This window comes from Hyperolius riggenbachi, chromosome 4 (assembly GCF_040937935.1).
Source record: "Hyperolius riggenbachi isolate aHypRig1 chromosome 4, aHypRig1.pri, whole genome shotgun sequence".
Classification (NCBI taxonomy): Eukaryota; Metazoa; Chordata; class Amphibia; order Anura; family Hyperoliidae; genus Hyperolius; species Hyperolius riggenbachi.
Window position 1 is genome coordinate 203769853 of NC_090649.1, and position 131157 is coordinate 203901009.

At 42.8% G+C, this 131157-nt stretch overlaps 3 protein-coding genes across 5 annotated transcripts; 1 reads left to right on the forward strand and 2 right to left on the reverse strand.

Moving 5' to 3' along the window:
• Nucleotides 1–668: 668 nt before the first annotated feature.
• On the reverse strand, nt 669–69809 carry RUBCN (rubicon autophagy regulator). Of its 3 annotated transcripts, none has more exons than XM_068281264.1 (21): nt 69455–69809; nt 47847–48000; nt 44748–44831; nt 42715–42871; nt 38624–38730; nt 36145–36298; nt 35395–35847; nt 32564–32608; nt 29495–29569; nt 27784–27899; nt 27091–27286; nt 25102–25203; nt 20758–20812; nt 20298–20430; nt 16699–16844; nt 16551–16615; nt 15307–15545; nt 15136–15197; nt 14896–15049; nt 13871–13961; nt 669–8060 (listed from the first exon to the last, which is right to left on the reverse strand). In XM_068281264.1, exons 1-21 carry the CDS (start codon nt 69490–69492, stop codon nt 7897–7899), a joined length of 2790 nt encoding a protein of 929 aa, XP_068137365.1. In that variant the 5' UTR covers nt 69493–69809; the 3' UTR covers nt 669–7896. The 3 variants fall into 3 exon arrangements, with proteins under 3 accessions (XP_068137365.1, XP_068137364.1, XP_068137366.1); XM_068281263.1 differs by having other exon boundaries at nt 47847–48003; XM_068281265.1 differs by lacking the exon at nt 32564–32608 and having other exon boundaries at nt 47847–48003; nt 69455–69808.
• EIF4E2 (eukaryotic translation initiation factor 4E family member 2) lies at nt 69662–102239 on the forward strand. Its single transcript, XM_068281266.1, has 7 exons — nt 69662–69977; nt 71367–71481; nt 76216–76350; nt 78363–78467; nt 83480–83632; nt 97695–97831; nt 101553–102239. The coding sequence occupies exons 1-7, from the start codon at nt 69811–69813 to the stop codon at nt 101590–101592; spliced, it is 852 nt and encodes a 283-aa protein (XP_068137367.1). The 5' UTR covers nt 69662–69810; the 3' UTR covers nt 101593–102239.
• Nucleotides 102240–110654: 8415 nt separating this feature from the next.
• LOC137570629 (phospholipid scramblase family member 5-like) lies at nt 110655–123901 on the reverse strand. Its single transcript, XM_068279328.1, has 5 exons — nt 123825–123901; nt 119080–119191; nt 114192–114291; nt 110822–110880; nt 110655–110732 (listed from the first exon to the last, which is right to left on the reverse strand). The coding sequence occupies exons 1-5, from the start codon at nt 123878–123880 to the stop codon at nt 110706–110708; spliced, it is 354 nt and encodes a 117-aa protein (XP_068135429.1). The 5' UTR covers nt 123881–123901; the 3' UTR covers nt 110655–110705.
• Nucleotides 123902–131157: the final 7256 nt, after the last annotated feature.

The following is a 131157-nucleotide window of genomic DNA, read 5'->3' on the forward strand; positions in this document are numbered from 1 at the left end:
GCCATTTCTAGGACAAATCCTGATATAGTAAACTTCTGATATCGTAAACCACTTTTCCTGGTACCAGTTTACTATCACAAGATTATACAGTACATGATTTATCACTTGTTTCTCTCTTGCTCCATATTCTCCATCATTAGAGTAGCTATTAAAGTAAAACTTTGTAAGATATACACACTTGCAGAGTCTCCCACGTGGTGATAATTCGCTTTATTTACTAGTAACAGTTGAAACCTCTCGTATAAAGGATAAATCAAAACATAAGTGAAGCAGAAGCTAAGAATTGTAAGCTTTGTATTGCTATATATTCACATTTGGAACTTTGCATTCACTTTTGGTTTTAATGTGAGGATTTCCAATAATATGACCATTCTTCCCAGTGGAAACAAAAGCCAGTCAGATGTGCTAACTTATCCTCCTTTTATCAAAGGGAATAAAGTTTTGGCTTGAGTTCCACTTTAACAGGAAGTCTCCTGCCTCATTGTACTATAGCAGCTGTCCTTCCAAACCATCAGGTTAGAATTACAGTTCATTTAATCTGCATTTTTAACCTATTCTATCAAAAGTTTAGTGGAAACTTGTCTGTAATCAGTTTCTCCTCTACCTTGCCTGTCTACTCCCATCATATCCACCAATTCAGATTTACACATCACAATGAAACGCAAAACTTCCTTAGAGAGTTATAAGTTTATTTTGGACGGCTTTACAGTTGCAGTAGACTGTGCAACACACATAAAAAGCTTCATTATACAATAGTAACAATTAGTATTTACAGCATTACCGGCACAGATTTACAATGCAATTTGGTCACCACAACTGAGTGACATGTTGATTTATTTAGCTGGAGCTGGAAGCAGTATTGTATAGAATATGGAGTGTGTGCAGTAATGAAAATCATTCTAAAATGTTACATTTAATCTCCACGATTCATCCAGAGATGAGCCATGAGATGACAATTTTTAGACTGTGATGAAGTTGCAAGCAGAGCCAGATCATCCACACGGCAACTTAAGCAGGTGCCCAGAGCAAGTCTAGGGGCCTCAATTACGCTAGTGTCCAACAAAGCTTACCAAGAAAAAGCTGGGTGGACCCAAATACTTGAAAGGGCCCAATTTCACCTTAATCTGTCTCAGCTAGGTAATGAGATCAATATTGATTTTGCTTGGCATATTTCCAAGCATCATACAATTTTCAATTAAAGTGTACTAGAGCCTATAAATACTTACCTTTTTATACATAGCTGGGGCTTCCTCCAGCCCCATGGGCACGAATCGTTCCCACGTATGCATCCTCCTCCGCCACCTGCAGCTCCGGTACCGAGTCATCGTCTCTAGTTTCCTTTAAGTAATAAAATTAGCATCTCATTGACCATCTCTTATTTTTAAGTATACAACTGCATATTTAAAAAAAATAAATGTGAAATTTTTTATTACATGCCCATGGTTTATTTTTTTAGCCACCTTTGGGATTCATACAGGTTGGTAATATGGGCAAATCCGGTAACCAGGCCTCTAGACTTGCGTTTGCTTTGGACAGAGATTTTTTTAATCAGCACTGTTCACATACAAATTACCAAAACTACATCAATGGTTTATACAGAGCCGAGCCTGGCCTGCCCCAATACCAGAGTGACACACTGCCCTGCACAAATAGAGTAGCTTGTAAAGTTTTCATCAACAGACGTACACAGAATGTTGTCTGAAGTATGGAATGACCATTTCTTATGCCTAGTACACACCATACAATTTTCTGTTACATTTTCTGTAATTAGATTATTTGCTGTAAAGTACTGGTAAGGTCCGTACACGCGCACTACCGCCGCCAACGACTGGTCCGCTGGACCCTCCCGCTGGGCGGACGTTCAGCCGACAGTAGCACATGTGTATGCGCTGAAAGTCCACCCGGCGGGAGGGTCTGACAGACCCGTCGTTGGCGGCCATAGTGTGTGTGTGTACGCTTCTGTAGAGACTGGTCATTATCTCTGGTGCATGGTCTTCTGGTTATCTCCTGCTGAGCAGAACGCTTAATTGCTAGGCAGATAGATGGTTAGATAGAGAATTTCCAACATGTTGGAAATTATCTTGCAGGTAAATCTAACAGAAAATTGTATGGTTTGTACTAAGCATTACTTTGTTTTGGGAAGGCTTCTTTCCTGGCTGATATGTTAATCATTTAAAGAGACACTGAAGAGAAAAAAAAATTGATGATATGATTTGTATGTGTAGCACAGCTAAGAAATAAAACATTAAGATCAGATACATCAGTGTAATTGTTTCCAGTACAGGAAGAGTTGAGAAACTCCAGTTGTTATCTCTATGCAAACAAGCCATTAAGCTCTCCGACTAAGTTAGTCGTGGAGAGGGCTGTTATCTGACTTTTATTATCTTAACTGTTCCTGGACTATTTACTTTTCCTCTGCTAGAGGAGAGGTCATTACTTCACAGACTGCTCTGAAAGACTCATTTTGAATGCTGAGTGTTGTGTAATCTGCACATATTATAGAATGATGCAATGTTAGAAAAAACACTATAAATAAAAGTATGAGAATATTTTCTTTGCTGCTAATCTTCTAGTAATTATTCATAGTACACAACCAATTCACTATATCATATTTTTTTCGCTTCAGTGTCTCTTTAAGCTTGATTCAGATGTGAGACTCAGAAAACAATGCCAAAATATTAAAGACCATGTGCATATGTTAAAATACCGCTTAGTAATCAGCATTCTCAAATGTTTTCTTACCAGTGTGAAATAACACTGCTGCAGTTTAAATTCTAAAAGGCCACTTTTCAAAAAAGCTTTTCTGTGAATTCATGTTTTACCTAAGTAGACCCACTCTATTCGACTAAGTTCTGCGATTTGAATATGGAAGACTCTGCTAGTGCTAGACTAGAGCATTAAGGTGCAAGCAATAGCGATAACTGTAAGGGCCCATTTCCACTAGAGCGAATCTGCATGCGTTTCCTGCATGCAGATTCGCATAGAGAATACAAGTGGATGGGACTGTTTCCACTTGTCAGGAATTCAGAGCGGTTTTCTGTGCAAAAAAATTTGCACGGCAGAGCCATCAGAATTTGCATACCACTATGCAATTCACATACAATGTATTTAATAGGAAATGTGCATGCGGTTTTAGTATGCGTATTTTCATACGATTTCGCATAGAAACAATGGAAAAGCACACAGGCACTGCCATGGTTAAATTTGCATGGGCAGCACGGTGGCGTAGTGGTTAGGTCTTTCCCCTTGCAGCGCTGGGTCCCTGGTTCAAATCCCAGCCAGGGCACTATCTGCAAAGAGTGTGTGTATGTTCTCTCCGTGTCTGCGTGTGTTTCCTCCGGGAACTCCAGTTTCCTCCCACATTCCAGAAACATATGGATAAGTTAATTGGCTCCCCCTTAAATTGGCCTTAGACTACAGTACTTACACTACATAATATAGATATATGGCAATGGTAGGGATTAGATTGTGAGCTCCTTTGAGGGACAGTTAGTGACAAGATATATATACACTGTACAGCGCTGCGTAATATGTTGGCGCTATATAAATACTAAATAATAATAGTCATCCATGCGACTTCGCATGAAAATTCACATACAACCCCATGCAAAAAAAATTCTGCGGCGATTAACACCGCACAAGTGGAAACGGGCCCTTATACTTGGTGTTCAGCAGTGTACGCAGAGGACCCCTTAAACCGGTAACTTAGCACATGTCATATGCATGGGGAACTGTAAAATCACACTAGGAATTGGCCCAAGAGATTTTCCAATGAGCCCTGACAATGCTTTTCAGATATACAGCAGTAAAGTGGCTTCAATAATCCTAACCTCATCCTAAAAACAGAAAAAGAAACTGGTCCCAGAAACAAACTTGTGCACTTAAACTTGGATCAGTGGCCCCACTAATTACAGATCAGAGAAATATTAAGCTTTAATGTAATGGATAAGGATAACAGCTTGAGGTCAAAGATTTCAAAGCTCTATCTACTGTATTACATATCAGCAACAAACTTTCCACCTATCAAGCCCATCTACACTTACTCTCAGACTATCTAACCCAGGGGTGCCCACACTTTTTCGGCTCGCGAGCTACTTTAAAATTCGCCGAGGCCAGGAGATCTACCGACGTTTTAAATGCACCAACCCTCCCCCCCCCCCCGAAACGTAGCTAGGTACAGGTCCCCTCAGTACAGGTTAGCTAGGTATAGGTCCCCCTCAGTACAGGTTAGCTAGGTATAGGGCGGGCACATGTAATCACTTACCTCCCTTCAACTGTGGAGGCTTCCCCGTACAGGCCATGTGCAGCAGCGATGCGGGCAGCCATAATACCTCGTGCGTGCAGCCTTCATCACACAGGCTGCTGAGGGAGCGCTCCAGCGGCCAGCGTGAGAGGAGGCGGAAGTGTTGCCTCCAGCGCCGCCCCCAGCCATGACACTGCCGCCCTGGCCTCTCAGCCGCGCCTCTCTTCTCTCCTGAACAAATCAGCGGCCAGCAGCAGAATCTGATAGGACGCGGCCAAGCGGCCACGTTCTACAGCTGCTGGCCACAAAATTCAATGGGATGCGGCCAGGAGGCCACACTCTACCAATCAGGCGGTCGCGATCTACCGGTAGATTGCGATCGACCTATTGGGCAGCCCTGATCTAACCCATATACATTCACTCTCTGGCCTATCTAGCCCATCTACACTCTGTGCCATGGTCTCAAGTAAACTGGCATCCGGTGGCTGATTTAGCAAATTGTGGCAAGAAATTAGAGTGGCTGAGCAGATGGTCTGAGCATCCAATCATGTTTCATCTTATAAATTAAACCTGAACCAAGACACTTATGAGATCATTGTATGTGTAATAATAATGGTAAATAGAAAATTAGCAACAGAGAACAGTCTCTTATTTTTATTTACAGTTTAAGATCTGAATTTTTAAGATTAAATTGGAAACAGCTGCTATGACATGTCATTCAGTACAAAACAGATGGCCCTGTGAACTTTTCAGCACTCAAGCCTTATCAGAATTGTTTCTATTTACTTTTAAGGACATCCGGCTAAATTTGACTGTTCAACTGCCTCATTTGCACAGATTTTACAACTAGGTTTTTAACAGTAGCTGTAGATGGGAACATAAGGCAAAAAATTTTTTTAGTAGTACTATATGTATGTGCCTATGGTTAATCTCATGTCCATTCAGGTATCCTTTAATTAAAACAAGCAATTTGATTGATTGCCTTCTGCAACTGCTCCACTTGTGCTCTGGAAGTCTTTATGCTGACCTTGATAAAATCAGCCACCCTTTGATTTAAGGAATGTTATCAAAATATGAATGCAGAAGGCCGGTGTTGCATAAAGTACCTGGTCAGACAGCTGCAGAATTCGCAGGTGGTTGGATATGCAGACAAACTGACTAGCCCTCAGGCAACTCACATTTACCACTATCAGCACCACAGAGGCAGGCAGTGCAGGCAATACTTACTGGGAGGAGCCAAACTGTACACATTCAGTGGTACTGCAAGGAAACTTACGGACAAAATCTGCTTCCCATTTCACCTGAAAACAGTTTACAAATATCTGTAGGTACCTAACCTACTGTATTGCTAAATCGGAAAGATTATATTTATAAAATAGTAGAAAGCAAAAATTAGAACAGACATTAGAAATGATCAATGACTAGCAAGTTTTGTTTTTTTTTTTCTTTAAGCTAAACATGGATTAACCAAATGCAGTTGCAGCCGATTCTGGATTGGTCCAGATACCATTTGCATACAAATTGCAGCTACATTTGTACAACTGGCACAAATTTAGTGGAATCGTGAAATTTGAGCACTGGGGAGCCACAGAATTTGGGCACAGACATAGGCACCCATACAAATATTAGTGAAATAAAGAAACTGACGGTGCTTGTGGCAAGGGGGTAAGGTAACAAGGTTCTGTGAGAATAGGGTTAGGTTTAGCTGTTGTAAAATATTGGCAACATTTGTGCTGAAGCCATAGCTGACTGCTTGCTGGCCTGCCTGGGCTTCATACCAAATTGGAGGGGGCAGCTGGAAATAGCTGAGGGACAAATTAGGTGCTATAAATTGATGCAGCAAGCATATTCCTTTTCCACTTATTCTTGATTTAGCAAAAATGTTCTCTGTTTTTATTAAACTTGTCAGTGCTCATTAAAGTACAGTCAGGTTATGAACAGATTTAGTTTTCAAAGTGAGATTGTTAAGGCCTCTTTTCCACGAATTGTTGATAGGCAGTGAAATGCCTCTCAAACTCTCACAACTACTCACTGCTGCCTAGTAACTGCTCACCGTTGCCTGGTAGCTGCTTGCCGAACACACAGCTCAACAGTTCGTGGAAAAGAGGCCTAAAGCTGGTGAATGCTCCACGTCTTCTCCTTCATGATGAAGTATATGAGAGCTGGAATGGGACATGGAGGTTTGCGCACAGAGGCGGCGACAAGGGTGCATTAACACCCCTGCCACAGTGCACATGCGCATAATTCAGGTTCTGTTCGGCAGAAATCGAGACAATGCCGAATGCACTAACACTAGTAAGAACCAGTGCTTATTTTCTTAACAAATGTAGTATTCCTGTACAAGAAATCCTCACAGAGCATTTCACTTTCACGCCAAGAAGAGAGTGTAGTGCAAGTGCAAAGTCAAGCTTCACACTTAATTACAAAGGACAGTGTCCAAGAGCTGCCAAATATAGAACATGGAAGACACCTCACCTGTGTCATTACATTTCAATAGCAAGTCATTTACTCTACATATTGTCTATTTTTTTAAAACAGCTCCAGCTAAATAAACCACAAACTATTATTTAGAAAATGCAAATATTTAAATAAGAGTATATAACAGTGTTCTTCACTTTGGATTGGACAGATCAATACTGTAGTCAAATATACAATCAGTTAGTACATTAGTGCAAAAACAAAAGTGGAGACTCAGCTGCCTCAAAGGCCTTTTTAGTCTGTCAGTATACTTGTGTTAGCGTTCATCTCCACAAAGCCTTATTTTAGAAATCCTACCCCAATCACCGATTTACTGTAGCAGTAGAGTTTATACGATGTATGCGACCAGGGGCTACAATAGTGAATACAGGTTCCAGAATGAATCGACGGAAAGGCAACCAAGTTAAACGCTATTGTCCAACAATCTGAAGCAACATTTTTTTTTGCAGCCACACAGGTGTGGTTTATAAACACTGTTTCACTGTCCAGGATATGGTAAGGAGATCAATACCTAACTTTGCACTTCTTGTCTGGTAAACGTGTTCGCCGCATATGGCAATTTAAGAAAAAAAAAATACAGGCCAACGAAATCATGTTTTTATGGTAAGGGCCAAATGCCATATAGTAGCAAAAGGATGCATTATGGATGTTAGACTTCAAGGGCTGTTGCCTTTTGTAGGACAAAGGAGGATTTTCATTAGTGCTTGCTCACAGGCTATAATTCACTGCCCCACTAGTTCTTCATTGGATGACTCCAAAAGCTGTTTAAATCAAGTGCAATATGGAGATCTATCAGTTCTGATGGAGGAGAGTAGATACCTGTTCTGGAAAAACCAATGTATAAGCCAGTCATGTCTGTGGCTAAAATAATCAGCCCGATAACATTAAGCTCTACCCTAGTTTTTGTTAATAAAATGTCACATACCGTTAGCATTTGCTCCCTTTCTGCTTACAGTAAAACAAAAGCATGGTTGGGAAAATGGCCAAAATTTTGCACGCACTGTAAAAATGGAGCTGTAACTTGTACACAAATTTTGACTGGAGTGACTAAGTTCTTTAAAAGAGCTCTCATGGAGCTAAGATTGATGTGGAATGTGATCAATGATCGTTCCAAAATGGCCCAGGAAAGTTAAGGTGCATTTGGTGTTCTACCCAATTCCGTCTCCGTACTGTAATCAGCAATCAGCTTTCCTATTCGGTACGACCTCCTCCATTTCCTCTTCTGAATTGTAGGACTCCAGGCTTTGCCTGGCCATCTGGTCCCTCCTCGCTCGTAAACGTTCACATTTGGGACAGTGATCACAACGGAAGCAGCCTTTGTGATAACAAGCTTTACATTCTGTTGGAGTTAAGAGAAAAAGAATTTGTTAGATACATTCATCAATGCATTACAAGCTACACGAGATCTGAAAGCACCAGTAGGGCCCTCTACATGTGGCTTTCCTGCACTCCTGCTGTGCATTGTAGTCTCACCCAAACAAAGAGGCTGTTCTTTCCCTTAAAGGAGAACTGTAGTGAGAGTTATATGGAGGCTGCCATATTTATTTCCTTTTAAGCAATACCAGTTGCCTGGCTAACCTGCAGATCCTCTGCCTCTAATACTTTTAGCCATATACCCTGAACAAGCATGCAGCAAATCAGGTGTTTCTGACTTTTTTTGTCAAATCTGACATGGTTAGCTGCATGCTTGTTTTTGGTGTGATTTACACTACTGCAGGCAAATAGCTCAGCAGGGCTGCCAGGCAACTGGTATTGCTTAAATGGAAATCAATATGGCAGCCTCCATATACCTCTCACTACAGTTCTCCTTTAAAAATGTACAGGGCTGATCTAAATGGGGGTGAGCAGGAGACATTGGCAGCGCTTCCAAACAGAGGCTGCATCAATTTGCATTCAAATTATAGATTAGGACTAGTACATGATTTGCATCTGATTTGCATTCAAGGCATGTATTTAGCCCTGTGGGGCTCTGCATGCCTTTGTTGGTCTACAATTCTGTTGCAGCCTATGAGTGCTGTCATTTGTTTGATGTCTGTTTGAGAGAAATGTGTGTACCATTTTATGACTAGCAACATAGGAAAAAAATCGTGTTTTTATCGTTAGACTAGCGGTAGGTCTTCCCCAAGAGGACCCGTCACCGCCGTGGGGAAATCTAGTAGGGAATAATTTGTGCACATATTATTTATACTGAAGCTAACGTCCTCCTTTGCTGTACCTGTTTTGAATGCATGTTGTGTATTTTAGTCCACAATTGTGGAGCTCTGCACATCTATTGCAGGTAGTCAATTCGGGTGCAGCCTCTGTTTGGAAGCGCTGCCAATGTCTCCTGCTGTAGAAGATTAGCTGCATGCTTATTTCTGGTGTGATTCAGACATACTGCAGCCAAATAGACCAGCAGGGCTGCCAGGTAACTGGTGTTTAAAAGAAAATAAATATGGCCACCTCCATATCCTTCTTGTTACAGTTGTCCTTTAAAGTGTTCCCAGGCGAATGCTATTCTACACATGGACACAGAGGCATGTTCCATGCTCAGTGTCATGCCTCTGTGCCCCTCAAATTGCCGACAAGCAGCTTGTTGGCATCCTAATAGGGGAATTGGCATGCAATGCAGGAAAGGCACTTTTGCAGAACGCCCCTTTCTGCTCTTCAGCGAGCCCCGCCTCTCACCACTCCTTCCCTACCCCTCAGTGTCGCAGCACAGCATCTCTGCTGACTCAGAGCTGAGATCCTGCATCACTGCGACCTCTGTGGTCGCTGGCAAAAAAAAAAAAAAAAACAACAACTTTGCAGTGGACGAACAGAGCAACGTAGGAAAGCTAGGAGCGGATCGTTGGACTCGGTTCAAGTAGTATGTTTATTTTCTTTCCGCCTCTCGGTTTTCTTTAATGGTAAATTCCACTGTTACTTAAAAATACTGTCTTTCCCCGAAAATAAGACACTTACGTCTTATATTCTTTTTTTCCTTCAAAATTTGCCCTAGGTCTTATTTTCGGGGAGGTCTTAAATATATTTCCCTCTTGTGCTTCCTGATTCCCCCACCTCCACTTTACCTTCTGCCGACCCCCTCCTCCACAAAGTCGTATTGCCCACCGACATACCTCTACTGCAGATCAGCGTAGGTTAACGGCTGATTCCCGCACTGCCGCTCGTGGCCCCGTTCTGCCGACATAACTTTCAAACCGCAGATCAGCGGTAAAGTGTGGTGACGAAAGCTAGTCACACTGTAACAGGCACTTCCGTGTACAGGAAGTAAACAGAGATGTCACTTCCTGTACACGGAAGCGCTGGTACAGTGTAACTAGCTTTCGTCACCACACTTTACCGCTGATCTGCGGCTTGAAAGTTATGCCAGCAGAAAGGGCAGAACGGGGCCACAAGTGGCAGTGCGGGAATCAGCCGTTTACCCACGCTGATCTGCAGTAGAGATAGCGGTATGTCGGCGTGCAGTGTGACTTTCTGGAGGAGCAGGGAGGGGTCGGCAGGAGGTACAGCAGGAGCGGGGTAAGGGGGGGGGGGGGGGTGGCTGCAGACGGATGGGACGTCCTCAGCCACTAGGGCTTACTTTAAGGGTAGGCCTTATATTTCGAGCAAGCTCAAAATATTTACTAGGTCTTACTTTAGGAGGATGTCCTACTTTCGGGGAAACACGGTAATAGTAATGCTGCACAAGTATTTTTTTTTTTTTTTTTAAATTAAATGATGTTTCAATTTTCAACTATAAAATGCCATCCACACACCCAGCTCGATCACGCATGCATCACCATAAGCCTCCTGTGCATGTGCAGTGCAGTTCAGTGTTTCGCGAACCGTGCATTTGCAGTAGATAACATCGAAGCACGCATGATCAAGCCAAGTGCGCCAGCCTGTCCTCAGTTGTGCAGGACTTTGTCTGAAGTCGCTGGGCTAACGGGGTTGCCAGCGGGACCACGGAGGGGATGCTATGGGGCTACGGTGGGCTGCAGGAAGCCCCAGGTAAGTGCATATTTTCATTTTACTAGTCTCTCCAGGGTTTAAAGGACTCCTGAAGTGAGAGCAACATGGAGGCTGCCATATTTATATTCTGTTAAACAATTCACATTGCCTGGCTGTTCTGCTGATCCTCTACCTCTAATACTTTTAGTCACAGACCCTGAACAAGCACGCGCATCAGATGTTTGAATGGATTGGCCGGATGCTTGTTTCCGGTGTGTGATTCAGACACTACAGCAGCCAAAGATATCGGCAGGATTACCAGGCAACTGGTATTGTTTATAGGATATAAATATGGTAGCCAACATATCTCTCTCATTCCAGGTATCTTTTGTGGTTCCATTCACACTGCATTCATTGTGTTTCTTTGCAACGGACAATATGATCGCATTGCAACACAATGTACTTATATTTCTATGGTACATTTACATCAGTGTATGGTGGGTTTTGTTGGGATAACGCAAGGCATGCTGTCCATTTACTTAACAACTAGCATGTTTACGGTGGCAGCATGCTACTATGCTACTCTGATAAGGTGTGTAAGCTTTGATAAGGCATGCTAGTTGTCTTAGTGAATCAAGCCCATAATGTGAAAGTAGCCTAAATTACCCTTCTTGACAACCATAGCAGTGGTATACTGCCCAGTAGGGATGATCAATGAGATGCAAATATTTCCAAGTTCATGTAGGATTAGATACATTTTGAATGCAAATGTATGCAGCTTGAAATTGGACTAATCAAGTCCCGCCAAGGTTTAGGCTTCTTGCACACTGCATGCGATTTTTAATTGGTACTGCATGCAGTGTTTTTTTTCTGCATTTTTGTTTTAATAGCATCCAGGGAAAATCTGAATCGCAAATCGGATTTGCAGTGTGCAGGGGGCCTTAAATCGATCGTCCATTTTCAAGCTGCATATATTTGCATACAAAGTTTACATAATCCTGCATGATCTGGGAAATATTTGCATCTTATTAATCATCCCTACTACCCAGAAATCCCACCTTCCTGCACGATTAATTTGCTACACAGAGCAAGAATTTGTAATACTTTATTTGTACTCTAATTGAGAGATTGGCAGCAGGCTGTAAATAAGACATCTGCAAGTTGTCTTCTAGGAATAAACTGGTATGGCTGCATTTATATGCACATAAAAGCTAAGGAAACAATGATTGTCATTAATTCTGCTGATGTTTAGAAGTAATCCTTAGGCTGGTTTCACAGTGGGACGTTAAAGTCCCACGTTACAGCAGCAAGTAACGCAGCATAACTCACAGCACTGTAAAAGCAATGTGCTGTTCACAGTGCCCACGTTGCGTTACATAGTAACTGCTTGCTGTACGTCATACTCTGCTAAGCCACGTTAGACTGTTTGCACATGCTCAGTAATGTTGGAGGAGGAGGTCTCCCCTCCTCCTCTGCGCCAGCCACATGGCTAATTAATATTCACTGCACTGCAGAGACTTGTGGTAGGACTGTAGTGTTGTCCGGATCATGAACGAATCTTTCATTTGATCCGGATCTTTTTTGTGACTCGAATCATCCGGATCATCACAATGAAAGATTCGGTTCACAGTGGATGTCTGTCTGGAAGAAACAAGAACATACAGAATGTACAGTGCAGGGAAAGTTCTGTCCTGCTAACCATTTCACCCCCAGTCTGCTTCCCTAGTAAAATTATTCAAATGATTCGGTTCAAAGATCCGGATCTTTTCAATGATTCGATTCGAATGATCTGAATCCTTAAAAAGATCCTGACTTCCCATCACTATCCTGGAGGGGCTGCTTTGAGAGCTACATAACGCAGCTCAATCTGACGTCCAACTTCAACACCACCATACGTTACGTTAGGGGCACGTTATGCGACCTTAACGTCCCCTAAAACGCAACCTCTTGGTGGGAAAGAGGCCTAAAAGAATGCATTTTTCACAGCAAAACTCAATTTCCCTTCAAGGACCTGATGTACCAAGATACAATACATCACATACTAATAAACTACAATTATTAGTTGCGATAATTAAAACAAGGACTTGATTCAAGTTTTATTTTCATCTGACTTTTTTTTATTTCATTCTTGGTCTTGACAACTAATGTATTAAGCGTTTCTTCCTAGTGTTCGATTGAACTACAGTATGTACGATCCATCTGGGTTGACTGAGGGCTAGGAGCACACTAGGCAGTGCAGAAAACCATGTGTTAACTGCGTTGTGAGGTTTTCAAATTTCTCAGGTTTTTTTTGTTTTTGTCTTTAACGCCTTTGCGTTTCACATTTGCAATTTTCTGGCTTTTTCTAATATATTTCCCTTATCAATGGAGTGACATACAGTATCACTTTAAATACATGAAAAAAATGCAGTACTCTGCGTCTCCATTGAGATACATCATGTGCAGTTTACATGCATTCTTGGAAAATTATGTAGCAAGTTGTGTTTTTGAATACGCACACATATGTATTTTTTACATGCCCCCCCCCCCCCCATACACATTCATTATCGGTGAAAAAAAAACGACAGTGTTTTCCGCATAGCTAGCAATTCTGCCTAGTGTGCCACTAGCCTGATATTTCATGTTATCTTTATATACATGACTTTTTCTGCCAGTAATATTTTGAAAAATATTGAAACAAAACAATATTGAAACAGAAAAATTCTTAGGCCTCGTTCACATCTAGCCAATGCAGATGGCTGTGCGATCGGAACGCAGCGCATCTGATCGCACGTTATCTGCGCCGCTGCCCGCTGCTGATCCCATCCATTGACAGTGATGGGATCAGCTCTGCGGTGCGTGCAAAATGCATGCAGCAGTACGCAAGCGCTTCCCAGCGCATCGTACTGCTGCGCAGCGCAGTAGATGTGAACGGTAGAAGGGCAGTCTATGCCCTTCTGCCGTTCCTGCATTTCAGCACATCATACGCGCTTCCATATCCGCACGGAAGCACTATGATGTGAACGAGGCCTTACTCAGTTGAAATACTTGCTATTGATTTTATGAGAAGCAAATACGCTGCAATGACCACTCACAGAACTGGTATAGTCTTATCCCATTGTTTACAAGGCAAATATCTTTAACAAAATTTAGTCCAGCACTAATTTTTTTAATATGAAATAACAATGATATCGTAGACAAAAATAGAATTTCACGCTTTTATTTCATTTAGTTCCACTACCACCTAATAGCACATACCTTCACATCTCCGGCATTTAGACAACTCAAAGGGGAAGATGACATCATCACTTTGACAAAATTCACATATAAAGCCCTTGGCTTGGCACAACTGCAGAGTAAGAGCACAAACAGGCAGGGAGTTAAAGATTCAGCACTAAATTGTGACCCTCACGAGGGACAGCTAGTATTGGAAATTGTTCTAAGTACTATATAAAGGACTGCAGAATGTCAGTGATGTGTGAATGCATAATAACACAAAGTTGTTGACATCCAAACAACAGTGGATTTCAATAACTGCATAAGACAGACAGAATATCATTCAAATGTAAATTCACCATGTTCTATAGGAAAAAGAGAGGAGTATACAAAAAAAATTACTACTACTATATCATTTCTCCTCTAATACCGTAGATTAGCCTCACTACTACAAGTTTTAAAAACAAACTTCTTTGGGGGTAAAAAAAAAAATAGTGAAAGGATTTAATGGGTTTACTTTAAAGGATACCTTAGCTTTTAATTAATTCTGTAATTGAATTGTAATTGTATGTGTGCGGGGAGGTGCACATAGGCTTAAAGCACCTCCCGTGGCCGATGTCTACCTCCATTCATCTAAAGAAGGTGGTTGTCGCAGCCACAGTATGCCCATGGAAGTAAGAGCACACTCTCTCAGGAAGGACATAACCAGCGTGCGTGCCCTCTGACATACTGAACACACATGCGCAGTATGTCTGCTTGGCCACCTGTGACTGCTCGCGCCAGTGTACTTCCATGGACATACTGCAGCTGCGCAGACCTTTTTAGATGAACTGAGGCAGACACCAGACCAAGGTAGGTGCGATAAGCCTATGCGCACCTCCCCACACACACAGTGTCAATTACACAATTAATCAAGGGCTAAGGTATCCTTTTAATTGTGTCCTGCGAACCTTATCAGATCACAAAATGCAGAAACGGATGAAAAACATGGAAAGCCGCATGTGGAATTTCACAGGGATAAGTGTGAACACTGCCTCTAGAAACTTTCTTTTATTGCAATGTCTCACCATGCATTTATCCACATGTGATATTCCCAACCTCGCCAAGTCTCTCAAACGTGGTACCAATTCACCCTTCTTGATTCCAGTAAGATCATTCAAGGAGAAGAGATGGAGGTCCTCAGTCAGGTGTCCAGGCACACTGTCATATATTTCAAGTAATCTGTGAAAACAGGTACAACAGGAAGTCAGCAGAGTCTTAAGGTTTACATTTTAACTCAGCTAGAGTTCTGAAAAAGTAATGCTCACTCTTTGGCCAATCTGCAAGTTCTGAACATGTTCTTCAGGTGCACAAGCTGTATCCTTAATAGCTGTAGAGGAATAGGAAACACTTGTTAACATCTTATGTAAAAATGAAAGTTCCTTATCCACTTGTATTGTATGTGCAGCTGCCTGCACCATAATGTACAGGACATTTACCCGGACTTGCTCCAGGGCCTTCACTTTACGGTACATGGCACTGTTGATATCATGGAGGTTGAATAGAGGATCACTCCAGATCTTGGTGAGAAGGTCTTTAGAGAAGTTGCTGACATAGTATTTGCTGAAGTCCCATTTCCTTAGAATACGTCCTGGTATGACAGACTGAGCATTCTCATGACAGCACTGGCAAAAGTATTTACCCAAGTACTCGCAGTACCGAAGTCTTTTTATGTAATCTACAGAATAAAAAACACACATGAATAAAAATGTGAGACAAGTAATACAAAATAATGTTGTGCTGAAACTTTATTTACAAGACTTTTCACATTTAAGGTTACTAAAATTAGTTTTCCATTTACGGTAAATTTGCAGCAAGCTATAAATGTTGAAACCATCAATTTGGGCACCGGCAATGCTTTCTTAAAATGGGCACTGCATAGACTGCAACGTTAATTGCGTCTGCCGCGGCACCCAGGGGGTAATTTGGGCACCACTCAGGCCCGATAAATATTGGGACTAGGCTGCCAGTGCCTGATAATCAACGTAAAGGGTGGCAGCTATATCGTCGCATAGTTACATAACTATGTAAGTCTGCAGTAATATAACTGCCACCTTCGCTGAATACTCCCACCCTTTACGTTAATTATCAGGAGCTGGCAGGCTAGTCTCGATATTTGCCCCAATTACCCCCTGGGTGCCGCTGTAGCTGCAGTTAACATTACATTCTAAGCCGCAGACTGTGGCAGGGGTTATTATATTAGGGTTGGGCATCAGCAGATATTGGGTGGGGGGGTGGGGTGTGCTCGTTTAGGGTTAGGCATGGGCATTGAGAGAAAGAGCGCATATGAGAGTAGGGCTAGGTCATAGTAAATTATCGGTAAAGATTAACGATATTCTATATGGGAATTACCTAGTGATTCATAGTACAATACTGGTAATTTGCTGATATCCTACTTGCGCCTATCTCCAGCACCCAAATTCTCCAGTAGCCCATTCTAAATGTACAGAGAAATTTCCAATTTCAACACTTGCACTAACTGAGTTAAAAAAAAAAGAAAGGGCTTTTCTTCCAGTGTAATGTGTGCATCAAACAAAAATCTAAGCAAACTGATATAATGGTTGAACATGAACTGTATTGAGGGAGCACACCACTAGACATGATGCTCTAGCCCTTCAAGAACCTATGCAGGACAAAAGAAAAAACTTTAGGTTTTAGTTCTTTTAAATACAAATCAACTTACCAGGCTCAATGCGGATACCACATCCAGCACATCTGTAATTCTGCTTTGTGACCGCTACCTTCTTCCTGTAAAAAATTAGAAGCATGTGATCAGTATAAGAAATAAAGCCCAGCCAATCCCAATACAGATCTGCACAATTGTAGCATACGTGGGAGCGGTGTGTATATTAAAGATTATCTGCGGTCTTGGTGGAGCCCACTCCAAGTTGCCTCGAACTCTAATGCGCAGCTTGTATATGTCGGCGTGTTCCCCATCATCCGGAGAGATTGGCGTAGAATCTGGGATTGGCAGGAGCTGGAACGACAGTGAAAATTCATACTGAGCAACACATTACTAAACCGAATGCAGCAGTGTGCAAGCAGCATATTACACAGTGGCTGAAGTTGGGCTCTCTTCCACGTTAGCAAATAGTGAAATAGCTAATGGTTATGTTTGCAAAATTCTTAAAAGATCAACATTGTGAAAAATTGTAAAATTTAAAATGCGTACATAGAGGATGTAAATCGGTCCCACAGTAAAATGCAGTATAAAATACTTTTTTTAACCTATGTTGCAGTCACTTACAGTAGTTAGTTAAAATCTGACAAGCTTTGAACTAGTCCATCTCCTTATCGGCGATTCTCAGTATTTGCTTTATTCTTTACAAAAGAACTTGCTGGAAAGGATCTATAAAAAGATGCTGTCTGAAGTCCATACTTGCTTGCACACCATCTTGGCAGCTAGACTAAGCATTGGCCAATCAGTAGGCACTTGTAAAAATAAAGAAACCCCTAACTAGTGCTCTTCACAGAGGAGACCATGTTCATCATGAGGACGTGACAAAAGTGAAAGGGTTTGGAGAAGCCAAAGAGAATGTTATGCTGGTGGGTCAGTGATAGTCTGGGGAGGAATATTCATGAATATTCCTCCCCAGAATATTCATGGAGAAACACATACCTCTACAAGCTAGACAAACTAGTAGGGCTGGTGAGGACATGGAGGTTGGACTACTGGAGTGGGGCAGACTCTTTGGCAAGGTTTGGACATCAGCAACATGACTGAAACCGGTCCACAAACAGGGGAGAGCCTGAAAAAACTCTGAGATTTTAAAGATATTTTATGTGAGCATTCTTGTTATTATTAATACATTTTATATACATATTTACGCTATGGTGGGTGTGAATTTGTCTATTTGAGGTGTATTGCCCAACGACAGTACGTCACAAGAGTGAAAACAGACAAAGAGGACCGGTGTTTGGTAGGGGGCACCGTGATGACACCAGATGAATTGCTGACCCATCTAATGGAGGGTCAATAAAAAGGATGAGTGCCCATTTCGTAGGGTGAGGTGGGGGTTTGTCTCACTGTAGTGGAGTGTCACATAGGCTGCAACAGCCTGGAGGTCTGGTCTGCTGGAGAATATTTGTGCAAATTTTTAGGACATCTCATGTGTGCTTTTTAAATACAGTATTTGTATTGCCACTAGTTATTGTTAGGATGAAATCCTTGGACCCATTGTCAGACCCTATTGCTTCTGTAGTGGTTCCTTTTGGTGTTCAAATTCGGCATAATGAAATCAAACACCCGAATACTCCCGACTGCTGTTGTTCAGCACCCGAACGAGTGGACGGGGTTAGGAGTTCACTGCCTTGCATGTCACGTTGTTGTGTGTTCCTTCTGATGCACAACACTGTCTGGCCTCAAGTATGCAGGCAGTTTCTCGAGGATGGAATAGAAACCACTGACTGGGCCCTGTGCTTACCTGACCAAAATCCAACAGAACTTCTCGGGGATCTTATGTCTCTATCTGATGCCACCAGGTTGGACCTCAGACTGTCCAGGAGCTCAGTGATGCCCTGGTACAGATCTGGGAGGAGATCCCCCGAGAACACCATCTATCATCTCATTAGAAGCATGCCTCAATATTGTCAGGCATGCGTACAATCACTTGGGGGCCATAGAAACTAGTATGAGTTTAATTTGCTGGAATGAAATTTCGGCAAAATGACCTTGCTTGCCACATACATCAATTAACACTTTTTGGGGGTGTTTGAATTCAGCCTTCTGTAAGTTGATAATTTTAATTTCCATCTAACAATGGGGCAACCTTTTGTTCCTCACATTACCTGGTCCATATCAGTATAAATCTCCAGCATGATTTTTATCACCTTGAAATCTGATGTTTTTTCAAAGAGTTAATTTAATTTTTTCTAAGTGGTACAATTTAACTCTTACAATTTTCACGACTGTTGTCTTTTAAGTAAAATGTAAACACATTTGTGCTAAGTTAAGTTTTCCCTCAAGTGTTAAACTCAAATAATATGAAAAAAACTGCTAGTTACATGGCCCTGTGGCCTGCTAGTGGTATGCCATGCATCTCCTGAACACTCACACACTTTCACATACCAGCCTGAGTTTTCTAGCAAGCTGCTTTCTCTTAAACTTTCTAAATGGTTGGCGGAATGTCCGGAAACCAATAGGTGAATACTGGAATAAGAGTATGGGATATTTAACAAGTTGATGTGCCTCCATCAGAATCATTAGGCAATTATAGGTTAAAGGATCCCTAACCTGAGGCAAAGCTCAGAGGTAGGTTTATACTGGATCCACATATTCCTGTGCAATGTCCATTCCTCACCTTATTCCCCTGGTCTTCGTAATCACTCCTTTAAAAATAAAATTTGACTTTTGGCAAAAGTCAAATTTTCAGACGGAGCCGCAGGCTTGTGGCGATGTTCTTTCCTATCAATCTCCCATTTTCTCCTGCATCTTCCTGTCTGAAAATGTGACTTTTGCCAAAAGTTTAATTTTTCATGGAGTGATTACGAAGACCGGGAGAATAAGGAGAGCAATGGACAATGCACAGAGATATGTGGATCCAGCATGAACATACCACTGTGCTTACCTTCAATAGCTTTGCCTCAGGTCAGGTTTCCTTTAGCACTGGAAGCACATTAAAAGTCACATGGCTCAGTGTTTTAAGTATCTTGCTGTACTTATGACAATGTAGTAATAATCATCCCTATGGGAGCATGAATAAGAGAGTGACGAGTGTAAACAGGGCTGGGGAGTCAGTGCAAAAATCGTCCGACTCCTCAGTATGTGAAACCTCCGACTCCAGGTACCCAAAAATTGCCCAGATTCCTCAACTCTGACTGTTCTGATTGTAAGTGCATGGTAAGAAAGGTAAAGGGACTTTATGAAAGTAAAACAATAACATTGTTCCATCATAAAATATCAAACTCTCATATACTTGTTTATTCCTCCATTTCACATGCATTCATACTATTATACCGTATTTATAAACTGCTGCCATCTTCTTCAGCACTTTACAGAGTACCCGCAAGTATGGTTATGTCCTTCAGAGGAGTTCAAATTCCAGTCCCTACTATACTAATAGTCTAATGATCTTATCATAGTCTAATGCCAATTTGGAGGGGACCAATTAATTTAGCAGTATGGTTTTGAGATGTACTCAATGAGAACAATTTAGAAAGGACACAAATGTAGTTTGGAAGCAGCCTGGTTTACACTTACGCTGTGTGACAAGCAATATTCTATACCTTGCTCAGATGACACAAGAGCGTAATGTGTGTGGAGGAAGAGGCCATTACCAAGTCTTATACATATAATAAACCCTACACTAAATGAAGAGCTTTAATGCCGCCACCCTAATTTATATTGGGATGAAGTGTTGGCCTGTCTAATCTTCTATAAAGCTGCAGTTAACCATTTCAAGTTTGCAATGCGTTTCTATATGATACATGCCTTCTGTGGAGCATCTTGTTCTGGAACTAGCCAGTCCAGCTCAGAAGCAGCCGGCAGCTGCATCCCCTCAAACTGCTTCAGCAATCCCATGGCAACAGCTTCCGCAGAGTTGGAGTGAAAAAAGGAGTAAGACCTGTAAGGACATACACAATGTACAGTAATCCACAATACACAAGCACTTGGCATTTCTTGCGTTAGGAAATGGGTTGGTAGGGAGCACTGTCTGAATTTGTCTTTACTAGATCCAGGATGAACTGTCTGCAATCAAACAGCTGCTAATATACTAACCTTTTCACAAGCCCCATTGTATTCTGTTATGACCCAGAAAAGGATTTATATTTTTTGCCTTTTAACTGTTAGATCACTAGTGTTCTCCAACCTTAGTATATCAATCCAAAACTATAGCCAAAAATCCAGCATGAAAAAGCTGACACCTCTTGCATGAATGAATGAAACTTACGTGGATTCAGAACTCTGCACAAGCTGACAACTCGTGACCTTTTTAACATCAGTATCTACAATAAATGCAAAGATAAAAACAGTTCAAACCTTTATGAGTGAAAATTACATATTAACCCTTTCCAATTTTGTTTCCTGATCACCCACAGAATGTGTGGTGTCAGGGATCCAGAGAGTCTGTACCTCTTCACACTAGAGCGAGCAGGTGATCAGCCATCCCTAGTGGGAAATATACCGTATTTTTCGGACTATAAGTCGCACTTTTTCTCCCCCAAAAGTGGGGGGAAAAAGTTACTGCGTCTTATAGTCCGAATGTAACCCACCTAGGTGCCTTTTTCCTAGTGGGTGGCATGGCAGCAGTAGCAGTGGTAGTCCGCAAGCGGGTGGCAGCTGCAGCAGAGTGATCCACAATGTCTAAGCGGCATATGAGAAGCCGCTGTTATAATTCACTTGTCCTTTGATCTCCCCAGGGTGCCCCCGCAGCGCGATCCACAATGACAAGTGGCATAGGGAAAGCCGCTGTAATCATCCGCATGTAATCCACTGTAATCATTCTTTTTAAGCCAGCCCAGCGTCAGCCCAGTCTTCATTAGCAATGCTTTGTTCTTTAATCTTCTGATCCAGTCCAGCGTCAGCCGATTAAGTCCGCAGCAGCGCGATCCCAGCTAACAAAGTATCGGAACATCTTCAGCCGCTATAGCGGCAATCCTCGGGGGCTTCCGTAATTGAATTGTTTAGTTGCGTCATCAGAAGACCCCGGGGCACGTGCGCCGGGGTCATGAGAGCGGAAGTAAACAATTCAAGTACGGAAACCCCCGAGGATTGCCGCTATAGCGGCTGAAGATGTTCCGATACTTTGTTAGCTGGGATCGCGCTGCTGCGGGGCTTAATCGGCTGACGCTGGACTAGATCAGAAGATTAAAGAACAAAGCATTGCTGATGAAGACTGGGCTGACGCTGGGCTGGCTTAAAAAGAATGATTACAGTGGATTACATGCGGAAGATTACAGCGGCTTTCCCTATGCCACTTGTCATTGTGGATCGCGCTGCGGGGGCACCCTGAGGAGATCAAAGGACAAGTGGATTATAACAGCGGCTTCTCATATGCCGCTTAAATACATTGTGGATCGCACTGCTGGGCCTGCTGGGGACTCGGGAGATTAAAGTTACATTGGGACAGCATTGTGGATGATAAAAACAGCTGTTCCTATGCTGCTTTGGAACACCGCGGATCACGTTTGTGCTGCTGATGGACCACATGGACACCCAGAGCGGACCCAGCTGCCACCCAGGCTGGTGAGATCTCCTGTAATTGAATGGGTTAGTTAGTGTAGATGGGGAAGGGAGGGGGGAGTTGTGTAGTGCAGTGTAGCTGGGGGGAGGAGACAGCAGGGGTTAGTGAAATGTAGTTTAGTATAATTTGTGATGGCAGCAGGGGTTAATGTAGCTTGGCAGTGGGACAGAGACATCTTGGGGGAAGGAAAAGTCTATAACACACTCCTGGACCATGGATGCACCCAGGTTTAGTATATTTTTTCCCCCTACTTTTTGCCCTTTAAACCTAGGTGCGTCTTATAGTCCGGAGCGTCTTATAGTCCGAAAAATACGGTACTTTTAATACCATTCATTACAAATTATTATTACTATTCTATTTGAGAAAAGAGCTATATATTTTCATTCATTCTCCACTTTTTCTATACCATTTTGGACTTAACTCCTTAAAGTGGATCCGAGATAAACTTTTACTCATTGCATAGTTGTATTTCTTTCATATAGTTTATAGGGCATTCCCCAAGCCAAATACTTTTTTTGTTTCAGTTTTTATACTACAGGTAGTCCCCGAATTACGAATGCCCGACTTACAAACAACCCGCCGATACGAATGGCCGTCGATCCCTGTCGCTCTCCCGTGATGACGTCATCTTTGGGTGCCATCACCTCCTCTAGCAAGTCGGGGACTCCCTGCAACAACTAGAAACCTAAGAAAAAAGTGTGTGGACACTGCAGAGAGGAGGAGGAGGTCCCGAGGGATGTGACGCAAGTCTTCCTGCAGGCTGGCTGTGCTATGTTTACAATTCACGCTTCCTTGTTGAGAAGCTGCTGCCGCTGCTAGGTGTCTGTGTGCAGATATTAGATGTTGTAAATTCCTATCCCCGCAAATTGACAGGCTGAACTTTGCTATGTTAGTGCAGTTTCACATGCCCGCAGCCCCCCTTCCCCTCAGTCTGCAGAATGAATAGCTTTTCAGAGAAACGCTGGGACACTGGAGGCTTGGAGTGATTGTCTAGTGCAGGGCAAACCGGCTGACCGTTCAGACAAGCAGCCAGGTTGGACCAGGAGCAGAGGAAAGCTGGTATTATTATTATTGTTGTAGAAAAAGAAATCCTTTGATCAAGCTGTGCACTGTTTGCAGATCTTTGCATTCAATTATATCTTGTCAATAGCAGTCTGCTCACTGGTATTGAACTTTGTTGTGCTACTTTCACTGCCACTACAGAGGGACAACATGTCCCAGCTTTTTCTGGCCTAATATTTAATAGAAAAGTATGTACGTTCTGACTTAAGAACGGATTCAGGTTAAGAACGAACCTTCAGTCCCTATCTCGTTTGTTAACCAGGGACTACCTGTATTCCCTATAAACTAATCAAGCCTCGCCCACTGCTTTTCAGAGTGCCTTGGCATTTTCAGACAGTAGCAAGGGCTTATGGGATCTCAGTCTGGGCAGGAGGAGGGGGAGGCGTTACTAGCCAGAGATTTCAGAGGCAGAGGGGAGGAGGGAGAATTAGGTTTTCACAGGCTGAGGGCTGGAGATGCAGATCAGCTTGCCTGTGTGTAATGTTTACAAACAGAACATGGCCGCTGTCATTGTATCACAGGAAGTAATAATCATATTCTGTTTAAGCTGTTTGCAGCTAGATTTGCTGTGTAAACTATCTAAACTGTAGATAAGATATATATATATATATATATATATATATATAGTGTAACAGTTAGTTTTTCATCTCGGATACGCTTTAAGGGCCACTTCTATCAACGAAGCAAATAAGACGGAGTCAAAAATGTAAAAGCAGCTAAAAACCTTAAACTGCACTTAGCGTTATTGCATTCGAGGGCCAGGGCTCAACAGCAAAGCAGCCCCAGTCTCAACCAACACCGCTAAGGATAGGGAGCTCATACCTGAACAACTCAGACTGTGTGCACAGCCTGGGAGTACTGATTGATGGGAAATTAAGCTTCAGGAATCAAATCTCAGCTGTTGTGAAACATTCCTTCTTTCATCGAAGGAATATTGCAAGGATTAAACACCTAATTCCTTCAGAGGATCTTCCAACGCTAGTTCATGCCTTCGTCACATCAAGGTTAGACTACTGCAACGTCCTCTACACATGCCTGCATAAGAAAGACTTACGCCGCCTGCAAGTAGTACAGAATGCCGCCGCAAGGCTGTAACAAGCCAACCCCGCCATAGCTACATAACACCAACCCTGTGCTCACTCCACTGGCTACAGATAAAATGGAGAATTCTGTTTAAGATTGGCTTACTGACAGTTGGCTGATGGTGTAATGGTTAAGGGCTCTGCCTCTGACACAGGAGACCAGGGTTCGAATCTCGGCTCTGCCTGTTCAGTAAGCCAGCACTAATTCAGTAGGAGACCTTTGGCAAGTCTCCCTTACACTGCTACTGCCAATAGAGCGCGCCCTAGTGGCTGCTGCTCTGCTCTGGCGCTTTGAGTCCGCAAGGAGAAAAGCGCAATATAAATGTTATTTGTCTTGTCTTGTCAATCCTTGCACAATCTGGGTCCTGGATACCTGAAGGACTTGTTGCAACTGCATCACACCCCCCACAGTCTTAGATCAAAAGGACGTAACACCTTGGTCACCCCCAGAGTCCACCTCAAAACCTTTGGAAACAGAGCCTTTTGTCATGCTGCCCCTACACTTTGGAACTCCCTGCCACACCCAATCAGGACAGCTCCATCCTTGGAAGCATTTAAGTCTAAACTGAAAACCTACCTCTTCAGTCTGGCATTCATGAACATCTCCTCTGTAACACAACCCAGCCTGCAACCCTGTATTAATCTGAGACACAACTATGCGCTTTGAGTCCTATGGGAGAAAAGTGCTTTACAAATGTTATTGCATTGTATTGTATTGTATTCCCTGCCTGTGTTGTGGCAGCTCTGCTGTACTGACAGCACAGCCTTATGGGAAATAGAATGTGGTCTCTATTGATATTAGTGGGCCTGACCTGGGAAAAGATACTGGTGATGAAAATGAACAGTGATATCCTTTCAGTGAATACTCTGGTATCACACAATAAACATCTATATGACAATAATGCACCTTTAATCTCTAACTGATCTCCTTCAGCTCCAGAACCAGAATCAGACAGCCGAGCTGAGTCACGTGAGCTTATTTGTGAACTGCTATCCGTCACACAGACACCTGTAAAACAAAGGAGAAAGTTCCATGCAAAATAATGAAAAGTTGAAGCATATGAAAAGTAATTCATCATAGATGTTTGGATCGGCTTCCTCCAGGTACTCCTCTATTCTCTTTAGATGAGAAACACAAAGGCAGGTTAACTGTCTTCTCAAAATAAGCTCCAAAACTGGGACAGAGACATTAGATTATTTGCCCCTTTAATGGCAAGTTAATGACTTCAAGTCATGTTTTTTGTAAAGCACTGCAAAAATGAATCACTAGGTGCATTATGTGTAACACGCTGGTCTGTCTTACCGACAATAGAGCCATCTAGTGGTCTTTTTCAATATTGCATTTTAAACTGTTGATTATTCTCTACAATATTGCTACACTGTAAAACAAACTGGCTAAAGGATGTTTTAAAATAAGGAGGATGCCATTTTGCTGCCTTTAACAAATGAATAAATACTGTAGTTGCCTGACTAACGCTGATCATTTGGCTGCTGTTGTGGTTTCCTACACCTGAAACATACAGCCACGGAAGTCAGAATACAGCTCTGCATATTTACTTTCGGTCAGTGATAGGGATATTCATTGTAATGTAAATAAGTCTAAGGAAAAAATGTTTCATAAGTTTGCCACATAATGCAGAACAGCTCAATTTAAAAACAGCCACATTACCTGAAGAAGGTAGTCAGATTTAAAGCTGACCTGAACTTCCTCTCTGCTCTAAAAGATACGCAACAGCATAATACCCTTTAAAGAAAAACATTTCTTTGTTACAGCTGATACAAATCCTGCAATAAATCTGCAGCGTGTCCACTTCCTGCTTTCATTGAAGCAGCCTTTTGTTAACATACTAGGTGTACAAATTAGCTGCTCTGCCATGGCAGAGGAGATTCCTGAGCTGACACAGCTGAGAGATCAAATTACATTGGTGATTAATCACAGATAAGGGGGAAATGGGCTAAACTCTCTAAATACATACAGGGTGCATTTCTCTAGGTTTTCCTTCTGTCCTGTGCAAGAGTTCAGGTCTACTTTAAGCATATTCTACAATGTTACATAAAGTAAAGGTGGCCACTAATTATACAATTTACTGATCAATCGATTACAAACGATTCTTCGTATGAACGATTGCAAATGATTGATGGGGGCCACTAATGGACAAAAATGTCCTAACCAATCAGATTAATCAAATCGAATTTCAGTTCAATCCCATCAATCTGATTGGATTGGTTAGGATATTTTTGTCCATTAGTGGTGCCAGAGAATCATTTACGATTGTTCATACGAAGAATTGTTCGTAATCGATCATTCAGTATCATTAGTAACCACCTTAAGTTGTGACTATAGGCTGTAACTGCTTACTGTACACTGGTATAAAAATCCACATGGCCTTGCAGAAGTCACAAGTTCAGTGTAAAAACAGAGATTCTGGCTGAAGAGCATTAACTTGTGTCTTCTTCCTTTTGACAACCCAAACATAGCAAGGAATAGAATATCATTGATTGACAGATTGAGGACATGTGACAAACATACTGACTGCCATAGATAATCAGAAACCAGTTACGTCACCAGGAAAAAATGGTGGCTCTGACTTGGCAGTTAGATACGTCCATTCACCTGTAATACAAAGTACCGGTACTTCTGCAGGATACAACAGGTTCTGTGGACTCCTGTGCTGGCACAAAGTAAAATGTAGCTTTTAAAAGTTTAAGAAGCATATGAAAAAAAAATGTGCATGATGCTTCCACAGTCTGTTTCAATCACGCAGTATTTCACTGCATGCAAATACATTCCATACACAGCAATGACTCCATGTTGAAGTAGCAAATGATGGATTGACATTTTTTTTTCTATTTTCCCTTTCTGGTTCAGTACGAATACAATTCCTCTGAAACTCACTGCTGGATTGTTCATCATTGCTTGCTGCTTTCTGGGTTCGGATTTGTAGTCGCCTCAGGTGAATTTTCTGTTTCAGCTCCCGTATCTCGCGATCACTGTCCTCTTCCTCTTCCTGAAGCTGGCGGCTCATCATATTACACTTCATGAGCTCAATTGCTGCGATAAGGGACTCAGAAATGCTGAAGTGGGCATTTTCCTATGCATAGAAAATAATAAGACTTATGTCCCACCCGTATGTTTTTTATGACATTTTAAATTAAAGCGAATCTAAATCTAAACTGGAAATTAAACTTATAGGATAAACAATTGTTTCAACAGAACTAACAATGATAAATAAATCTGGGTTTAAAGATTGAACTGTCTTCACTGGCATGAGCACAGGCTCTGGTCTCTGATATTCTTTTTACACTTCCTGATCACGGTGATTGGTTCACAGTGATCAGGAATTCAGGAGCCAATGAAAACTGTTCCTGACCGAATTCCAGAGCGCAGTTGTCTTTAGACAGCTGAGCTCTGTGCCGGCAGAGACGCGCTATTGGGTTCCGTGCTCGGGGGGGGGGGGGGGGGGGGGGGGTGTTAAAATAAGCCACATCAGGCTTAGGCGGCCACGAATGTGATGTAGTTTTAACTACATGTGGTCTGGAGCGGTTGAGAATTCACACCTGAATTTAAAAACTCCAAGCTTTGCAATACCTTCTCCAAATCAGCACAGCTGCCAAAATCCTGCTCGGAGAGATAACTGATTAATGACTGTCCCTCTGATGGTCTTCGAAATATTCCTTCTGCTGAGCTCAAATACTGTGCGCTATCTACAAACAAAAGCAGGAATAACCAGGTATTATCATTCACGATTATGATTGGTTAAAATTTCACAGCAATGTTTTTAACGTTAATTGGAAAAGGAAGACAGCAAGCTGCAAAAAAAAATTGCAGAAATATAGCACAGGAGGTCAACAGACAGCAAGGGCTATCATAAATGGGATAAACAAAAAATACCATATCCAACTGTTCCGTCTCCCTTTCACCAACAACATTGTTTTCATGAAGAGCTACATGACACTAAGTTTCAGCAGTAGGTAAATCTTTAGGCAAAGTTTACCCGCAATACTGTTTCTCAATAGGCTCTCAAATCTCAAAAGATATTACACATGTGAATGCTGTTGTACAAGCTTGTGCATAGAGGTCATCTAGACAGGAATGGTTTATTCTAGAGACTGTGCGTGTCCAACATGCAGTGTACACATGGAAGATGATCGAATGTACATTGCCGTGGCCAATGTCTGGACAAATAGGTTTCCTGCTCTCAATATGCACACAAAGAAGCTTGACAGTTGTGTACCGAACACTAGTCTGTGGAGGACTCCAATAAGGTATATTTGCATGACCAGAGAGATGTAAGGCACAAAAATAGTTTAAGAAATGTAGGAAAGGAGCACACCACATGACATGAGCAGGGACACAAAGCAATGTGACTGAACCAGAGTGCTGTGAAATAGCACACTGTAGATCAGTATATAGAGGCAAGCTTACTTTACAACCTATATGTTTCGCCAACATCATCACGGCCACATGGTTGAAATTAGGGCACCAAAAGTCAAATTGCTGTGACCGTGCAGGATGCACTGAAGACATGTACGAGTAGCACGTCTTTCGTGGTCACAGTAATATGACTTAAGACTTCCTACTACACCCACATGGACTTGAGGATACTGGTAGGGTCTGGTGAAACATGTAAGCTGTATTGTGGGTATTGCAACATGTGAAGTATCTTTGGAGCCCATCGACAAACAAATTCTGGTGTTTGGATCAATCCTTCCTCATACCAGAGCAGTCTATATAAATAGAAAACCCAGAATGAGTATACAGTGCAGTTTGGATTAACACCACTATCCTAAACTACATCTACATGCAAGGATACCTCAGTTATGTAGACTATAACCTGTGTCGGAACTTGTCAATTCTGTTTGCGTGTGCGTTTACTAGGAGCTTCTGCATTTTCTTTCCACACATCTCAACTGAGGCAAAAGTTTTTAAGATGGGGCATACAGTATGTTTTATATTCCTTACCTTTTTAAGTATTGTTACTAATAAGTGAAAGATTGTATTCAATATCAGTGACTTGTGCAGAGTGATTTTTTTTTTTTAGAAAGGTCTATACATATTACCAGTTGCTCAAGCCCACTCACAATTTATTTACAAGTATAGCAGCTGTACTTGTTATCTATCTGGGTTTGTGTCCACCATCTTTGGAGCAGATCGGAGATCCCTAATAGAGGGTGGGTAGTAGTGATATTAGAATCTACCTTGATTTGGATTTTTGGAATAAGACTTGATTTAGAAGACTGGCTTTAAAGGATTTATCAAGGTCTATATTTTATCTATAAAAACCCTGTCCACCACGTACCATATTCCGAGCCATCACCATTTGCTTTTGCATGAAACGATGGACTGCCTCTTCTAAACAGATCAGCATGAGACTCTAGTTACAGGGAAAGAGAAAGGAGAAGTATAAAAAGCACCATTACAACACTTCTTACATCATAAATACACAGTGCATGCAAATGAAAGTAATCTGCCAACATAAACCTATAAATACACCAAATATATTTTTTTTCACAAGATTTGTAAAGATGACACATTAGGCGATTTACCAATAGAGATGCTGGGTGAAGAAAAGTGCAGTGAAGCTCTGCTTATTTTAGAGAGCCAAACGTTAGAGGAGCCTTTCTCAACCTATTTTTCCGGGAGGAACACTACAAATGCGTTTTGGATCTCAAGGAACCCCTGCAAGTAATTTTTGGGTCTCAAGGAACCGCTGAATTTTTTTGCAGGTGGCTGTTTATGTCACTACCCCCGATTACAGTGCCCTTCATTATAATGTCTCCTTATTTTAGTGCTTTTTAATAATGTGCTCATTATTCTTCTGAATTTAATGCTTTTTACAGAAACCCCTATTATAGTGTGCTCCCTATCACACACCAAACCCCCACGATGGGGGAAAATGCCAAGGAACCCCTACAGAGTACTCAAGGAACCCTGGTTGAGAAAGCCCGCTTTAGAGCGTCCCAAAAGTTCCCTTTCTTTAATATCCATCAGATCAGAATCAATATGGCTTCACTTCACAGATTTTAACCACGCATCTTTAAACTTGATAGCTTACAACATGTAAAGGTATAGCACTTCTATACGGTCACAAAACAGACAACACATTACACAGTTACAATTAAATGTCTATAGCAGGACATGGACTGAAATAATAAATACAATGGCAATTGCCACAACAGAAAAGAAAAATGAATGAAATGACTATACATGCAAGGTGCAAAGACAGGTCACCTAGCTAGCAGAAGCACTGGAGCTTGCATAACTACTGAGCAAATAGTGTGATATCGCTCACATTACCAGTATAAACCTAACTGATGTCTTGCCAAACAAGTCAGTTTAAGGTGGCAACATTTTTCATGATGTTCAAATGAAGAAAGTGGGGTATAGGCCACTTCCCTACCAGCAAACAAAATGGGAGGAAGGTATGCATTTATAAAAGATGATTTAACAGCGGATAAAATACTCCCCTCTCGCACATTTATGTAGTAGGACTGGTGGAAATACCTCCATGCCCAGACATAGATCAAAAGCACAAAAGCAAGAGGATTCTGCAGCAAGCAATGTCTGACTGTCTTTCGGATTTGCTGATGATGCATAATATAATAGTGCTTGAAAATTTGTGAAACCTTTTGTATCGGTAATTTTGCTACATAAACGTAATCTGTTTTTTCATGGTAGTCCTAAATCTAGATATTGACAATGATTATATTTGGTAATTTATTGAGGAACCTGATCCACATAAGCCATGCAGTGAAGCAGCTATACTCTACACAGTTTCTGTTGAACTGCATGATGTAGGATGATGTAAGGCTTTTTCTAAGTGAGTTTTTAGCAGGTTGCACATCATGCTGTGACTGCATGATGTAGGCTTTTTTTCTGTGGCAGGTTATAACAGATGATTGTCACACTGACAACTGTTTTGGGGCAACAGAGGGGTCCCTTTTGTCAAGGCAGGATATCAGCCAGTGATATTATGATGTTATATGACAAAAGGGGACCCCCCCCCCCCCCCTGTGGCCCCCAAACGATCGCCAGTGTGACAGTCATAGAACTGATTTTTTCCATGGAACAATAAATCGTCGGTTCCTTTAACCTGTCAGTGTGCAGACCCTACTTTGGATTACTGGACTTTATGTGATTGAAGGTCCAGCACCAGCAGGTACCTTGTACAAGATGTGAGGTCTTTGGGAACCAGGCTATAGCTAAAGGCATACCATGCTGTGATGCTGTTAACCAAACATTTAAAGGGGAACTGAAGAGGTATACGGAGGCTGCCATATTTATTTCCTTTTAATCAATACCAGTTGCCTGGCAGCCCTGCTGATCCTCTGCCTCTAATACTATTAGCCATTGCCCTTGAACAAGCATGCAGCAGATCAGGCATTTCAGACTTTAAAGTCAGATCTGACGAGACTAGCTGCATGCTTCTTTCTGGTGTTATTCAGATACTACTGCAGAGAAATAGACCAGCAGGGCTGCCAGGCAACTGGTATGGATTAAAAGGAAATAAATATGGCAGCCTCCATACACCTCTTACTTCAGTTCCCCTTTAAGTCCCGTTTCCACTTGTGCCAGAGTCTATCTCGCAGTCAGCACTTGTGCAGATGCGAACATGCATCAGAATCCCTCCAGCCGTGCCATGCACAGCAATAGGTATTTGGATTCGGTGTGTAAAGTAAATGCACTTGTCTCTACTTTATTTCCCTGTGCATGCAAAATTTGGACGCAGCCTATTGATTTCTATAGGCTGCAATTCCACATCATAATTTGCATGCAAGGAAGCTCTGATTCACTGCTAGTGGAAACTAGCCAAAAAAGCTACACTCCCTTGCAGACAGCTATAAGGAACTGCAACATTTTGCACACATCTCTAGACTTTCATTAGACAAGTCAGTGGAGATTACTTTATTCCATTGAAGCAAAGAGATTCAGGGCCATCTTCACTGAAAATCGCAATTGTGAGTGCAATCTTTTCACATTTTACCATGTGTTTTTTCCATGACGTTTCAAGTGATTTTTCATTTTCATGATGCAATTGCTTTTGTCATTCAACAAGTAAAGGCGTTTTTGCAGAGACTGTGCACACATGGATGGTCAGCTCATACGAAAGGTGACGTCCAGCAGCTAATGTCCAGACAATATTGCCTCCTATACCCCACTGCCTTGTCAGTTTCCGTGGGCTGATACAATAAAACACAATTTACCATACTCTGAATAGGAAATATAAATCCTCAGCAAAAGGATGCTACCAAATTCAGAATGGCCATTAGGAATGGTTAGTATGGAAATCTGGTACTATGTCTCTTGGGTCAGTGTTATGCCAATATCACCAGTGCTTCTGTCATTCATATGGTAACAGATGCTGGACCTGCCACAGGATCCTCCAATATAATAGTGATATTCCGGTCACTTCCTAATGCCAGCAGGAAAAGCATTAAAGCAAGAAAACAGATTATAGCAATACTATACATATACCAGTATTTACAAATAAAATGAGGTCACTCTAAAATCATAATTCGGGTATAGAAAACAGCGCGACAGCAGTCACAATAGTAAATGTTTAAAGCTGGTGACATGGCCTTTAAAATAATGTCTACAGAAGTGTCTGAAAGCTTGACTATTAGTTATTCTGCACCTCTTAGGGCCCTTCTCCACTTACAGCGGGTGTGAGGCTGAATCGCAACTTGCTAGTGATTTTTGAATTGCTAGGGTTGCCACTTTAACATAGGAATCGCGGTATGTATTTTCCACTACCACAATTCGATTTTTTACAAAAGCGCAATCGCGCCTCGGAGCAATTTTTACCACGATTTTGCAATGCAAGTGCATTGCATATGCAAAATTGCGATCACGTTAAAAAATAGTGACAAGGCACAATTGCTAGCGTTTAGAAATTGTGATTGCTAGTGGCCAAGGGCCCTTAATGAGCTCTACCTGAAGTCTTAATTTGTTAAAGAGAACCCGAGGTAGGGTTCTAAGAATGATATCTGCATATAGAGGCTGGGTCTGCCTATACTGCCCAGCCTCTGTTGCCATCTCAATCCCCCCTAAGTTCCCCTGTGTTCTGCTGTCCCCCATAAATCACAGTCGCGCTGTCGACACGCAGCGTGTCGCAGCGGGCTGTGTTTACCTAGGTAGTGTCACTCTCGCCGCTCCCCCCGCCTTCTGCATAGCTCCCGTCCCCACCAGCGTCCCTTCCCTCCACAGTGACTGGAGGGGAGGGACGCGGGTGGGGACCGGAGCTATGCAGGAGGAGCGGCGAGTGACACTAGATAGGTAAACACAGCACGCTGCGTGTCGACAGCACGGCTGTGATTTATGGGTGACAGCAGAGCGCAGGGGGAACTTAGGGGGGATTGAGATAGCAAAAGAGGCTGGGCAGTATAGGCAAACACAGTCTCTGTGTGCAGATATTCTTAGAACCCCACCTCGGGTTCTCTTTAAGGTCACTGATGTACCACCCCTTGGGGTATATTCAGTAAATCTTGGTAATTTTAACGTGTCCGGGCAGCACACATTGAGTTTACTGGGCTTTATGCAAATTACCCAACACATTGTGTAATTTGCCTTATTTACTTAAACATAAAAAAAAGCTAATAATAGCAAAATTCAAATACCAAAATGAACTGCAAGACAAGCATCTAACCAGAAGCCACTATTCACTATTCATTGATTTTACCCTGTACGTCAGATGTTAGCCTAGTGTGATGATTTTATGTACAGGTAAGATCTGACCCTGTTTAATTTGGCGATTTGTCAGGTTAATAGGTAAATGCATAGTATTGGCCTGGTACAGCATTGGACATACAGTATTTCACCAATGTGATTAAAAGCATATAATATAGCAGTGCTTACAACAAGTCTGATCAAACGCCATCAGTTTACTTTTCAGAGTGGTGAAACTGAGGGTTGTGTCACGCTACAATGTGTGTATGTGTTAACATATGCGTTTTTCTTCATGTGTCACTGAGCATTTGCATTTTTACCAACTATCATTTACGCATCATACTGAATGTTTAAAAATGCAATGCAGAGCAAAAAAAATGCAAATAGGCAAGTCTTTAAAACCGAGCATAGTGTTCTTTTGGAAAGTAGTATGCAATGGAGTTTTAAAATAGATTGTATGCAGAAAAATGCTCACAAAGCGTGATAGAGCCCTTAAGCAAGGTCAAAATTTGTCAGGTAACCGATGCTGCTAGAACTGCAGGGATGTGAGCATGTGTGCACTTCTACAGCATAACGCTATGAAAGCACGCACACACTTCCCACTGTATCTGAAGTGGGCAAGACCTCTCAAAAGTCTTCTATTTGAAGCTTCAATAATTCTCAAGTTTACCCATAACTATAGCATCCTGAAATTAGAGGTACGTGGTTACTCCTTAGACTACCATTTCATCACTTGAGTACCTGCTACTCTCCTACCCTACTAAAACATATATTACTATGCACCCACTGGGAAGATTTTGTCACTTCCTCTCTTCAGTAACTAAGACAGGAAATGCATTACTTTCTGTTCTCAGAGGCTGTGAATGGGAGTGAGAGAACATTTCTGTAACTGTAACTCCAACAATAAAAATTTGACTGAGGTTCTAATCTTTCCCCATTCCATGAAAACTAAAGAAATCATTTTAACTGGACCTCCACATTAAAGGACTTCCGAGGCCAAAATTAAGAAAATCACACTGTACCTTTTTATTAGCAGAATCCACGGAGGACGTCCTGCCCGTCCTCCACTCCGTTCCGCCATCAATGCAGGTCTTTCCGTTCCCCTATGGCTTGGCCCGACCCCACCAAACGGGTCGCATCGATTCCACCTCTAAGATGGCCGCCGCCATGCTCCGCGGCTGCGCAGTATGCTTTGCACTTGGGGAGCACGCATGGGACCTAATACGTGGCGGGCAATAGGCTGCGCAGTCGCGCTAGCGGCAAAGCGTACTGCGCAGCCGTGGAGCATGGCGGCGCCATCTTAGAGGTGGAATCGATGCGACCCGTTTGGTGGGGTCGGGCCAAGCCATAGGGGAACGGAAAGACCTGCATTGATGGCAGAACGGAGCGGAGGACGGGCAGGACGTCCTCCGTGGATTCTGCTAATAAAAAGATACTGTGTGATTTTCTTAATTTTGGCCTCAGAAGTCCTTTAAGTGCAAACAAGAAACACTTAAATTATATACCCAAGGCATCTATAAAAGAAGGTCTTACCTTGGTGTTTCCCAATGGCTACATGAGTGTCAGAGTGTGAACGTATGTGGCTCTTCTTGATATGAGTCACTATATTGCTCCTCTGTCCCTCTGAAAAGCTAGAGCGGCGTGGGACAGAGAGCAGAGACATGCTGGGGTTTTGCCCTGTCGTCTGAGCAGATGTGTCTGGTTGCTGAGAAGCACTGAAGAGATTTGAGCTGTTACTGCTCTGGGTAGACGCTCTGCGGCTCATGTTTCCAATAGCCAGGTATTCTGGGCCATCATCTGCTTCACTTGTTGGGTCCTCAGGGCTTCCAGACTCCTCACTGTGGCTGGTCAAAGTGCTGATACTCATTTCGCTAACAGGAGAAAACGGTTCCTGAATTGACACATCAGGAATGGTTAGATTTGTAGGCAACGATACACCCACTTTATAAACATTATTTTGCTGATCAACCAAAGTGGAGCTCAAACCTAAAGAAAAGTGAAAAATATGAAAAACTATAAGAATTGAGAAATATATGACCCTTTATAGTCCCTGTAAAGTAATAGTTGGTTACTCATCTCGGTACACGTATTCTTACATGTACAGAAAAACAAGGTAAACGATATTGGGGCTTTGTACAGTGTTGGAATGTCTCAGCTTCCAACAAAGCTGTTCTGGGTCATCTCCAGGTCTATTAAACACTATCAGTTTGCTGACACATTCCTCATCACAGAGGCATTTCAGTCTAATGACAGCAGTAAAAGACCCACCCTGGAAATTCATACCATTGCTTGGAAGAGTGGCTGGAATCTGTAGGCTACTGTAAGAGCTGTACATGGACTGATCTGCAATCCCCGTGTATGGCATGAAGGGGGTACCGGGGAGAGCGCTGAGGCTTAAACTCTTTCTGGAAATGGTGCAGTCTCTCTTGCCAGTGAGCTGGAAAACAGACAAGGAAAAAGGCTAATTGGTGATTTTCATAAATAAAAAGCACGCTATTTAAGTATGGCAGGAATGAGGCGCGCGCGCGCACATACACACACACACACACACACACACACACACACTTTTCCACGGATGAATCTGCAGTGTTGGCCGTCAACTAGCTGAGAGAAGCTGTCAGCAATAGGAATCACAACACTGCCAGACTGAAATTCTTAAAAAAAAGTCCAACATATTTATAACTAAAAAGTGGTTGCATATGCTTCACAAGGAACTGTAAAGGAAGGCTTGCTGCATGGCAATGCACCACCTATGCGTTTTTCACAGTACAGTAGGTGCATGCACGCAAAACAAGCACATTAACAGTAAGAGTGAAGCATTCTTTTAATTGACTGTAGGCTTCACTGAATCCACTGCAGCAGCACTGTGAACCTAGCCTTACACTAACAATGATGTAGAAACAAATGCGGTAACCTCAGAGAAAATGTAGTAAGCCGCTCTCCAGAGAACACTTCAAAGGCTGTTATATATTCTCAGGGAAAACAGACATTAGCCAAGCAATTACATAAATGAAATGTGTGAAGGCCTCTCCCACCAGGTTCATCTCACAGGTCTTTCTTACATAACAGAAAAAAATAATTGTTTAAGATGGTGGGGTAGCTATACAGCGCAAGTTCCTTTGTTAAGAGCCCATTTTGGCCATTATCCCACATGTAAAGAAAAAGTGCCTACATGTCCGGATTCTAAATGCAGCAATGTGGCATTGTGGTTAGCATTCTCACCTAGCACACTGGGTTCATAGTTCAAATGCTACCCAGGGCACTATATGCATGGAGTTTTCTCCCACATCCCAAAAACATAAGTAATTTGGCTTCACCCTAAATTGGCCCTAGACTTGGATACATACACTACACGATACATGCATAGACATATGACTAGTATAGGAATTAGATTATGAGCCCCTCTGAGGGACATTTAGTGACAAGACAATATACTCTGTACAGCGCTCAGGAAGAGGTCGGCGCTATATAAATAATAATAATAATAATAATAATTCGGAACTAAGTTTGTTGCTTTAAAGTGTATTCTAGTGTTGGTTTCATGTATAGCTGTGTTTATGATACGCCTTTCCAGATTTTTGCAGATCCTTGATGCTACTTGGTTATTTCTAGTCAATAAAACTTCATGTAGCTTTTAATTTAATTTCCCTTATTGATCTTTTGCTGAAGAGCCAGCTTTAGGGCTGATTCACACTACAAACGTTTTTTAAGCGCCAGAGATTTAAAATCTCTTGTTAATGCAATGCTACGGGGGATTTTTACAAAATCACATTGCTCCAGTGTGTACACACATATAGGATAACATTAGAAAGAGCTTTTAAAATCACAAAGCTCTTAGAAAAGCTCTTGTAGTGTGAACAAGCCCTTAGAGTGAAAAGCCATCACATTTTTCTGCATGTACCAGACAAAGTAAAAATTTAGTACTCCGCTATAACACTCATGGGTAAAAAAGCCCACCCATTACAAAAATGGGCGCTAAGCTGCAGGCGCTCCCCCCATCATAACAACCCCCCGAGAAACGCGAGCACAGATGCATCCCGCTTGCCGTCCTCCACCGCTGTCTGCAGTATATGCACAGAGGGAGATAATGCTTGGTTGGCAGTTGGAAAAAGCGGTTATTTCCCACAATGTAATGAGGTTCACAGACAGCAAACTGTCAAGTCTGGAAGCAGAGACATAGGCCTCGATTCATAAAAGTGCTGTCGAGCGGGGAAAGTCGAGCGGTGAAACACCGCTGTCGGTATTTCCGCCTTCAGGGTGGTAATTCATAAAAATGTAGCTAGATGTGACAGGCGTGCAGAGATATTCCGCTGTAGGCAGGCGTTAGGCTGTCCTACGCATGCGGAAACAGGAGAAGCAGGCGGAGTCCCTCCGTGCGGTGTTCTCTCTGCAGCTGCTTGGGAGGTCTGTCCCATTCACTGCACTGTATTCCGCACGCTTCTCGCCACACCAGAGGTAGCGGTAATACCCGTCCGCATACCGCTACCTCTAATCTTTATGAATTGACTACTACTTGTTACTTTTGCTATGATAATCACCGCGCAAGGCGGCGATTTATCACTCTGCTCACGAATGTCGGCTTTTCATGCGGAAAAAGCCTTTATGAATACAGATGCTGTGTGGTCGGTAAAGTGAGCCGTTTTCAGCATTTCCGAATGCGGGAATGCTTTATGAATCGAGGCCATAGACACACACACAGACACACACAAAGACACACACCTTTTATTATATAGGATAGGTAAATGACAAGAACATGGCTCACCACAGACATGTCTATCTGGGCCAGTAACCTGGGGTTATTCTGCTCTACAGCCTCCAGACACTGAAACATGGCAGTTACATACTGGTCACTCAGCAAAAAGGCAGTTTCTACAAAATAAAGAAGTCAAAGGTTTAGCAAACAACTGTACAGTGCATGAGTTGCAGGTAATCAACAATCTTGTTATTAAAGGGGTTCTTTCGCGAAAAAAGTAGGCAGTTAAAAAATGTGACAGATGACAGATTTTGGGCCAGTCCATCTTTTTAAGGGGGATTCCCAGGGCTTTCTTTGTTTTCAACAGCATTTCCTGAACAACAGTTGCATACTTAATAGTGTGCAAGTGATTAGTGAGGCCGGCTGGTATCTTGCTATTTTGGCAGTTAACCACTCTGGCGTTCTATTGAGATCGCCAGGGCGGCTGCGGGAGGGTTTTTTTTAATTAAAAAAAAACTATTACATGCAGCCAACTGAAAGTTGGCTGCATGAAAGCCCACTAGAGGGCGCTCCGGATGCGTCCTTCTGATCGCAACAAGGAAGGCCGCAATGAGCAGCCTTCCTTGTTTCGCTTACCTCGTCGCCGTGGCGACGAGCGGAGTGACGTCATGGACGTCAGCTGCCTCCGATCCAGCCCTTAGCGCTGGCCGGAACTGTTTGTTCCGGCTACGCTGGGCTCGGGCGGCTGGGGGGACCCTCTTTCGCGCTGCGCTGCGGCGGCGATCAGGTAGCACACGCGGCTGGCAAAGTGCCGGCTGCGTGTGCTGCTTTTTATTTGACCAAAATCGTCCCAGCAGGGCCTGAGCGGCAGCCTCCGGCGGTAATGGACGAGCTGAGCTCGTCCATACCGCCCAGCTGGTTAAACTGCTGTTCAGGAAATGCTGTTGAAAACAAAGAAAGCCCTGAGAATCCCCCTTAAAAAGATGGACTGGCTCAAAACCTGTCATCTGTCACATTTTTTAACTGCCTACTTTTTTTCGCAAAAGAACCCCTTTAAAATGTACTAAAACCCAAAAATGGCTTTGCTTATGCCCCAATTATGATATACATTCAAAATACATACAAACAAGGCTTGATATCACTGAACATAGAACATTTAAAATATGTAGTCGATATTTAAAGACCTGAGCACACTATGGTAGTTCTGTTCACTTTTGCAACAAACCAGTGTTACAGATTAAGACAAGCATATACAAGCGAGTTTGTGTACTCAGGCACTTAGTGGAAAATATTACTTTAGCAACAGGCCAGTTCTTCCTTTGTTCCATTTTCTAGAACACACTCACTAACTAATTCTAGTGAATACAAACACACACACACACACACACCATACACACACACACACACAAGTTTTCCAGCGAGAACTATCAGGAACTGGCTGTTTTGGCTGAGGAAAATCTAAAGTGTGTGGAGGTGTCCCGGATGTCTGGATGGATTGCTCTCACTTCCACTGCTGCTATTTTTTACCTGCGGGAATGTCAAAAGGCAGCAAGGTACTGCTTGCATATTCTTAAAGAGAACCTGAACTGAAAATTAAAAGTCAAAATAATCATACACACGTCATTTTTGCCTCCCAGGTAGTCTACTCATCAATCTCTTTCTCCTCTCCTGCATCCTGTTTGTCCACTATGATCAATAAAATTCTCTGTCCTTCATTTTGAAAATGGCCATTACCCCATAACCGCTTCCTGGTCAGCACACTGTTAAACTGTAATATCGCCTACTTGAGCCATAGGGAAACATGAACATTACCTTGCACATTCAGTTGTGACTGACAGCAACTGCTAGAATCAGAATCACCCAGAATCACTTTATTTTCGCCAAGTACAGCAAGAGCTGTAATCGGAATTACTTGTGGTACACATGGCAAAGGCATAATTGGTATAGTACAAGACAGGCACACAACACATGGCAGAGGCATACATGGTATAATACAAGACAGACACACAACACGTACACTTGAAATGCAGTCAATCCGTAACGGCCATATTTACACTGCTGTGCAAGCACAGGCAAATAATACTAATGATAATAATAAGGAAGTAGGCCTCGAGACCAATTTGATGAGCCCAGGCCGGCAGCGGCGGGGGCCGGCTGGCAACCAGCTAGAGTATGCTGGTATGTGGGCCAGGTAGGGGGAGGTTGGAGTTCAGAAACCGAACAGCTTGGGGGAAGAAGGTGTTCATCCGCCTGGTGGTTTTGGATGGTATAGCCCTATAGCGACGGCCCAACGGGAGGAGCTTGAAGTAGTGGCTGCCTGGGTGAGCGGGGTCCCGGGAGATCATGGTGGCCCTCTTCCTCATCCTGGCGGAGTGGAGGAGATCGAGAGGTGGAAGAGGAGATCCGATGATCTTCTCCGCGTCCGTTATGACTCGCTGCAGTTTGTGTTTGTCGCTGGCCGTTGCACCAGCATACCAGACAATGACCGAAGAGCAGAGGATGGATTCTATGGTGGAAGTATAGAAACTGGTCAGCAGCTCCCTGGGCATGCCAAATCTCTTCAGTTGGCGCAGGAAGAACAGCCTCTGCTGAGATTTCTTCTGGATTTTGGTGGTGTTCTGCTCCCACTTCAGATTGTTTGTTAGAGTTGTGCCGAGGAACCGCACCGATGTCACCCTAGAAACTTCGGATCCCTCAATGAGGACAGGTGGGAGGGGGGGAGGGTTTCTCCTGAAATCAGTGACTAGCTCGACAGTCTTTGCTGCGTTTAGGACTAGGTTGTTGTCCTTGCACCAGTTACATATTCTCTCTACTTCGCTGCGGTACTTCGACTCCCCGTTCCTACCGATAAGGCCAATGATAGTGGTGTCGTCTGCAAATTTGATGACTTTCACAGAGTCAGCGGATAAGATTCAGTTATTGGTATAGAGGGAGAACAGTAGAGGTGACAGAACACAGCCTTGTGGAGCCCCTGTATTGGTGGTTTGAACGCTGGAGAGGTGGTTACCGAGCTTCACCTGCTGCGTTCTGTTTGTCAGGAAGTCTTTGATCCATGCCCAAAGAGTAGGGTCAACTCCGAGCTGCGTCAGATTGGTGTTCAGGATGTCTGGGCAGATCGTGTTGAACGCTGAGCTAAAATCAAGGAACAGGATCCTAGCATAGGAGGCAGGGCTGTCTAGATGATCGGTGATGTATGCCATGCTGGCATTGATGGCGTCCTCCACGGATCTGTTTGCCCTGTATGCAAATTGCAGCGGGTCTAGGAGGGCGTCCGTGGACTTCTTCAGGTGGGCCAGGACTAACCGCTCGAGGAGCTTCATGATGTTAGAGGTTAGGGCCACTGGACGGAGGTTATTGTGCTCAGTACTGCCTGTTTTTTTTTGGGACTGGTATAATTTTAGATCTCTTAAAGCAGGAGGGGACTGTGCCATCCGATAAGGACTGCTTAAATAAGGTGGTGAGCACAGGGGCTAGCTGGTCGGCTATATGACGCTATGATGCTATATTTCAGTTCTGACAAAATATTGTCAGAACTGGAAGGGATCACTGTAAGAAGAAAATGGTGAGCTTCTGAGAGGAATTGACGGTGAGGTAAGTATGTAATATTCATTTGCAGGTACAGCATGGGTTTATTTTAAATAACTTTAGTCAGTTCAGGTTCCCTTTAAGCTTGGTACCTACTACTAGATTTAATTGGTCAATCACAGACCAATTTTACCACCTCCATGTAGCCGCTGTCAATCAAGCCCACATTGTACGCGGCTTACTGCGCAGTCGTAGTAGTTCTGCACCAACGCAGGCTCCATTGACAGCGGCGGTTCCCGCAGGTGCCGCAAGGACGACTTCGTGGTCGGCCTCTGCACCGTGCATGGTGAACGGGACAGTGGCGGAAGGCGGAGCGGTCGGCGTGAGACAGTCGGCTGCAAGGGGCTGGAGAAAACCCCAGGTGAGTAAAGATTTTTTTTTTTTTTTTTTTTTGCCTGATTCCTTTATTAGGGCTTTCACTCTTTGGTGGGAGCCAAAACCTGGAAATTCAAGAGCTAACTTTAGTTTCAGATCCGTTTCAAAGTAGATTCAGATTTTCTGCATCCACCATTTGTGATTGGTTCTTTATCGGCCATTAGCAAAACATCCACTGATTAGTCAGAAAAGGACAGTACCTGAGTAGAATTTCTTGGTGTACTGCCTATTGCTGAGTAAAGGCTTCAGCTGAGCAGATAGGCAGTGAAACTGTAAGCTGTGCTCCAACCACAATCTTCCATGGTCCCCACTAATGTCATTACCATTCCTCTGGGTGTTCTCATAGAATCGCAGATCCTGGATACAGCAAAATAGATCAAAGATAAATAATGGAGGTAAAAACACACAAACATATTTAAGTTACATCTATGCAAATCTACTATCATTTACTTAGATACTAACGGTAGAATGACAAGCAAAACAGGTTTGCCATGTCTCATGACATATGGAGAGAGATAGCAAGTGGAGGAGACTTGCCATCTCACACAAAAAAACATAACAGCATGTACACAGGCAGTATATGGCTCAAATCATACTTCAGGAGAGAGAAATGGAATATGTTAAACAATCATTTGTGATCGTTTCAGGTGATATTTCAGAACATAGGTCTGCAATAGGTCAATCATGTCCCCTGACATCCTAACACTTGATCCAATCTCTACCCTCTGAAGTCCTGCTATACCAACCAGTCCCAACTGAGTATCTGACCTACTTGCGGCTCCCTTCAAGATGACACATGACCTTACCCAGAGGAACCGTCTCCATAGGTCTGAATGTGTTGCTATGCAAAAAGCCCAGCAACGCCTCTGGGTTCTGACTGTAGGGAAAGTGTCCCCCACATTCGACTTGTAAGTAACTTTTGAACTCAGAATTTACAATCCCTCTGTGCCAGCCTGAGTCTCAGTTACATGAGGCCTGAGTAAACAAAGGGTCTTTTCTATTTGTCCTCAATTAGCTAGCATTCTTTCAAGACCCCCTTCGAATGTTCTGTTGTAATTAAGGCATCTTTATGACATTTATTTATATTTGCAAAACAATTTATGTATCTCCTTCTGATGTTCAATGTGAATGTGTATAAGCAGTTTGTTCTAACTTCTTGTCAGCATACAGGAATTGACTCTGTAGAAGGACTATTAGCCGAAAGCTTACTCTTTTTCTTTTAAGTTAGCCAATAAATGGTATCGCCCCGATTCAAAACATATTGCCTCTGTCCCCCAAAGTGATCAAAACAGTAACATTATAGCTATTATTTTTTTTCTCTATGTAGCCAATCGCTCATTCCCTGCTAATCTCGTGAGGACTGCCATGACACCAATCAGCGTTAGGTGGTCCTGGAGGAGCCACTCTGCGGCCAGCCATCAGTGTTAGGTGGTTGCAGAGCAGTTAAAGCCACTTGTGTCCATTACCAGATGCATGCACATGGACTGGAGTAAGAGAACAGTTTTATAATGAAAAACTTAAAATCCAGGTTCTAAAGCAAAGCAATAGGTTCGTTTTCTATGCACAACAATTCTGTTTTAAAATAGCTTTTTTAAGCTTCTTGTAAGTTAACACCAGCTTGCAATTAAGTTACTTGAAAAAGGAAAAGTTTCATGGTTGTTATCCATGAAGCAAGCAGAAGCTGTCACTAAGTATGAGTCAACTCCTGCGGCAGAGCAAAGCAATGACGTGGAAGATTGTGAAACACAATGACTCAATTTATTAAGCATAGACTAGAGAAACTACTTTGTAGCAGTCTGTTTAGGTGTGGCTTGCAGATCTGCGGCCAACATCTACATAAAAACTCCACTGCATCTATCAAATAAACTGAGGGCTTCCAGGATAAGCTCAGACGCAACATATGTAGTGTAAACAACGCATAAAACAAACAGTCACCCACTAAATGGCAAAGGCTCTTATATCATTCACTTTGTCTCCTACATTTACTCCTAGGAGATACAGTACATTCTTGTCTCCTGTTTAAAATAACTGTTTAGCACTCTGCAATTAATAAAGTACCAAAAAATAGGTGAAAAAGTTCTATGAAAACTATTCTGAGTATTTTCCTGCTTGCTGGTGGCTGAAAAGGAATCAATGATAAGGTGTGAAATTATCACCTAAGAGAAAGGTGAATTAAATGAGAGCCAATGCCTGTTTTATTAGTATATATATCTTACAAATTAGTGGAGGTTACCTGTTCCACCTGAGGAGATGATCCAGGATACAGTCGCTGACTGCTTTTCACAAAGTTCCAGTAGTCCTGCTTCTTGCTATAGACCTGCTCATGACAAAAAGATCGAAAATCCTCTGAAAATAACCAAAACATCTTTACAAGGTAGTAATAAATGTCAAAATGATTCATGCGCCAAAACATTGTGATACATTCTATGACAAGTAAGCCTTACATGGAACAGAGCCATCGGGAAAAAAAATGACCATATTCTCCTTAAGCCCCATCTACACAATACGATTCTTTGTGCAATTCGATTACGATTCTATTTACGATCCGATTAAATCCGACACGTCTGATCGGGATTCGATTCGATTTGCCATTGTTTTGCTATCTTGAATCTTATCGTGTAGATGGGGCTTAAGGTTGTCTACCAAGGTGAATCAATGCCTATAAGTTCCAAAGAGTAATAGCACTAGACCAATCGATAAAAGACCCAATCCGGACTCAACCAATCTTCACATGTGGATTATTCAAGAATTCATATTTATTTGCAGCGGTTATACAGCATAAAAATACAGCACAATGTTTCGGGCGTGAGGCCCTTTCTCAAGTGCTTAATCAACTGGTTCACATCTCTCCAATATATAACCTGCTGTGACATAGACACACCCTTCTGACACATCAGTGGGCGGGCACATACTTCTATACACAGATTAACCCTAGCCGTAGAGAGCAGCTACAAAACATAATCATAAGAAACATTTCAGACTAAAGTTTTCGTTCAGGCCATGAGGAAGTTGCGTACCCAATCGGTCCATCCACCATGCCTCCCTTCTCAATGATAAAGTTCTAAAATCTCTTCCCTGAGGCCCGCAGGTTACATGATGTGCTGTAATAGCACTAGACAACAACTCATGAAAGCCTTGTATAAACACACCTGTACCATTGCTATCACTGGACACAAAAGGCCCCACCAACAGGTGGGGCCTTTCTTCTAATCGCCTGTCATCTATAGATGCACACTTGAATGATCCAGCTTCAAGAATTTCTGGAGCAATTTACTTTAAAAAGGACCATCACAAAACAATCCTAAAATTTATAATGCAGACAGATAAGGTTTGTCACCCAGACTTAGCAAACATCTGTTTAGATGTAAAACTATAGTGCCAGGTCTGCTTTATGGAAGTGGGCATTGTCAGTGTAAGGGGGCAGCTCCCAGACACCAGACTAGGAATAGTGTGCAAAGGCCAGCTCTTGGTGTTATAGAGCTGGTGGCCCCAAACTTGAGGACCCTGTAGGCGATTATGAGGTAGGATTTGGAAGTTACAATCACACCATGCTGTTAATGATGTTAAAGCAATACAATTTCCAGATACTTTATAATCTGAGATTATACTTTTTACATATACGGTCTTTCCACTGACCAAAACTGGCATTTAATCATATGTCATATGATTTGAACACACCATTATCACTACCATCATTGAGATAACATACCCACCATAAAGGATAAGAAAACATATCTTTTTTTTTTACCAGCCTGCAAAAAAAAAAAAAATACATATTTGCCATATTTAACTGCATGATCTAGCACAGATCATGTCTCTGGTCAGACCCCATTATTGGTACCTTCTTTTCTGTAGTGAGATAAAGTCTAACTTTTGCCCACTATAGTGCACAGTTTGTATAGAAATATTTTTCATTACGCTGAAGCGAGTGAAAGAAAATAGCTGCCTACAAAAAAATCTTGCACTCTTTGCCCTATGACGGCTAAAAGATTTAGCTAGTACTGAGTGATGACTTTAGGTGCGTACACAGCTGTAGTATATGTCCCCCGTTAGGGATCAGATTCCCTGGGGCCACTAGGCGGGTCAATATAGATGTATGTCAGCTGTGTAACCGAAATGCATTTGCGGCTATGCAGGGGGCAAAGGGACAACAGAGCGAGGGGAGCAGCATCTTCAAAGAAGTGGTCCACCTGCCGGGCGAGTTGATGGCTTGGGAGCCAGACGTGGCTCTTTTGATGGCTACATCTGGCTTACAGTTAGAGGTTGATTTACTAAGCTACACTGCTCAAGCAGCGCAGCTTAGTGTGACAGAAGTAAGTAACATTTCCAAAGTAGGCACGCTACTGCTGTGGCATGCACTACTAACTTACTCGTGCTCCCCCCAAAACTACCGGCCACTCCAATTGTCCCACCCTGGACCCAGTCAGGTCCAGTGACTTTGTAGGATGAGATCCCCGAACTTTGATTGGCCCAATAGGCTGTCTGTCACTTGACAGGCAGCCTATTGGGCCAAAGTGCGGGGATCTCGTCCTACAAAGTGAATCAACCTCCAAGTAAGTTAGCTAATTGTACAGGCTGTTAGTTGGTATTTCTCCTGTCTGGCTCTCGGGGAAATAGCTGATGTAGCTGAAACCCAAGAGAAGCTGAAGGCGTGTATGACACTTCCACTGCCCGAAGGGTCAATTGTGTACACATCACCATAGCAACAGTGACGTGAGCCCTCTGCTGCGCATGCGCACTGTCCCAGTTTGAAACATTGTATGGCTCTCATGGAATTACATTTTAAAATCTGTGGCGTTTATGGCTCTCTCAGTCAAAAAGGTTCCTGACCCCTGGGTTACTTGATGATCTATGAAGGCATCAGCTGATTCATTACCATAGCTACTGGCTTATTTATCACCACTGACTTTGACGTTACATTAATTCCGCTTTCTGAATATACTGAAATTTCCATATTAGACAAATCCTCCACTCCACCTTAACATCAGGCAGGCCTAACCAAGGAAATCCCTGCAATTCTGTTTTAGGCATACCAAAAGTTGGAGGAAGGCAAATAAAGAGGAGTGTACAAGTCAACAAACACAAGCAAAGTTTTTTACTCTTAAAAAAAAACAAAAAAAAAAAAAAAAAACCTTAATACTTATTTAATATCAAAATCTAACAATATTTAAAATGTCACTGTGAAATTGGAGTGATCAACTCCAGTGTCCAGACAGCTTTCATATCACACTTTTTTAGGCCAACAAGACTAAGTGTACATCTGTTTATAATGAAAAATACATGTTGCTCAGCAGTGCAGAAATAGGCACATCTGCCAAGTGTAAAGCATTACCTGGTCATATAGGAGTCCATGCTGGAGAATACTGCTCATATCTCGACAAAGTCTCTGCAAGCCCCCGTACTTGGACCACACATTGCGGCTGTTACCGGACACCAGCCCTTCCACCGTTGTTTTCAAATTGTCCAGAAGCCTCCAATGTTCATCTCTGCTGAACGTAGCATAAAGGGATAGTTTTTTTTTTAATGATAGAGGAAATGAACTTAAACAGGAAACAGCAGAAGAGGTCAGTATTGCTGACAAATGCTCTCATTCTTCTGAATGGCCAGCACAATTCTCTGAGCCACAAGTCCTGTTTTCACACCACAACCTATAAACATATAAATCATGCAACTGAGATGTTCTGCCAATTTAAAACAACCAAAAAACAAACAAGCAGAGAACTCATGACAGTCATCCTGCTGCAAAGTAAAGAACACAACTCAGGTGTATATGGATATCATTTAACCAATTAAAATGTAAAGGGAGAGGGATATGGAGACTGACATTTATTTCCTTTTAAGCAATGCAGATTACCTGACTGCCCTGTTGATCCTGCCTCCAATACTTATGGCCATAGATTATGAATAGGCATGCACATCGGATGTTTCTGACTGACTGAATTAGCCACCTGCTTGTTTCAGGTGTGTGATTCAGACACTGTTGCAGGGAACATCAGGACAGCCAGGCAACTGATAACGTTTAAAAGGAAATAAATATGGCAGCCACCATACCCCTCTTACTTCATGTGTACTATAAAGTACACAGCGACACCCATGCTAAACTTCTTGAAAAGATCCCAATACATATAGTAACCAGTAGCTTTCCCCTTATTTCAGGATAATAGGAAGCAGAAATCTGACCATGAGCAAAACCTTAATTTTTTCCCCCATCACATTTACCAGTAGGTACGGTACTTTTCGCAGAGTGGAATAAACCCAAAATTTAAGAGGTTATATTCTGAAAACACATGGTTTACTGTTATTTACAAGTATAATTTAGAAATCTGTGTAAGGCTTCCTGCACACTGCATGCGATTCCGATTCTGATTCTGCTTTTTAAATCGGTTTATACATCGGATTCTGATTCTTTACTGCATGCTGTATTTTTTGATCCGTTTTTCTGTTGAAAGTATTCAGGGAAAATCGGAATTGAAAATCGGAAACGCAAAACAGATTTGCAGTGTGCTGGGAGCCTTACGCTTAGTTCACACTAGAGGCACACAAAAAATAAAAAAATAAACAGGCAGTGGCTTCAATTCACTATGAACTGTTCGGTAAGAATATCATTTTTAGAGGTTTACTGTATTTTTTGGACTATATGACGTACCCAGGTTTAGAGGGCAAAAATCAAGGGAAAAAAAAGAAAAGCGCTTGTGTAATGCGGCTCCTGCACCAAACGTGGCTCTTGCACCATCTTCAGAGTGTTTGCAATTCAACAGAAAGAATAGAGAAATCGCTAAGTGCTTTAAAAAGCGATTTCCCAAGCGCTTTCGATTAATGAATACATTGTATTTATTTATTCATTTCCAGGGCAAACAGTTCACTTCCTGACTGAAGTGGAAAAAAAACCGCTACGCAAAAGAACTTAGAAAAGCGCTTTTCTAAGTGAAAATAGCTCTGAATACGCTTTCAAAATCGCTCAATAAAGTGCTCAGCGCTTGCAGTTTATAATATAAACAAGGACTAAATCGGGGGGGGGGGGGGGGGGTAGGGGATTGGGGGGTGGACATGACCATAAGATGCCCCTGCACCAAAACTGTCCCTATCCTAGCTACACTGCCAGCTACGCTGACTACACTCAACTACTTTGCATGCTTTTACCTATCCAGCGACACGCTCAGAGTCCTCCATCCATCTCGACTGCTGTTTACAGAAGATGCTGCCGCTGTACACAATTGTCCTCCATCCTGCCAGGCTCAATGGTACGCTCACTGGTACGGATTTGTCGGCGCAAGTGTGCTGTGCGCAGCTAGATGGCACCAGTGAACCCAGAATGATGGGGGGGGGGGGGGGGGGGGGGAGGACGAGAAGGCGGACTGAGGAGACAGAACTCATTACCAGATTGGTAAGAGCTTGTGGGGGAACACCACACCTTGTGGAGGAACACCACACCTTTGCATTAAACTTTCTTATTTTCCTGAATAGTTATTAGTAGGATCGGTTCACGTCAGTTTACCATGGATCCATTTGACCTGCATACATTTCTGCATAAGCGGATGAGTTTCGCAGAGATGTCTATGGTGGAAACACATCAACCTCTGGACTCAATATGGACTGGATACTGTACTGTCCTCTCCAGCTGGACATTTGAGATTAAGTTTGGAACTGAGAATTCTAGCTGTATTGAGACACATTCCAGACTTCACCTTTTGTCCACCCCCCCCCCCCCCCCCCCCCTTACTGTCTATAAAGTGGGGTCCAGAATCATGCTTCCTGAGAGCTACCAGCCTGCCTCTGGATGTATAGTAGGCTCTGCCAGCATAATGATCTACACAAAGTCCTGCGCATCTCTGAAAAATGAATATGGAGGAGGTAGACAGCAAGCAGGGCAGGTAAACAACAAAATGTGCAGTACTGAAGATGTACGACGTAAGTGCTTATATGCACTGCATGGAAATTTCCATCATTCCGTATTGATCATCCCTCTTTTCCATCTCTAACGCTGGATACACACCATGAGTTTCCGCGTCGCACGCGGCCGTCGATACGCGTCAATTCGATTATTTCCGAACATTTCCGAACGAATTTCGATGATTTTTAGGTCGAATGCCATGTAAAGTATGGCAAATCGACCTAACGATCCATCGAAGCTTGAATCGGACATGTCGGAAATAATCGAATCGACGCGTATCGACGGCCGCATCGAACGCGGAAACGCATGGTGTGTATCCAGCATAATGCAGGTACCTGCATTCTGGGACAGCACAATTACCAGAAAAAAAGCACATTGTTTAGCTGACTTCTCCAGCAAGATGCAGCAACATATAACAGGCAGAGAACACAGGATATGTGCATGTAATATTTCTATGCTCCACCACCCATCACTGCCTCAGTTACCGCCCTGCTCTGACATAACCTTTCTACTATAGTGCTGGGAAATGCATTTAGGTTTCTACTGTTCTACATACTTTGGGTGCTACATGGCCACTCCAGACTGACACAACTACCAGATGACTCCAAACAAGGCTGAAAACTGCTCTATCCTTCCATAGTGACTGTCAGCTATTGCCAAGGCTGTCAGTCTGTAGAGAGGTGTGGCTTCAGTGGAGAAAGCAGTCATATCCCACTTATCACTACATGGACCACATGGCTGCTGTGGTTATGTGACTGCAGGACATATGAGCTCTGAATAACAGGAAGGCAGGAGGGACCTGGATGTCAGTGTAAGCGGAGACAAACACCAACACACCTCTGAATCACATATAGGGCATTTTTACTGCAAGAACATAAAAAAAAATATAATTGCATTAAAACAATAATAATAAACACATTTCAAAAGGACCCTGAGTTGGAAACACCGAATAGTAGGCAGAAAATGAGATCATTATTGGATCCTACATTCTGACATCCAACTGTTGTAGCCATCCACATTTGATTGCACTGCCTGTACAAGTATATTCTTATGGAGGTGGTGGGGAAGAGAGCATTAGGAACCATTGCAGGGCAACACAACCCTGGATAGCTGAAGAAAATACAAAGCAGCCACTAGTCACCTAAACAAGCACTAGATAATACCTCTGCAGGCATACATCACTCCTTGAGCTGACCATGAATAGATGGTACATCTCTACAAGTTAAAATAATTAACGCAAAAATAAATGATAAAATGGTCATACACTGATAAGCTTTATCTAGGGATTTACATTAGACTAACTAAACATTGAGACAAAAGGAAACGTACACACTGTTTGACAATGTCACTGTTTGTGCATAAAACACAAGACTTCACAGACATCACACAAATCTGATGGGGAAAAAAAGGCTTGCCTACCAAAATGAAAAAAATGCAGAAGATATCTGTACACTGCCTACTCAAGACCTACAATAAGAAGTTGGGAGGTATTGGGAGGGGTGGGGGGGTTAAGTGTTATTTGCAGATATCTTTGTAAGCCTATTTACTAAAGAAAGACTCTCTCCTTTGAGGCCACATTCACATTGGCCTTTGCGTTCCCTGTGACAGCAGGACATAGGGACAGTGGAGTGGCATCCTGGGCTGTGGTGTCGGTACAAAAATCATCCGACTCCTCAGTTTATGAAACCACCTACTCCGACTCCAGATACCCAAAATCGTTCCGACTCCAACTGCTCAGTGTAATTTTTTACAAAGGCTATGGATTTGGTTCAAAAATTATCCGACTGTTTATGAAACCTCCAACTCCAGGTACCCAAATTTGCTCCAACTCCACAGCCCTGGTGGCACATTATCCTCAGGTTGCATCAGGTACAGTGAAGCATACAGTCAATTAAACGCATGCTTTACCCCTTACTGTTAAAGTGGATCCGGGATGAACTTTTATTCATTGCATAATTGTGTTCTTTACATATACAGTGGAGGAAATAATTATTTGACCCCTCACTGATTTTGTAAGTTTGTCCAATGACAAAGAAATGAAAAGTCTCAGAACAGTATCATTTCAATGGTAGGTTTATTTTAACAGTGGCAGATAGCACATCAAAAGGAAAATCGAAAAAATAACCTTAAATAAAAGATAGCAACTGATTTGCATTTCATTGAGTGAAATAAGTTTTTGAACCCTCTAACAATAAAAGACTTAATACTTAGTGGAAAAACCCTTGTTTGCAAGCACAGAGGTCAAACGTTTCTTGTAATTGATGACCAAGTTTGCACACATTTTAGGAGGAATGTTGGTCCACTCCTCTTTGCAGATCATCTCTAAATTCCTAAGGTTTCGAGGCTGTCTCTGTGCAACTCTGAGCTTGAGCTCCCTCTATAGGTTTTCTATTGGATTAAGGTCCGGAGACTGACTAGGCCACTCCATGACCTTAATGTGCTTCTTCTTGAGCCACTCCTTTGTTGCCTTTGCTGTATCTTTTGGGTCATTGTCGTGCTGGAACACCCATCCACGACCCATTTTCAGTTTCCTGGCAGAGGGAAGGAGGTTGTCGTTCAGGATTTCACGATACATGGCTCTGTCCATTTTCCCGTTAATGCGATTAAGTTGTCCTGTGCCCTTAGCAGAAAAACACCCCCAAAGCAAAATGTTTCCACCCCCATGCTTGACGGTGGGGACGGTGTTTTGGGGGTCATAGGCAGCATTTTTCTTCCTCCAAACACAGCGAGTTGAGTTAATGCCAAAGAGCTCTATTTTGATCTCATCAGACCACAGCACCTTCTCCCAGTCACTCACAGAATCATTCAGGTGTTCATTGGCAAACTTCAGACGGGCCTGCACATGTGCCTTCTTGAGCAGGGGGACCTTGCAAGCCCTGCAGGATTTTAATCCATTGCGGTGTAATGTGTTTCCAATGGTTTTCTTGGTGACTGTGGTCCCTGCTAATTTGAGGTCATTCACTAACTCCTCCCGTGTAGTTCTAGGATGCTTTTTCACCTTTCTCAGAACCATTGACACCCCACGAGGTGAGATCTTGCGTGGAGCGCCAGAGTGAGGTCGATTGATGGTCATTTTGTGCTCCTTCCATTTTCGAACAATCGCACCAACAGTTGTCACCTTCTCTCCCAGCTTCTTGCTAATGGTTTTGTAGCCCATTCCAGCCTTGTGCAGGTCTACAATTTTGTCTCTGACATCCTTGGACAGCTCTTTGGTCTTTCCCATGTTTGAGAGTTTGGAGTCTGCTTGATTGATTGATTCTGTGGACAGGTGTCTTTTATACGGGTGACTAGTTAAGACAGGTGTCCTTAAAGAGGAGCTGTTAGGTATAAGGTCTCAGAGAAAATAAACACATATATCAGTAGCTAAAGATTGGCTGTACTTACATTACATATGCATTTCACTGTCCACGTTTGGATTTCACAGAATTTGTATATAGTATATGCAGAGATAGATGCTCCTGACAGCTCATGGCAGGCTCCATGTTTTTCTGTCAAATGTGTCGTCATGTCCTGCCTGCTTCCTGATCACAGATAAGCTTGTACTTGAACAACACAGTGTGCAGTGAATATTAATGAGCCATGTGGCTAGGAACAATAGCTGACTCCTGCAGTGTACTCTGCCCGGAGATTTATCAGTGCTACGAGCTGGACTGATTACAAGCTGCTGTAACGTCTCATTAGCAGCCGAGGGGAGAGCCCCAGAATGCTTTGCAGTATGGTATGCGGCTTGCGTCTTCTTAAGAATAACAGCCTTGCTGATAAGCACACATCAAAGGTAACTGAGATTTTTATCGTCACTAATGGCTTTTGGACTTCCTTCTAAACTGTTTAACACAGGAGAATAGAGGTTTAAATTAGCTTCTGCAGCCTGACAGTTACTCTTTAATGAGGGTGACTAATTGAGTAGAAGTGTCTAACCACTCTGTGGGAGCCAGAACTCTTAAAGGGACACTTAAGTCAAACAAAAAAAAAATGAGTTTTACTCACCTGGGGCTTCCAATAGCCGGCTGCAGCTGTCTGGTGCCCTCGCCATCTCCCTCCGATCCTCCTGGCCCCGCCGGCAGCCACTTCCTGTTTCGGTGACAGGAGCTGACATGCTGGGGACGCGAGTGATTCTTCATGTTCCTGGCCACAATAGTGCCATCTATGCTGCTATAGCATATATCATATACCATATAGCAGCATAGAGGGTGCTAACGTGTCTGGGAACGCGAAGAATCACTCGCGTCCCCAGCCTGTCAGCTCCTGTCACCGAAACAGGAAGTGGCTGCTGGCGGGGCCAGGAGGATCGGAGGGAGACGGCGAGGGCACCGGACAGCTGCAGGGGGCTATTGGAAGCCCTAGGTGAGTAAAATTCATTTTTTTTGTTTGACTTAAGTGTCCCTTTAATGGTTGGTAGGGGTTCAAAAACTTATTTCACTCAATGAAATGCAAATCAGTTGCTATCTTTTATTTAAGGTTATTTTTTCGATTTTCCTTTTGATGTGCTATCTGCCACTGTTAAAATAAACCTACCATTGAAATGATACTGTTCTGAGACTTTTCATTTCTTTGTCATTGGACAAACTTACAAAATCAGTGAGGGGTCAAATAATTATTTCCTCCACTGTAGTTTATAGGGCATTCCTCAAGCCAAATACTTTGTTTTATTTTAATACTCTAGTTCCCTATAAACTAAACAAGCCTCGCCCACAGCTTCTCCAAAACGCCAAGGCACTCAGACCCATGTAGCAAGGGCTTATGGGAGCTCAGTCTGGGCAGGAGGAGGTTACTAACCAAATATTTCAGAAGCAGAGGGGAGGGGGGAGTGAATTTTTCACAGGCTGAGGGGTGGAGATGCAGTTGCAGATTACCTGTGTAATGATGACAAACAGAACATGGCCGCAATTGTATCACAGAAATAAATCATCACAATCTCTTGAAGCTGTATGCAGCCAGATTTGCTGTGTAAACTATCTAAACGTTAGATAAGATATATAGACAAATTACTTGTTATAGTTATTTTTTCATCTCGGATCTGCTTTAACATGAATTTTTTTTTTTTATAATACACGTTTATTTAATGTGCGCGTTTAGCAATAATGCACTGCATGCAGTGCACTACAATGCCACAACCCATTATACCACAACACTCCCATTGCACTATGAAGGTTGCATAGGTTGTGCATTGCAGTGTGGAAAGCCACTTTACAAAGCAGCTGTTATACTGCACCGTACCACTGTGAACTTGGTCTGAATGTTTTAGTGCCTGTTTATACAAGGTCTGCTGACAGAACACTTCTGAGAGGGGATGCCAGAAGGCCAATGGACATGCAGAATGGACCCATCCATTCCTCCAACTCAAAAACATATCTTGCACCCAGCCTTTTCTCACTCAGGACACTTCCAAAATCTTAAGCCTCATCTACATGCGTAGATGAGGCTCCGATGTTCCTTATCAATCAAGCCGCTGGTGCGGCTCGATTGATAAGATCCGACAGGATGGATCTCCCCACCGCCAATTCCCTGCTCGTTCCCCGCGAGGGGACAATGGCAGGGAATCGAGCGGAAGATAAGCGGTGCCGGCGGGGACGAGTGGGGAATCGTATCCGACGCACGCGCGGGCAGGCAGGTACGCGCGGGGATGCGGAAGAGGCGATCCGGCGGCTAATCGAGCCGCTGGATCGGAGCCTCATCTACGTGTGTAGATGAGGCTTTAGTTCATGCGCTTATAATATCTTATCTGGACTATTGAAATATACTGCTTTGTGGATAACAGGCTGGAACCGCTCCAATCTGTACTGAACGTGGCTACTCATCTCACTCATCCTTCTTCTCACTCTTCCTCTGCTGCTCCTGTATGCCAAGTTCTCCATTGGCTGCAAATTAGCAAGAGGATCCATGTTAAACGCTTATGCTGGGAATACACGGCTCGATTCTGAGGCATTTAGATGGCTCGATAAATAATTTCCCACATGTCCAATCCCCCGCCCGATCGTTTCCACGCTCGATTCCGCATTGAGGACAATGGAAAAAGATAAGAAAAACGAGCAGAAGAGAATCGCCTGTGGAATTGAGCGGGAAATCAATCGGCCGGGAGAATCGAGCGGCAAAAATCGAGCCTTGTATGCCCAGCATTACCCCTATGCTAGGTACAAAGGATGCAATTTTCTGACAGATTTACTGTCAGATTGATTATTTCCAATATGTCCAATCTGATTTCTGAGAAATCGATCGGATATGTTGGAAATAATCGATCTGACAGTAAATCTGTCAAAAAAAATTGCATTGTGTGTACCTAGCATAACCTACAAAGCTCCACAATCTCTCTCACCTATTTATTTCCTCACTTGTTTCTAGATACCAACCCAACTGCATCTGCACATGACCTTCCTTTGTCCTCCTCTGCAATCACCTTCACGCATTCACATATACAATACTTCTCATGCAGTGTCAGACTGGGAGGTGGGGAAGCTGAGGAAATCCACCTGCTGGCAAAGCAGCAGAAACTCTGTTATCACTCCCAATAGAAACCTAAAGCAAGTCTTCACTGTGAGCAGCAACACATGATTACTGCTGCATGGCCAGCAAGTGGATTTCCTAAGCTTTACCACCTCCCAGTCCGGCACTGTTCTCACATGCTTCACCTCTCCTCTGGAATGCTCTTCCACAACATATCCATCACTCTTCAATCTGTTAAATCTTTAAACACTACTTCAAAACTAATTTTTCCAACATATACTAACTTAAGGTGCCCATACACTTACACGATTTCCCACCGATATACAGCAGATTTGATCACTGTGATCGAATCTGCTGTGAAATCGTTGCGCAAACGCTGCTCGAAATCGATCGTTCCCGTCAATCTGTCCGCACGGAAGATTTTGCTCGATCACCGGCGGGTCAGGAGTGCGTCGATAGCGTTGTTCGAATGTCCGACGACTGATGCTAGCGGCAATACATTACCTGGCGCGTGTCCCCGCTGTCCCTTCTCCGCGCTGGGCTCCGGCTGGCTTCACTTACTTCCTGTTCCGACAGGAAGTTTAAACAGTAAAGCGGCCTCTACTGTTTAAACTTCCCCGGACAGGAAGTAAAGTGAAGCTGGAGCCCTGGAGCACAGAGTGCAGAAGAGACAGCGGAGACAGGGGGACTCACACCGGCCGGATCAGGTAATGTATGCAGGGGGGCAGCTCCACAGATTGTGAATCGGTTTCATAGTGAAATCGATTCAAAATCTGTTTGCAGTGTAGGCAGCCAATAGATCCCTTTTTGATCAGATTCGATCACAGAGGGATCTATCCCCCCCCCCCCCCCCCAAGCTCTGCCCAAGTCGTACACCTTAGGCCCCGTCCACATTACCAAAGGGAGACGGCTGTGAGAACGGAACGCAACGCATACCATCTGCATTTGCATGCGTTGCTTGGCTGATTCCATTCACTGTAGTGAATTGGACAGCCATGCGTTTGGGCAAGAAATGCATGCAGCATGCGTTTGTGCACCGCACTGGTCCGGAACGCATGCAGTGTGAACATCAGACAGTGCAGTCTATGCACTTCTGATGTTGTGCGTGTCGGCCTCCTGAACGCATTGCCGAGATCCAGATGGTAACGCGTGTAATGTGAACAAGGCCTAACTAGATACCCTAAAAACACACTCCCTTTATGAATACTGCAAAAATTGCCACTTTTGCAATTTTTCAACAAATCACAATTGTGGCTCTCCGGTGTGCCAGGGCCCTGATCCAGATATGACTGCCACCGTTGAGATCAGCCTCCATATCCCTCTCAGTTCAGGTGTACTTTAAAAAGACAACTGCAGTGAGAAAAATATGGAGGCTGCCATATTTATTTCATTTTAAGCAATACTAGTTGCCTGGCCAACCTGCTCATCCTCTGCCTCTGATACTTTTAGCAATATACCCTCAAACATGCAGCAGATCAGGAGTTTCTGACATTATCGACAGATCTGACAAGATTAGCTGCATGCTTGTTTCTGGTGTTATTCAGACACTACTGCAGCTAAATAGATCAGCAGGAATGCCAGGAAACTGGTATTGTTCAACAGGAACAGTTGCCTTTCAGTTGCAGTTTAAACAATACCAGTTGCCTGGCAGCCCTGCTGATGTATTTGGCTGCAGTATTGTCTGAATAACACCAGAAACAAGCATGCAGCTTAAAGAGAACCAGAGATAAAGAATTAAAAGTTAGTTATACATACCTGGGGCTTCCCGCAGGTCCAGAAACCCTGATCGCTCTCACGCCGCGGTCCTCAGCCTTCCCAGTTTGCCGCACCGGCTGCTGTGACTTCAGCCAACTGGCCAGTCAAGGCGTAGATGAAGTGCGCTCCTTGCATACCTCTCCAGCGGCTGCTGGAGAGATACGCAAGGAGCGCACTTCACTTGCGTAGGCTGGCCACGCCCCCTGGAAGTCCGTGAGCCAGTGTGGCGAACGGGGAAGGCTGAGGACCTCGGCGTGGGAGCGATCAGGGTTTCTGGGCCTGCGGGAAGCCCCAGGTATGTATAACTAACTCTTAATTCTTTATCTCTGGTTTCCTTTAACTTTTGGATCGGACAATAATGTCAGAAATACGGTACCTGAGTCTATGGTTAAAAGAATTAGAAGCAGAGGATCAGCAGGATAGCCAGACAATTGGTATTGCTTAAAAGGAAATAAATATGGCAGCCCCCATATCCCTCTTGCTTTAGTTGTCCTTTAATTAAAAGCCTTTGGCTATTAGGAGAGTTTGCAGCTCTCACATATCTCATAGCAGATCTCTGCAAAGTGCACTGAAACAAAGAAGTTGTTTGAATGAGCTTTATCTTAAAATAGTTTTGCAGGCCAGTTTTGCAGTGTCACTTATGATCTTCAGTGATGTCAGGCCTAAAAAGGCTACATGAATACAAATAGAGAAGAATGTCAAGCACTTCATGCAACACAATAACTATGTAAAAGAAACACTGTGGGCAGATTGCAGTGATCATCTCAATGCAGGAAAAATGTAGACTAGCAAGTATTTCCCCCCACCACAACATACTGTAGTCTTTGCTCCTGATATTAAACTATGTAGATCAGATTTCAGGTGTGTGTAGTCAGTGTCTCTCTCTCGTGAAAAAAAAAAATCTGACACTTACCTAAGGAGGCAGGGCTCTGAAACCTTCCCTGACACCTTATTCCAGCGCTGTTTCAAAGTATTCGACCAACTGGTCAAACACCTTCAGGGACCCTAAGAAGGCTTCGGAAGCACTCCAGTGTTCTCCCCAGGCTCTTTTAGCTGGGTGCTCCACCCGGCTAGTTTTGGTGAGCACCCGGCTGTCATTGGCTCACTTCCTCCTCTGCTGTAATCAGAGTTGTGCAGAAAAGCGCCAGACCTGTATTGTCTGATCTTGCCCCACCCGGCTACTTTTTCATGCCACCCGGATGGGAAAAATTTCTGGGGAGAACACTGCACTCACGTCCCTGAGTTCTCCTAAAAATAAGCGGCTCTGTACAGCGCATGTGCAGCCATATTTTTTCCTTTTAAACAATGCACATTGCTGGGTTTTCCCGCTGATCCTCTGCATTTAATACTTTTAGCCATAGACCCTGAACAAGCATTCAGATCAGATATTACAGACTGAAGTCTGATTTGATTAGCTGCATGCTTGTTTTAGATGTGTGATCCAGATACTAATGCAGCCAAAGAAATCAGCAGGGAGCCAGGCAACTGATATCGCTTAAAAGGAAATAAATATGGCAGCCTCCATATCCCTCTAAAAGGTATCCATACATCTAGCAAGTATGAGTGATCTGTCTTATTTCTATGTCACCCCTCCTATACAGGCATCTCTAACTACATGCCACGTTCACAGTGGGATGTTGCGTTGTGTTCCCTGTATAACAGAAACGCAATGCAGAGGAATGAAAAAGTCGTACCGCATACAGTGAAGCATACAGTTAATGAAAAGTATGCTTCATTGTTCCATGTTACCGTGCATGTTTAGTGGTAACACACCATAAAGCTTCCACTGCACAGGTGATGCACTGCAGTGCGATAAGCCGCATTACAAAGCAGCCGCTACACTGCACTTCACCACTATGTACAAGGCCTCGGTGAAAACACTGATTGATTTGGAAAAATTCTCACTTAAAAAATGACAGTAGTAGCAATAGGGTATTGTACCTTGTTAGCCATCAGTAAAAGCAAGAAGTTTTGAATCAGGATGATAACATTTATTGGCTAAATTAAAAGAATAAGAGTAAGCGAGCTTTCGGCTGCATAGCCTTTGTTGGGCTTCAATCCTGTTTGCTTACAAACTGATGGAACAGACAGCTATATACCGTACATGCAACATCAAAAGGTGATACATACAGTGGTGTGAAAAACTATTTGCCCCCTTCCTGATTTCTTATTCTTTTGCATGTTTGTCACACTTAAATGTTTCTGCTCATCAAAAACCGTTAACTACGGTATAAGTCAAAGATAACATAATTGAACACAAAATGCAGTTTTAAATGATGGTTTTTATTATTTAGTGAGAAAAAAAAAAAAAAACTCCAAATCTACATGGCCCTGTGTGAAAAAGTGATTGCCCCCCTTGTTAAAAAAAATAACTTAACTGTGGTTTATCACACCTGAGTTCAATTCTGTAGTCACCCCCAGGCCTGATTACTGCCACACCTGTTTCAATCAAGAAATCACTTAAATAGGATCTATCTGATACAGAGAAGTAGACCAAAAGCACCTCAAAAGCTAGACATCATGCCAAGATCCAAAGAAATTCAGGAACAAATGAGAACTATGTACTGTAATTGAAATCTATCAGTCTGGTAAAGGTTATAAAGCCATTTCTAAAGCTTTGGGACTCCAGCGAACCACAGTGAGAGCCATTATCCACACATGGCAAAAACATGGAACAGTGATGAACCTTCCCAGGAGTGGCTGGCCGACCAAAATTACCCCAAGAGCGCAGAGAAAACTCATCCGAGAGGCCACAAAAGACCCCAGGACAACATCTAGAGAACTGCAGGCCTCACTTGCCTCAATTAAGGTCAGTGTTCATGACTCCACCATAAGAAAGAGACTTGGCAAAAACGGTCTGCATGGCAGATATCCAAGGCGCAAACCACTTTTAAGCAAAAAGAACATTAAGGCTCGTCTCAATTTTGCTAAAAAAAACATCTCAATGATTGGCAAGACTTTTGGGAAAATACCTTGTGGACCGACGAGACAAAAGTTGAACTTTTTAGAAGGTGCGTGTCCCGTTACATCTGGCGTAGAAGTAACACAGCATTTCAGCAAAAGAACATCATACCAACAGTAAAATATGGTGGTGGTAGTGTGATGGTCTGGGGTTGTTTTGCTGCTTCAGGACCTGGAAGGCTTGCTGTGATAGATGGAACCATGAATTCTACTGTCTACCAAAAAATCCTGAAGGAGAATGTCCGGCCATCTGTTCGTCAACTCAAGCTGAAGCGATCTTGGGTGCTGTAGCAGGACATTGACCCAAAACACACCAGCAAATCCACCTCTGAATGGCTGAAGAAAAACAAAATGAAGACTTTGGAGTGGCCTAGTCAAAGTCCTGACCTGAATCCTATTGAGATGTTGTGGCATGACCTTAAAAAGGCGGTTCATGCTAGAAAACCCTCAACTAAAGCTGAATTACAACAATTCTGCAAAGATGAGTGGGCCAAAATTCCTCCAGAGCGCTGTAAAAGACTCGTTGCAAGTTATCGCAAACGCTTGATTGCAGTTATTGCTGTTAAGGGTGGCCCAACCGGAAGCAGGAGATTTGGGCGCATGAGACAAGTGGACAAAAAGGGCGCCCTATTCACTCCCATTATAAATATCTTTTAATAGGCGCCGAACAGGGAAAAAAAGGCGCCGGAGATTATTAACGTTTTAACAAACGGCGCCCAGAGATTTTTAAGGATTTATGACTATGTTTGTGATGATTTAACTTTACAAAATGAGCCCGTGACGAATAACGTTTATAAAGATACTAAATCACTATTTCTAAAACATTATTATCCACCCAAAAAAATTAATTACATTTTTTTATTTACATTTTTTTATTTATTAATGTCTGTAAAACATTATTATCCATAGGGGGGTTTAGGCACCAACAGGGGGGTCTTAGGTTTAGGCACCAACAGGGGGGGTCTTAGGTTTAGGCACCAACAGGGGGGGTCTTAGGTTTAGGCACCAACAGGGGGGGTCTTAGGTTTAGGCATCAACAGGGGGGGTCTTAGGTTTAGGCACCAACTGGGGGGGTCTTAGGTTTCGGCACCAACTGGGGGGGTCTTAGGTTTAGGCACCAACTGGGGGGGTCTTAGGTTTCGGCACCAACTGGGGGGGTCTTAGGTTTAGGCACCAACAGGGGGGGGTCTTAGGTTTAGGCACCAACAGGGGGGGGTCTTAGGTTTAGGCACCAACAGGGGGGGTCTTAGGTTTAGGCACCAACAGGGGGGGTCTTAGGTTTAGGCACCAACAGGGGGGGTCTTAGATTTAGGCACCAACAGGGGGGTCTTAGGTTTAGGCACCAACAGGGGGGTCTTAGGTTTAGGCACCAACAGGGGGGTCTTAGGTTTAGGCACCAACTGGGGGGTCTTAGGTTTAGGCACCAACTGGGGGGTCTTAGGTTTAGGCACCAACTGGGGGGTCTTAGGTTTAGGCACCAACTGGGGGGTCTTAGGTTTAGGCACCAACTGGGGGGTCTTAGGTTTAGGCACCAACAGCGGGGTCTTAGGTTTAGGCACCAACAGCGGGGTCTTAGGTTTAGGCACCAACAGCGGGGTCTTAGGTTTAGGCACCAACAGCGGGGTCTTAGGTTTAGGCACCAACAGCGGGGTCTTAGGTTTAGGCACCAACAGCGGGGTCTTAGGTTTAGGCACCAACAGCGGGGTCTAGGGGTTAGGGATAGGTACAGAGAGGGTTTTTAACAAACGTAAATATAAGTTTCAGTTTACAAATAGGGAAGATTAACGTTTTAAGAATTGCCGATCTCATACACATTATTTAGTGATTTATAAATTCTTAAAACACTATTTGTAAACGAAATTCTAAAAAATATTTCAATAAACGATAATACTGTTTATCGTTTACACCACGCGCCCTTTTTTCCCCGACGCCCTTTTTTGATGTACGCGGCCCAACCAGTTATTAGGTTCAGGGGGAAATTTCTTTTTCACACAGGGCCATGTAGGTTTTGAGTTATTTTTCTCACTAAATAATAAAAACCATCATTTAAAACTGCATTTTATGTTCAATTATGTTATCTTTGACTAAAAGTTAATGGTTTTTGATGAGCAGAAACATTTAAGTGTGACAAACATGCAAAAGAATAAGAAATCAGGAAGGGGGCAAATAGTTTTTCACACCACTGTACATTTTTTTTCCAAGCATAAATGCAAAGGCCTCATTTCACTAAGATCATGCTGGAGATAATAAGGCAAGAGATAACTTGCCACCACACAGTGAGAGAGTTATCTCTTTATTCCTTAAGGCTGCTTTCACAGTAAGACTTTACAGGCGCACGTGCAGCCTGTAACGCAGCCCCACCGCACAGTAATGAAAAATCAATCAGCCCATTCACAGTGCCCACGTTGCATTACATTGTAACGCAGCACATCCGTTGAGAGTGCTGCATGCTGTGCATTATGCGTGGCTAAGCCGCGTTAGACTGTGCGCACATGCTCAGTAGTGTTGGGGAGGAGTGGGGAGCGGCCAGGCACATGGCTAATTAATATTCACTGCACGGTGTGACGTGCAGTGTTTACTTCCTGGAGCGGCCGCTCTGTGCGGCGATTGGCTGGGCAGGACCACATGATGCCGCATGCGTCCAAGAGTACACATCACGGCATCACGGACGCCAGAGTGAGCTGCACAACGCGGCTCACTCTGACGTCCACATCAGAGAGCACCGGGCCTTTCGTTAGGGGCACGTTATGTGCCCTATAAAGTCCCCTAAACGCAACGTCCTGGTGTGTAAGTAGCCTAAAAGGATACATCCAAGCTAATAAAAAAAATAAAAAAAAAAAGATCCACTTATCTGGGGCTTCCTCCAGCCCGTGGCAGCCGTCCTGTGCCCTCGCCGCAGCTCCAGTGGCTCCTGGTCTTCTCTGCTGGAGCAGCCAACCTTGCCAGGTTGGGTTTCGGGTCGGCTTCTTCTGCGCACCATCGCGCGGGTCATGTGGTCCCCCCGACATCATCAGGACGGTACTGCGCAGTACCGTTCTGATGACGTTGGCGAGACCAAGTGACCCGCGCGGTGGAGCGCAGAAGAAGCCGACCCGGAACCCGACCTTGGGAGATCGACTGCGCCAGCAGAGAAGACTGGGAGCCACGGCGAGGGCACAGGACAGCTGCCACGGGCTGGAAGAAGCCCCAGGTAAGTGGATTTTTTTTTTTTTTTTTTTTTTTTAATAGCTTGGATCACTCCTTTAAGTTACCTCCTCTGTGCTTATTTTCACATGCAGTTAATTAACAGCCTGTCTTTAACTTTAGAATTCTGGAGTTATTTTAAGGATTGAAGAGTTAACTTTAGGGATTTCCCCTTAAAGGAATACTATCAATACCCAAGTGTTCTAAAATGACAATGTACAAATAATGTCTAAGTAGCTGTGTAAACATTTTCCTACTTTTCATGTTAAAGGGGAACTGAAGAGAGAGGTATATGGAGGCTGTCATGTTTTTTTTCCTTTTAGACAATACCAGTTGCCTGGCAGCCCTGCTGATCCTCTGCCTCTAATACTATTAGCCATAGCCCCTGAACAAGCATGCAGCAGATCAGGTGTTTCAGTGGTTCAGACTTATAAGTCTGTTCTGACAAGACTAGCTGCATCCTTTTTTCTGGTTTTAATCAGATAATACTGCAGAGAAATAGACCAGCAGGGCTGCCAGGCAACTGGTATTAATTAAAAGGAAATAAACATGACAGCCTCCATATACCTCTCTCTTCAGTTCCCCTTTAAATATCGGAGGCAAAAGCTGTAATTTATTGAGGGTAGGATTTAGCTATATTGGGACAAATCACTTGCAGAAGGGGTGTCTGCTTCAATGCACAGCCAGAGTTGCATATCAGACTACAGAAAGCAAATATCAAACATCAAACTCTGAAAGCAAAAACAGTATGAAAAGCTGTGACAATTAGTTACATTTCCTCTGCTCTCTTCAGACACGTCAGTCAGAAACACAAGACACAAAAGCTGCAGCTCTTAGGAGCTTTCTCTCTGTCACACACAGAGTTACACATAGAGTTAACTGATCAAGTGTGAGGGGAATTTCCCCTCTCCTCATGGCTCAGTCAGCCGTCAGTTTTGGCGTCAGTAAAGTTTGAAAGTATTTTGCTAACAGTAAACAAAGAAGTTGCTACTAAAATGTATACACCAGTACTTAGCAGCAAAAACTCGGTATACAGAGGCGCCAGAGTAGAGTAAAACGTTTTAAAACCCACTTAAAAGGAGAGGGGGATGTTAAGGTGGACTCACCTCCCTCTTACAAAAAAAGAAAACTCACTTGAGTCTCAATAAAATAGAATTGTCAAGAAATTTATTCAACTCCACAAATGCAACGCGTTTCGCGGGCGTGACCCCGCTTCCTCAGGCAAAAATGGGAGCACAACTCAGTGGGTCAAGCAATAAGTTTGAGGCAATAATGTATGAGAAGTGTTCATTGTTTACCGCTGTCAATCAATATGATGTCTTCTGTGAGGTCACTTGTGTGGGGTGGGGTATTAAGGGTTTTTTTTTTTATATAAAAAGCAAATGATGTAAAAATGCCTTGTAACCACATGCCTTGATAAAGGGGGACCCCGCGTGGCCCCGAAACAATTGTTGGACTACCTTGTGGAGACTGGCACAATAAAGTATGTGCTATTGAGAACGGTGTGCTGACAATCCTTTTGAACATGGAACTGTGAAATCGTCGCACAAACACTGACCGAACGATCGATTTCTGTCGGAAATCAATCATTCCCGACAATTCCCGTCGTTCTGTCCATGTGGAAGATTTCCCTCGATCGCCGGCGGGTCAGAAGTGCGTCGATAGCGGAGTTCGAATGCCCAACGACCGACGCTAGCGGCAATATATTACCTGCTCCGGCCGGCGAGAGTCCCCGCTGCTTCTTCTCCGCTAGGTTCCGGCTGGCTACTTCCTGTCCCGGCAGGAAGTTTAAACAGTAGAGCACCCTCTGTTTAAACTTCCCCGGACAGGAACTACAGTGAAGCTGGAGCCGAGCGCGGAGAAGAGACAGCAGAGACCGGGGGACTTGCGCCGGCCGGATCAGGTGTATATGGGGGGGGGGGGGGGGGGGTTGGTGTTGGCAGCTCCACAGATGGTGAATTAATTTCATGCTTAAAATCGATTCACAATCTGTTTGCAGTAAAGGCAGCCATACGATCCCTCTCTGATCAGATCCGATCAGAGAGGGATCCATCTGTTGGTCGAATCTGATGGCAAATCGACCAGTGTATGGCCACCTTTACTCTTATTCATTTAAGTTAGCCAATAAATGGTATCATCCGTAATCAAAACTTTTTGCTTTTAAAAAAAATGACATCAGGTTTCTATGTAACAGCTAAGCATAGTAATATACTCACACATAGTGTGACCATGTGTCATATTTCAAAATCATTCTTTAGAATGACTGTATAGTAGTGGATCTTATATCTACAGTATAAGCACTTTACATCCAGATTATATGATATGAGCAAATAACCAGATGTACTGAGCATACAAAGGTTGTTTCAGGTCAGCCTGCCTCCTAAACTTCATTCCCCCTGGCAGTTTCACAGAGAGGTCAGGCAGGTCACTGCAAGAAGTTAATAGAATAGGAACAGCATATTTTAGCACATTTTACTAGAGGAAGGGGATGTTGGGGGTGACATTTACTCATTCTTGTGTGACAGAGCATAAAGGTTTTGTTTTATGTGATAGTGTGTTCTTCAATGTTATAAAATATTATATCCATTTACCCAGGGCTGTGGAGTCAGTAAAAAATCATCCGACTGAAACCACAAAATTGCTCCGACTCCTCGACTCCACAGCCCTGCATTTACCACTTCTATAATCCAGCACTTTCTTCTGTTTCTAGAAACCATTCTTTGCTCATTTACAATGTATTTGAATTTCTTAATAACAATGCTATAGAGAAAGGAGCACCCTCCTGACTGTCCTAACACTTTATCCAGGCCAGTCCTGCATCAATTCATATTTCAATGAATCAGGCTCTGCCACATTAGTAGATTTTCATCCGATTTGCCTACTGAATTCTCACTGAGTGAGCTGGTTTATACTTTTGGAGGTGGATCGCCACCAGCCACCCCCTCAACAGATATTAGTGTGGATCACATTGCTCATCAAGATGCTGCCAATGTGGGTGGATATGTGCCAATGCATATTTGGCATAGTCAACAATAGTAAGGAATATGTATTTAACAAGGAAAAAAGATGACACTTCAAAGTCCACAAAACAAAACAGAGATTAGCTCAGCTGAATATTTGCACAGGGCAAGAAAAAGATTCAGAAAGCTAATGATTAATTATCTGCCAAGGTGATTAATTGAGCTAGTCTACTTGAGGTGACCCTGCGGGAAATCTTCAAGGGAAATTCTACTAATATGATTGGTTGATGTTTAAACAGTTCTCCAAGGACAGTGCCCTCTACAGCTTCTGGGTTTCCGATAGCTTGCAATAATCACTACACCCACACCATTCAGCCAATTACAACGCTTCAAGTTGTTGATGGTGCTGTTAGGCCAGAAACCCACTGGGAGCGCTTTGTAAGAGTGAGTGATTTGAAAAAGCTCTTGCTAATGCAATGCTATGGGGGATTTTTATAAAATCACATCACTCAAGTGGGATCACACCCATAGCATTACATTAGCAAGAGCTTTTCAAATCACAAAGCGCTCAGAAAAGCTCTCCTAGTGGGTTTCTAGCCTTACTGGAGAACTGCTGACTATGAGGTTTCCCACTAGGCTAGCTCAAGTAGGTATGATCAATGAGATGCTAATAATTCCAAGTGTATGTAGGATTATGTACATTTTGTATGCACCTTTCATATGCAAATCTATGCAGCTTGAAAATGGGCCAATCAAGTCCCACCAAGGTTTCAAATAGATTGGTCAATTTTAAAGCCACATACATTTTCATCTAGAATTTACATAATACTGCATGAACTGGAAATCATATGCAAAATGCATCTCATTGATCACCCCTAACCTCAAGCAGGCTAGTGCTGATTAATCGACTACATTTTATATTAAACCACTAATGTTAAAGTAATTAGAAATGATCAGGTCAATATAGCTGTACTCTTTTTTTTCCCCCAATCTTTTTTACATTCAAAAATAACAACTCATAGGGATCAGTTCTCCAATCACAGCACCCTCTACAGCATGAAGCGTTGTGATTCGCCAAATAGTGTAGGCGTAGTTTACTACAACCTATCTGAAAGCTAGCAGTCTGAGAGGGAGCAGTCCACCCAATCACATTAGCGGAATTTCCCTATGCGGTTTCCTGCTGGGTCCCCTAAAGTAGCACCATATTCTCCATAGTAGAACTATTTACATGCCTTTTCCTGCCTGTAGACTGTCTATAAATTGAAAGGCTGAAATAGAAATAGCTGAGGAATGGCATTAAATAATGTCAAAGTAAAGGTATGCAGGCAGATAATCATTCTTCAGACGAAAAGCTACAAATGCCTTAAAAGCTGTTCAACTCAACTCTTAGCAGATGATGCGAATAGGCACACAGTACTGCTCACTGCTTGATGTTAAAAGCCCCAAGTGTCACTGTCAGCAGATTGTGCTGGGGACCCTGAAGGGCACATATGAGGCCAGACGCCCTCTCCTACCCTCCAGCACCCCAAGCCTCAGCCTCCTCCTCTCCTCAGCCTATAATGGGGCCCATGAATCTGCCCTGCACATCTGGCCAGTCCATGATTCTCAGGCAACCCCCTGCTCCAGCAGTGTCTGGGATCATGTCCCCGGCCGGTGTACCGGGTGTGCTCCACACATTTACCCCCCACAGGTAAACAGCAGGTGCGCCCAGTGGTGTCCCAGCACACAAGCACTGCAAGACGGCCTCACCTCTCGGGCTGCTCCCAGGGAAGGCCTCTAATCTCCATGTCAGCTCCCAGTCCCGACACTTTCCATCTCACGTCAAAACATAGAGCAAATGCGGCTCAACACCGCCCACAACATTACACGCAGCTCCTTCCGCACAAGCGCTATAGCAGCGGCCAAGAGCCAAGTCCCTCCAGTGCCAGCAGGGGCGCTATGTCTGGGGAAATGTGTCCAGGCTGAGGAACCCTGCGCTTCCCCACTCTCCAAGAGCTGCACGGGATGTACAATGTACAGCACAGGTTCCATAAAACACGCTGGCAAAGCGATTTCTTCCAATATAATTATTTGTAGTCAGTGTTGGGAGTTTGCCCACACTCAAAATGGAGGTGGAAAGTAGCGCGGCTGCAGCTGTGAGTCCGTGTGGGAACAGTAGCAGGTCGGAGGAGTTCCGCAGCGATGCAGGAAGCGGGGGTGCAGAGGAATGTGGGACTGGAAGCGGAAGAGGCCAGGAGAAGAGCACTGAGACGATGAACAACAAATTTGATGCGTGAGTTCAGGACAACTGATGAATGATTATCGCTGGTCTCACACATTCCTGCTAGTAGTAACCTCACACGCTACACCTGCACCATGGAGGAGGTGCTGCCAGAGGCATAGGCCGCATTTGGGCTAACTATGATTAGGTGGTTCTTGTGTGTACAAAATAGAAGCCACTACCTCAACCTGTCTAGCGTCTAATGGGCGCAGCCTTCAGGAGACAGCTACTCCCTGCATTCTGGGGGACTAGGCTAGGGGGAAAGTTTAACAGACAAGTGCAAAGAAAACTGGCCAGACTAATCAGGCTTCAGATGTTAATAGAAAGATTTTGCAACCCATTATATTTTGCAGCTTGCCATAGAGGACAGTGTATAACTGCGTAGGCGTGGCTACACGCCTGTAATTTTTTGCAACCATGGATCCCATTGAGCTAGAAGGGGGGGGGGGGGGGTTGTTCCCTCCAGGGGGGTTATTAGTTGAGCTAGAAGCAGGGGCGTAGCAATAGGTGTTGCAGAGGTTGCGACCGCATCGGGGCCCTTGGGCCAGAGGGGCCCCGAAGGGCCCACCCTCAGCTACAGTATTAGCTCTCTATTGGTCCTGTGCTCATAATAATCACTTCTATAGATACTTTGAATGGTAATAATCATTAACAAACTTCTCCCCAGTCCCTTCTTGCACCTCTGCCATTGGCAGGTTTTGGTGCGCCGTATCAATTGTTATGTATTGAGTGCTTGGGGGGGCTCCATTATAAAACTTGCATCGGGGCCCACAGCTCCTTAGCTACGCCACTGGCTAGAAGGGGGGATTGTTCCCTCCAGGGGGGGGGGGGGGGGGGGTTATTAGTTGAGCAAGAGGGGGGATTGTTCCCTCCAGGGGGGAGTATTAGTTGAGCAAGAGGGGGGATTGTTCACTCCAGGGGGGGTTATTAGTTGAGCAAGATGGGATGGTTCTGTGTGAGAATAGGGTTTGGTTGGGTTACATTTTCTGATGCAGATAGGTTGAAGTCAATGGTTAGGTTGCACTTTCTGATAGCTATACCTATATATAAGTGCAAACGGTTGTAAAATCTGATAAGGTTGCAAAAAATGTCACTACAGCGGCAAGAACCACTCACTGGCTTCTCAAGAATACTATTCCATTTTTATTTCAGCCTCAATTATTTGTTCATCTTGCAAATTAAAAAGGAACTTAAGCTCTTTGACCATTACCTGTTCACATACTATATGTAATCAAAAAGGTGAATAAAATGCTGGAATAAAAGAGCTATATTTACTACTTGGTGGTGCCGACCCATTTATACTTTTCACGTACTATATGTGTCTGTTTTGTATTTTTATGTGTGGGTAGAGCTTCCTTTAATTAAATGTGTCTAAGTTGTAACTTTGCTGTTGTGTTGCAGTCTGAAAGATGATGACAGTGGGGACCATGATCAGAATGAGGAGAACGGCACACAGAAAGACAGTGAGAAGGAAAAGAATGACAAGGACAAGAACCATAGCTCATCCAGAAAAAAGGTAGTCAGAGCAAGGAACCAATATTGACTGAGCATCATAGCTGAACATTAGTTTTCAGTTTCCTGGGTCGGAAAAAACAAAACAAAAAAACTGGCAATTAAGTATAATCAAAGATCATGTGAACTGCTGTTGCTGACCTTAGTCTAAAAATGGCCTGGTTGTCATGGTGATTTTCTGCTTACAGTAAGTCTTTGACCTAAAATAAAGATGCAGATCATGTGTTCAGGATACACCCTGCCTCAACTGGCTTCATGCTTCTAGCAGGTTTTTTGACTTAAAGGCCTAGTGCACACCGAGCGGTTTTTGGAGCGATCCGCCGGCCGCATCCACCTGTAAAAACGTTTGGCTAATGTATTGCAATGGGATGGTGCACACTGGCGGTTTGAGGTTTTTGACAAGCCGCAAACGCGCCTCCTGCTGCACATTTGCGGTTTTCGGAAGCATTTCGTCCTCAATGTAAAGTATAGGAAAAACACAAACCGCTCTGAAAAACGCTACTTCAGAGCGGTTTGCCAGGCGTTTTTGTTACAGGAGGAGTTCAGTAACAGCTTTTACTGTAACAATATGTGTAATCTGCTACACAAAAACGCACCAAAAACCGCTAGGTATGTTTAGAAAACATCTCTAAACATGCCTAGAATCGCTCTGAAATCGGCTCCCAAAACCGCTAGCATATTGCGGATCTGCTAGCGGTTTTGGTGTGCACTGGGTCAAACTTCCAAAGCCAAAACATCAGCATGATGACCTGCAAACAGGCTTCTTTATAAAGAGATCAGCTTTACTGTTTATTTTCATAAAGCTTATTATTTACGGTTACCCTGAGCAATATAAACTATATGTTGATAAAATATGTCATCCAGAAAGTGTTAGCCATTTGCTTCTGCCACACAAGGTATTCTTTCAGTGTAATTTAACTTGCATTTGTTAGGGTAACTTTTTCTCTCTCTGCTTGTTTACACGACTGCAGAACACCAGTATTTTTTTTCAGCAGCATTAACATGAAGCCCCATAAACTATCTTCCATTCCATAGGTGAGAAGTATGATGCTACTTCAATGAAGGCACTGAAAACCTTGTAAAAATATTTGATAAATGCTAAAAGTAAAGCAAACCTGAAGTGAGAAATTCACTTCAGGTTTCCTATATACCTATGTAGAGGAAAAGCTCCGTCCCATCATTCCTGCACCATCCACCGTTGAAATGACTCCTTTTCCTAGGTCTTTGGTACTCATTGGGCAGCCTTAAAGAGGAACTGTCGCGAAAATCTTAAAATTTAAAACACATACAAATAAGAAGTACGTTTCTTCCAGAGTCAAATGAGACATAAATTACTTCTCCTATATTTCTGGCATTTACAGTAAGTAGTAGAAATCTGACATTGCCGATAGGTTTTGGGCTGGTCCATCTCTTCATACAGGATTCTCAGCGTGGGCTTTATTCTTTATAAGTACCATTCCTGAAAAAGATTTATACAAAGATGCTAACCAGCCTCCCTGCTCACCGTACACTTTTTTTGGCAGTTGGATGGAGCAACTGCCATTCACTAAGTGCATTTTGAAAATAAAGAAATCCCTATAAACCCCCCATGAGGAGATGGGCTAGTCCAAACCCTGTCTGTTCTGTCAGATTTCTACTACCTACTGTAAGTGACAGCAACATAGGAGAAAAGTAACTTATGGCTCATTTTACTCTGAAAGAAATGTACTTCTTAATTGTATATGTACAGAGTAAGATGTTGCTTCCTAATGGCCTACTCTGTTTAAAGCTCTTTCATATGTGTTTCCACAACCTGACATTAATATTATTTTTCCTGTATGCTGTAGTACCCGGGTTCTCAACGCGTGGTATGCGTACCCCAGGGGGTACGTATAATGGTTCCAGGGTGTACTCGGGCTAAGAATAACAAATTTAGAGTTTTAGAAAACTATAAATCTTATTTAAACAGCACCAAACTTGTATTTTAGCTACCGGTAATTAAAAGCAATAGTAAATGCTTGGAAATTGTTTAGAACCAATTATCATGTACTACGATTAAATATCTATATATCTGTCAAGGGGTACTTGTGATAATGTGTACTATGGTACTTCGTGAGTACAGGGTTTTGAAAGGGGTACATACCAATAAAATGTTGAGAAACACTGCTTTAGTAGATTGTAAAAAGATTTCTCCTGTGTCCATCCAAAGACCCACATTCTTAATGCTTGTAAAAACAGCCCTGTACCTGGCAGAAATACAGAAATTACTTCTGGATTGTATTCTTAGCATATTGCTATTATGCTTTCTCTCTGACAAACTATCCTGTCACTGCTGAGAGAGTGGCTGACGTGGAATAAACATGGTGGTTTAAATGTCTGGCTTCATGAGTTACAGCCTGCCTAGTTGTCCAGGGCCACTGATACACTAGATATCAAAGCCAGTTAAAGGACAACTGAGGCGACATGTGACATGATGAGATAGACATGTGTATGTATAGTGCCAAACACACGAATAACTAGGTTGTGTTCCTTTTTTTCTTTCTCTGCCTGAAAGAGTTAAACATCAGGTATGCAAGTGACAGTTTCTGTCCAGGTCGGACCATAGCATAGCCCTCACTGATAAGTAGTTACAGCCATACAATACTTTCCTGTCAGTAAATGGCTTCTGAGAGCAGGAAAGAGATAAAGAGTCAATAATTCATAGATTTGATCTCTAGCATACTTCCAAGGTGTCATTGAGCAGGGACAATGAAATGGTCAAAACTTAAAAACTAAGTAAAATAAAACTAGGGAATATCTAAATAAGTCATTATTAGGAGAAGGGGGATGGATACAATTGTTTTTCTCATCAATGTATTTTGGCCTTGCATGTCCTTAAGAATCATCAGATAGCAGCTATTGCATTCAGTTCCTGCGTGCTACTGTATTTGCATGTAAAGCTAAAATATTTGCATTTCTTTGTTCATCTCTAAGGCAGCAAGGAACACTAGCAATATAATCTGTGAACAATGCCAGCGCCTATCCTGTATCATATCTACAGTTTAAATACATTTTCTGGTGTAGTCTTTATTTTCATTGCAAGGGGTAGCTTGTATTCACAAACGTTTGTAAAAGATGTTGTTTGAAAGAGTGGTGCACATCACCACATCATCAATGAACTCTTCTCCACCAATGCAGGGATGCCCATTATGTAGATCGCAATCTACCAGTGGATTGCAAAGGGCTTCTAGGCAGATGGTGCATGCACTGCATACTGTCTCTAAAGCCCCATCTACACGATACGATTCTTTATACGATTCGATTACGATTCTATTTACGATCTGATTAAATTCAACATGTCCGATCGATTCGATTCAATCCGATTTGCCATTGTTTTGCACTGGCAAATCAAATCGAATACCGATCGGACATGTTGGATTTAATCGTATCGTAAATCGTATCGTAATCGAATCGTATCGTAAATCGTATCGTAATCGAATCGTATCGTGTAGATGGGGCTTAACGTCCACAAGTTTAGTGTGGCATGCTGTCCTGAACTTTTGCACAGTACTGTAGAGGATTCTGGTGTAGTACGGTGGTGAGCAGTACATTTTAAAAGCATTATGTGCTACTGTTGATTACAATTTAGCAATCTTTGCAAAATAGTCAGCACCACCAATTTAGGTATAAAAGCTCTTTTATTGCCATAGCATAGAGTGACAGTCAGTTTTACAGCTTCAAAGAAGGACTGTTGTCTGAAACAGTGGATTGTCAGGTGGTTAATGACTGCCTGTCACTCTATGCTATTGCAATAAAAGAGCTTTTATACCAATTTGGTGGTGCCGACTACTTTACAAAGATTGCCTAGACCCTTCTCAAGGTGCAGAGGACATTGTTGTTGCACACCTTGCCTCCAGATAGTGGGTGCTGTTACAACCACAGTTTGCTTAATTACAATTCTGCTACATGAGGACTATGATAGGCATCTAATTGATTGACAGCTTATGGTAATCAACAGACCACTATCACGAAAACGTGTAAAATACATACATATAAATGTACTATACATTTCCCCCATAGTAAAATGCACTAAAAATTAATTTTCTTCTATGTTGCTGTCAAAGTAGGTGGTAAAATTCTGATTGATCTGATTTTGGACTAGTCCATCACCTCATACGTGATTCTCAAAATGTATCTTTATTCTTTACAAAAGCACTCCCTGTAAAGGATCTATACATCAATGTCAACCAGCTTCCCTACTGTTTGCACACTATATTTGCAGTTGGACTGAGCAACTACAATTCTATAATCGCTTTTATAAATTAAAAAAAAACTTAGAATCCCTCATTAGGAGATGGACTAATCCATAACCTGACAGATCTGTCAGATTTTCGCTGCCTACTGTAAATGACAACTACGTAGGGGGGAAAAAGGTAATTTATAGTGCATTTTACTTTGTAAGAACTGTACATTTTATATGTGTGAATTTATTTAAAATGTTAAAACATTTTTGCAATATTTGTCCTTTAATCGACTGCTAATGTGCTTTAAACACGGCTTGCAGCTCCTATATAGAATCTGTCTGCTAGATCATTTTGACTTGGTGCTCTACGAAGGAGCTGTAATAGTTTGACAACCCCTGTACCAATGTAAGCAGATATAACTTCATGTCACTAATTGTATATTTAATAGCAAATTGTTTGCTTCATCAATGGGTTATGTGTTGGTAATATAAAGTACATGCAAAGGACTAGTATATATGTTTTTCTCTGTTTTCCAGACTGTTGTGCCAGGTCCAGCAGAACACCCTTTACAATATAACTACACATTCTGGTACTCTCGCAGAACACCTGGTAGACCGACCAGCTCCCAGAGCTATGAACAGAACATCAAGCAGATTGGTACCTTCGCCTCTGTGAGTACTTGGTAGTCATGGTTGTTTAGAACTATTTTATAGCTTTTAACCACTTAAGTACAAGCAGTCTCTGCCCCCTTAAGGACCAGAGACCGCTGTTACCAGAAACGTCGGACAAATCTCCGCACAAACCCGCCGCAATCGCCGTCACCGCCACACGTCGTGAACCTGGACCACCCACTCTGCCGTCTCTATAATGGCAGAGTTCCTGTGAGCCGGTCAGGAGCCGCTTTCATTGGCTCCTGACCCTGCCTATCAATGTAAGCCAATGGGAGCTGCTTACGTTGATAGACAGGGCCAGGAGCCAATGAAATCTGTTCCTGACCTGCTCACAGAGCTCTGCCGTTATAGAGACCGCAGAGAGAATGAGCTGCGGCGGGGAGAACGCGTGGCGACGGTGGATTGAAATCTACGCCCGAGCAGCCAGGTGTAGATTTCAATCACTAAGGTCCTTTATGTAGTTAAACCTTGTACAAACATATTTGTGTGATTGCTTTAGGTGTTTCAACAAATGATCTCTCATTTTCTGCAGTTGACTGCACTGGCCTTTATTGGCTAATTTCTACAGAAGGCGTCCTGTGCTTTCTCTCCTCTCTCCATAGTACAGTATGTGTTGTTTAACAGAGCAGACATTCTCACCCAAAATGATGTATCCAACGCTACCATGACTGTAAATGTTTGTTCAGTCACCTAGATCAACTGCAAGTCCATACATGGGATGCAAACACTTTTCACAGGGGCTCACTTGATAAAGCCATAATCCAGGAAAACTACTATTTAGTTTTAGAATGTGTGCAGAGAAGTTAGAAAGCTATGACTGGGATTTATTGTTTTCTGAGTCTCCATTAATGGGATGTTCCCTCACCTTTTGTTTCTGGTCAACCCATGGCTCTTTGTAACTTACATATGACACATGGTAGTCCGGGGGATGGAAATGGAGTGACTGCAATAACTACCTGGGGGGAGGGGGGGGCAATTCTAATACCTGGATAGTTTAAAAGAAATATCATTTTTTTCTGGAAGTGGGATTATCCAATGCTGCTTACTTTTCTGAATCAAAGTCTGTTTTATGCAGATCAGATGTTTTGACTACCTTCTCCACTGGCTGCATGCAAATACAACTAAGGCCAAATGTTTAGCATGAGTGCCAAACTACTGGCATTGTTTATAAGGGAATGAAATGGGCAGGCTCCATGTTCCTCTCACTTTTGGTTCTTTTTCAGGTTTACAAATCTAGCTTTGAAGATTAAACTGTAACATTGGCCTCCACTCCTGTTCTTAATGTTTATTCAGCTCCCATGCGGAGTAACATTGACATATTAATCTCCTCGTTCCTGCTGTTATGTGTGTGAGTCACATGTCACTTGTAATCGAAGAAAGAAGAGGAAACACTGAGAGCCAAATATAGTGTAATATGTACTGGATTATGTGGAAACTGACAAGGTAAGTATATAAGGTTATACTCACCAACAAGGATTACCCCTGAAGTAACCACTGTAAATGAAGGTGGGTAGATTAGACCTGTCCCCACTCAGGATTAAGAATTTGCTCTCTGTAGACAGGAAAATAGGATGAAACGCCCCTCCACCATGGGGTGGACTTTTGTATAACGTAGAAGAGGAACAGAGACGTTAATAGAGTAATAATGGATAAAACTTTTAAAACCGAGATTACAGGAGGCAGTGGTGGACTTGCCTCCTCCTGATAGACACAGACAAAGGTTGAAGTTGTATCAACGTCAACCTTTGCCTGGCTAAGCTTAGACATACTTTGCTGTATACTCCCCTTTATTGCCTGATGAAGCAGGGTCATACCTGCGAAACGCATTGCTTTGATACACTCTTTGAGTGTATAAATTAATTTTTGTGTTGATACTTCAACCTTTGTTTTTACTTTTTGGTGCCTCTGTTCCTCTTCTATGTTACATGTCACTTGTAGCTACCTTTATGAGAAGAAATTTCTTTCCAGGCAACCCAGTTAGATGACATTCTTTCTTACTGTACTTGTTACAGGTGGAGCAATTCTGGAGGTTTTACAGTCACATGGTGCGTCCTGGGGAACTGACGGGACACAGTGACTTCCACCTTTTTAAAGAAGGGATCAAGCCAATGTGGGAGGTGAGGCACAATAAAATTGGATACAAATTATGTTTACAATCTATTATTAAAGCATAATTATTTTAAAACCTTTCTTGCTTAATGTAAACAATGCGTAATTAGAGAGTATTTGCTCTGGGTGATATCTGCCTTATATTTTAGAAAGAAGTTGCTTGCACTCCCAGGTAGTCAAACAAGCTATTGATGAGGTTGCTGTGTTCCACAAGTATAAACTGCTATAACCACATAATAAAATCTATAGAATGTTGTATTACATAGGTTCATAATTACAGTTTTAGTAAAAAGATCTGTTTCACCTGTAGTCATATCAGCTAATGTTATAAATATACCAATACAGAATACAATGGTTAAGCTTCTTGCTAGTAGTGCCTTGATGTTATTTGCCTTGGCACAAGATGTTTTGCTGAAAGCGGGATTGTCATCATCAAAATCAAATTTCAACCGCAACTGGTCTGAGTGTTTTAAGTGATAAATATGCTAGTCCTGCATTCAAAACTTTCAAAACTCTTTCTGCTGTTATGGTTTGGACTTATCACATACCTTTAGAAGCACCGGCCCATTAATAGCCATTGCCATTCAATTGTATGCTGGGGGTTCTTTTTATCTATAATGTATTCCTCCTCTTCCCTTTATTTCCGTGCCTAGCTGAAACATGATCCTCTGCTCACTTGTGTTTACAAGCAAGGCTGAGGTGACTCAGCGATTGGAGGAGAAAAGAAAAAAAGTTAAGGGAAGAAATGACATCAGTATTTAGCCTCAAACTGTGGGCAACATACATGGTTCCCAACAGGAACAGAATTCTCTTAATTTACTATATAAAATTCACTGAAATCAAAATGTGGACAGTACAATACATGTGTTCTGTAAGTAGATCAAGTACTTATCTACTTTTATATATGTGTTTTTTTCCCCCTGGCATAGTATGTCTAATCCTCCTGCTTGAAAGTGCAGCATTTGCAGCTGCACAGCAGTTGTCTGTCCTTTTAGTGGGCCTGAAGTGTAGTAACCGTAGTCTCACCAAATGGAAAGGGCAACATGCATTGTAGAATAGCTTCATTTGAAAAGCTAAGAAAAAAAACCGTATGTGTTGTAGAAGGCCATATATGTTTTCTACTGTAGTTGCCATCCTCGGCTTATGTTTAGTCATATATAAAGGACAATATGGCAGCACCGCTCAACCCCTGGCCTATAAACTGTGGACAGAGCTGGACCCATTCACGTGACCAGAAAAGAAAAAATAGTTCCATTCTTCTCTTAAATGGCTCATAATTTATTGTAGGATGTGTCACAAAAGGCAGTGGTAACGCCTACAAATAGCTAACGTGTTTTGGACCTACTGGGTCCTTATTCAGAGCTACAATGGAAGGAGTGTATGTAGCGGTACTGTCTGGTGAGCTGAGTGCCACATGACTCCAATAGTGAAAATATTGGTAACTTGTTCTTACCAATATTTGACTATTTATTCCGGCACTCATTCTTACACTAACCCTCCCTCCTAATGCCTACTAACCTCTTAGTGCTTAAAGGAGTCATCAGGCCAAATCATACAAAACGAGTGCTACTTACCGGGGGCTTTCTCCAGCTCCATGCTCCCAGGACCTCCCTCGCTGCAGCTCTGCAGCCAGCCGTTCGCCGGAGCTCCGACCCGGTCCCCGGCGATGACGCCTGCGCAGTCCGCTCCGGCCCACATGGCGGTGATTGACAGCGCCGCAGGCGCAGTATAGATCGACCCCGAGGTCGCTCTGACGTCATCCCCGGAGACCTGGTCGGAGCTCCGGCGAACGGCTGGCTGCAGCGAGGGACGTCCTGGGAGCTTGGAGCTGGAGAAAGCCCCCGGTAAGTAGCACTCGTTTTGTATGATTTGGCCTGATGACTCCTTTAAAGAGAACCTGAACTGAAAATAAAAAGTCAAAATAACCATACACGTCATACTTAACTTCTGTGTAGTCTATTACTCAATTTCTTTCTCCTCTCCTGCGTCCCATTTGTCCACTGTGGTCAATGGAATGCTCCGTCCTCTATTTTAAAAATGGCCATTACCCCATAACAGCTTCCTGGTCAGCACACTGTTAAAGTGGATCCGAGACAAACTTTTGCCTTCATCACTTCTGAGCCCTTAGCATACTGTTAATTGTGTGCTCTACCTTCTGAATTTTTTTTTATTAGTAATAATGCCTGATTTCCCTTTAATATAGTAAGCCACACCCCCCCCCCCCCCCCCCCCCAGTTCCCCTAGTGCCGCTGCGTTAGGTCCCATGCAGCTTTGAATCATGGGACCTAATTGTGGAGAGAAGGAGGCTTTTTGTGAAAGGGGGCGGCTTAGGAGGAGGCATGGGCGTTCCAGACGGGCTGCTGAAGTCACACGATACTTGAGCAGCATCCCCTGTCATTTTCAAGCAAGTGATGTTGAAGTCCTCTGCAGCCAGATTGTCTCTGCCTCCCTCTCCTGAGTCTGTCCCAGTAACTGCAGGCTGCCGCTGAACTGGTTGCTATGGTGATGACTCCCCTCTCTCCAGCGCTAGTGATGGGAAGTCTGGCTCTTTTTAATGAATAAAAGGAACCGGATCATGATGAACCTGTGCGTGCGTGCGCGCAGTTCCTGTCTCATCCACTGAACTGGTTCTGTTTAGTGTTATGAGTCAGATCAGTCACAGAAAAGAACTGGCTCAAATGAACCAATCACTCATGAACCGGACATCATTAGTCAGTGCAGTGTGCATCTGGTGTAAGAGCCTATGCTGTGGCTAGAGGATCCTGTGTAAGTCCCGCCCCCTTCTTCTGACACTGGCTGGCTGATGGTGTCTGCCTGCAAGTATAAATGTCCCTCCAGCATCTGCTGGATGTGTAGTGTGAACTCCATTGGTGACTGCCCCATCCCATGGCCATATTTTATGTTATGAGTGAGTACACTAATTGGATTGATGACTGTGACTGGTTACAGAAGATCTGCAGGCGAGGCAGCATAATCTACCACCCACATGTGTGTTTATTATAGATGCAGGGCAGCAGAATGAGAAGTTTGGAGATATGTGACCAAGGGTTTGATTAATTATTAGTAACACAGTAAAACAGCGCGAGTTACCTTGTCTTGATACCTTGGGGCATGCTACGTGTGCTAGTGTCAGCGTAGTGTGTGTTACTTAGCAATGGCAGATCCTTTCAATAGCTGCGTGGTAGAGACGTATTGATACCACAATACTTCACTAATGCAGCTGCTAATATGTTAAAGCGGCCGTGCTAGTGTATTATTGCGGTAGCGATATGTCACTACCGCACGTCTATTAAAACAATCGGCCATTGCTAAGAAACGCACACTACACTACCTTTAACACAATTAGCGTTCCCCGAGGTATCAAAGTCACGCTAATGTATTACCTGTGTAAGAAGAGATACCTCACGCTTTTTCAGTGGGTTACTAATAATGAATCAAACCCCAAATGAAAGTCTGTACATTCACCAATCAGGCCCTCATAGGCTGCTGTCTGTTATGTGTTCTGTACTGTGTCTCAGCAGTATCAGTTTTATGCATAAAGCACCATAAACGTTCTTGAAATAAGGGCTTATGATCATGTCAAGCAAAATCAAGTGTCAGTTCAGGTTTACTCTGGTGTCTAATGACTAAAGGTACACATACATCTAGTGACTAAAGGTAATTACAAACGCACTACTGTAACGAACGACTGGTCCGTCAGACCCTCCCGCCGGGCGGGCGTTCTGCAAACAGTAGTGCGTGTGTACCGTCTGTCTGCTGTTTCTGAACAATCCGCTGATCAACTATGCAATGAATTTGCGACCGAGCATGTTGATCAGACCTGCTGCAAGATGTCGGGCCATCGTGGTCGATCGAGTGTGAGGCGGTAACACGGTAACAGCAAGTGATATCAGGACAAGCGACGAGTTTTTCACCTCGGATCCGTTTTAAACTGTAATATCACCCACTTGAGCCATAGGGAAACATGGACATTACCTTGCATATTCAGTTGTAACTGACAACTGCTGATATATAACTGACAGCAACTGGTATATTTCAGTTCTGACAAAATGTTGTCAGAGCTGGAAGGGATCACTGTAAGAAGAAAATGGTGAGCTTCTGAGAGTAACTGACGGTGAGGTTAGTATGTAATATTAATTTGCAGCTACGTCATGTGTTTATTTTAATTAATTTTAGTCGCTTCAGGTTCCCTTTAACAATAACTCTGTTCTGAAATATATAATTAATAGCCCCTCCCCACTACTGTGTTTGGCTACTAATAGTTGATCGATTAGTATCTAATGTATGAAAAGCGGTAGCTGATTACTATTGAGTACCCAGATAAACTGCTTTGCGATTGAGGACTCCGAAGATCTGAAACAAGTGCAGTTTCATTTTTGCTCCTACTCCAAAATATACTATCTCTCAAGATACTACTAAACAAAGACATGGGAGCTAGTCTAATTTAGGGGACCCAGCAGAAATGGGGAAATTCTACTCATGTGATTGGGTGGACAGCACTAGATAGATTTCACAACTGCTAGGTTTCGGATAGGTTATAGTAAACTACGCCTACACGATTTGGCCAATCAACAACTCAATCTGTAGAGGCAGCTGTGACTGGAGAACTGTTCCCTATGAGGTTGCCTGCTGAGTTCCCTAATCTGGACTAGTGCCAATACATGCCCTAATTATTCCTTTTTTTTAGCTACTGCAATATGCTCCTTCATGGAGACACCTCAGGAATTGCACCTGACTCGCATAGTATTAGAATCTTCAGCTTTCTTCGCTGCTGATGTGGTTTTTCATGAAAAAGAATAACCAAATGCTCTGAGTGGTTGAATTAATGTGTAAGATATGTTCGGCATTGTAGGTTGTCATTCAAAGTGTAGAACAGCATCCTTAACAACGGACAATTTGATTTCACCAGGTGCGTAAATGTTGGTCATCATAGTATTGTGTTGATTTAGGGGAATGGGTTATTTTTGTTCCATTAATCTATGGTGTTTCTCATAAGAGCTATCATTTGTTCTCTGCTTAGGACGATGCAAACAAGAATGGAGGAAAGTGGATAATCCGCCTACGTAAAGGTCTGGCATCTCGGTGCTGGGAGAATCTTATTTTAGCCATGCTAGGAGAGCAGTTCATGGTTGGGGAGGAGATCTGCGGGGCTGTGGTGTCTGTGCGCTTTCAGGTGAGAAGCTCTGAAAATAAACCAGATTTATTCACCAGACTTATCTGTTCTTCTTACAGCACTATATACAGCCTATTACTGCTATTGGATGTTACAACATATATGCATATGATTGGTTTCATTAGAAATCATACGCAAGTTATTCATGTAGCCCTGAATACAATCATGTATCCATGTTGCCGTCCTCATTTTGAGACTCTGAATATACAGTATATAACTCACACTCTTGCCCCTGAATACACAAACTGCTGTGGCCACTCCATGGTAGAAACCAATAATATCAGGTTTATACGATTTGTCCGCCTTGAGCAGACCACCTCTTTTACATGTAGTACTCTGCATGTACACTCTTCCTATTCTGTTTGCAGCCCCGCATCCACACATGTAGCATCCTCTCTCATCTCTGAAAATTGCCCTATGTTCTCCCAGTTCATGTCATAACTCAGGTCTGTGACTCCTAGTTTAAGATCGGCAAACTATCTTCTTACAAAAATTGATATCTATTTGACTTAAAATGAAACTTTTATTTCAGATTATTGTTTGTTTTTGTTCCGTGATGACTAAAACAGTCCATTTCCATAATGCTGGGTGCTATCTGGTGTGATTGGGAGTTTACATGCTTTCATCATATGATCTGTGTCAAAGTTGAAATAAAAGAAATGCAGGCATTAACCAATATACTTTATCACCATAACTAAATACTCCCGAAGTGCAGTAAGCCTTGGGACAGTGCTGAGGGGCCTGAAGTCTTATGTCAAGCTCTGTGGACCGCATTGACTGAGTGACACAAATGGGAAAATGCAGATTGTGATTGTTGCTGTTCTAGTTGTAAGGAAGTCAGATTTTAATTTTATTTGCAGGCAAAAAGCAGGTTGAAGCAATCCAGTACTTAAAGGGACACTTAAGTCAAACAAAAAAAAATGAGTTTTACTCACCTGGGGCTTCCAATAGCCCCCTGCAGCTGTCCGGTGCCCTCGCCGTCTCCCTCCGATCCTCCTGGCCCCGCCAGCAGCCACTTCCTGTTTCGGTGACAGGAGCTGGCAGGCTGGGGACGCGAGTGATTCTTCGCGTTCCTGGCCACAATAGCACCATCTATGCTGCTATATCATATATCATTTACCATATAGCAGCATAGAGGGTGCGAATGTGTCTGGGAACGCGAAGAATCACTCGCGTCCCCAGCCTGTCAGCTCCTGTCACCGAAACAGGAAGTGGCTGCCGACGGGGCCAGGAGGATCGGAGGGAGACGGCGAGGGTACCGGACAGCTGCAGGGGGCTATTGGAAGCCCTAGGTGAGTAAAACTCATTTTTTTTGTTTGACTTAAGTGTCCCTTTAAAGGGAACCTAAACTGAGAGGGATATGGATGTATCCTTTGAAACAATACCAGTTGCTTGTCAGCCCTGCTGATATCTTTGGCTGCAGTAGTGGCTGAATCGCACATCTGAAACAAGAGTGCAGCTATTCCAGTCTGACTTCCGTCAGAGCACCTGATCTGCATGCTTGTTGAGGGGCTGTGGCTAAAAGTATTAGACGCAAGATCAGCAGGAGAGTCAGGCAACTGGTGTAATTTTTAAAAGGAAAAATCCATATCCTTCTCAGTTTAGGTTCCCCTTAAATCATATTTTAAACAGGCATGACATTATTATCATGTTCTAGTAGCAGACATGCTTAGCACAGTGTTCGCTGTGCTTTTGTTTTTCTTGCTTGTGAGCTGATCGCTTGCTGATTATGTCCATGCCATGTGCGGAACAGGGGTAATAACAGCCATTTTAGCCTTCTCTGCTGTCTATCATCTTAGAGAGAAGCAGAATGTAATCTCTGTTTTGCCGGTACAAGGGATGTCCCCTGCTGGATTCAGTGTAAACATTAAGTGGCTGCAAATACTAATTAGCTCTTAAATTCTATATAAGACCTGCACTATTTTTATTATCAACATCTGTGTTAATAGTCTGGTGTTTCATTTGGAATTTTTTTTTTCCTGGGAGATAGCTTGTTTAAAATAACACAAAGTTTTTCTAGTAGATTAAATGAAAAGTGCTGTTACTTTCCAGACGACACTTGTATAAATATGTGTATAAATTACTCAAAAGGGGAGGCCTAGATTTGAATAGGGACAAAAAGAAAATTTAGAAATGTTTAATAATTAAACATATAAAGCTAATTTTTCATGCAACCTGCCAACAATAATGAATATAAAGCAACAAATAAGAGAATTGGCTCTTGGGTGCATGAAAAACAATAATACCTTTATTGATCAACAATATACCATAATCTAACACCACATAAATATAAACCACTATAATAGATAGAAAATTAAAAAAATGTATATAAACCTCTGCTCCGCCTAATAAAACCACTCAGGCTCTAAATACTCTGTGACATAAATAGAAATAGGTGATAGCTATGGGGCTGCAGTCCCCATAGACTTAATCCAACAGCATTATATCATATGGCTGGTTTGAGAAACACATGGCACAATGCATAGTAGAACAGTATCTCATCCTTAGCGCTGAGGAGAAAGTGCAAAAGTCCAAGGACCTATGCCCCCCACTTGCAGGGGCCAAGTGAGCAAAAAACCTTTGAAAGGAAAAGTATTACTGCTGTACGTTCCACAAATTTGCACCCCCCACTCGCAGGGGTGAAATAACACCAGATGGAAAAATAGGCAGCTGTTATTGGAAGGTGATGAGATGCATCATGCTGTTAGTAATGCTTCAAAGCATGCGACAGATTGTAAATGAACAGTAGCATGTAGAGATCAGCATAGATAGCAGGCATGCAGTGTGAAGCCAAAGCAAGAAAAGTTCCAGCAGCAATCCAAATGGCAATTGTCCACTTATATTGAGCCTCAGCAGCGGATTAAAGCATAAGTGCATTTGTGGCCACACTGAAGCATGTTCCTGTCAGCAGTGTCACTTGGATACTGATAACCACAAGTTCCATCATTCAAAGAGCAGGCCCAGCGCTGGATGAATGTAATCACAGAGATGTAATATAGTTACCAGTCCACCTCGATATTAGCCATGTCACAGTGTGAAGATTGATGAAGAGTCCCAAGCGGTAGAAAGCGGTAGAAAGGCGGAGCAGGCTTGCTGACAATAGCCTGACATGTTTTTCGCCGTTTACTAACGGCTTTTTCAAAGGCAGCAGCGAGGAGCATGTTACTAGAACGCCATCATGGCGTTCTTATAATAATCGCATCCATTCACAGCCCCAGCTCCGCCCGCCACGCACCCCACGTGAGCGTCCGCGCAAAGACGCGGATACGCCTGGCCGCACGGCGCTGGAGCGCAACTGCGCTCCAAGTCAGCAAAGCTGGAAGGAGCTCCGTCCGGCGTATGCCATGTGCGGCGTGCTGGCAAATGGGGAGCGCGGGGGGCGGAGCGAAGGCGGCAAGGACCGGAGAACACAAAAAATAAATAATAATGATACAAAAAAAGGTACAAATTAAATACTAAGTTGCAACCAACATATAAAGCACAGATTTAAGTACAATCACCTGATGATAGACTATATCTGCCATAATTACTACACCATTCCAATTAGGTTAATATAAAAACATGAAAAATAACAATAACAACCAGAGTGCATGAAAAGGCCGTGAATTATAAACATTGAGGACATATATCAAAATAATGTCCTATTTATCAGGTAGGCAGTACCAATGCAACAGTAAGACGAGATTAGGGCAAAAAAGCGCCCATACAAGCAGGCGAAGCGGGGAGCAGCGGTTGTAAACATGAGCACGAGAACAAGGCCGCACACAACCGGCAATCAGGGCATCCTACTCAAACACAAGCCTAGTTTGGGAGAAAGACCCGGTAGTTGATGCTGTCATTAAGTCCTTTACCTTCCGTGGCTCTAAGGGTAAAAATCCATCGAGATTCCAATTGAAGTAAGGCTCTATCTATGTTCCCTCCTCTAGGGTGCCGGTGTACGACATCAAGTCCTATAAATCTAATATAATGTGCGTTGCCTCGATGTTCAAGATGAACATGTCGAGCAATAGGGGACTTGAAATTACAACACGTAATATCCCCTACATGATCCTTAATTCTTTCTTTCAAGGCACGTGAAGTTTTTCCAATATAGAAACAGCCACATCTACAGTATAACAAATAAATGACTGCAGGGGTACCGCAGTTCACAAAGTTCTGCAGATACCATCTACGTCCATTGGGTAACATGACAGATTTGCCAATTTGTAAAAATTGGCAATAGGCACAGCCTCCACAGCTATATGTGCCCTTGACTTTGCAATGATCACCCGGTCCCTTCTTTCCCCAAAAATGGCTAGTAGAGAGCAGATCCCTCAAGGTTTTACTACGTCTGTAGGTAATCTGTGGTTTAAAGGGTATAAATTCCCTAATATTAGTGTCACTGGTGAGGATGTGCCAGTGTCTCTGAAGAACGCCGTCCACCTCCCGATTCTGATCGTTAAATCTCGTAATTAGGCGAGTTTCTTTAAAGTCTGATTTAATCTTAGGCCTCTTTTGTAATAAATCAAGACGATTAGTTGATTTAGCTCGTTTATATGCTTTTTTTAAGCCAACGATCCTTGTAGCCTCTTTCTTTAAAGCGCGACCGCAACAATTTGGCTTCTTTTTCAAATGTAATATCATCAGTGCAGTTACGCCGGACACGTAGGTATTGTCCAGTCGGTATACCACGTATAGTATGAGACGGATGCGCACTGTTTGCATGCAGATAGGCATTGGATGCCGTCGATTTACGAAAAATCTGGGTGGATAGACGGCCCTCATCATCAACACTGACAGTCAGATCCAGGAAGGAGATTGAGCTGTGGTGACTCTCCATGGTGAACTTCAAATTCCAATTATTCTGATTCAAGATTGTCATAAATTCATCCAGTAGTTCTCCACCACCGGTCCAGAACATGAGCACATCATCAATGTACCTGTGCCACGAAACAATGTGGCACAGGTACATGACGAGGGCATCACTACCAAATAAATGGCGCTCCCACTCCCCCAGGTACAGGTTTGCCAAGGAGGGAGCGCAAGTGGTTCCCATGGCTGCCCCCTGCACCTGGAGGTAGTGGACACCATCAAAGGTAAAAACATTGTTCTGCAAAATGAATCTCAGGCAATCCAAAAGAAACCGATTATGCGGTATCTCCGCAACATCCATCTCCCCTAGGAATCTACCCACAGCATCAATTCCCTTTTGCTGTGGTATACTGGAGTACAGGGCCTCCACATCCAGGGTCACCAACAAGGCATTAGTGGGTAACTGCAATCCCTCCAAAAGAGTAAGAAGATGTAATGTATCTTGCACATATGAGGGTAATTGACATGTGACTGTAAGTGCCTATCCACATAGACACTTACTTTCTCAGTGAGAGACCCATTGCCTGAAACAATGGGTCGTCCAGGGGGTCTAGCTAAATTTTTGTGCACTTTAGGTAGAGCATAGAAGGTGGGTGTGACAGGATTCTCCACCTTCAAATAGCTACCCACCTCAGCGGCAATAACTCCTTCTCTTACAGCTGTATCGATAAGATCAAATAAACTTCTTTGGTTGGTGATGACCCTGGATGCAGGGACCCTGCAATACCACTCCCTATTTTTAAGAATTTTCTGACACATGTAAGTGTATTGCTCAGATCTCATGATGACCACGTTCCCCCCCTTGTCCGAAGGTTTAATGATAATGTCCCTATTTTTGCGCAATTCTTCAAGCGCTTGATACTCTTCCACAGATAAATTGGAAGCCTGATTCTTATCAATCCATAATTTACGAATATCCTCCTCTACTAGAGAAACAAATGAGTAGATACTCAGACATAGGGAGAAGGGGGGGGAACGAGGTCGAACGAGACCTGAATTGTTGGTTGATGGAATCACTTACAGCTCTCTCCCCCACACTGAATCCAAACAAATCATCCTCACCAGTGCACCCACTTTCCTCACTAAGTGTCACCAGATCCATTAGAGCTCTATAGTCCTGATTGGACCAATCCTTCCAATCGGAGATGGTACCACCCAGAGGAGAATTTTCTTTCCTTTTATGCAACATCTTTAGCACGATCTTTCGCGCAAATAGATGTAAATCCTTAACAAATTCAAACCTATCCAAGGCGCTATTGGGGCAAAAACCCAGACCCTTGGCCACAAGATTCATCGTATGTGCTGAAAACTCAAAACCCGAAATGTTGACAACTTGCATGTTACCAACATTACCGGTCATATCAGATGTTAAAGGGGCTACTAGGTTGGCATTATCTGTCTCTCGTCCTCCTCCAAAAAACAGGAGGAGGATGACTGAGAGTCCGAACCACCACATGCCCCTCTCTCTGAGTCACTCTCTTCCTCCTGTGAGGTGTTAGTCACTAGGTATTTGTTAATAGGGCCCCTCCGCGATTTAACTTCCTTATCTTTATTCTTATAGGGTTTATTTTTAATTTTAATTTTTGATGTCCCCTGTGGCCCTTTTATGGCCTTGGTCGTGGACCTAGTTGCTGGACGCTGAGTGATGTCCGGATTGTGCTCAAAGGAAGAGACCGATGTGTCACTTTCACGTCCTATTGACGATTCTGACTCACCCGTGACCCTAGGATCCTCGGGTATATTAGTCGGTAGTGCGGTGGGAGGTTTTTCAGGAGGGTTACGATTGGGGACAGGCTTTTTACCTCTAGGGGGCGCTTTACCCCATCTATAGGCGTAGCCAAATTTATAGACTGCCTTATCTCTTTCCAACTTATTTTCTTTCCTTTGTTACCAAATCTTTGTTATACTTCTCAATATGTAACTTAAGACTTTTATTTCTAGTCACAAATAATGGATGTTCAGTAAACGCACTCAGTGACTCCAGAATTACTTCAATTTTTTTGTCAATTTCTGACAAATCAGTCTCTTCCAATTCCTGCATTAGTCCGAGCATCACTTTAGAACAATGTTCAAAATTTTCTTCCCATCTTTGCTTAAAAGTATCAGTTAAGGGTTTTTTAAAAGGAAAGATTTGAATCCGAAGCCACAAAGGGGCTTTCCCCTCACTTAAATAGTTCTTATTAAATTTGATATTCCACCATGTCCTACTTTTCTGTTCATACAATTTTACCAGCTTTCTAAAGCTGGAATTAATCAACTGCTCAGCGTTGCGTGCTCCCCTATCTCGTGCACATTCATCCCCCACCTGCTGTATAATCTCGTCCCACTGCAGCATGGCCTAAAAGGAAAAATCACGGTTCTTATGTACATACACCCTAGTCAGATCCCTCAAATCAGGTCTCCCAAAGGCTCAACCCCCGTATATATATGTGTATAAATTACTCAAAAGGGATGGCCTAGATTTGAATAGGGACAAAATTTAGAAATGTTTAATAATTAAACATATAAAGCTAATTTTTCATGCAACCTGCCAACAATAATGAATATAAAGCAACAAATAAGAGAATTGGCTCTTGGGTGCATGAAAAACAATAATACCTTTATTGATCAACAATATACCATAATCTAACACCACATAAATATAAACCACTATAATAGATAGAAAATTTAAAAAATGTATATAAACCTCTGCTCCGCCTAATAAAACCACTCAGGCTCTAAAAAATGCTCTGTGACATAAATAGAAATAGGTGATAGCTATGGGGCTGCAGTCCCCATAGACTTAATCCAACAGCATTATATCATATGGCTGGTTTGAGAAACACATGGCACAATGCATAGTAGAACAGTATCTCATCCTTAGCGCTGAGGAGAAAGTGCCTTTTAAAAAACCCTTAACTGATACTTTTAAGCAAAGATGGGAAGAAAATTTTGAACATTGTTCTAAGGTGATGCTCGGACTAATGCAGGAATTGGAAGAGACTGATTTGTCAGAAATTGACAAAAAAATTGAAGTAATTCTGGAGTCACTGAGTGCGTTTACTGAACATACATTATTTGTGACCAGAAATAAAAGTCTTAAGTTACATATTGAGAAGTATAACAAAGATTTGGTAACGAGGAAAGAAAATAAGTTGGAAAGAGATAAGGCAGCCTATAAATTTGGCTACGCCTATAGATGGGGCAAAGCGCCCCCTAGAGGTAAAAAGCCTGTCCCCAATCGTAACCCTCCTGAAAAACCTCCCACCGCACTACCGACTAATATACCCGAGGATCCTAGGGTCACGGGTGAGTCAGAATCGTCAATAGGACGTGAAAGTGACACATCGGTCACTTCCTTTGAGCACAATCCGGACATCACTCAGCGTCCAGCAACTAGGTCCACGACCAAGGCCATAAAAGGGCCGCAGGGGACATCAAAAATTAAAATTAAAAATAAACCCTATAAGAATAAAGATAAGGAAGTTAAATCGCGGAGGGGCCCTATTAACAAATACCTAGTGACTAACACCTCACAGGAGGAAGAGAGTGACTCAGAGAGAGGGGCATGTGGCGGTTCGGACTTTCAGTCATCCTCCTCCTGTTTTTTGGAGGAGGACGAGAGACAGATAATGCCAACCTAGTAGCCCCTTTAACATCTGATATGACCGGTAATGTTGGTAACATGCAAGTTGTCAACATTTCGGGTTTTGAGTTTTCAGCACATACGATGAATCTTCTGGCCAAGGGTCTGGGTTTTTGCCCCAATAGCGCCTTGGATAGGTTTGAATATGTTAAGGATTTACATCTTTTTGCGCGAAAGATCGTGCTAAAGATGTTGCATAAAAGGAAAGAAAATTCTCCTCTGGGTGGTACCATCTCCGATTGGAAGGATTGGTCCAATCAGGACTATAGAGCTCTAATGGATCTGGTGACACTTAGTGAGGAAAGTGGGTGCACTGGTGAGGATGATTTGTTTGGATTCAGTGTGGGGGAGAGAGCTGTAAGTGATTCCATCAACCAACAATTCAGGTCTCGTTCGACCTCGTTCCCCCCCCCCCCCCTTCTCCCTATGTCCGAGTATCTACTCATTTGTTTCTCTAGTAGAGGAGGATATTCGTAAATTATGTATTGATAAGAATCAGGCTTCCAATTTATCTGTGGAAGAGTATCAAGCGCTTGAAGAATTGCGCAAAAATAGGGACATTATCATTAAACCTTCGGACAAGTCGGGGAACGTGGTCATCATGAGATCTGAGCAATACACTTACATGTGTCAGAAAATTCTTAAAAATAGGGAGTGGTATTGCAGGGTCCCTGCATCCAGGGTCATCACCAACCAAAGAAGTTTATTTGATCTTATCGATACAGCTGTAAGAGAAGGAGTTATTGCCGCTGAGGTGGGTAGCTATTTAAAGGTGGAGAATCCTGTCACACCCACCTTCTATGCTCTACCTAAAGTGCACAAAAATTTAGCTAGACCCCCTGGACGACCCATTGTTTCAGGCAATGGGTCTCTCACTGAGAAAGTAAGTGTCTATGTGGATAGGCACTTACAGTCACATGTCCATCGATTACCCTCATATGTGCAAGATACATTACATCTTCTTACTCTTTTGGAGGGATTGCAGTTACCCACTAATGCCTTGTTGGTGACCCTGGATGTGGAGGCCCTGTACTCCAGTATACCACAGCAAAAGGGAATTGATGCTGTGGGTAGATTCCTAGGGGAGATGGATGTTGCGGAGATACCGCATAATCGGTTTCTTTTGGATTGCCTGGGATTCATTTTGCAGAACAATGTTTTTACCTTTGATGGTGTCCACTACCTCCAGGTGCAGGGGGCAGCCATGGGAACCACTTGCGCTCCCTCCTTGGCAAACCTGTACCTGGGGGAGTGGGAGCGCCATTTATTTGGTAGTGATGCCCTCATCATGTACCCGTGCCACATTGTTTCGTCGCACAGGTACATTGATGATGTGCTCATGTTCTGGACCGGTGGTGGAGAACTACTGAATGAATTTATGACAATCTTGAATCAGAATGATTGGAATTTGAAGTTCACCATGGAGAGTCACCACAGCTCAATCTCCTTCCTGGATCTGACTGTCAGTGTTGATGATGAGGGCCGTCTATCCACCCAGATTTTTCATAAATCGACGGCATCCAATGCCTATCTGCATGCAAACAGTGCGCATCCGTCTCATACTATACGTGGTATACCGACTGGACAATACCTACGTGTCCGGCGTAACTGCACTGATGATATTACATTTGAAAAAGAAGCCAAATTGTTGCGGTCGCGCTTTAAAGAAAGAGGCTACAAGGATCGTTGGCTTAAAAAAGCATATAAACGAGCTAAATCAACTAATCGTCTTGATTTATTACAAAAGAGGCCTAAGATTAAATCAGACTTTAAAGAAACTCGCCTAATTACGAGATTTAACGATCAGAATCGGGAGGTGGACGGCGTTCTTCAGAGACACTGGCACATCCTCACCAGTGACACTAATATTAGGGAATTTATACCCTTTAAACCACAGATTACCTACAGACGTAGTAAAACCTTGAGGGATCTGCTCTCTACTAGCCATTTTTGGGGAAAGAAGGGACCGGGTGATCATTGCGAAGTCAAGGGCACATATGCTCGACATGTTCATCTTGAACATCGAGGCAACGCACATTATATTAGATTTATAGGACTTGATGTCGTACACCGGCACCCTAGAGGAGGGAACATAGATAGAGCCTTACTTCAATTGGAATCTCGATGGATTTTTACCCTTAGAGCCACGGAAGGTAAAGGACTTAATGACAGCATCAACTACCGGGTCTTTCTCCCAAACTAGGCTTGTGTTTGAGTAGGATGCCCTGATTGCCGGTTGTGTGCGGCCTTGTTCTCGTGCTCATGTTTACAACTGCTGCTCCCCGCTTCGCCTGCTTGTATGGGCGCTTTTTTGCCCTAATCTCGTCTTACTGTTGCATTGGTACTGCCTACCTGATAAATAGGACATTATTTTGATATATGTCCTCAATGTTTATAATTCACGGCCTTTTCATGCACTCTGGTTGTTATTGTTATTTTTCATGTTATTATATTAACCTAATTGGAATGGTGTAGTAATTATGGCAGATATAGGCCTCGATTCATCATTCTCTTTGAGATAACTTTTTCCAGTTTGTTAAATTACCGAATTCGAAGTTTAGCGATTTCTAGTTGTATTCATCAAGGTTTTTCCTTATTCGGTGTGAATTCGATAACAATTCGGTAACCATTCGGTAACGTGTCGATATTTCCATTTTACAGTGGTACTTTAACACAAGGCCATAAGATTCCCATGGAATTGTGGGTAAAAGGCAGTCCTTTGAGCACTACGTAGCAACATTCTGAATAGGGCTTAAAGAGGAACTGTAACGACAAAACGGCCCCTGGGGGGTACTCACCTCGGGTGGGGGAAGCCTCAGGATCCTAATGAGGCTTCCCACGCCGTCCTGCGTCCCTCAGGGGTCTCGCTGTAGCCCTCCGTACAGCGGTGACGCAATATTTACCTTCCTGGCTCCTGCGCAGGCGCTCTGATGGCTGTCGGCGCCGAAGTAGGCGGAAATACCCGATCGCCGTCGGGTCTGCTCTACTGCGCAGGCGCAAGTTTCCGGCGCCTGCGCAGTAGAGCGGACCCGACGGAGATCGGGTATTTCCGTCTATTTCCGTGCCGAAAGTCGCCACAGCGCCCCTGCTGGAGCCAGCAAAGGTAAATATTGAACTGACAGTCAGCACAGTCGCCGGCTGTTCGGAGGGCTGCGGCGAGACCCCCGTGGGACAGAGGACGGCGTGGGAAGCCTCATTAGGATCCCGAGGCTTCCCCCACCCGAGGTGAGTACCCCCCAGGGGATGTTTTTCATGTTACAGAGTCTCTTTAACACCTGGACCAGGATTCTGGAAGTGGTTGGGACAATCCCACAATTTGATAGGAGCCTTTTCTAAAAAATTATAGTGCAGCTAGCAAATTAGTTAACCCTGACACTGCCTGTGTTCTCTTACAAGATGATTCAAGAGAAATGCAGATGTCGTGTTATAGCAAATAAATCTATTCTCTTACAAATTTATATGGTTGCAGACCTTATTCTTGCCCTTCTGCGCCTTTGAATCACTCTCAGCTGATACATAACCACTTCAAATGGCTCCCTTCTCTGTCAGCAATGATCTGACAGGAATAACGACAGAGCAGTGAAGGAGATAACTAATCCTAAATGTAACGCTAAACCACGCCCACTTTCTTTTTCATGAATTGCATTTTATTCCGTTTTAGCGAATCGTTACCGAATGTTCGCTAAGAGCTGTAGATAACTTTGATGAATCCTGAAATGAAGTTAACAAATTTGGTATTTTACCAAACTGTTGTTAACAAATTTGCTAAGTGTTGATGAATCGAGGCCAATGTCTATCATCAGGTGATTGTACTTAAATCTGTGCTTTATATGTTGGTTGCAACTTAGTATTTAATTTGTACCTTTTTTTTGTATCATTATTATTTATTTTTTGTGTTCTCCGGTCCTTGCCGCCTCCGCTCCGCCCCCCGCGCTCCCCATTGGCCAGCACGCCGCACATGGCATACGCCGGACGGAGCTCCTTCCAGCTTTGCTGACTTGGAGCGCAGTTGCGCTCCAGCGCCGTGCGGCCAGGCGTATCCGCGTCTTTGCGCGGACGCTCACGTGGGGTGCGTGGCGGGCGGAGCTGGGGCTGTGAATGGATGCGATTATTATAAGAACGCCATGATGGCGTTCTAGTAACATGCTCCTCGCTGCTGCCTTTGAAAAAGCCGTTAGTAAACGGCGAAAAACATGTCAGGCTATTGTCAGCAAGCCTGCTCCGCCTTTCTACCGCTTTCTACCGCTTGGGACTCTTCATCAATCTTCACACTGTGACATGGCTAATATCGAGGTGGACTGGTAACTATATTACATCTCTGTGATTACATTCATCCAGCGCTGGGCCTGCTCTTTGAATGATGGAACTTGTGGTTATCAGTATCCAAGTGACACTGCTGACAGGAACATGCTTCAGTGTGGCCACAAATGCACTTATGCTTTAATCCGCTGCTGAGGCTCAATATAAGTGGACAATTGCCATTTGGATTGCTGCTGGAACTTTTCTTGCTTTGGCTTCACACTGCATGCCTGCTATCTATGCTGATCTCTACATGCTACTGTTCATTTACAATCTGTCGCATGCTTTGAAGCCTTACTAACAGCATGATGCATCTCATCACCTTCCAATAACAGCTGCCTATTTTTCCATCTGGTGTTATTTCACCCCTGCGAGTGGGGGGTGCAAATTTGTGGAACGTACAGCAGTAATACTTTTCCTTTCAAAGGTTTTTTGCTCACTTGGCCCCTGCAAGTGGGGGGCATAGGTCCTTGGACTTTTGCACTTTCTCCTCAGCGCTAAGGATGAGATACTGTTCTACTATGCATTGTGCCATGTGTTTCTCAAACCAGCCATATGATATAATGCTGTTGGATTAAGTCTATGGGGACTGCAGCCCCATAGCTATCACCTATTTCTATTTATGTCACAGAGTATTTAGAGCCTGAGTGGTTTTATTAGGCGGAGCAGAGGTTTATATACATTTTTTAAATTTTCTATCTATTATAGTGGTTTATATTTATGTGGTGTTAGATTATGGTATATTGTTGATCAATAAAGGTATTATTGTTTTTCATGCACCCAAGAGCCAATTCTCTTATTTGTTGCTTTATATACACTTGTATAAATACATTGCACTTCTAAATCATGGGCTTTTAGTTCGGAATCTACTGCAAACAAAACAAAACAAAAAATACCCCTCAGACTAAATAAAATAATAATATATACATATATATATATGTATGTGTTTGTGTGTATGTGTGTGTGTATATTACATAACCAAAAAGTGTGAGAATGCCAAGAGATGTGTAAAGCAGTAATCAAAGCAAAAGGAGGCTACTTTGAAGAGCCTAGAATATGACCTATTTTCAGTTGTGTCACACTTTGGTTATGTACTATACTTCCACATGTGTTAATTCATAGTTTGGGTGCCTTCAGTGTGAATCTACAATGTCTATGTCTACAGTGCGAATCTCTATGTTCATAGTCATGAAAATAAAGAAAACTCTTTGAATAAGAAGGTGTGTGCGTACTTTTGGTCTTTACTATATATATATAATTTTTTTTTTTTTTTTTTTTTTTTTTTAGGAAGACATCATCTCTATATGGAATAAAACTGCCAGTGACCAAGCAACAACTGCTAGAATCCGAGACACCTTAAGAAGAGTCCTGAATCTGCCTCCAAACACAGTCATGGAATATAAAACACACACAGACAGTATCAAGTAAGTTTGAAGCAGTCAGGCTGGCCAGAAATTGTCTTCCTAAACTATTACCATGCATTACCGCAGACAAGCCAGCTTTTGTACACCCAATTTTGGGGGTGCAGTTGGAGTCTGTTTGCCTGTGGGTGATAAACTATGTGCGGAGTCCGTTTATGCGGAGCGTATGTTGGTAGCGTGTCAGAAAGCAGAGTTACCTCTCCTCACCCCAGCTTGTATCTTTGCGTGTCCCAGGCAGCTTCTGAACTGGCTGCTAGAGTTCCAGGCTCATTGCGGTCACATGACAGTGAGCCCAGGGCTCTAGCGGACAGTTCAGAAACCACCAGGAAGAAGCAAAGATGTAAACTGGAGCAAGGATAGATAGCTCTGCAGCAGGGACTCACTTCCAACACACACTCTGCATAGAGGATTGTGGGGGTATCAGATAATTGACAAGTCACCGCATTTGGCCTATTTTTTAGGCAGAAGGGGGGGGGGGGGGGGGGGCAGGATCAGCCTATTCACAATGATACATATGATAGTCCTGTCTGGCATTTACTAAATAGAAAGATATGTTAATGTTTTTGAGTACAGTTGAGGAAATGTTCACTAAAGGAGATTCTTACATAATACACAAGTAACTTTTAAAAGATAGATGAGCGTGTATCCGGAGTCCTAAATATTTGTGTGGGGAAGTGTTTTTGTTTTGTTTGTTTTTTTGTACTCCTTTTTGTTTTATTCTTAGAGGAAACCTGAAGTGAGTAAAATTATTTAAAATAAACACATGATGTAGCTGCAAATGAATATTACATACTAACCTCACCGTCCGTTCCTCTCAGAAGCTCACCATTTTCTTCTTACAGTGATCCCTTCCAGTTCTGACAAGATTTTGTCAGAACTGAAATATACCTGTTGCTGTCAGTTACAACTGAATGTGCAAGGTAATGTCCATGTTTCCCTATGGCTCAAGTGGGCGATATTACAGTTTAACTGTGTGCTGACTGGGAAGCTGTTATAGGGTAATGGCCATTTTCAAAATGGAGGACAGAGAATTCCATCGATCACAGTGGACAAACAGGCCGCAGGAGAGGAGATAGAGATTGATGAGCAGACTACATGGGAGGTAAGTATGACCTGTGTATGGTATTTTGACTTTTTATTTTCAGTTCAGGTTCTCTTTAACCAACTTTTTAAGATGCAGTCATGTAGTGTATGTACTGTAGGGTGTCAGAGCATCGGTGGCTGCGAAGATTGTGGTGCCATTAATGCGTCTGTTGCAGCACACAACGATGCATGCGGTTTACAGCGCACAGCGGGTGCATTGCCATAACAATGAATTTGACATGGAATCTGCCCAGCAACAGATGCATGGACACTGGGCATTCACTGTCAACAAGCCTAAAAGGAATAATCTAGATACAGCATATGAGCAGAGTTTGTTTTTGTTTTTTTACATCATTTTTTTTTTACATCATACTTGGTGGAGTTCTTCTTTAAAGGTTATCCTTAGGTATAGACTGAAACGGCTTCAGTTTTTTTATTTTTGTTTTTCATCCTTTGCAAAATCCTTTGATCTTTAAGCAATATTTATACAACTAAGTCAAATTTCAAGGAGATTGCATGATGATAGTATTTAAAGAGACACTGAAGCGAGACTAAATCTCGCTTCAGCTCTCATATATAGCAGGGGCATGTGTGCCCCTGCTAAAACGCCGCCATCCCGCGGCTGAACGAGGGTCCCTGCCCCCCCAATCCACCCCCCGCAATACTTGGTCGCAGACTTAGTCGCTGATTTTCCTTCCTGGAGGCAAGGGCTAACGGCTGCAGCCCTGCCTCCCAGCGCGTCTATCAGACGCGCATCGCCGCCTCTCCCCCGCCCCTCTCAGTGAAGGAAGACAGAGGGGCGGGGGAGAGGCAGAGATACGCGCTGACAGCCGCGCGTGGGGCAGGGCTGAGGCGGTTAGCCCTTCCCCAATGCGGAAATGCTCCCCCGCATTACGGAGGGGATTTGGGGGGACAGGGACCCTCGGTAAGCCGCGGGATAGCGGCATTTTAGCAGGGGCACAGGTGCCCCTACTATATATGAGGTCTGAAGCGAGATCTATTCTCGCTTCAGACTCTCTTTAATGGGAACCCTATGAAGCATATGGTGGCTGTCATATGTATTTCCTTTTAAACAATACTAGTTGCCTGGCAGTCCTGCTGATATCTCTTTTGGCTGCAGTAGTGTCTGAATCACACACCTGAAACAAGCATGTGGCTAATCCAGTCAGACTTCAATCAGAGGACCTGATCTGCATGTTTGCTCAGGGTTTGTGGCTAGAAGCATTGAAGGCACAGGATCAGCAGGACAGCCAGGCAATTTGAATTATTTAGAAAAAATACTAGCAGATTGGTGCCCAAAGTACACCAGACCAACAGCCCTGCTCAGTCTATCCCTACCATTACCTGTGCACATACTGTGTAGAGACTCTTATTAGAGATTCAGATTTTTTACTTTCTCTTTTTTTTTCTTTGGTTGCTCAGGGCATTGGAAGAATTTCACGGCCTGGTAAACAACAGCGGCCGCTGAGAGTATTCTCCCACTCTCCTTGCACCCAGCGGTACGGCCTTATTTTAATCCTTCCTAAAAGTCACCTTTTTTTCTTTTCTTTGGATCGTCTTTGGCGGGATTCCATTTTTGTGTGTCTGTGGCCATGCGTCTAACAAGAACATAACGTTGGGGTTGTGTTTGCTGTCCATGGCCATTGACAGAAGCAATGAAACCGTTTAACTACTTTATTACCAGCGGTCTCTGCTCCCTTAAGGACCAGAGACTGCTGGTACAAGAAACAGCAGAATAACGAATACAGACGAATCGCCGCACATACCCTCCGCAATCGCCGCCCACACTGCGCGCCGGGAACATCAGCCACCCACTCTGCCGTTTCTGATGGCAGAGTTCCTGTAAGCCAGTCAGGAGCCGCTTTTATTGGCTTCTGGCCCTGCCTATCAACCAAAGCAGCCAATGGGAGCTGCTTACATTCATAGACAGGGTCAGGAGACAATTAAATCGGCTCCTGACCCGCTCACAGGGCTCTGCCATCATAGAGACGGCAGAGAGCATGTGCGCTGCAGCAGGGAGACAGCGGCAAAATCATCGGGAGCGATGAAAGCGGCAAGAACGCGCGGCGACGGTGTATTGAAATCTACACCCTGGCAGCCAGATAGCCATCAAAACAGGAAGTAGATTTCAATTAGCACGGTCTTTAACTAGTTAACTTCCAAATAATGTACTGTAAAGTTCTGGAACTCGACCATCCAGTTGTCACAACTGAGGTCCGCAAGGGGAGCAGTGGGTGCGAGTCTTGTGAATTTTTGCAGAGCAGTGCACAGCGGAAACAACTTACAAAACCTTACTCCTGTAGCTGCTATGCTGCTTCCTCGTACGGCTCCCGGCATGCCACCTTCCCCAAACCGGGTCACATACATGCTTGTGAAGAGGACTAGTGCCTGGAGGTTTTGCAAGTTGTTTCTGCTGGACGCTGCACTGCATTTCATCTGTAGGGGGGAAGTTAGTGTTACATTTCGGTCCGGTTGCTTGAACCTACCCATATCCGGCATCGGGCAATCCCTGCCTGTGATACCGCATACCAGGGACTTTAATGTGTCTTGTTTTCCATGATTATTTTACATTTTGCTTGAAATATTGTTTTGTTTGGTTTGTGTAACTTTCCTGCCCTTATTGCCCCTCTTCTCATTACAGGGACAAAACAAGTTTCCGGAACACAAAAATTGCATTGTGAGCTGTTCTATCCTGAGCTGACTTTTGATAGGTTTAAATCCATTACTCGCATCTTCCAACAGTATTGTGTGTGTGTGATTTACAGATGACACCGCCTCATTCACTTCTAGGGCAGCCGAGCAGTTCACGGTACCGGAATTGCACTGTCAGATCTCCATCAGGGATGGGATCTATGGACTTCCTGTATCTTGCCTAGATTCATCCTCCCCTCATGAACTACTCTCCACAACTGCTTGCCTGGGAAGCAAGAAAAGCAGCAACATTTTGTTTCCTTAATATTTTTATTTGTGATTTTGTTACTTTTCTATGGGACAGCAGGTGACATATATGTATGTTTTTGTTTGTTTTTTTACTTTTTTTTTTGTCTACATAGTGGCCACTCCAGTGAGGATGGAGTTAAATGCTTTCGTTTTTCGACAAGCAACCTCTGCTCCCACAATATGCCTTGTAATGTCTCTACAGCACTTTCTTAATTTCCTTTCATGTTTTATGCAAGGGATTTTGTGTATGATAATAATCACCCTTAACAGACCCATTACTGAGACATCAGTGTGACTGCAAATGCTGGAGTGTAAGGTCAACCTTCATATATACATATGGAAATGTCAACTGCTTTGCTGCTGCTCCATCATTAAAACGTGGGTCTCACTTTGGTGTTTGCTGTTTCTATAGTTTGTATATTGGTGAGTGATAGCAGGCACTGACCTTAAATACACAGCACTGGAACGAGCCGGCTGTGCCAGAAAACATTCACAAGTTGTTGAATGCCACAGTTTTTTCTGTTCTCAATCCCCATCTCATGGATCTTCCCACTACTAAGCCCAATTGTGATCATGTGGCTACTAGGAGTCTTATAAAGATACCAGAATCTGCCACGTTTAGAATATTTACCAGTAATCCTGTGATTCTCTAAAGAATTGCACACCACAAATACCATTGGGGTCCCGCCTGCGATTCACAAAAGAACTGCAAACTACAATCGCGGCAGAGCTGCAGTCAGTGTGCTCGCCACCGCCTCTTAAAGCCTGTGTGCACGAAAGCCTGCCCACCACGCAAGCACAGTAAGCGGTGGTTATGGGGTGCGCATGCAGCTGTGTCTTTGCCATGCATAATTACAGCTGTTGTTTAGCATTTAAGATAATTGATTTTGGAATAGCAGCAGCATCCATTATTGTCACAATCAGTAAGTACCTGTCACTATGGACACTTTACAATGCTGGTTGTAACCAGCAGCATTTTATTTTTTCTTTTGATTTTTAAACTTTACCTAAAGTCCACATTTTAATAGGGATAAACTAATATCTCCGCCTCCTATCCGTATCTTCTGTTTACATTGACTAGATGCACCATGCATGGTTCAACCATCCTCAGCCTGCTCTGCCTGCTGGGTCAGCATGATCATGCTGGAAAGAGAAGGAGAACTCACACACAGACACCTTCTTCTGCCCAGTTATCTCATTAACATCACAGAAATCAAACCGTTTCCTAACATGCCTGATCATTGGTTTCCCTGAGACCTGTCTCTTAGCAGGTGCATGTAGCTGCCATAACACATGAGATAATTGCTCTATCTACTGCCCTCTCTTAGGTTACTCTAAGTATATCCATTTGAATATAATATAGCACTCAAAAAGCTTCATTTAAAATAAATTTAATTTTTATTATAATAAATATAATTCATATTGAACATTAATGTTACTATTCTTTTATTGACTTTACAGAATCCATAAAATTGTGTTAATATTAAAACAAAATGATTATTTTTAGTAGAAGAGGGGTCTTTGGAAGAAGAAAAGTAGGTTGAAAAGGAGTGAAAGGATTAATGCTGGAACTGGAAAACCGATTGCTTAATTTTGACATGATAATGTCACTCCTCTGTGTGCTAATTTTATGTAAATTAGAACAAGGGTCTTCCACAAACGCCATTTTAAAGTGGACCTGAACTCTTGCAAAGGACAGAAAGAAAACCGAGAGAAATGCAACCTGTATGAATTTAGAGAGTTTAGCCTGTCTAATTCCACCTCATCTGTGACTACTCACAACTGTAATTTGATCTCTCAGCCGTGTCAGCTGGTTGCGTCAGCAGAGCAGCTAATTTGTAAACACAGGATGTTAACAATATGTCTGCTTTCATGAAAGCAGGAAGTAGACACACTGCAGATATATTACAGGATTTGCATCAGCTGTATCAAAGACATGTTTTTTTTCTGTAAAGGTTATTATGCTGGTGCTTATATTTTAGGGCAGAGAGGAAGTTCTGAGTTCAGGTCTGCTTTAAAGAAGCACTCTAGTAACATATAGTAGAATGCAGTCGATTATTCAGGATGCCCACTTTATGATCATTATGCAATTTTGTTTTGGGAGCTGGATGACCGCCTCAGAGATATGTACTCGAGATGACATTTGCTTGCTGACAAAAAGCTTCACAAATATTGACCATAAACTTTTAAAGTGAAAGGAAAATGCAACTGGGATTAAAGGTAAATTACAGAAAGACAAAAAAAAACATTTGGAGAAAAAAATATAAAATTATTTTTTTTTTTTCTTTCCAAAAGTGGAGAGGAAAGGTCTCTGCATCTTCTGGAAGGAATGCTGCATCTCTGTGTCACCGTTACTTCAGGCAGCTGAATGGTACCACGTGTCATCTGCAAAGAGGGTGACACTGAGCTCTAGCTGAAAAAGAAAAGCTCATGACCTCCCTTCCTCACATCCAAAAACATTGATATAACTGTTAATTCCTAAACTACTCATGTAAGGTGGTAGCATGTAATCTATATTGTGACCCACTACAAATTCACCAGAATGTTTTGGGGTACGGGGAAGTGAAGTCATGCTACCAAAAAGTAATTCTTCACAAAAATACTGTTAGTGCAGATAAAGAGTGTTACATACTGCAGTCCACCTTTCTGCTGGTCATTTGGGGGGGGGGAAATCCTTTTTTTTTTTTTTTTTTTTTTTTAAAAAAACAGCCACCTGGTGGCATTATTGCTCTAGAACATGGAAATTGCTATATATGTTGTCAGCAGACTATGCTGGCCTACGCTAAATAATCTCCCTCCTGTCATCTTTTTTGAATCTCAAGATTATGGCCTTGATTTACAAACGTGTATTCCAGCAACCTCTATCCCAGGACAACAAATGACCCAGCATTTAATAAGCATTGTCTGTAAGGCTGCAATGTTTTATAGGCTGTTTGCCATGACAAAGTGTGCTGAAAGGTGAGTGAAACAGTGGTTGTGTGATTGGTGCAGAATCTGATCAACCCACCATCCATTTTATAATGGATGTAGAGAATGTAATGTGAACTTTTACCTTGTTAAGAAAAACGTTATATCTTCAGATTTGGCTGGACAGGTGTCGCTAGAACTAATGTAACGTATTATTTTAGATGGATTACCTTATACATTATACACGTGGAATCAGATCCTCAGCTACTCCACATTGCTTAGAACAGGCTGGGAGTGTCAGAGCTTCCTGCCAATTAAGTTTGTACAGGTGCATAAAATGAGCAGTGTTGATGCTCTATGTGGCTAATTGCTCAGTAGGAGGAGTGTACCTGAGCTGTCTGTACTGAAACCTAGTGCAACACAGAGTACAGATGACAAAAAGAATAATGTAAGCTGGGGTTACTGTCAGTTAAGAAAATTCATAATTTTCTGTAAATTGAAACTGAAAGGCAATTTTTAGTAACAACTGTTAAATTTAAAGAGGATTGAATGTCATCCTAATCAGTAGCAGATGCCCCTTTTCCCAGGAGAAATCTTTATCTTTTCTCAATGGATGATATTGTGATGAGGCCCCTCCCACAGTGTGATATCAGCACCTACAGTAGGTCCTGACATCACACTGTGGGAGCCTTGCTGCATTGTGGGAAATAACATCTGTTACCAACTGCCTAGCAACCAGTATTTCCCTCTGTATGCATATCTTTGGAAAAAAACAACCTTTAAAGGCAGTTTAAATCTAACAGGTTTTGGGCCAGTCCATTTCCTCATGGGGGATTCTCAGGGTTTTCTTTGATTTCAACAGCATTTCCTGAACAGCAAAATAGTAAGATACCAGCCAGCCTCCCTACTCGGTATGGTAGGGGTGTCTTGACATCCTGGAGAAAAGCCACTGGAAACACAAAGAGGATGGGAGCCCAATAGCGTAATACATTTTAGTATAAGGTCTATAAGTGGTATTATGAAAACTACTCACAAAGGCAGGTTGCAGAGCGGCAACCGACCGCAAGAAGCAGACGGAGATCATAAACCCGACTCTACTCGGGGTGGTCTAGTCGGACCTGGTGGCGGTCGCTCTCTTAGGAAAATCGACAGTTGCCCCCTGTGGTGTGAACCACATGCAGTCTGAACCCCAACAGGATATGTCGGGGGGTATATAAGCACAATAAGGGTGAAAGAGGTGCCCTGGTGTGTATAAAATTATTTAAAAACGAAAAAGGGGGGTAGCTTACCTCAAATAACAAAATCTTTGTAACAACAAAATATTAGCACAGGCAACGCGTTACATGGGTCTAAGCCCGCTTCCTCAGGCCAATAACAGTGCCGAATGGAAAACCTCATTAGCATAGAGAGCCCCTCGAGGCTTGATAATTTATCTCAATAATTAAAATCCCTTATTTTCAAGAATAACAGTAATATACCCTCACGACACACACATATATATGTATATCTATATTTTATTTTAAGCGGCCCTAAGGTAACTTAATGATCTTTTTTTTTTTTTAAATGCTGTCACTTTTTTTTTTTTTTTCACTTATTTTGGCAACTATGGGGGAGGGTGGTAGAAGGGCTTAATAACTAATTGGGGGTTTATTTTTTAATGTATGTCCGTGTATTTTTGACCACTAGATGTTCCAAAACTTTATCCTGTGTACTGTTCAGTGATGAGTATGTGTTTGTGAATGAACACAGGCATCTTGCTGATGCTGGTGATTATTTATTTATATATATATATATATATATATATATATATATATATATATATATATATATATATATATATATATATATATATATATATATATATATATATATATATATATATATATATATATATATATATATATATATATAGACACCACTGATTTTTTTCAGGGGCGTATATGTACCACTCATCAGGAACTGGTTAAATTGCAAAACCATTTATGCAGCATGCAGCAGCAGCACTGATACTTGTTTATAACCACCTTTTTAGGGCTAACTGCAATATTTAATTGCAAGATCATTACCAGTTCACTACATCATGTTGTATTACTTGGAAGCAAAAGCATTCATCCCCCCTTTTCCTCTCCTTAAAAGTCACTTTAATATTCAGCCACCTTAAAAATGTGACTATTCCTAAAGCAAGAGTCCTTGCTCACACTGTGCAAGCTCCTTCCAGGTAGCTGACTTCAGGTCACCTAGCATGCTCCAGTCACAGTTAGCCTATCAGAGACAGGGCTACCAAATAATATATTATTCACACAACTTCTGTGATAAATTAGCATACCTTATATACTCAAGTATAAGCCTAATTTTTAAACTCAGAGTGTGCTGAAATGTTACCCCCTCGCCTTGTATATGAGTCAGTGGAGTAGAACGGAAGGTGGAGCAGGTTTTGTTACTGCCAGAGGAGCATAAGGATCGTGCACTAGTGATCCTGCTCTTGCCAGTTGACTTGCTGCTGTGTCTGTGTGCCCCATCCCCTGCAACATGGGGTGCAGAGTACTCTGCTCAAGACTACAGTGTGGGCATTCTTCCTGTGTGGCAATCGCAGTGTATGATGTTATTTAGTGGGATCTTGAGACACAACTGTATCATCCTTGGAGCACATCTGGCTATGGGGAGGGGGGCTGACTTGTACTGGGGGCACATCTGGCTACAGTGGAGGGGGCTATACTGTGAAGGGGGTTTATAAACAAGTCAATCACTTTTTCCTGGTTTATGAGGTAAAAGTGGGTACCTCGGCTTATACACTGGTCAGCTTATATGTGAGTATATACAGTAAATAGCAAATTTCTGGGGTTGTGTTGATCTCATGTGATGTGGTTGTGGTATGTTGTTATGACAGGGCAGAAAATCACCAATCGTTAGTCATAACTGGAGGATGTTTGGTGAAATGTCATCAAGAGGTGAGCTAAGCTTCCATTAGTGGTCTTTTTACATTACCTCCGCTGGATTGCAGTGCAATGGACAATATTATTGCATTGCTTTAAGAGGCCTGATGTAGGAGGAATAGCACTGGACATGTAAATTTCCAATTTTTATACAATGACAAAATTCTGGACGGGAGGGCACAATACTGAGGTTGTACTTGCAAGGCATCAGCATGAGAAGCAAGATGAAGTTGCTACTACAGATATAAATGTGTGTCCTAGACACTATGATATACCAGATGTAAACTTTGTATGTTCAGCTAACTGTACACAGTGCATAGATTACATACATGTATTGCCTTTCAACTTTTTTTGGGGGGGGGGGGCTGAAGGTGGTCTTTAATACTAACAGTTGACCCTAATATGAAACAAAATTTTATACTAACCATTCGATGCTTTCATACATACAGACACCATCTTACCTGCTCCCACACAGCTACAGGGATGGTTACACTAGGATTCCTGTATGGGTTCTCTTTATTCCTAAGTGTCCCAGATGGGGGAGGAGCTTCCTGCGGGGGTGGGCAAGCTTCCTGCGTACGGCGAGCTGGGCTTATTGTGGCTGGGAGGATGGGCTTCCTTTTTGCAGCCAAAAGGGCCTTTTTATGGGTGTTTAAAAAGGAAGGTGCTTGGGCACAATCTCTCCCCCCCCCCCCCCCCCTTCCCAAACACACACACCTGCCTAGATTATGTTAGGAACTTTAGGTGTTGAGTCCCTTGTGGTATATTTAGAGAAGTGAATTGCAGTGTTATGTAGTATTTCATGTCTTTATAAATAGAGCATGTAATAATTTTAAGTTTTATTTCACAGTAAAGCTGTGTAATAGCATACAAATACATAGTACAAATCAAAGTTGGCATCAATAAAAATTGAGTTTCAAAACAATCAACAGTTCCAGATATACAGACAACTGAAAACAGAGGTGCAGTGAAAGTAGATTGGGCTTTTGTTTCCCTGCCTGTTAGTGACACCTCTGTCAAAGTGAAGGACCAAAGAAGAGTTTCAGGAGGTAAGAGGGTTGAGGCTAGGTCTGAACTCAGGAAAATATGAAAGGCCCCTAGATGGCTTGTCAGGCAATTCTTCAGATGCTAATTTTCACATTAAATGGGTATGCTACAGGTACACTTTTAAACTTTAACACACAAAGAAAGAAATATTGCAATAAGTTGATCACATTTACAATTATATATATATATATTTATGAAAAAGTTGTAAATTGATTTAATGTGTAATGAAGCCATGTAGTCTGATACATGATGTGTTAGAAATATATATTGACCATAACTGACTATTACATAAGTGCTGTGCTAAAGTTTTAGACATGCGGAGGTGTTGCACGGCGGCAGAGGACCGCTACAAGTTACGTCTGACTATGGCTCCGCCGTGCCCAGATATGACTCCATGAGGAGGATGCACGTCCAGCACTGGCACGGGGCGCTAGCAAGTGCCTGACCGGTGCAGGAGAGCAGCTGACATTCAAAAATGGGGAGAAAAAGTCACATATTCTGAATACAGGGAGCCCCCGACTTATGAACACCTGCCAATACGACCCGCCACGATGTTGGGCCTCCCAGCGTTCTCCCAGTCTTGTCCAGACAGGACACCAAGGGGGACACAGGAAGACATTTGGGGACACAAAAAGTACATGGTAATTAGGGGGAAGAACATCTACAAGACGCCCCTGGACAATGAACATACAAGGATTAGAGTGTTTTTTGCCCCCTGGTTTTTGTCCTCTCTTCCTAGGTGCATCTTATATTCTGGAGCGTCTTATATTCTGAAAAATATGGTAATTTTTATTATTGAGTCTGTTTTCAACTACATGAACTGACAGCCTAAATCCACAATATAACAGTTTTTCGGGGAGAAATTATCTGGTTTTGAAGATAAAGGATGGTTTTACACCAAATAATCATTTACTTTGGATCTTTTTCTGTTTGTGTGCTTTGTAGGTGGGTTTATTGATAAATAAATAGCCATTGCATCATGTTTGATTAAAGCATACCTTAAGGAGATGGGGGAAAAAATAGATACTCAAGTTGTAAGAAGCATCCCCCCATTCCAGCGCTGAACATATTCAACAAAAGCTTGTCGAATGTATGTTCTCGTGGCCGTGCTCCCATCTGTGTATGAGCACGGCCGTACTGCACATGCTCAAGTAAAGTCTGTGCATGCCCAGTAGCAAGAAACTGCTTGTACACAGCTTTTTCCTCAATGCATGAGTGACTTATTTGCTACTGGGCATACGCAAACCGTACTTGCAGATGGGTATTACGGTCATGCTCGTACACAAATCATAGTGCAGGCACAGAGATGTAGAGGCTCCTGGCCTGCAGCTTTGGGTTCATGGAGCATCTGGGAGGCCTCTGGAGCATCCTGAGAAGAAATTAATATAAAAAAAAAACTTCTACACACCTGGGGCTTCCTCCAGCTCCCTCAGCGCCGTCCTCTGCCTCCTCGATCTTCCGTACAGGCTCCCGGTATCTTCGGCACTTGGGGCTTACTGCTCATTTGCGGCCGGGCTGTGTGCGCCCACACCGCCGTAATTCAGTTTCCGGGAGCTCTCAGCGCCTGCAGTTGCACTGCGCATGCTTTGACTGTCCCCTACTGGCAGAGGATACTGGGACCCTGTACGGAAGATCGAGGAGGCAGAGAACGGCGCTGAACGAGCGATCAGGCCGGAGGGAACTGGAGGAATCCCCAGGTATGTATGATTTTTTTTTTCTTTTACAATTGCCTAAAACATTTGCACAGCAACATATACACACAGCCCAGAAACATACACGCAGCCCATCCTTTGAATCCCATGGGACAAAGCAATATATATATTATTCTTATGGTCATGAGCAAACTTACTGCTATTGCATGCAAGTGTATAAACAATAGATACATTTCACATCTCTGAAAGATTACGCGTTTTGACGGGATGAAGTTTTACGTTTTGTGGCGTCTGCCATACTCTTCTGTCTTCTTTTCAACTCATCTCAAAAAACATGTAATTCTGAAATTAAAATAACAATGAGTGTAGACTTTACTAATAAAAAAAACATGAAAAGTTTTTTTCCTGACAAATGCGAGGATATTGCTTACCAGCAAAAATGCTGCAGCTAAAAGAAGGGCTTTATCAGTTGGACTGACTGAACCTGAAACTGAAGAACAGAAAAGTGTATTTTAAAATGTAAAACAAAACCATCAACTTTACTCTTCAGGTTTAACTCTATGTTATAAAGGATATGAAACACATTTTAGTCATATTAGAGCCATTTTATCATGTTATTGAAAAATATCTTACCACTGGGACCCCCCCAAACCTCTTCAACAAGAGTTTGTTGAAGAGTGCACATGGCCGTGCTCCCATCCATGAACGAGTGCGGCTACACTGCATCCTGTGCCTGTGCAGTTTGGTCATGCTCATTCACAAACAGGAATGTGAACATCCAGAGGGTCCTGGATGTCCAGCGGTGGTCTCGAGAAGAATGTGGGAAGCCTCTGGAGTATACCAAAGTAATTGTCCAACTTTTTCTCGTAAGAGATAGCAGAGCTGAAATTGAAGACTGGACTTTTACTTACCTGGGGCTTCTTCCAGCCCTGTAGGCTTGTATGTCACTTGCTGTCGTCATGATCCTCATCCTCACTCAGCTAGTCGGCCTAATACAGCAGCCAAGACACCCAGGTCATGCAGGACTGTGGCCGGTAGTGTTCTGTACATACAAGGCTTGACGTAGTGTGCATGCGCAGAGTGCTCCTGGCCACAGGAACAAGATCATGGGCAAACACTGCTGGGCCACTGCTTGCTCAGTACAGCACGACTTGAGTGACTTGGCTGCTGTAGCAGCCCGAACAGCTGAGTGAGGAGGAGGACAGCGACTGGTATACTTTAAGGAACTCACAGGTTTTGCTTAAAAAATAAAATCAGATTCCTTGATGCAGCTTTGCTCTTGGCCAATCTCCTAGGGTCCCCTCCATAGGGGCTGGTTTGGTCAGCGGCTTCTGCGCATGCGCAATGCATGGCTGTGACACTCATAGTCACGCTCCCTTAGACAGGTGTGTTTTGTGCAGGCGCAGAAGCACTGCGCTTGTGCAGAACGCTCTCAGCCCATCTAAATCAATGAGCACATTCATACTCGCATTTATTTGCAATTTCTGCATGCAGGAGAAATATTACAGCAACGCAGCATTTTTCCACACACCGCACGGGTTATCTAAATCATCAGCTGCTGCGTGAAAACACATACATTGTGATGGAGGTAAAGGGGCATGGTGTTTGGGAAAACAACATGTGCATTGTCCACCCATTAACTCTTCTATGAATTCTCCCTGAAAGTTACTTTCTGCAGCAATTGGAGCAATAAAATTCACATAGCAGGAAATAAACTGTTAACTTACCTAGGCATCGTCCTATGAGTAATGCCACTTGTGAGGCTTATACCTGTGGGAAGTCTCTCCAAAATGTTCTTATTCAGTACATGTGCAAACAATAGGGCCTTGTTCACACCTAAGGCGGTTTCACCTTTTTTAAGCGCGGCGATTTGCAAAATCGCCCTAAAAGTGCTTGTGAAATGATTCCCTATGAGAAAGTGTTTACATCTGAGCGGTTCGATTCCGATCTGTTCAGCAAAGCGCTGCCTGTACCATTTTTGGGGCGATTTGCCTCAATGGAATGTATAGAGAAATTGCAAAACGCTTTGTATAGCAATTTCCCCAGCGCTTTCATAAAAAAATACATTGTATTTATTCATTTCCGGGTGAAAGAGTTCACTTCCTGACTGATGCCAGGAAGTGAAAAAACAGAATAGCCCTGCAAAAGCGCTTTGAAAAGCGCTTTATAAAAAATCGCTGGCATCGGCGATTTTGATTTTAGATGTGAACAAAGCCTCATGGTCCATTAGAGAAACCAGTGGATGCAGCCCTATTGTGCAATCCTGTTTATTTCGGGAGGCAATCTCTTTTCTCTCCGACAGATGTTTAGCTTGGCCAAACTGCACATACGACCCTATGGAAGTGATAGAAGGTATGGTATACTTCCCACAGCGCCCAGGGACAAATCAGTTGGCATAAACAATTCTATCTTAGGTAATTGCTTGTGGGTTTTGCTTATGACTGCTGAAGATAGGTTATCTCAGTACCAAAGACTGAAAGCCAAAAAAATTATTAATGAACACGCCAGAACTTTAATATTTGTACATACTGGATGGATAGTGTACTGGTTAAAGACACCACCTTTGACACATGAGACCAGGGTTTGAAGCTAGTTAGAGAGATTAGGGTTAGGTGCCAGAAAGGCAGGGACATTGGAAGAGGTTAACATTGGGGAGATTATAAGGTTATGCATCAGGAAGAGGTAACTGTTAGGAAGATTGATTAGGGTCATGCAAATAACACAGGGAGGCGCACTGAATGCAGACAAATACATTGTTGCAAGCGGACATGAAATATAGCATCAGTAATTGTTTTGCTGATGCTTAACTTATGGAGAACCAGCACCCAAACTTACCACTCCAAGGCCCATAATTCACTGTTTCTCCTGAGTTTTTACCTAGGTGACATTTTCACAACTTGTCAAAATACTTTTTTAAACCACCAACTTGCTTGGAAAACACTAAATAATTTTGATAGTACTTTTGTTCACTAACTTTTAGGTACTTTTTCAGTTGTATAATGTTTAAATTTTTTTAAAGAGAATATGAAAATTATCTCATAGGAGATAACTCAGGATAAAAAGTTAATAGCATATGGGCCCAAATCCGTATGTACTCGTTCGTAAAACTGATTTATAACATTTGATGAAGAAATAGCAGAACTGCTGCTCATAGCAATGAATAATCTGCACCCTCAAAGAGTAAGGCCTGGAACCTCAGCCCACTACCAATCACAAATCACTAGTGTTTTGAATTTGTGTTTTGTAAGCGATTTCATGAGGGGTTTCCAGCGATTTTGGTAGTGATTTAAAAAAGTATACGTTTTTTTGCCAACGATTGTGATAGCGATTTGTGATTGGTGATTTTAATTCTGATTGGTCCTTTCTATTTACTATATGTTTTTTGCAGTGATTTAAAACCGCACACAAATCGATATGTGTTGCAATTCATGAGCGATTTGCCAGCGCTTATATACTTTACATTGAAGAGTAAACGCTCCCAAAATGCTGCATGTCCTGCGACGGCGATTTTGCTAATAGCAATCACTACTGTGGAAGTTACATTTATCTGCATTGTTTCGGGAAATCGCTAGCAATTTAAAGTGCTCCCTAAAAAACTCAAAAAAGCGCTCTAGTGGGTTCCAGCCCTTATAACTAAGCACTTTCATCCATCCTCTATCTCAGCTGAAGATGAGGGATTTTTTTTTTTTTAAATAAGTCAACATAATCCTCAGGTAGTGCACTAGACCTGCATCATAGCTATATACTATGCCCACAACAACGTCACACCATGGAGATATGATGGCAATCATTTCCACTTACTGTCTAGGCCAAAGAAGTCGTGGTCCATGTTATAATCCTCATTAAATCCTGGCCACCTCTTCCAAATGATCGCCAAGAGCTGTCCCTCCAGAGTTGTGACCTGTGCACAAACACATGACCTGTGTGCGCTCACATCACAAATGTTACGGCGCTAATGAAATCTGAATATGCATCATTTTCTTGATTCATCATTTCTGCCATAACACCATGCTGAAGTGTATTATTAGCATAATGGTATGAGAGGCATAATGGCACTTCACGTTTAATTAATATTCATAAACATATCCTACAAAAGTGGTGCAACTGTGTGAAAAAGATAAAAAAGAAAGACTGCTTTGTTTTGGGTTGAAATCTTAAAGCTGAATGCGGAGCAGAAACTTTATCAAAGATTTTATATGCATACAACATTTTTGCTTAAATAACTGGATTTTAAAGGTCCATCCACATATCCAATTTTTATCTGCAGATGACGGGCCAATTTTACCATCTCTTTGTAGTATGAGGACCACCAGATTTTGAATACTAAAGCTGGGTACACAGAAGATAAATCTTTGAAAAGTGAAAGATCAAAGATAAAATCTGCAGATAATCTTTGTTAAAAAAAAGTTCACGCAAGACCTCAAAAGAGCTGGACCAAAGATATTTAAAGCAGCACTGTCACCATAAAAATCAAATTTTAACAGCATTCAAAACTTTTTCTGCTGTTATGATTTGGAGTTATCACATACTTAAGGAGCACTGGCCCTTTAGTAGTCAGTGCCAAACAGTTGCATGCTGGGGGTTCTTTTTAACTATAATATATTCCTCATCTTCCATTTATTTCCCTGCCTAGCTGCTTATCAGCTGCAAGGCTGAGGTGACTCAGCGATTGGAGGAGAAAAGAAAAAAAAATGTAAAGGGCAGAAATGACATCAGAATTTAGCCTAAACTGTTGGCAAAAGACATGGTTCCCACCAGGGACAGAATTTTCTTCATTTACTATATATAATTCACTGAAATCAAAACGTGGACAGTACAATACATGTGTTATGTAAGTAGATCAAGTATTTATCTACTTATATATGTGTTTTTTTTCCCCTGGCATAGTATGGCTAATCCTACTGCTTTAACTCTCAATCTGTCAGATTCGTCCTGGTGGATCTGCAGATGACTGTCCGTTAAACAAAGTGTGTATGAGATCTCCAGATATCATAGACTATGAAAGCATTTTTGGGGTTTTTTGCAGATACTGATCTTTTGCATGTGTACAGCATCTTTAGAAAGATCATTCTTTCAAACCTTCCTGACAAACCTATGCGACAGATACATTTTCTCAGTTTGCAAAGATTTTTTATCTGATGGGTGTAATCAGCTTGAGAATAAACTGTGTAGGTGCGCTCTCATACTACATGGAAGGTGGTAAAATTGGTCTGTGATCTTTCATTTTCCAAAGACTTTTATCTCATGTGTGTACCTAGCTTAAGGACTTTTTCACACTATCAGCCTTGAAATCGCAAACACGCTACATGTACCATTTTCTGAGTGCTTTGCCTCAATGGAAGGTATAGGGAAATCGCAAAGCACTTGAAAAAGCACTTTGTATAGCGATTTCCCGAGTGCTTTTATGAATAAATACTTTGTATTTATTAATTTCCAGGTTAAAGAATTCACTTCCTGACTAATGTCAGGAAGTGAAAAACATCATCACTGAGCAAAAGCTCTTATAAAAGCGCAAATCGCAGCTCAGTGATAGCGCTGGCGATTTATAATGTGAGCAAAGCCTAAGGGTACTTATGTATTATCCCATCTGGAAAGTTTGGCAGCTTTTTGTTAAAGTTCTGTTTGCTCCCGCAGGAAGATCTGAAAGCTGAAAGTCCCAGCTTTCTGTTGCATTGGGTCCTGAGTCAATATGATGCTCTGTTCCCAAGTTATGGGATTTTGAAGGAGGGGTGTCCCCTGAACTTGGCGTGCATTTTCCCATAGAAGCCCATTTTAGCATTCCCACCAGTGTTGCCAACTCATCCCTTTAAATAACTTACACATACTGTATAAATTACCGTAGATTCCAGCGTATAAGACGACTGGGCGTATAAGATGACTGGGCGTATAAGACGACCCCCCAACTTTTCCAGTTAGAATATAGAGTTTGGGATATACTCGCCGTATAAGACCACCCCTCTTCCAATGCGCAACAAATAAACATTTTAAAAAATCATATACTGGTGCTATGTATTAACAGATACTGGTGCTGTACTGTATGTGGTACCCAGTATATAACAGTATATAGGCAATTGACTGGTTGGATTGGTCAATTCTCCCTCTCCCTAACGGATTGGTCAGCTCTCCCTGTCTACCTAGCACTTTATGGAAAAATAGATTGTGCTGTGCCCATAAAACACGCCTCTTTCACCCTTCTGGCCCACCCTTGTATCCTATTTACCTCCTTCTCTGCCTCTCAGATCTCGCACATGTGCGCCTGCGCCACTTCACTACAGTCCTCAGCACCGAGATCTGAGAGTCGGTAACAGGATACGGCATATCACCCAGCATCAATGACACCTGGCGTATAAGACGACCCCTGACTTTTCAGAAGATTTTCGAGGGTTAAAAAGTAGTTTTATATGCCAGAATATACAGTATACAGGTTTTGTGGCTAGTTAGGTGCAGTTTAGGCAGTGATTGTGTGTCAGTAGCCCCAGAACCTGTGTATATTATTTATTTGTCAGTATATAAAGGCATGATATGGTAACCCAGATTCCCATACCTGATTCCCACTCATGTATTGTGTTTTGTCTAATATGCCTTTGCACAACATGCTAGATTTAAATCAATTTAACATTTCAATTATAGTCGGTGAAAGTACATAAAAACATTAAAATGTGCATAAACATAATCCCCATGCTTTTGTTTGAAGGGGGGTGTAACTACTGCATAGAAGCAGAAATGTAAAACGCACAATCGTGCATAAAGCCGCAAAAGTATGTTCCACTGTGAGTATAAAAAATGCACACAAATGCATTGCATTTGTTTACCAATGAATGTATTTTTATGTACCCTTCTTTCACTGTACATCACCACAAAAGATTATGGCGCTACAAATCATAATTACTAATAATAAAATTGCATTTCTGTATAGAATACTTGCAATACCACCATACTATGGTGTTATGCATACGGATATTGCTTATACAGTATTAATATCAATAACATCCTAAAGTTGGCCCTGTAGGAAGAGAAAAAGTCCTAATCTGGAATATATATTATTATGAGCGTCAACACCTTTTGAATGCTATGAACAGATTGTGTAGATAAATTCTCATACTATGTGGAGTTGATAAAATTAGTTAGTGATTGGCCATTACAAAATGTAATGTGTGTACCAGGCTTTAGAGTGGATCCATATTGGACGAGGCCCCTACTTGATAATTCTTTTCTCCATTTTTAAAGCATTGTTTGCTTGTTAAAAAAATATCTGTTCCCTCTGGCCACTAACGATACAATTTCTAGCGAAAAAATCGTTTGAGCAATCAGAAATTCTGATTGGAAGTGAAATCGTTCACTACACCATCAACAAACCAATCTTTGTTTCCCATCTATCACAACCAACAAGAAAATCAAAATTTTGGTTCAACGAAAATCCAATTGGACGACTGTTTTTATAATCATTTGTAATTGACTGTGGCCATCAACAGATATTATTTACAACTAATCCGATCAGAATTTGTGATCGCTCGAACAATTTTTCGCTAGAAATTAGACCGTTAGTGACTACCTTTAAGGTGGCCATTAATGATCCAATTTCTAGTGAAAAGTTGTTCGAGCGATCAGATAAAGGTGGCCACTAATGGTCCAATTTCTAGCAAAAAATCGTTTGAGCGATCAGAAATTCTGATCGGAAGAAAAATCGTCCACTACACCATCAGCAAACCAATCTTTGCTTCCCATCTATCACAACCAATCAAGAAAATCCAAATTCTGGTTTGAAAAAAATCCAATCGGACGACTATTTTTATAATTATTCATAATCCGTTGTGCCCATCAGCAGAGATTATTTACAACCAATCCGATCAGAATTTCTGGTCGCTTGAATGATTTTTTGCTAGACATTGGACCGTTAGTGGCAACCTTTAGGGTGGATTGGTGCTGTGCACGTTGCATAACGCACATTTTGTAATAATGTGTGTAAACTGCTATGGACACTGCGCACATTATATCATACATGTTAACTGAAAGCCTACAACACAGAGATGTTAACATACCTATAGAATTGTATGGGCAGCGAGCTGACATGCAGAATTATTCAGCAAAGCTATGGATATAGTGTGAATGCACCCTAATACAAATATGGTGAAAAGGCTGGCCAAGAATTATGAAATGTAGAGAAAAGACCTGTGTTTATAAATAGGCCTTAAGGTGTTTTGGGTTGCTTCCTGGACAGCAAAGTGGATCCAAATACAAAAGCTGTAAATCAGCTGACAATAGTGTATTTTCTTGACCATGGTTTACTTTCTTTATTTTCCATGCTAGACACTGTGGAGTGTCTATAAATACCCCTGCATAAGAGGAATGAGACATAAAGTTACAGGAGAGTAGAGAAGTTGTCTATTATAACCCATCAGATGATAGTTTTTCTAAGCTGCGTTAGAAGAAATAATAGCTGTAATTTGAACAGGTTTTCAGCTTGACATCTCCGCTGTTCATTTGTTTTACAGTGCAGAAAAATAACAGTACCAGGAGTGTTAGGATGATCACAGCTACTCTGCCTCTTACAAGGCTATGCCATCGCCACCTGGAAGCTGGCTAAAAATAGTTTCCTGGTAAAAACTTGTTTATATGGCATCCATGGAGAGCACACATGTGCAGTGTTTTTACTGACAACTCAAGGCAGCTACTGCTACTTTATTGTTACCTGAAATTCCTGGTCAGAATGACAGCGAGCTGCACTCCAGGAGCCTCGGATCTCCATAGTTCTTGTCCCCTCTGAGTTGTGTATTGACAGACATGGACTGAACAAACTCCACCTGAGCAAAAAGTGGAACAATTGGAGTGAACAAACCATCAACCATAGGGGAAAAAAAGCACAATTACTGGGAAATTTGTTGAATTTTTTTGAATCTTGTTTGATTTTTTGACGTTTTGAATAGTTTTTTTGTAATGCAATTACAATGCAGCAATTCCTTCAGAGAGTCTGTTGAAAGTCAGCAGAGATAATAAGGCTTTATTCACATCTAAAATTGAAATCGCTGTCACCAGCAATTTCGATTTTGTAACAGATTTTTTTTTTCCTCTCCCAGCGCTTACCTGCACGCTTCGATTTTTTGTAAAGCGCTTTTCTAAGCACTTTGGAAGAGTGATTTGTTTGTTCACTTCCTGACGCAAGTCAGGAAGTTAACTCTTTGACCCAGAAAACAATAAATACAATGTATTTATTCTTAAAAGCGCTGAGGAAATCGCTTAACCAAGTGCTTTTCAAGCATTTTGTGATTTCCCTATACCTGCAAATATAGGGAAATCGCCCCAAAAATGGTACAGGCAGCACTTTGGTTTCAGAATCGAACCGCTCAGATGTGAACACTCTCTTAGGGAATCATTGCACAAGCGTTTTAAAGGTGATTTTCAAAATCGCTGGTGCAAAAAAAAAGGCAAAAACGCCCTAGGTGTGAACAAGCCCTAACAGTGGAGTTTTCTGAAACACGCCACGAGATCAAAACATTATCTTTAGTAGTTTTCCAGTACAGGAAGAGTTAAAAAAAACTTCAGTTGTTATCTATGCAAAAGAGCTTCTCTGATCTATTCAGTCGAATACAGTCCTGTTTCCTAAAGCACTTAAACAGCAAAGAAACCGTGAGAGACCCGATCCTATTGAGGTTTCCTTCTCTATTCTAATGTCCCCATTGCTGAGCACGGCCCCCCAGAAGATTAGCGACAAGGCATTGTGGCTTATCAGATCATCTTCCTTGTATATGGCTGCGCAATAGCCGACCGAGTCCACCTGTGCAAGCGCAGTAAGGTGGACCTGCGGGCTCCGTGCTATTGTGCATGTGCGGGCGGGCGCTCGAGGCTACAGAGTAGCCAATCATGCAGAAGTGAAGCTGCCCAATTCGGAGGGGCAGTGCTCTGTAACGGGGGGCTGCCGACAAGAGAGGAAGCCTCAGTAGGATCCTGTGGCTTCCCTCTGTGCAGGCTAAGAATTTGTTTTGAACATGAGCTTCACTTTAACAGTTCCAAGTGTCTTTGCAGGCTGAGGCTTTGTTATGATCTCTGCCACCGTGTCCTTGGTTGGACAAGTAGTCAGTCTGTCTTTGCTTTGCTTTGCTTTAGGCTTGGTTCACATTAAGACGCATCCGCCCGTACGCTTGCGTTCCGCTCCGTGAGCGGAGCGGGAATAGAAGGTCCCGATATGTTGGGAACATCTGCTCCGATGAGCGGGTCGCAGGAAACGGAACGGAGAGGAACGTAGCAATGTAAACTTTCCCATAGGGAAAGCATTGCTGCGGCTTCTGCGTTCCGCTCATCCGAGTGGAAAGTAGGCTGAAAACAGCCTAATGTGAACCGAGCCTTATGGCCCATACTCACAGGCTACATTTGTGGCCTGTCGCCAGCACACGTGAGCGTGTGCGCGACAGGCCGGCGACAGCTCGTCGCCAGGTCCCTCCGCGTACACACGTGGAAGAGGGATCAGCTGTGTGACGGAAGCTGTCGCCGACGTTCCTCCCCCGCCGCCGGAAGCTCCGTGTTCTGGAGAGAGGTTGCTGTCGCTAGTCCGCATACTCACGCGGACTAGCGACAGTTGCGGCAAAGTTGCGGAGGCAGGCTATTGACCGCGCCAATCGCCCGGCGACAGCAGCGACGAGCGACGTTTCGGGGTGCGCGCCCGTGTTGCGCCTTATACTCACGGGCGACCTGTCGCCGCAACACGCATGCGCCGCGTGTTGCGGCGACAATTGTAGCCCGTGAGTATGGGCCATTACTCATGTGTACCATCAGTGTTAGACTTGACTTTAAAAGTCCACTTATGCCTAGAACCCACTAGAAGCGCTTTTCTGAGTGCTTTGTGGTTTGAAAAGTTCTTACTAATGTAATGCTATGGGTGTGTATGGATGTGTTTGAGCAATTTGATTTTATAAAAAGACCCCATAGCATTGCATTAGCAAGAGCTTTTTCAAATCACTAGCGCTTAGAAAAGGCTTCTAGTGGGTTTGCCACTTACTGCCATTAGCTTTACTCCATGCTGATTGTTCTGTGAGCTTTCAGGTTTGGTTCACTGGTTTGAGAGACTTAACCACTTGAGGACCCACCCTTTACCCCCCCTTAAGGACCAGCGCTGTTTGTTGGGATCTGTGCTGGGTGGGCTCTGCAGCCCCCAGCACAGATCAGAGGGCACGCAGAGCGATCAGATCGCCCCCCTTTTTTCCCCCCTATGGGGATGATGTGCAGGGGGGGTCTGATCGCTCCTGCTGGTGGCATGTTGCGGGGGGGGGGGCACCTCAAAGCCCCCCTCCGCGGCGACATTCCCTCCCCCTCCCTCTCCTACCTTTCCCCCCAGTGATCCGGGCTGCACAGGACGCTATCCGTCCTGTGCAGCCAGTGACAGGACGTCCTCTGTCACATGGCGGCGATCCCCGGCCGCTGATTGGCCGGGGATCGCCGATCTGCCTTACGGCGCTGCTGCGCAGCAGCGCCGTACAATGTGAACAAAGCGGATTATTTCCGCTTGTGTTTACATTTAGCCTGCGAGCCGCCATCGGCGGCCTGCAGGCTATTCACGGAGCCCCCCGCCATGATTTGACAGGAAGCAGCCGCTCGCGCGAGCGGCTGCTTCCTAATGGTCCTGCAGCTGCCACTTTGCCGACGCACGGTATAAGCGTGCGGTCGGCAAGTGGTTAACCACTTGCCGACCGCACGCTTATACCGTGTGTCGGCAAAGTCTCAGAACTGAACTATAAAAAAAATATTTATACATACCTGTGGCTTCCTCCAGCCCCATCCGCTCGGATCGCTCCCACGCCTCCGACCTACGCTGTCTGCAGCTTCGGGAACCGGGTCCTGTCACTGCCGTCAGTCAGCTCCAGCAGCAGCTGGAGAGATACGCAAAGAGCGCACTTCTCTTATGTCAGACTGGAGCTGACCGAAGTGTGGGGACCAGGTGAGCGTAGCTGCGGACAGCGGAGGACGGTGGCATGGGAGCGATCCGAGCGGATGGGCCTTGAGGAAGCCCCAGGTATGTATAAATCTTTTTATTACATTCAGCTCTGGTACACTTTAACGGTGTATGAAACTCAAAATTTAATTTCTGCTCTAAAAGATTACACACAGCATAATAACTTCTAGGAAAAATAACTGGTATAAAGTTACTAGTGATGTTAATAACTCAAAGTTCCACTTCACTCTGAGGCTAATTGATAAGAGTGCTGGGTGTCCTACAGAATTATCAGATTGTTTTGTGTTAGTATTTGCAGATCAAACAAAGCAGGGAAGGTTCTCTGCTTCCTCTTTGGGACTGGGAGCCACTACTATCAATTAGCTCATGGGAGCTCTAGTAACCTTATATCAGTCATTTTTTCTTAGAAGTTATTATCCTGTGTTTAGTCTTTTAAAGCAGAAATGACATTTTGAGTTATTAACCCTTCCAGTAACTTTGTACCAACACAATTCTTATGCTGTGTTTAATTTTTTTAGAGCAGATACATTGCCGCCGCAACTGTCGCTAGTCCGCGTGAATATGCGGACTAGCGACAGCAACCTCCATAAAGAACACGGAGCTTCTGGCGGGGGGAGGAGGAACGTCGGCGACAGCTTCCGTGGCACCGCTGATCCCTCTTCCGCGTGTGTACGCGGAGGGACGTGGCGACGAGCTGTCGCCGAACTGTCGCGCACACGCTCCCGTGTGCTAGCGACAGAGAAGAAAAGTTGCCCGTGAGTATGGGCCATAAGTGACTTTTTTTAGTGTCAACCTTCTTGTCTGTCTATATGTGGTGTATTTGGTTCATGTTACATCATCACATTATCTCTGACAACTTTAACAATGCCTCTTTTTCACGGGCAGTTGAAGGCAGTGAATTGACTGTCTTTCAGCTGCTCCTGTTTGGCAGTTGGGCACTTGGTAGCACTCGACATGGGCGGTGGACTGGCAGCCCTCTAATGAAGTTGCATCTTAGCACGGCAGTTGCCATCCTCAGACTCTATATGATATTTTTTTGTGGCATGTCAAGTGTTACATGTGGGCCAAAAAACTCTGGTGCTACTAAACGCCTCCATTCAGCTGCATGTAATTGTAGACGAAATGCGCTTTTGCCGGAGCCACATCAACCACATGACAAACCTAGGTAGTTGCCTAGGGCCTGGAGAGAGACTAGGGCCCTGGTGGATACTAGCACCCACCAAATCTAAGTAAATCTAAGTAAAGTAAATCTAAGTAATAAGCTGGGTGATCATCGGTGGTGGGCAAAAACTGCTATCGTGCCTAGTTCCAATCCCCATTCCTCTTCATCCTTTTCTGGCTGGGAGGCTGAATTCTTTTGCACAAAACACACAGTACAAAATAGTTGTTATTGTAATTCATATTCTTATTGAAACAAACACAGTGAAACTTTTTTCAATCATTACAGCGGGTCCAAGAGATGAGCTAAAAACAGTGTAACCTTCAGAAATTACCTCTGTTGCACGTAGCCCAGGAGATTGTTAGATGAGGTGTAAACTCTGATGACCATGAGACAGCAAAGCAAGCAGCAAATATCCACACGGTATGGTCTGCTGAACTTGAGCACTTCCTGTCTGCTCTGATCACAGAGGTGTAGGCAGCAGGAGCGGGCAGGACCACACAAATGCAGGCACAAACAGCTAGAATCTGCAATAAGTGAATATCATTATTATTATATAATTATTTAGTAATCACCATATATAGTACTGACATCTTCCGCATCACTTTACAGAGCATATTCAGTAGAGTCTTAGTTGTCTGGCATCAACTGGGATTATTATTATTTATTTATATAGCGCCAACATATTCCGCAGCGCTTTACAGAGCACAGTAAGACAACACGGGGAGCATAGGTACAACCAAAAAATATATAGCAGAGTCTCAAGCAGCACAAATATTTCAACAAAACCAGTAAACATTAGGAGGATGACCCTGCCCTTGCAAGCTTACAATCTAAAGGGTAGTGGGAGACACACTAGGTAAGAAGACAATGGGGGAAATGCATGAGGCAGTGAGCCTTTGCCTCTGAGTACATTGTGAACAGATAAGTAAACGAGCTAAAAAATGTTATAAGCTTGTCTGAAAAGGTGTGTTTTAAGAGTGCGTTTGAAAATGTCCAGGTTTGGAGCATGACGTACAGGTTGTGGAAGAGGGGTGATGCTCGTGTAAAGTCCTGGATGCGAGCATGAGAGGAGGTGATCAGCTTAGAGGCCAGGAGAATTTCTTGGAAGGAGCGAAGGTTGAAGATGGGACAATATCTAGAGATTAGTGAGGAGATGTAAGGAGGGGACAACTCATGTAGGGCTTTGTATGTTAGAGTCAGGAGTTTGAACTGGATCCTCTGGGTAATGGGTAACCAGTGGAGAGAACGGCACAGTGGGGCTGCATCAGAAGAGCATGTGGAGAGGTGAATGAGGCAGGCATCTGAATTTAGAAGGGATTGGAGAGGTGCTAGCCTTTTTTTTGGTAGACCACAGAGCTGGGTGTTGCAGTAGTCTAGGCGGGAGATGATTAAGACGTGTACAAGCATTTTGCTGGCTTCCTGTGTGAGGAAGGGACGTATACGGAATATATTTTTGAGCTGGAAATAGCAGGCGGTGGTTAATGAGGCAATGTGAGGTTTAAAGGAGAGCTCTGAGTCAAGTATAACCCCCAAGCAGCGGGCCTTAGAGGTCAAGGTTATTGTGGTGTTGTCTACAGTTATTGGCTTATGCCAGATAAGTGTGCTTTCTGGTTGCTTGAGACTCCATTAAAATAGGCCTAGCTCATACAGTGCTATACCCCACTCTATATACTGTACGTACCACCAACTCTGTGTTAAATATTAAAATACAGTAACTGAAAGTATATTAACCTTGGGGAAGCCATTTGACCCAGTCTTTAAATACAGTAGAGCCCACAAACAGCCTAAGAAGTTGGCCTTCATCACTGTGAGTACTGATGATTTGTGCTGGTTGGTTGAAACTACTAGTTAGTTGAGCTCCGGATAACTGAAACTACCGTATAGTCATGTTACTAACTGCCCCTCAGAGCAGCTCACATGTCCATCATAGTCTAAGGCCAATTTTAGGGGAAGCCAATTAACTCACTATATGTTTTTGCGATGTGGGAGGAAACTGGAGTGCCTGGAGGAACCCTACACAGGTAGAACATACAAACTCTGTGCAGATAGTGCCATGGCAAGGATTAGATCTGTGGGCCCAGCACAGCAAAGCGAGACTGCTATCTACTACACCACTGTGCTGCCCATCATAATCCTCACTGGTAACTCCTCTCTTAAAGAGAAACTCCAAACAAGAATTTAACTTTATCCCAATCAGTAGCTGATACCCGCTTTTACATGAGAAATCTATTGCTTTTCACAAACAGACGATCAGGGGGTGCTGTATGACTGATATTGTGGTGAAACCCCTCCCACAAGAAGCTCTGAGGACCGCGGTACTTTTGACAGTTTGCCACAATGTAACAAGGTTCACAGACAGGAGATAGCTGTTTACAGCTGTCTTCAACAGCCAAAACAGCTAGCAGCAGCTACATAACCTGCCCACAGTAAAAATGTCACCATGTAATAAATGTCAGAATGTAAATCGGGGAGACTAAAGATTTTACAATGGGCAAACACTGACTAAATCATTTATACATAATTATTGTAAAAATGAAGCACTTTTTGGTATTACATTATTTTCACTGGAGTTCCTCTTTAAAGGCTTTATATCCTTATTATTCTTAATTGAACAGCACTTTTACATTTAATTTCTAAAATTCACCTCACTATCTACTTATCTTTTAGCTCTTTTTAAACTATCTCTTCCTTTACCATCTTCGCTCACACAAGCAATTTTAACACCATTATTGAAAAAAACTCTTGCGCTCCCACAGCCATTTCTAGTTGCCATCCTTTCTCAATTATCAAATATCATTTCAAATTACTTGAATTTCGTGTCCACTCCAAATTGTCTGTCTCTCTACTCTTTGATCCCTTTCAATACAACAATACAATACAATAACATTTCTATAGCGCTTTTCTCCCATAGGACTCAAAGCGCTTAGGCTCTCTCAGATTCAGTAGTTAGTAGGATGAAGTATTCACACAACAAAAGTTATATTTCTGCAAATGCCAGACTGAACAGGTGGGTTTTCAGTCTGGATTTAAACACATCCAGGGATGGGGCTGTCCTGATCTGTTGAGGTAAGGAGTTCCAAAACATAGGGGCAGCATGACAGAAGGCTCTGGGACCAAAAGTTTCCAAGTGGACTCTGGGTATGACTAGATTATTAGAACCTGTGGATCTGAGAATGCGGGGATTGCTACGCAGCTGTAACATATCTTTCAAGTATCCAGGGCCTAGATTATTCAGGGATTTAAATGTCAGTAGGCCGATCTTGAATAGGACCCTCCATTCTATAGGTAACCAGTGAAGGGAATGCAGGACTGGCATTATGTGGCAGTGACGGGGTTGGTTGGTTAGCAGTCTGGCAGCAGTATTCTGTATCAGCTGTAGGCGGTACAAGACCTTTTTTGGAAGGCCAGTGTAGAGAGCATTGCAGTAGTCCAGTCGGGATGTGATGAAGGCGTGGACTAAGGTTGGCAGATCTTCTGGGGGTATGAGGTGCTTGATTTTTGCAATGTTCTTCAGGTGAAAATAGGATGATTTCACCACCGCAGAGATTTGAGTTCTGAAGTTTAAATCCCCATCAATTAGAACTCCCAGGCTACGCACATGATCAGAGCTGCGTAGATCCGTGCCTCCTATTCCCAGTGGTGAAGACTGCAAGTTAAGTTGTTTTGTTATCATGCTCTGCCCTCCAATCAGAAGGACCTCAGTTTTGTCTGCATTTAGTTTCAGCCAGTTGTCATTCTGTCTCTACCATTTCTCTGAAACATCCCTCACCAAATGTGCCAAACCTTTAATCATGGTCCATTTCTCCAGAGTTTTTTTTTTTATCTCTAAGGTTAATCTCTTTAGGTGGATTTCCTCCTAACTCTTTGACCATTCTTTTACCAGCTCCTATTCCAATGCTTATTGTACCGTGTCCTGTGTGTTTAGGGTACCACAAGGTTCAGTTCTTGGACCCTTTCTTTTCACTATGCATATTTCATAGCCTTGGTCAATTAATGCAACAGAACTGTTTTACTGTACCTACCATCTCCACTACTCTCTACCTTAGATCTTAAAATCATAAGGGCTTTCCCCCACTGTTTTTTTGTTGCGGGACATTTTCATGTATTGGATATTCTTATTTTTTATGTTTGTGCTCATGTAATAGTAGTATTAGGTATTCATATTGTAGCAGGGATGATTTATGCCTGTATTCGTTACAACTATTGCCTTTATTTCATTTAATAATAAAATTATAATAACAACACTCCAGTGGCTGGGATTTTAGTCCAGCATGCATTGCCGCCCAAAGTAGATTTCAGTAAAAAGGTATAAGGCAGCTTGGATTCTCCTATAAGTAAATATAAACAGTACTGCTAATTAATTATAAACAACTGCTATGTAACTTCACCATACGTAACTGGTATTTTATTTGCACTGTGTTAAAAATGGGATGGCACCACTTTCAGTGTAATCAGGCTGAGGTCCAGTAGCCTTGTTGTTGCTTGGAATCGTTTCTTCTAAATGTGCATGTTTAGCCAGAGTTTGGTCCTCAGCACCTGCTTTAGTGTCAGTTCCTGCATCACATTTCCAGGTAAATGGCAAGCAGATGCCAAGATGGAACGCACCTGCATTTGCAATGTGGCACACAAGAGCCCCAAACCATCAATCTAAATTCCCGACATTTACCTCTATCCGAATGAGGCCTACGTTAACCGTGCTGCACTGTTCATGAGCACCTAAACCATCCAGTTATAAATGCTATCTGCTCTTACATAAATGCAGACTTTTAAAGCCACCCTGTGATACAATTATATAGATTGCTGTAGTGTTTCCATAATAATAGTGTTGCGTACCTTCAATAGCCACAAGTAATTGCTTTGCTGTGTGACTGGAAATAATGTATAATCTCTCTGATTGACAGCAAAGTCCTGAAACAGAAAGCAATGATTACATCCATCCGAATAATAAAATCAAAATTACAAAGCAGGGCCTAATCATTGTTTACATGAAACTGCACTCCTGTTTAATGAACGCAGGATGCATTAAGTCATTTAGTGTGAATTCTCTGTTAATATTCAGAACATGACAGAGAACAAGCGCTAAACAATTTGCATGAATTATAATTCACTTTATGCACAAACTTTCAGAACACTTTCCTGATTTTAAGGGAAACTCTATAACCCAATTTTGCGCAAACGACAATATACATAAATAAGAGGTCAACTTTGGTACATGGAAAGCAACAACAACAATCATTTAAGTGGATCCCCACCATTTATGTATTGAAAACAAGTTACCTATTACTGTAGAAAAGGGAACGCTAGAATAACACCGCAAGTAAATTAGGGCACCGCTATACTCACAATGCAATTTATTCACTATAACAGTTATCCTGGCACAAAATGTTCAATTTAGACACAGCATTACGGTAATGGTAAGTTTACTGCTCTACAAAAACTCTGCTATAGTAAAAATATACACTATAGTAAAAAAAATATCTGCTACAGCAGTTCAACTGGTAAATCTGGGCACAGCACTAGAGTAATGGTAAGTTTACCTCTACAAGAACTCAGCTTCAGCTATAGTAAAATGATTCACTACAGTAGTTTAATTTTAACGCTTAGGAAGGTTAGGATGCCATATAGGGTTAGGAGTGGGGGTTGGTTTATGGTTAGGCACCCAGCAAGGGAGTCTTAGTGTTAGGCACCACCTGGGAGGGTCTTTACTGTTAGGCACTACCTGGGGGGTCCTTAGTGTAAGGCACCACCTGGGGGGTCCTCAATGTTAGGCATCACCTGTGGGGGTCATTAGTGTTATGCACCATTTGGGGGGAGTGTAGTTAGTGTTAGGCACTACCTGGGGAATCGGTTAGTGTTCCACTATATTTGTGCCCAAATTTAATTGTGGCCTTTTTAAATGTGTGCACAGAAAAAAGTTTGCATTTCTAGAGGAAACTGATGCCATAACGCATATATACTTTATAAACCAAAAACAAGTTGACGTGCTTTATTATATTTTCTTTGTTATGGGGCTCCATTTTTATGCTACAGTGAAGAAACCAATGTCACAGGGAGAACAATCTAAAACATCTAAAAACCTACTTTGTATTTGTAATTTTCAAAATAATCATTCAAGTGAGCATCTCAACATCTAGCCTACTTCCTATGAGCTAGCTTGTCACAGCCTGGTAATGATGATAAAATGATGTAATAACCACCATCATCATCACTACTGACCTGTATTATGGCTGATCACTCTGCTTATTATCAATGTATTTGTTTCTTGGCTGAAATGTATAAATGATACACTAGTCAGCTTAAGACCTCATTGACAAGTGTGCCTCTGAGTGGTCACAAGTGGGTGGACCCACTATGAACTCCATTTCCACCACAACTTCACAGACATAGGGTAATGGAGCAAACTAAACTAAAACTAATTCTGATTTGAGCTTTGATTGTCAAACCTGCCCTGCATTGGATCAACACGATCTTCATGTAGCTGTAGCCACTACTTGACCAGTAATTCATTCATAATTCTGGCTTCTTACCTTTTGGTTTGGCATTGGACGTTATGCAGAACTGCTGTGCATCTGCTAGGATCTGCAGCTCAGAACATGCTGATTCATCCAATTCTTCCACTACTGTCAGTGTCCTCTGTATCCCAAGATCTCTGCTTGTGTCCCTTGTGTGAGAAACCATAGCAGACTGAGAAGGTGGACACATTTCCTTCACACCTTCTTTTCTTGACACCTTTGCATTTGTATGGTCATGACTTTTTTTTGGTGGTTCAGTATTCTTCTCAGTTGGTTGTAATAATCCACCACCCTGCTGAAGTGGAGATTGCCTGTGACAGGTGTCCAAGCATCTGCACATCTTCTCTTCCTTATGCATCTTGGTGTAATGCTCAATATGTTTTTCTCTTAGGAGATGCCCATAAGGAGAAGGTTGTGAGTGTGTAACTGGCATCTTGTGAAGCAGCAGCAGCAGGCCACCATAAGCCACTATTACACAGCGTATATGATTCTGCCAAGGTCTGAGCCTGCTTTACTATACACTGAGCCCAGTTAGATCTTTTTTTTTTCACTTTCTGTTTCCTCCGCCTGCTAGGGTTTCCATCCCAACCAACCGGATGCTTCTTAATCCTCTGCAGGGGGCTCTCCGGCCTGTCATCCTAGAAGATGGGTGAGCATGAAAGCAGGCTGAATGTCAACTAAATTCTTGAAAGGATTATAGGAACACAGAGACAGTAGACATTCTTTACTCGTGACAACTGGCATGCCTACAAAACGTATTTGCCTGGTCCAGTTATGTCTCCACAATACACATTTTCACTCTGTTATAACTGTTTTCCTTCATGTTGGAAAGGTAGAAAGAGAAAGGAAAGCTAGTCACCTAGCTACCATCAAAATAAATGAAATAAGCACAGCGACGCTCATTTATAGTTTACTGTAGAGAGGCGTATATGCTAAGCAAGTGTAAAGTGTTACTTATTCAGGGATACTGGCATACCACAGCTATATAAATGCATAATAACAGCAATAATAAGAAAACGTTTTTTTACTGTCAATAAAACTATGATTTTCTATTCATCAAACTTCTCTTACCTTTGATTTGTTTGATATCATCCAGGCAGTTTATTTGCTGTGATGTGCTTCTTGTATGAAAAACCATACAGTAATGTAGCA

What these genes read in the sequence shown, in the direction of transcription:
- RUBCN (XM_068281263.1), bottom strand. Translation starts at nt 69,492, where the DNA reads ATGGAGATTAGAGGCCTTCCCTGGGAGCAGCCCGAGAG. An exon ending in TGGTGATGGCTCGGAATATG is followed by an intron (nt 27,900 to 29,494) that starts GTACGTGGTGGA and finishes TTTTGTTTGTAG; the next exon opens with ATAGCGCACAGTATTTGAGC. An exon ending in TGGTATCCGCATTGAGCCTG is followed by an intron (nt 15,546 to 16,550) that starts GTAAGTTGATTT and finishes TTTATTCTGTAG; the next exon opens with ATTACATAAAAAGACTTCGG.
- EIF4E2 (XM_068281266.1), top strand. Translation starts at nt 69,811, where the DNA reads ATGGAGGTGGAAAGTAGCGCGGCTGCAGCTGTGAGTCCGTGTGGGAAC. An exon ending in ATAGCTCATCCAGAAAAAAG is followed by an intron (nt 71,482 to 76,215) that starts GTAGTCAGAGCA and finishes TCTGTTTTCCAG; the next exon opens with ACTGTTGTGCCAGGTCCAGC. An exon ending in TGGTGTCTGTGCGCTTTCAG is followed by an intron (nt 83,633 to 97,694) that starts GTGAGAAGCTCT and finishes TTTTTTTTTTAG; the next exon opens with GAAGACATCATCTCTATATG.
- LOC137570629 (XM_068279328.1), bottom strand. Translation starts at nt 123,880, where the DNA reads ATGGTCATCAGAGTTTACACCTCATCTAACAATCTCCTGGGCTACGTG. An exon ending in CGACTTCTTTGGCCTAGACA is followed by an intron (nt 110,881 to 114,191) that starts GTAAGTGGAAAT and finishes TCTGTTCTTCAG; the next exon opens with TTTCAGGTTCAGTCAGTCCA. An exon ending in TAGCTGCAGCATTTTTGCTG is followed by an intron (nt 110,733 to 110,821) that starts GTAAGCAATATC and finishes TTTTAATTTCAG; the next exon opens with AATTACATGTTTTTTGAGAT.